Here is a 123,481-nt window from a genome sequence, read left to right as displayed (position 1 = left end):
ACAGGTCGAAAATACACGAAGAAGTTAATGTAGTACAAGAAAAGCATGTTGTTGTTTTTTGCATCACAACGGGATTGCAATCAAATGTGTTATTTTAGTCTTTTTACGATCTGCCTTATGAGTCCGTGTCATAAAACCCAGACCACATTTAAAAGTAAGCTGATGAACATATAAAGTGCTTAAAGTAGAAACAGCAACAGCAATTTGAGGTGGTATTTACATGACATGGCCTTGGTTATAGACCTGCCCCCTGCTGTACCTTGGGGCTTCCTGTCTCCACTGAATGCTCTCTTTGACTCGGCACAGTGACGGAATCCCCAAGTCTGTTTCCTGTTGTGTAAGGTTGTTGCCGGGCAACCGTGGCCGTGTTCCAGAGGGGAGGGATTTCATGGGCTCCCACAGGCTGAGTGAGCAAACACAGACCCTCTGCCCAGAGCTCCACTCTGGGGCCCAGACACAACAGCCACTAACCTATCCAAGACACCGCGAGTTGAGCAACAAACGGCAGTCATTCCAATCGATTTTCAAGACAGTGGTATTAAGCAAATGCTGCCCCTGAGAATAAATTACCCAGTTTCATGTGATTCAATAAAATTAGGCAAAAATAATTAACTAATCAGACAGATTCTTTTAAACACAAAACACCTTTCAGTCTCACCTGAATTCTGAAACATTTTTACAGCACAAAACACAAGATTTCACAAAAAGATGTAAGAAAAAAAAAAATGCAGCATTTTTTTGTATTGCAAATAACTGCATAATTCATTCTCAGGGAAATCTTTATTTCAATAAAAAGCAGACAGAGATGACTGATAGAAAGAAATGGATGGATGGTTAACAGAGACAGACAGATGGACAGACAGACAGACAGATAGATAGATAGATAGATAGATAGATAGACAGAATGACAAACTGACAGACAAAATAATAGAATGATAGACAGACAGACGGACAGATGGACGGACGGATGGATGATAGACAGAAATCGATAAATAATTGGTAGATAGAATGACAGAACGATTAACAGACAAAACGACAGAGCGATAGATAGATAGACAGGCAGAGCGACTAACGGATGGATGGACGGACAGACAGATGCATGACTGATAGAAATAATGACAAATTTATAGGACAGACATAGACAGACTATCTATCTATCTATCTAGATTAACAGACAGATGAAAGGATGAACAACTGATAAAAAGAATGACAAGTTGATAGATAGAATGATCCATAACAGACAAAATGACAGACAGACAGACGGATAGACAGACGGATAGACAGAATGACAAATTGATAGTCAAAATAATATAACAGTTAACAGACTGACAGATGGATGGACTGACCAAAGATGTATGGATGACTGATAGACAGAATGACAAATCGATAAGATAGAATGACAAAATGATTAACAGACAAAATGACAGACACAGACAGACAGACAGATAGATAGACAAATTGACAGACAAAATAATAGAATGATTAACAGGCAGACGGACAGATGGACGAATGACAGATGGATGGCTGGATGGATGGATGAATGGATGATTGGATGGCTGATAGACAGAAATTGATAGACAGAATGACAGAACGATTAACAGACAAATGACAGAGCGATGGATAGACAGACAGGCAGAGCGAGTAACAGACGGATGGACGGACGGACAGATGGATGACTGATAGAAAGAATGACAAATTTATAGATGAAATAAAAGAATGACTACCAGACAAAACAACAGACGGACGGGACGGACAGACAGACAGACAGACAGACAGACAGACAGATAGACAGACAGAACAACTGATAAAAAGAATGACAAATCAATACAGATGGATGGACAGACCACAGATGTATGGATGAATGCATGACTGATAGACGGAATGACAAATCGATAAGATAAGATGACAAAATGATCAACAGACAAAATGAGACACAGACAGATAGATAGATAGATAGACAAATTGACAGACAAAATAATAGAATGATTAACAGACAGACGGACAGATGACGGATGGATGGATGGATGAATGGATGATTGGATGGCTGACAGACAGAAATTGATAGACAGAATGACAGAACGATTAACAGACAAATGACAGAGCGATGGATAGATAGACAGGCAAAGCGAGTAACAGACAGATGGATGGACGGACAGACGGACAGATGGATGACTGATAGAAAGAATGACAAATATATAGATGAAATAAAAGAATGACTACCAGACAAAACAACGGACGGACAGACAGACAGATAGATAGATAGAACAACTGATAAAAAGAATGACAAATCAATACAGATGGATGGACAGACCACAGATGTAGGGATGATTGCATGACTGATAGACGGAATAAAATAGATAAAATAGAATGACAAAACAATCAACAGACAAAATGACAGACACAGACAGACAGACAGACAATCCAAAGACAGACGGACAATCCAAAAACAAATCCCCTCACATTTAAGGATATAAATAAATAAACAAATAAAATAGAAAGTCAAGGATATATTGATAGACAATGGACATTTACACTATAGATATAATCGCTGACAAACACAGCTGAAGGTTTTCATCAACGGTAAGAAAGTGCTTAGCTAAAGGCGTATCCCCAATCTGTGTCCACCTACAGGAAACACAATGCTTTGGAAAAACAGATACACTTGAGACAGTAGCAAAACAGTGTGACGCGTGTTGTGCCCCACATGTGGCTGATAAAACAACACAACTGCCCCACCACCTCTGCGGAAATGTCCAGTGCACAAACACATCAAAGGTGGAGACTCCACACAGGCACGTGCAGCGGATTTGACTCATTTTAAGCAAAAGCTGGCACAGCAAAATTGAGTTTTGATGCACAAGTGAGGAAAGGTAGATAGAGATATAGACAGAAGGGGAAGGGAGGAAGAGAGAAAGATAGATAAGATGAAAGAGAAAGCTTCCTGGCATGTTAGTTTCAGTGGACCATCACATCTAGCGCAGGGTCGCTCTAAACCACGCGTTTCCTGCTCTGTGGAGCGTGTGGGGGTGAGTTTGGGTGGAGGGCTTGATAACACATTGTCTGTGCCTCAATGCTGATTATCTCAGTAAGTACAATCTACAAAACTAGTCAAAGGTTTGGACACAACTGCACAAAGTTTGTGGTGATAGTTGTTCATGAGTCCCTTGTTTGTCCTGAACAGTTAAACTGCCCGCTGTTCTTCAGAAAAGTTCTTCAGTTCCCACACCTTCTTAGGTTTTCAGCATTTTTGTGCATTTGAACCCTTTTCAACAATGGCTGTATGATTTTGAGATCCATTTTTTCACAATGAGGACAACTGAGGGACTCATGTGCAACTATTACAGAAGGTTCAAATGCTCACCGATCCCGAGTGCTGGGGGGTGAAAACTTTTGGAATTTAAAGATCATGGTACATTTAACTCGTTTTGTCTCCCGGGGAACATCTAAGTACCTCCTGTAGCTTCCGAAGGACAGTACTAAATGGAAAAAAAAAAAGATATTTAGGCAAAATAAGAAAAATGTAAACATCCTAATTCCGCTCAAAAGTTTTCACCCCCCAGCTCTTAATGCATCGTTTTTCCTTCTGAAGCATCAGCGAGCTTTTGAAACTTCTGTAATACTTGCATATGAGTCCCATAAGATGTCCTCAGTGTGAAAAGATGAATCTCGAAATCATACAGTCATTGGAAAGGGTTCAAAATACACAAAAATGCTGAAAAAACAAAGAATTTGTGGAACCTGAAGGATTTTTCTGACAAACGGCAGACAGTTTAACTGTTCAGGACATACAAGGGACTCATGGACAACTATCGCTAAACAAAAAAACAGATGTGGATCATTCAGGTAACAACACGGTATTAAGAATCAAAGTGTATGTAAACTTTTGACAGGGTCATTTTTTATAAATTCAACTATTATTTTCTCATGTGGACTATATGTAAATGTCTTTAATGTGAAATATTCAGGTCAGTACTAAATAAAAAATATCATGCATTTTTTTTATTATCCCTTTTATTTTGCTAAAATAGATTGCTAGATTCTGCAAGGTGTATGTAAACTTTTGAATTCAACTGTATAAACTGGACACACTTGCTGGATGCTTTTCCTTCGCTTTCTAGTCCAATTAATCTATTTCAAAATCATAGACAAATTTAAAGTTTTATATAGAAATTCATATAGAAAGGATTTGCATGTTTGCAAAGCTAATTTCAAGCATTAAAGAAAGAAAAAAATACTTTTAACTGGTAATGTATACATAATTTTAAGAAAATTATAGCTACAATAGAGGTGTTCATAATCACTTATCAATAAAGATAAGTATCGGTTTAATCAGGGTCACAACTCTGAAATCTAATGTTGAACAGCAATCTTACCAGCACATGTAGTTTCCATGTGGGCCCGACGTTTGTAGTCTTCTGTGATAGTAAATACTGTGCAAAAGGCGCCCTCTAGTGGTTAGAAGCAATGCATACAAAATAACTGTGAGATAAGTTAAGCAGCGGTGTACTGTGAAGATTTCAGAGACACAAGCTTATACTCACTCCAGCTGCGCCCTCCATTGGATGTTTGTCAAAGCTTCTCACGTCCTTTCCACGTGAAATGACACCTTCCATGATCAGGGTAAAAAACCGGGCCTGAAACTTTAAAATATTAAGCAATTTCTGTTACTTTCAACAAAGGGTTAGTGTTTAAAAATATATTTTCATACTCACCTTTTACTCACCTGTTTTCTCAAACTCTATATGAAGCATTTTTGTCATTTTCTAGCAATTAAATTATATATTTATTTATACATGTCTAAATAAAAGCATACAAAAACAAATATAATTAAATGCACAAATAAACTAATAAATACATGAACTAATGACGTTACAAATTAATCTAGCATTAACACAGAACTTTACAGGGGCTTGCGAGCATGGGACCAAATGATGGTTTAGTTAATTATAAACTTTCCCATAAATTAAAAACAAAAGTTCTTACAGAGGAAAAAGTGTTGAATTACTGAGCTTAATTAAATCAAATGAACACTTGACAAACCAATTAGATATCACCAAGACATTTGCATATCAAATTTCTTAGAAAGAAGAAGAAAAAAAGATAAAAACATATTTACTATAGGTATTATATATGTGACCCTGCACCACAAACCCAGTCAGTAAGTCGATAAGAGTTCATTTTTTTTTTAAATTGAGATTTATTGTTTGTTAGGATAGGACAAAAATTTGCCAAGAAAGAACTATTTGAAAAACTGCAATATGAGGGTGCAAAAAAAAAAAAAAAAAAAAAAAAAAAAAATTCAAAACACTAAGAAAATCGCCTTTGAAGTTGTCCAAATGAAGTTCTTAGCAATGCATATTACTAATCAGAATTTAAGTTTTGATAATTTACCGCAGGAAATTATCAAAAACCAAATATCTTCATGGAACATGATCTTTACTTATTATCCTCATGATTTTTGGCATAAAAGAAAAATGTATAATTTTGACCCATACATGCCACTTCAGACTGGTTTTGTGGTCCAGCGTCACATATTGGCAAACCATTAAAAACCTTCAGAACTCTTAAAGAAGCACCCACCAGACCATTTGGAAACATATTGCTCTTTAATCAGACATCAATATCATTAAAATGTTAAATTATACTGCTGAAACCATCGTGCAGATGACATCGAAAGTACGCTCACAGAAGCAGCGGCTGCAGTCGCAGTAACAACACCACAGAAACATCACATTTTTCAGTCACGTATCAGTCATTAGAAAAATGCCAGAGAAACAAACGCAAAATACTCAAACGAATAATAAATAAGCTGTTGTTGTTAGGCCTGTCACAGGGTTAATTGAAGGTTTATATACAGTAGAAGAAATCAGTTAGTGGTTTTCCTGAGTACAGTACAACATATCGTCTTCAAAGCAGAAAGGAAACCCACCATTACGCACAGCAGGAAAGGAACGGCGTACGGCACACGTGTGCTTGGCATTGTCTCATTCAGTATTGTAAACACACACACACTCACACACTCAGTATAGAAAATAAAGTGAATGATAAAACTCATTCCTCATACCAGCTGACTTGGTCTATAAAGATAAGGCAAGATGATCTTACACATGAGCCAACTTCAAACTGTCAGCAGTCAAAACTAGTGCAGGATTTCCTATGAATGTCCTCAAAAATAGTAAAACTTCCAAATAAATTGCTGATTGTGAGGCATCAGTGTCTATAAAAACATAACTGCTGATGAACACATCCCATAAGTTGATTTAAGATGACAGCATATCTCCAAGCAGCTAGAACATCCTAATAGTATTCACTTGCATTTTTACAGTCTTAAAAAAAGGTCATTCATTTATAACACCAATTCAATGAAAATACTACATTCATGTCCTGTTTTGAAATAAAAGTCAATTAAGGTACGCATCAATCGAGTTTGATTTGTCAAATGTCATACAGTCGAAATTTATACAATGTCATTTCGGATGTCAGGTTGAGAGGACCGTTGTTCCCAGAACAAATAGTTCCCGCTGTAAGAACACAAGCTGTGCTCTGGTTTACATTTACACAGTTTTGCAGCAGGATCGTATGGCAGCAGCAGCCACAGCACAATGAAACCAGAGCTATACTCATGCAATCAGAACACTCCAATCACAATCACAGGTATTTATCAAGCCCCGCCCACCCAGATCTCATTAATAAAGTTAATAATAGAGAATGTGCCAAAATCAGAAGGGAAAGTGCTAATAGGTGTGATAATACTAATGATGAAAGGTTCGTTATAGCTGAAACTATCATTAAACTGTTAACATCATTACATACCACCGATAAAAAACCGAACAAACAAACAAAAAAACAAAACAATAAAAATCCATAATCCATTCAATAAAAAAACAAAACAAAACGCAATCTTGATTTTTCCTTCGTAAACATTTGCGTTAAGTAAAAAGTGACAGGTCTGGGCCCGTCTTTTCAGTGTGGGTGGCTAAAAACCCTTTGGTTTCTCTTTTATTTCTATCTTGATCTCTTTTTGTGCTTTTTTGTGCCTCTTCAAGTATTCAATACTACTCATTGTTTTATCCTACAACTGTTTCACCATCTTTAAGTGCAGAAACATGATGAGCACAGAAACACTCTGATGGCAAAGTCCATATATATACACACCAACAAATCACATTATGTCACTATAAAAGCATTCATGAAGCACACAAACAGCATCAAAAAGCACTTTTAGGCATTTGTACTGTAACTGATGCTTAAAGGGATGGTTTTACTCAAAAATGAAAGTTTGCTCATTATTTACTCGCCCTCATGTCATTTCAAATATTTAGGATTTTCCTTTAAGATGTTAAGCAGTGCACTTTTGAACTTGTATGGAAAGGAGCAGCATGAACATCCTGCTAAACAACTTCTTTTTTGTTCCCCAAAAACTGTAAACCATAAAGGTTTAGAACAACATGAAGGTGAGCAAATGATGTCAGCTTGTTCATTTTTGGGTGAACTAACATCCGGCATTTTAAAGAAGAGTTTCAAAGTGTTTGATGTAGCGGTCACGTGTGCTTATAAATGCGTCTGCATGCGTTTTGACACCGTGTGACCATATGGAAAGTTTAGGAGGAGAGTTTGGAATAACTCGGTGGGGAGAATTTCCGCTTCAGATATTTGATGATGTAGAGTGGCAAACAGCTGACCAGCGTGATGACGCACACCTTCCACAAGAACACCCGTGTTGTGATAAACGAATGATCTGAAGACAGACAAAACAGATGAAGAAAATAAAATGTCAGGGTCAGAGTGTTTATATCATTAAGGCACGTTATGAAAAAGAAGCCTGTCAGGCTGCGGATGAAGTGGATGGGATGCGTTTCACCGATGGAATGTTCTGAAAAATGAGTGATCACAGGGTTAGGGCACTTTTGAATGGCTCCTTCTCATCCAGGGGCCCACACCACATGAGACTGTAACCCGAGGGAGGAGAACGGACATGTTTGTGGAGACAGGAAATGATAGCTGGTGAAACAACAGAGAGAACACAGGGAAAGACAAACCTACCCAGGAAAGCTCCTAAGGTCACGCGACCTATGCCTGAGGCACAGTCACAAAGCAGAGATGGAGAGAAAGAAGAAGAAAGAGCTTAAAAGTTGTAGTTGCAGAACATCAGACTGAACTAAATACGAGTGTTTGGCTTGAACACTGAAACCAGAGCCAATAAGACATTGTTACAGAGGATATTTTCATTTATTTGGCCTTTTATTTAAGCTTGAGGGAAAACAGAGAGAGAGAGAGAGAGAGAGAGAGAGAGAGAGAGACAGAGAGACATTCAAATCAAATAATTTTAGAAATTATTTATTATGCAGCCAGCCAGACAGGCAGATAAAACAGATAGATAGATAGGTAGATAGATAGGTAGATAGATAGATAGATAGATAGGATAGATATAGATAGATAGATAGATAGATAGTTTAATATCAAATATTTATATTATCATAAATGTTACATAGCAAACAGAAACATAAAAACAACAGTGATAAAACAATATAACCCGAGAACGACAGACAGAATTAGGGATGGACCGAAATGAAAATTCTGAGCCGAAACGAAACTTCTGGATGCACTTGGCCGAAAACCGAAAACAAAAATGCATTGTAATAATTATGTACTATTTTATTAAATAATATAAAGTAATTTTGTAAGATTTTTTTAAATTGAACTCAATAATTTGAATTATACTAAATTTAAAAAACACAAGCCAATAAAATAACACTTTTACTGAAAATAACATAATAATATAAAATATCAATATATTTTTTTTATTTAGTTCTGTGCAATAGAATCAGATATAACTTTTTTTTTAACTAATTATCCAAATAATGTATAGTTCTACAAAGCTGTTATTATCAGAGCAGAGCAGAGCATAGCGGGAACAGATCACTGGATGAGAAGGTAATGTCATTTTACCAGTACTGCCCAGTACAGCTGTACTACAGCACATTGCAGCACAGTAATGCTACTGCAAACAGGAACAAGTATACTACATAGAAATTTCTTATCGGCGCGTTATTTGAGCTTTTCCGGTGAGCATGAGCGGAACACACATTCATAGAGCAGAATATTGAGCGGAGTGTCACAACACGCAGTGACGACGATAGATAGACAGATAGATAGATAGAAAGATAGATAGATTTAAAAATAATTAAAAATAATAAAAAAAAAACAACAGTGATAGACAGACAGACAGATAGATAGATAGAGATAGATAGATAGACAGATAGACAGACAGAATTTTTTATTTTAAATGAAGATAAAATAAAATATAAATTAAATAAAAGCAAAAAGTGTCAAATTTAAGAATAGATCAATTAATAAATAAAAATATTATTATTAATTCAAAATCAAATAATTATTTAACTAATATATTATACAGCAAACAGATAAAAACAACAGTGATAGATAGACAGACAGACAGACAGACAGATAGATAAATAGATTTAAAAAATAATTAAAAAAAATAAAAAACAACAGTGACAGACAGACAGACAGATAGATAGATTTAAAAAATAATTTTAAAAAATAATTAAAAAACAACAGTGATCGACAGACAGACAGACAGACAGACAGATAGACAGATAGATAGATAGATAGACAGATAGATTTAAAAAAATAATTTAAAGAAATAATATAAAATAAAATATAAATTAAAAGCAAAAAGTGTCAAATTTAAGAATAGATCAAATAATAAATAAAAATATTATTATTAATTCAAAATCAAATAATTATATAACTAATATATTATATAGCAAACAGATAAAAACAACAGTGATAGGAATGACAGACAGACAGACAGACAGACAGATAGATAGATAGATAAAAATTTATTTATATATTTTTTTATTTAAATTTGTTAGATTTATTAAATTTTATTTTAAATTAATCAATTAATAAATAAAAATATTAATATTAATTCAAAATCAAATAATTTTTATAATTAATATATTATATAGCAAACAGGTAAAAATGAAAGTGATAGAACAATATAACCAGAGAATGACAGAACGATAGATAGACAGATAGATAGATAGATAGATAGATAAATACAGATAGAATGATGAATATGACAGATAGAATGATAGAACGACAGACAGACAGACAGACAGACAGAGATAATTCAAAATCAAATTATATTATTAATTTTTTAGATAGATAGATAGATAGATAGATAGATAGATAGATAGATAGATAGATAGATAGATAGAAAATTCAAAATCAAATAATTATATAATTAATTTATTATGTAGTGATAGATAAATGAACAAATGAATTAATGAGTAAATAAATAAACAAACAAATAAAAATGTAGACAGGTAAATAATATTCAAAAAGTAAATAAAACTACAAAAATGGTATTAATATATGAATAAGTAAATAAATAAACAACATAAAACAGAACTACACTAAAATAAAGTAAAAATATAGAATAAAATAAGAAAGTTAAAAACATGATTTGTGCCAGTTCTTACCAAAGTATTCATTCAGAAAGGCAAGGGAAGCGAGGTAGCAGCCAAGACTGAAAAGTTCGGCTACGACCATGAGCCAGTGCCAGGTGCGGATCGTCAGCGCCACCATCAGCAGCTCCGTCAGGATCAGAGCAGTGAAGGAGATCGCCACCACATGCACAAACTCCTGATCGAACAGCACCAGGGCCCCGTACATCAGGATGCCCCCTGGTGGACAAACAGAGGATGTATTTGAGACCAATAATGACTGAGATAAAGCTGTCAGCTCAGTGTTATAATGAGTATAAACACATGTGCAAGAAACACTTTAGCAGTTAAATTAAACAGAAGAACAACACAAAAAAACAAAACAAAAAAAACACAACACACACACACACACTAGGGTCATTTAGACTGCAAGACCTGACAAATCCATAAGGTTTCCTGATGTCCATCTAGAACGAGTTTCTTCCGTGATTTCTTGACCCCCTCGCTCACGGTCTGATCCCCCATTCACACATGAGCGCGTTGAGCTCTGACCTCTGCTCGCGAGGCTCCACGCTCACTCGGCTCCTCAGCCTACTGTAACCGTCTCTGCTTTCATTTTAATCATAAACGCCAGCGCAATCCAGCCTAATGGCCTCTAACTGATCACATAATTGCCTCTCTTCATACAGCGAACATTCCTCAGGGTTACTCTCTGGACTAAATGAAATCTTTGCTCATATTTCCCTGTTGTTCTTGTCTCTCTGTATTAAGGTTTAATTAAAAAGCAGGAGCTGTCAGACGGGGACACTGATCTCTCTTGCTCACTGCGCGGATCGATTTACAGTGCGGATAAGGCAGCCGGGTGCGCGTGAGAGCTGGCGACGGTCCGAAAATCACATTCATGAAAAGAGCTCCGCTGAATTCACGGGAGACGCGTTACATTGCGCTTCAATGTTTACTTCTTTGATGAAACGTTCACAGATTTATTTGCAGAGAAAGTCTGTTTATGGCTAGTTTATATATGTCATGTTATCTCAGATTGGATTGCCTTTTTTATGTTTACATTTCCCTTATGTTTGTTCAGTAAATTTTTATTACTGAGTCAATCCCTCTGGATCAACCTAGACACAATGGCGGTAGCTCATGCATCACTCCTCTTGGGGTTCCAACCTAATCCTAAAAAAAGATGTGTGTAAACCTTTTTAAAAGAGACTTCCTGCAGTACTATACCAGCATAACATACAGAGAAAACTATAAAGCCTTTGTTTTTACTATAAAAAAAGACCCTGTCGGTTGACTAAATATGGTAAATATACAAAATACGGTAAAGTTACAGACACACTTTACCATTAACCACCAGGTTTTTTCATTTTTACTAGATTGTTTTAATTCTATTGCATTTCTTTATTAAAGGTATAGTTCACCCAAAAATTCAAATTCTGTCATTAATTACTCACCCTTAAGACGTTTCAAACCTGCAAGACCTTCGTTCATCTTCAGAACACAAATTAAGATATTTCTGATTAAATCTGAGAGCTTTTTGACCCTGCATAGACAGCAATGCACCTGACACATTCAAGGCCCAGAAAGGTGGTAAGAACATTGTTAAAATAGTCCATGTGACATCAGTGGTTTAACTGTATTATGAACTTATTATTATTTATGAAGCTACGAGAATACTTTTTGTGCACAAAGAAAACAAGAATAATGACTATATTTACCAATTAATTCTCTTCCGTGTTAGCCTTCGATGCACGTTCACGACAGTACCACAATGCGTGCAATAACGCACATTATTTTTCTTGTGCACAAAAATTATTCTCAAATGTGTCAGATGCATTGTTGTCTATGCAGGGTCAGAAAGCTCTCAAATTTCATTAAAAATATCTTTATTCGTGTTACGAATGAATGAACAAAGGTTTTGAACGAAGGTTTCGACATGAGGGTGAGTAATTAATCAGAATTTTAAATTTTGGGTGAACTATCCTTTCAAAATGTGTGATGCGTGGTGAAATTTTTATATTAGTTCAGATTTGAATCCACTGGATTATTTATACTACCATTCAAAAGTTTGGGGTCGGTACCATTTTTTTTTTAAAGTTACCATGCTTTTTTAAAGAAGCCTCTTACATTCACCAAGACTGCACTTACTTATTTAAAAAAGGTAAAAATAAATAAATAAATAAATAAATAAATAAATAAATAAAGTAATGTTGTGAAAAATCATTACAATTTAAAAGGACTTTTTTCTATTTTTTATATATTTTTAGCAGCCATTACTCCAGTCTTCAGTGTCACATGATCCTTCAGAAATCATTATAATATGCTGATTTGCTGCTCAAGAAAGATTTTTTATTTTTAATAAAAGCTGAAATCAATGTGCTGATTAATATTTTTGTGGAAACATATTTTTTATTCATTGACAAATAGCTAAAAATAGATATATATAAAAAAACAGAACAAAAACAACTAAAATGTACTCAGTTTTGATCATTTAATGCATCCGTGCTGAATATAAGTATACATAAAAAAAAAAAAAAAAAAAAAAAAAAACTGACCCCAAACTTTAATTAAACAGCATTTATAGTTATATAGTATAATTTTTATTTTATTTTACTATTATACTACTTTATTACTATTTTCAAAAAACACAAACACAACAAAGAACACGCAATTTGGGGGACCATCAAAAGTTTCTGCACCACAAGTAGACTGGGATCTGGATTGGTAACAACCGAAAAATACGTTTTGTTATTGTTATTATTGAGTAACAGATTAATGAATACACTGTTATTATAGATAGCACTGCCCCCTAATAGTCGACGAAAATAGGCTTGGTCGACCAAAATTTTATTAGTCACTTAATCGAAGGAAAAAATCCACAGGAAGTGGCAGGAAGTCACGCAGTCCACGACAGACAGATCATTACCGGCTGGTCTATGTGGTAATATAGCACATTGGGCAGGACATCCAAAAGCTCGCCTATCATGTGTGCTATTCAAGTGTCCGTGTGGAGTGTGGAAGCTGAATAGTAGCATGCTCATTGCATAACAGACAGTGAGGTCACTTGCTCTTAAAATGCTCCGTATTAAGAGTAATATATCTTTCGAATCTGTAAAGACTCTGCCTATTTGTGTGCACACACTATTAACAACAAATTGCTGCGCTTTTGTAAAATAACGAAAGCAAACAGGATGCATTTTCTGCCGTCTGGGTCTCTGCGAACTTGAGTGCATCACTTCGAAACTTAATTACAGACATGATAAATATATCTACAGAGAGTGAAATGTCTTATTTTAAATGAAACAATTCAAATAGAAAATAAGTATTCTCAGATTATGTAATCCGTATGCAATATGCATACATGCGCATCACTACTGTCGAGATGACAAGTCAGTGTCGCCGACTTCACCTCTTAAGCCGAAAACAAAAAAAGACTAATTTATTGATAAACTATTATGAAGTTAATGCAGCCTCCTTACCGTTTTTCCCTGACATAATCATTCATAATCATTACTCCTGCCGGTGTGCTATGGCTAGCTTTATGTGTGCGCTTGAGCACTTATTAGGCTATGCAGGCAATTAAAGGCTCATTATTATTATTTATATGGTTTATTAATACATGTGTGACTAAAGGTCGACTAACGCTTAAAATGAAAGACTACTAGTCGACCAGAAAAATGTTTAGTCGAGGGCAGCCCTAAACAAATGGATTTTATTTATTTTATTATTTATAAACACTAAAACTTAAAATCTAAAAATTCTGTTGGCACTGATAGGCTTGTGAGCTGCACGTTGACATACAGCGGTACTGAGCTACGGGCGTCCGAAGTTCAAATCCCAACTCAGGAATTTTTCCTGATCCCACCCTCCTATCTCTCTCCCAACTTGGCTTCCTGTCAGCTCTGATCTGTCCTATCATAATAAAGGCAAAACGCCAAAAATAAATCTTAAAAAAAAATCTGTGGCTCTAAGAATTCACAAGTTTTTTGCACTGATATAGTCACATTTTCATATTTGGTGCAGCTAAATCATGCCAAAAAAAAAAAAAAGTTATTGGAGAGTTATAGTTTACAGTCATACAAAAATATAAAACATCACAGTACATCCATTTACCTTGATATACACTTATCAAAACCCAAATCAGGAAGGTCTTAAAGGACAGGGAGCGACCCTAGTGGAGGGAAAACCAAAGTCAGCATCACTGTCATGCAGCAACCACAAACTCATGCCTTCATTCCTGTAACTTATATCATGTGTATCATGCAGATACTCCAGCTGATGGTTAGTTCTGATCATTACTATTAAAAGGTCTGCTATATTGATACCTTGGTGAGGTCTTTATAGAGTTCAGGATACAGCAGAGCCATCTCAGGCTTCACATCCTGATCCAACACCAGTGAAAAGACAGGGAACATGGTGTAGATGGTGGCATAGCTAGAAACAAACAGGCATAATGTTAGAAAATATGACACATCATGTTCAAAGGCGCCTGTGATGTTCAAAATTACTGTGTAGGTCGGCAGCTCGCTGGTTTTGTGTGAACCAGCCCTTACTTACCCCACCATGAGGAAACCTTGGTAGAGAGGAACAGATGCAAAGTAGAAAATAGAGGAAAACACAGCCTGTGAGGAAAGACAAATTCAAATCAAGATGTTAGCACTTCAAATCAAGAGGCTGCAGCAACTTAAGTGTGTTGCTCTTTGGGTTGAGAGAAAACCAATTTACTCTATTGACTCTGGTCACTGTATCACTACAGAGGTGGAAATATACATGAGGCTATTCACACTCTGTATGTGTGTTACCTGCATGGTGGAGATGATCATGCCACGGTGCATGACAAACTGGCCCAGAGCTGCTGAGCGTTTGTAGCTGTTACGGCCGTGCACCATTAGCAGTCTGCCGATGTGCTTGAACTGGGTTATGGAGAAATCTGCCGCCAGAGACGCCTGCTTTCCCTCCTGAAACAATAGGTTAGTTTTAAATAACATAATGCACTTCTATAAACTAAATCACAGAGTCTGAAACATTAACAGTCTTTAATACTTAATATTAAAAATTAAACATAACATTATTTTAATGTTGATGATATCAAATTAAACATTGCATTTTTAATTTGATACTAATAAAAACATTACTTTTTTTTTTTATTTTAAGCCACCATGAAAGCAATCGTGTGTGTACACACACTGTTATTCAAAAGTTTGGGACCAGTACATTTTTTTTTTTTTTTTTTTTAAAAGATGTCTATAAGAAGTCTAGAATAACTGTTTTTTTTATTATTATTTTAAAAGCATTTACTTAAAATAGAAATTGTAACAATAGAATTTTAGAATAAAAGTTTGTGGTCAGTAAATATTTATTCTTTCTTTTTTTGAAAGAAATGAATACTTTTATTCACCAAGAATGTATTAATTGAAGTGACAGCAAAGACTCACATTGTTAGAAAAAAAAAATAAAAAATCAGGTTAAAAAAATATTAAGCAGCAACACTGATAATAAAAGTAATAAATCTGCATAGCAGAATGATTTCTGAAGGATCATGTGACACTGAAGACTGGAATAATGGCTGATGAAAATTCAGTTTTGCATCACAGGAACAGATTATATTTTAAAGTATATTAAAATAGAAAACCATTATTTTAAATTGTAATAATATTTCACAATATTACTGTTTTTTCTGCATTTTTGATCTAGTAATGCAGCCTTGATGAGCACAAGAGAATTCTTTAAAAACATTACAAATCTTACTGATCCCAAAGTTTTGAATATCAGCATATATACAGGGCTATTAATTACTTGCAAATTAAATTTGGCTGTAAAAAAAACCCAGAAGATAATTTAAAGCCATTATTGTGTAAAGTGAAAAAAAAAAAAATTACAAAACAAAATGTAGAAATGTAGATGTCAAATGATGTCGAATGTAGAAACAGATGTAGAAAGAATATGCATAAACGTTTAGACCACAACAGTGTAATATAAACTACGGAACGTAAAAGAAGATAATTATGAGGTTGAGTAAATGATGACAGATTTTTTTATTTTTTTTGGTGAACTACCACTTTATTATTATTATTATTTTTTTTTATAAAAATATACTTTAAATAAGAAACTAAAACTGCCAGTAGGTGGCAGTACATGTTTTTTTGAGTAAGTCACTGAGTCATTCATTCATTCGATTTGTTCAAACTGCTGGTTCATTCAGAAATTTAGTATACAGCTCTCTTTATGTATGGAATCATTGGTTCACTTGATTCATTCAAAACGCAGATTTATTCAGAAACAAATTGCCACTTTTTTGCTTGGAGATGCAACACTTCTGCTACGTCTTTATAGAGAACAATTTTGTTGGCTGAATTTAGCAAAATAGACAATAATGTAACCTATCTAAAATATAACACAGTATTAACTTCTTATTTACTGGACTGTTGTTTAAAATGACAAAATAACACTTGTGTGATACTGCTCTCCCTGCTCGTTTATTATCGGTTATCGTATAATATAAATATGAGAAAAAATTTTATCCCAATCTCCTAAATTTCAAGGGCATATAACTGCATTTTATGGACTACATCACATAATGAATTGTTGCCCTGGGTCATGTTAGTGTATGAAATGTAAGATGACATACAGCTCTGGGGCAGGGCATTAACTGAATTAAAATATTTCACCGCAGTTAACAAATTTAAAAGAGTAATTAACAGTTACACAATACACACAAAAATAAAATTCCTACACATTTTGGAAATGAGAATTTATTTGCTGGAGTAAATGTAATTCATTAAAGAAATGAGGAAAAAAAGCAACAGGAAAAGGCAATCTATGTTAATGAGAAATATCTCACCTTCCCTTCAATACCGATACCGCAGTCTGCTGCTTGGATCATGCTGACATCATTTCCTCCATCGCCTGAGCGCAGAGATAAGAAAGATGATAGCGGGAAAACATGAGAAGACACTGTGAAGACAGTCATCTTTACCGCTCTCAAAGATTCATGTGCTCGGAGAGAGTTCAGCTTAAGTGGGTTTTGTCTCAGCTACTGGATGATGGGACTTAAAGCTCAACAGAGTGAGGAGAGAAGTGGAGAGGACTGACCTATGGCACATGTTCTGTTGGCTGTATGCTGCTGTAATAATCGAACGATCTGAGCTTTCTGCGTGGGAGAGCAGCGACAGCAAACCACAGCGGGACACTGACATGCCAGCTCCACAAATTCATGCTCGTAGTAGCGCAGACAGACCTGATGGACCGCACATACAGAGAAATAATCAAGTTGAGAAAATCAAACATGATCGTACATAATTTTGTTGAATATTAGGAATATGTAAACATTTTCTTTTAACCTCCAGAGAGTCTCCTGATATGACCAGCGCACAGTCGTGTTTCCTCCTGAAGGCGTTCAGCTCCAGATGAGCCTCGCTCCTGTTGGACACCTGCCACAAAAACACCACAGAGTGTTCACACTACATCCACTTCACTTCCAAATCCAAATCATCAGTAGTTCTGATCCTACCGGTTTGAAAACATGGATGTCTTGATTTCTAGAAACTAAGTGGGAACTTTTGGCAATGCACGTAGCAGTTTCCAGCTTGTCTCCGGTCAACATCCAGATCTGAAACAAAGAACCCAAGATTCAATTTTAAATGCTCAATATGCATATATGGGTGGGGTGTTTGGGTGTTCACATATTTTTGCCCATATACTGTATGTGTACCTTGATCCCAGCATTTCGGAGGAGCTCCAGTGTGGGCCGGACATCAGCCTGCAGCTGATCTTCCACTCCAGTGAGACACAGAAGCTCCATCTCTCTCTCCAGACTCTCAACCACTGCCGCCACCTTCAGAGTGCGATCATGGATGCTCAACTTCGCCTGATTATAACGACTCTGAACAGACAGAGAGATGAATAAAATGGGCTCTAAGTTATGAGGATTTCAAACTGCCTTGCTTCAGTTGCAAAACGGTCTAAACAGTACAAAATGACCATTTCAGTTAATCAGTTCCAAATTCTGATTGTATGATTTGTTTGCAACATCAGCGTAATTATTTAAAGAGGTCTCTAATTGATATTTTTCATACTGTATAATAAATGGTCTTAAAATATCCTGTAAAAATGTTGTTTATTACAAACTTTTCATTAATTAAACTGATCAAAAATGTCAGTAAACACATTCATATTGTAAAAAAAAAAAAAAAAAACTATTACAAATGAACAAAACAAAGCAATGCAACACAAAAATATTAAGCAACCAAATCAGCATATTAGAATGATTTTGGGTGAACAGGCCATGTGACACTCAAGATTTTACATACATTTTAAGATAAATTAAAACAGAATACAGCTATTTTAAATTGTAAAAATATTTCACAGTATTATTGTTTTTACTGTATTTTTTCAGCCTTGGTGAGCATAACAAAACTTTCAAAAACATTACACATTCTTATGGATCCCAAACTTCTGAACAGTACTGTATAAGTATATTGGTTCTATATGTAAAAAAGTGATTAAATATATTTTTCCTTGTAATTACTTTATTAAAAATAAACATAGAAAGGTTCGTTTTAGTCCAGTGTCTGTGTTATAAACCAAACTAAAGAGATAAAACAACAACAGCATTAAATACTAGAGTCTACAACAACAGACGCCAGCATTGACAAGCACTTGGGGTTATAAGAGAGATGCAACTTTACTTTACAAGAGTAAGAGATAGATAGATATTTTTATTGGTCATAACTTCTGGAGAAAAACAGCACAGACACTGGACTCAGACAAACTTTTCTAGAGTGCATGTGTCAACCACTCTCTATCAAATAAAGTATATTAAAAGGCTGCACATTCGACTGCATACACTTGTGTATACGTACAAAAAAAAAAGTATACTTTGGGCTTAACAGACAGACTGCAGAAAATACCTTTGAATCCCACTTACAAAGAGTACAACAGTTTATATAGAATAGGTGTATTGCAAAGATGACATGATTTCTTACATCATATTTCTCTATTTTAACTGATTTTTCATACTGTATGTGCATTTCAGCAAACACCGCCCTTTCCTCTGTTACTGGCAAAGCAAATCTGGGTTTTGATTACTTCAGCTTGTTGCACAAGTCATGTTATGGTTATTATTATATTCAGACAGACGTCTAGCCGCCTTGTCCAAATGTATCCGTTATTGCAACACACTACCTTTGGCCCAAGTGTTGGGGACATTTAGTGTTAGAGACATCAAATGAGTTACATGCTGTTTCCTGAAACATCCGATTATCAGTTTGGCAATGAGTAAAGTAGCAGTCGCTGGCCACATAAGTCTAAGCAGTGGTCAGAAATACCAAATACAATGTGAAAGAAATGAGCAATCTAATAATCAAATCTAATGTTGATAAATTGTGCTTAAACGCCACCTGATGTGTCTCATAATTTTTGTGTTAGCCAATAAATATATTCCTTCTATCAACATCGTAAGCTGGAATGTCAATACAAACAATTTTATCACATACACATATCATCTTCTGTCAACAGGTCTCTGTTTACCATTTATAGTCTTTTATAGAATGGCTAATGATTACATTTAAAAATTTGAAAATAAAATACAAAAAATACATATAAAAGATCAATAGGTAGACAGATACATAAATAACATTTAAAAGTAATGTAAACTACAAACAAATACATTATTACATAAATAAAATAAAATATGAATCAGAGATTTATTGCCAAATAGGTTTACACAAATGAACTTGTTTTGGTGGCAAAAACTTCCAGTGACAGAGACAACAATACACCGAAATATAAAATAAAAAAATGAAATGAAAAAAATAATAAAATAAAATAAAATATTAGGCTAGGTATTTACATTTATAACTAAAAATTTTAGGATTAAAAAAAAAACCTGCACTGGGTCTAGGTCACATATGAAGTTTTTGAAAATCAAATTTTTACATATTCAAAAAAAAAAAAAAAAAAAAAAAAAAAAAAAAAAAACTGGATACTCCATAGTAAATTACATTTTAACCAGAGCAGACCTTTAACAGTGTCAATTCAGTAACTTTTGCTGGGTTCAAAGGTCATATGGGTCTGTTAGAAAGTGAACAAGTTGATACTGCTGCAAAGGTCATCCATCTTTTTAACCATCTTTTACTGCATTTTATGTATTACACTATTACAACATAATAAACTATATCACTATGTACACTGCTGTTCAAAAGTTTTGGATCAGTAAGATTTTTAATGTTTTGAAAAGACATTTCTTATGCTCATCAGGGCTGCATTTATTACAGTTTAAAATAATAGTTTTCTACTTTAATATATGTAAAAACATAATTCATTCCTGTGATGCAATACTGAATTTTCAGCATCATTACCCCAGTCTTCAGTGTCACATGATCCTTCAGAAATCATTCTAATATGCAGATTTATTATCAATGATGAAAACAGTTGTGCTGCTTAAAGGAGAAGTCCACTTCCAGAACAACAATTTTACAGACAATGTACTCACCCCCTTGTCATCCAAGATATTCATGTCTTTCTTTTTTCAGTTGTAAAGAAATTGTGTTTTTTGAGAAAAACATTTCAGGACTTTTTCTCCATATAATGGACTGCTATGGTGCCCCGAGTGTGAACTTGCACTTTAAAATGCACTTGAAATGCAGCTTCAAACGATCCCAAATGCGGTTGTAAACAATCCCAGCCGAGGAAGAAGGGTCTTATCTAGCGAAACAATTGGTTATTTTCATTTAAAAAATACAATTTAAATACTTTTTAATCTCAAACGCTCGTCTTGTCTTGCTCTTCCTGAACTCTGTGTATTCTGGTTCAAGACAGTTAGAGTATGTCGAAAAACTCTGATCGTATTTTCTCCCACAAGTTCAAAAATCATTTCAAAATCATCCTACATCACTGCAGAAGTACCGACCCAGTCTTTGCAAAGTGAACATGCAAAGAAGATCAAACACCCTTAACAAAAAAGGTAAAACAGCGACATAGGATGATTTTGAAGTTGAGGGAGAACATTCCAACATTGATCATAAAAGTGATGAGTCAGCCCATTAGAATGATTTCTGAAGGATCATGTGACACTGAAGACTGGAGTAATGTTGCTGAAAATTTAGCTTTGCATCACAGGAATAAATGTTATTTTTTATAACTCACTGAGAGTGGAAATAAAGTTGGTATATCTTACCTCAAAGTCCTGGTATTGCTCCTCAGTCAGGGATTTCTTAGCCACCACCAGTGTCCGCAGGCCTTCTCTGGCCATGTTCCCGCACTAAGACAACATAATGCAACACACAACTTCAATTACATCAGCTACAGCAATGTCATGTGAGTATGTGTGGTTGTGTATTAGACTGGGCACTCAATTGGTATACAGAAAGCATGAGAACAAAGATATAAACAATGCTTTTAACACAATTGTATTTACTGGAAACATCAAAACACTGTCAAGCAAATTGAGATATGCAAACACACATGCACACACGCACACAGGAAGAATCAATTGTGAAAAATACAACAGCGCCTGTGGGAATCTTTGAGCAGACTGTAAAAGATGTGGGACAGCGGTTTAATTTTGATATGAAAATCCAACAGGCGAAAGTGATGCAGTGATTACTTATTGACCTGTCCCTATAGCAGCGTCTCTCATACGCACAGGATTATGACATGATGCTCTCAGTCATACGCCTTTATTGAGGTCATTCATTAATTAATAAGCCTCATCTCCGCCCCTCATCGACTGCATATTGCCAATACAATTGTAATCATCAAAGCGAGAAATGCATGTGTGATGATGGACTGAGCAGATTGTCCTTGATCACACAGGCTAGGACAGGCCGACCTGTTTGTTATGCTTAGCGCTACCTTATCAAATGTGTTGATTCTTAATTCAACAAGGATGTGTTCATAAAGTCATTCCTACAAGGGATTCAACACAAGAACACTGGCGGTAGCTGCTGAGGAAGTGAGCTGGAATGACAGACGTAGCGGAACTGGAGTTGTCATATACTAAGCATATATGGGTTGACACTATAAATTTATAACTGTAATATGTACACTGCCAGTCAAAAGTTTTTGAACAGTACGATTTTTTATGTTTTTGAAAGCCAAAGTGCAGCAAAAACAGTAAAACTTTTTTTGTGTTTACTATTTATACTAATAATTTTCTATTTGAATATATTTTAAAATGTAATTTATTTCTGAGATTTTTTAGCATCATTACTCCAGTCACATGATCCTTCAGAAATCATTCTAATATTCTGATTTGCTGCTCAAAAAAACATTTACATTTAGAAAACAGCTGAGTAGAATTTTTTCAGGTTTCTTTGATGAATAGAAAGTTCAGAAGAAAAGATCTTTTGTAACATTATAAATGTCTTTATTGTCACTTGTGATCAAGTTAAAGCATCCTTGCTAAATAAAAGTATTAATTCTATAATTTTTGTTCCAAAAAAAAAAAAAAAAAAGCTTGACTTCAAGCTTTTGAACGGTATAGTGTATAATGTTTCAAAAGCTTTTTATTTCAGATAAATGCTGATCTTTGGATCTTTCTATTCATCAGAGAATCTTGACTAAATGTACTCAACTGTTTTAATTGACAATAATAATAATAATAATAATAATAATAATAATAATAAATGTTTCTTGAACAGGAAATCTGCATATTAGAATGATTTCTGAAGGCTGGAGTAATGATGCTAAAAATGTAGCTTTGATCACAGAAATAAATTACATTTTAAAATATATTCAAATAGAAAACAGTTATTTTAAATATTAAAAATATTTCACAATTGTACTGCTTTTGCTGTACTGTGGTTCAAATAAATGCAGGCTTGGTGAACAGAAGAGACTTTAAAACATTGAATATCTTCTGGTTCAAAAACTTTTGACTGGTAGTGTATATACACTCACTACCGTTCAGAAGTTTGGAGATGTTTCTGAAAGTCTTTCAGACTCACCAAGGCTGCATTTATTTGATCAAAAATACAGTAAATATGTTAAAATTGTTAAATATTTAAATCAACTTTATGATTTTTTTTTTTAACTTACTTATGTTATTTTTAAAATTTTAAAACAATACTTTTTAAATATATTTTTAAAATGACTATCATTCCTATGATGGCAAAACTGAATTTCAAGAGCCATTACTCTTCAGTCTTCAGTGTCACATGATCCTTCAGAAATTAGTCTGATTTGCTGCACAAGAACCATATCAAATTATTAATTTTGGAAATAGTTGTGCTGCTTAATATTTTTGTGGCAACAGTGACCTTTTTTTAGGATACTTTGATGAATACTTTCACAAAAAAAAAAAAAAAATAAATAATAATAATAATAATAATAATAATAAATAAATAAATAAATATTATTTGAAACAAAAATATTTTGTGTCCTTATGACTTTTTTTTTTTACATCAGGATACTTATACTTTATTATATAAAAAATAATAATATATATTATTTGAAACAAAAATATTTTGTAAAATTATAAACGTCTTGATTGTCACAAAAAATGTTTGCGTCCTTATGACTTTTTTTTTTTTTTTTACAAGAGGATACTTTGACAAATACAGTTCAAAAGAACAGCATGTATCTGAAATAAAAATCTTTTATATTTAAAATATTAATCTTTTATAAAAATATAATAGTCTTTACTGTTACTTTTTGATCAACTAAACGCATACTTGTTGAAAATAGTATAATTTAATAGTATAATGTATATATATGTAAATATATACATATACACTACTGACCCCAAACTTTTGAATAATTATGTAAGTAGATACCTCACTATATGTAAAAATGGTTTGATATTTTTGTACATTATGGTTTCTTAGTTTTGTGTGTTATAACTACTTCATTGTTTAAATCTGACTAAAAATGTGAATTACACCAGTCTAAGAATGTTGCGAGAATCTCTTAATCTGGTGACACTTTTCTTCTTCTTTTACGTTTTTGTTTTGCATAGATAAATTACATTTGAGGAACAAACATAAAGGTACCGCATTTATTTTGATTGCTTTGACTGTCATTCAACGCATACACACACGCAAACACACACAAAGACAGATTATGAATTGGATACAAAAACAATTAAAAATGCAAATAAACAAAACAAAACAAAAGAAGGGTCACAGAAACAGACAATCAGATTTATTCATAAGCTCACCAACCCACACGAAAAAGCAGAATGCCGATTTTCCCATCAACAATGGTTTATGCATTCTTACCTCCTCCTCCAGCCAATCATTGTACTGTACAATGCTCGCCATAGCAACATCAGCCCCTTTCATGTAAAACGTGATGTCGCCGGTAGCCTCTTCCTGAAACACAATCAATTCAATAGAGAACACTTAAAAACATATCCAAATAATCTCTAAATCATTAGCATGTCTGACAGTAGAGCGCAAAACCACAGATGGTGCATGAAGCCCTTGAGATATCAGGAAATAAGAAGTCAAACAGAGAACGCAAAACTCCAACATAAACGCATGTCAAAAGCTCAGTCATAAATACTCTTCTGCATGTACTGTAACAGACAAACAAATAATACAACAAACATGACACACTCAGAAACACTCAAGTTTTGAAGTATATAATAGCTTACTCAACGAAGGCTAAAGGACACAAAGCCAGACTACAGAGGAAACAGTTCAAGTGCACACACATTTCACATATTCTCAGCGGATGTTTTTACAGTGTTTGAAATGAAGAAATATGGAATTTCGAACACATACAAACACACTTGCACACTTGTAGATGGACACCCACCCTGACAATAATGCCCATGCGCTTGCTCTCGGAGGTGAAGGGGAAGATCTGGAGGATGTAATAGGTCAAGATGTGTCCGGCTGGGGTCTTCAGCTGGAGGGACGTAAGGTCTCTGTTCACCAGAGTCAAACCCACACTCTCAGTCCAGCGCACCAGAGCCACCTACACAACACGTGAAAGCGTGTTTTGTTGTAAAAGATGTTTTTGCGACCAGTTACATGTGACTTTTTGCTCTCAATGATCAAATAATTCTTAAAGAGTTGGGTACTTTTATAGTCTTTTATAGTATGGCTGGTGATTAGATTTAAAAATGAGTAAATAAAACAAAAACTGTATTTAAGTTGAAAATACAATACAATACAATACAACAGATTGCATGCAACTAGAGAGATAGGTAGATAGGTAAATAATATTACATAGGTAAAATAGTAGATAGGAAAATAATATTAAAAAGAAAATATAATTGACAAACAAATAAACTATTATATGAATAATAATTTTAGTAAAATAAAATAAAGTTGTAGTTTTCTTTTTTAAAAAGTCGGAAGGCATCTTCATTTAAAACTAAAAAAAAAAGAAACTAGGCATAGGTCACTAATAAAATTTCTGAAAATCAAATTTGAGACGCTGATCATGTGAATTCTTGTACTGCCAAATTCTCTTGCTTCCACTGTAGCAAAGGATTCTGTTTCGATCAAAAACAATACAAAATCACCATTTTGTAATAAAATAAAATAAAATAAATAAATAAAATAAAATAGCACCTCTCTCAAAACAATTCTGTAATAAAATGGCACCTCTCTCAAAACACCATTTTGAAATAAAACAAAATAAATAAAAATAAATAAATAATAAAAATTAAATTAAAATTGTATTTAATTTAATAACACTAATAAAATAAAATAAAATAAAATAAAATAAAATAATAGCACCTCTCTCAAAATACCATTTTGGAATAAAATAAAATAAAATACATAAAAATAAATAAATAATAAAAATTAAATAAATTTTTTTATTTAATTTAACAACACTAATAAAATAAAATAAAATAAAATAAAAATGTAATTTAATTTAATAAAAAAATCTGAACCAAACTTCATTGCCAAAATATGTATATACACAATTAAATAAAATAAAATAAAATAAAAATAAAATAAAAAGCACCTCTCTTAAAATACCATTTTGGAATAAAATAAAATAAAATAGCTTTTTCTTTCAAAAAAAGTCTGAGGCATTTGCGTCTACACCTAAAAAGTTTTAGGATTTAAAATAAACAAAAACTAGGTCTAGGTCACTTATAAAGTTTCTGAAAATCTAATTTGATTCATTGACCATGTGATTCTTGTCAAATTTCTTCAGTCAAATTTTCAAATTTTCCTGTTCAAATCTTTCTGTATGACATAAAACATCAGTCATAATAAAACAAAAATAGATATTTAAATAAAATAATAAAAACAATTAATTAAATTTAACTGAATAACACTAATAAAAAAAATACAATAAAATAAAATAAAAGCATCTCTCTCAAAATACCATTTTGGAATTAAATTAAATTAAATTAATTTTTTTTTTTTTTTTCTTTAGACAAATAAAAAATGGCATTTACATTTACATCTGAAAAGTTTTAGGATTAAAAAAAAAGTAGGTCTAGGTTACTAATGACATTTCTGAAAATCAAATTTGAGACACTGATCATGTGAATCTTGTATCCAATGAAGCACAAGATTCTGTTTGGATCATTCTCAAATCATGCTGGACAGATTTATGCTGATAATATAGAATTATGCTCACAATAAAAATTATTTAAAAAGTGCATAAAATAAAAAAAGATTGCAAAAAATAATATAAAATCTTGTTCAGCTGCATCTCAGACTTCTTGACCACACTGTATGCACCGTTTATCTGAAGACCGAAAGGTTATAAACATCCCTGCAAATTATGTCTTTAAAATTCCTCTACAGCTCTGTGATTACAACTGCTTTCTTTGCTGTTACACACACCAGAACACAGCTAGAACTCTTGTTTATGGCATTTCAATGTGATATGACTAATTAGCCAGTCTTCTATAAACCTGACAGTGCTAAATGATGCCCTCAAGAGCACACACACATACACACACACAAAAGTAACTCAGGTGGTGGGGAAATGCCTTCAGGAGAAGAGCAGGGAACTGTTTTACGACACAGGGGAGAGCCTTTAATACACTCTATCAATCATTTCAGCAGTACAGGAAGAAAAGCTGTAATCATAAACCAAGATCACTGCGCCTTCAAGAAGCGGAGAGAGGATTGAAACCGCACCATGTGACCTACGACCACATGAAGACGTGGCTGTTATTTAATAAAGAGACCAGATGTGACAGGAAATATGATACGACGTCATAAAGAAGGCAAAGTGGAGATGGTTTTATCTGACAGGGCAGTTTCATCCAGGATTATGCTGAGAGAAAGTTTATCTGAACTCTATCTTTCGCCTGTCGTCATTATAACAGTATATTGTTTCACAATTTTTGAGCACTGACTTTTCATGACTTTTCAGTCGTTTGAATACTGGCTTTTTAAAAATAACTTCTTTTTTTGCATTTTAGAGTTATACAATAAAACAGCACCTCTCTCAAAACACCATTTCGGAATAAAATAAAATGGCTGTCTTTCAAAAAAGTCTGAGGCATTTACATTTACATCTAAAAAGTTTTAGGATTAAAAACACTAGTCTACACTAGGTCACTAATTCAGTTTCTGAAAATCAAATTTGAGACACTGATCATGTGAATTCTTGTCAAATTTCTTCAGTCAAATTTTCTTGCTTCCACTGGAGCACAAGATTCTGTTTGGATCTTTCTATATAAAATAAAATATCAATCAAAATAAAATAAAAATAAATATATAAATAAAATTTATATTTATAATATATTAAATAAAATTTAATTTAATTTAATTTAATAAAAAAAAATCTGAACCAAACTTCCTTGCCAAAATATGTACACACAAAATAAAATAAAATAAAATAAAATAAAATAAAATGTGGTTTTCTTTCAAAAAAAAAAAAAATCTGAGCCGTTTACGTTTACATCTAAAAAGTTTTAGGATTACAAACGCTAGGTCTAGGTCACTAACTCAGTTTCTGAAAATCAAATTTGAGACACTGATCATGTGAATTCTTGTCAAATTTCTTCAGTCAAATTTTATTTCTTCCACTGGAGCACAAGATTCTGTTTGGATCTTTCTATATAAAATAAAATATCAGTCAAAATAAAAAAAAAAAAATTAATATATAAATAAAATAAAATTTAATTTAATTTAACTTAATTAAAAAAAAATCTGAACCAAATTTCCTTGCCAAAATATGTACACACAATAAAATAAAATAAAATAAAATAAAATAAAATAAAATAAAATAAAATGTGGTTTTCTTTCAAAAAAAAAGTCTGAGCCATTTACATTTACATCTAAAAAGTTTTAGGATTACAAACACTAGGTCTAGGTCACTAACTCAGTTTCTGAAAATCAAATTTGAGACACTGATCATGTGAATTCTTGTCAAATTTCTTCAGTCAAATTTTATTTCTTCCACTGGAGCACAAGATTCTGTTTGATCTTTCTATATAAAATAAAATATCAGTCAAAATAAAATAAAACATAAATTCAATTTAATTTAAAAAAAAAAAAATTGGAACCAAACTTTATTGCCAAAATATGTACACACACAATAAAATAAAATAAAATAAAATAAATTAAAAAAATAATAATAATAATAAAATAAAATAAAAAATAATAAAAATAAAACAAAATAAAATAAAATAAAATTTGGTTTTCTTTCCAATTCTGTTTGGATCTTTCTATATAAAATAAAACATCAGTCAAAAATAAAAATAAATATAGAAATAAGTAAAAGTTAATTTAATTTAAAAAAATCTGCCTTGTCTAGTTAAAATTTACTTTTAAAATGAACATATCATAAATTATTAAATATTGTTGTTAATTATTTAATTATCTAGGCCTGAAAATTCTAATTTAGTTTTAGAATCCACATTACAAATTGCATTTCCCAATCACAAATTCATATTTAAAAATATGTGACTTGATCATCCTATTAATCAAAACCAGACTAAGACAGAATCCGCTTTAACCGCGTTCTAACAAAAAACACTCATTCTAAAAGAATTGAACATGCCATAACTCTCTTGTACGAGTGGCCCATCTTTTTGTGACAACTTGTATTTAATAGGCTAAAGGTTAGAGGTCAATACTATATTTTTCCTTGAAGAAGCAAAGGTCAACAGCCACTGAGCACTGTCATCTCATCTGAATAAGCCAAAACCGCTAATAAAACCATCAGTGAACTTCTATTACCCCCCATAAGTAAAACTTCATTATCGGACATAACAAACGGTCTTGCTCATGAGAATGTCCGATCATTAAAGGTCATGATAAACCTCTGACCCTTGACACTGCGGGGGTCAAAGGTCACAAATGACTTAAAGAAAGTGTGCGGAAAGGCATCTGGGATCTGGGATCTGGGATATTCAATCTTTGAACTCGACTCTCTTTAGGAATATTATCGCTATGCGTCTGTCATATTAAAGGCTGAAAAGGCTGGAGGTCTTTGAGCGAGCACACACAGACACAGGCGCTGATGAGAGTGACACGTAGAGAAAGACTAGTGTTAACCGCTAGTCTCTCAGAGAAAATTAAATATTGATCAATCCCGGAGTGAAGACGTTGGAGAGATAAGACCTGGGCATTAAAGAAAATAAATAAGTAGACACATCAAGGGAGAAGAGAGGACAGGCAATTCCACTAAAGAGGAAGATGGACAGATTTCTTTTTCCTTTTATCACTCTCAAAAGATATCTACGTCTACAGAAGGTCCTGAAGAAAAAGATGCTCGGTCTGTATAAAGGAAAAAATGAAGGAGCAACGGAATATTCTCAATTTATATAATGACCCGTGCATTTTCTTGAAAACAATCAATGCTTTGAAAACGATTGCCCTTCATTAGTTCATCTTCATTAGATCCTGCAGGGGAACAGCAAACATTGTACAGAATTATGTGAACGCTTAAAGGGCTAGTTCACCTAAACACAAAAATTGTGTCATTATTTACTCACTCTGATATGGTTTTATTTCTTCCACAGACACAAGAAAGAAAAGCCCCACAAGCTGTGAAGCTCTAAAAAGGCAAAAAAAAAAAAAACAACAACATAAAAATATCATGTGCAAATGAAAAGGAGGCTGTGAAAGACAGATTTTTAACGCTTTTTTTTTTTTTTTTTAAAGAAGTCTTTTCTGTTCATCATGCCTGCATTTATTTTATGCAAAGTACAGCAACTATTTCCACTATTTAAAATAACTTTTCTATTTCAATATATTTTAAAATGTAATTTGTTCCTGTGATCAAAGCTACATTTTTAGCATCATTATACCAGTCTTCAGTGTCACATGATCCTTTAGAAATCATTCTAATATGCTAATTTGCTGTTTAAGAAACATTTATTATTAATACTATTATTATCATCAATATTTAAAACGGTTGAGTACATTTTTTCAGGATTTTTTGATGAATTGAAAGATCCAAAGATCAGCATTTATCTGAAATAAAAAGCTTTTGTAACATTATACACTATACCGTTCAAAAACTTGGAGTCAGTATAATTTTAAATTTTTTTGTGGAAAGAAATTATAGAAATTAATACTATTATGTTTTTGAACCGTAAGATTTTTAATGTTTTTTAAAGAAGTCTCTTCTGCTCAGCAAGCCTGCATTTATTTGATCCAAAGTATAGCAAAAACAGCAAAAATTTGAAATATTTTTACTATTTGAAATAACTGTTTTCTATTTGAGTATATTTTAGAATGTAATTTATTCCTCTGATCCAAGTTACATTTTCAGCATCATTTCTCCAGTCTTCAGTGTCGCATGATCTTTCAGAAATTATTCAAATATGTTGATTTGCTGTTTAAGAAACATTTATTATTATTATTATTATTATTATTATTATTATTATTATTAATAATATGTAAAACAGTCGAGTACATTTTCAGGATTCTTAGAAAGATCCAAAGATCAGCATTTATCTGAAATAAAAAGCTTTTCTAACATTATACACCATACCGTTCAAAAGCTTGGAGTCAGTATAATTTGTAATTTTTTGGGGAAAGAAATTATAGAAATTAACACTTTTAAGTTTTTGGACAGTAAGATTTTTAATGTTTTTTTTCATGTTTTTTTTTTTTTTAATGTTTTTTTAATGTTTGTCTTTTCTGCTCACCAAGTCTGCATTTATTTGATCCAAAGTACAGCACAAACAGTAAAAATTTGAGATATTTTTATTATTTAAAATGACTTTTCTATTTGAATATATTTTAAAATGTAATTTATTCCTGTGATCAAAGCTACAATTTCAGCATCATTACTCCGGTCTTCAGTGTCGCATGATCCTTCAGAAATCATTCTGATATGCTGATTTTCTGTTTAAGAAACATTTATTATTAATATTATTATCAATGTAAATCAATGTAAAACAGTCGAGTACATTTATCTGAAATAAAAAGCTTGTGTAACATTATTCACTATACCATTTATTTCTGTGCAGTGTCCTTGAGTGTTATGAAAGGCGCTTCTAAATAAAATGTATTATTATTATTATCAATATTTAAAAGCTTGGAGTCAGTATAATTTTTAATTTTGGAGGGAAAAGAAATTTCAGAAATGAATACTTTTATTTAGCAAGGATGCTTTAAATTGATCAAAAGTGATGATAAAGACATTTATAATGTCACAAAATATTTTTATTTTGGATAAATGCTGTTCTTCTGAACATTCTATTCAAAGAAACATGAAAAATACTCAACTGCTTACAACATAATAATAACATGTTTTTAAGCAGCAAATCAGAATATTAGAATGATTTCTTAACAATCATGTGACTGGAGTAATGATGCTAAAATTCAGCTTTGAAATCGCAGGAATAAATCACGTTTTGAAATATATTCGAATAGAAAACTGTTATTTTAAATAGTAAAAATATTTCAAAATGCTTCTGTTTTTGCTGTACTTTGGATTAAATAAATGCAGGCTTGGTGAGCAGAAGAGATTAAAAATCTTACTGTTTAAAAACTTTTGACTGGTAGTGTACAGTCCATTCATTTGAATATGAAAGTTACAGTACTTTCATGGTGTTTTTTTTTTTTTTTTTTTTTTTTTTTTTGAAGAAATGCAAACATCATTGTGAAAAAGAAAGAAAGAAAGCAAAACAAGTTTAGAATGTTATGAGAGTGAGTAATCAATGACATAAATGTAATTTTTAGGTGAATTATTCCTCCAAGTCAAGCCTTCAACAACTCTTCATTCCCCCCCGATAAAAAATATATTTAACTATAATGAGTCTGACGTTTCCCTCCATCTATTTGAGGAGCGCTGCCATTGTGACATATGTTTGGCCTCAATGCCTTTTCTGCCATTTATTTAGTGCTTTTCTTACCAACAACTCATTCAAAATATTGTTGCTCTACAACGGATCTATAAATATCTACGATCTCTCAACACAAATGATGACCGAGTCCTTCCTGGTGTGTGACCTACCCCTGCCCCCTCTGCTTCTGATATTTATTGAGCCCTCTCAGATTTCTCTACTAACACAGAGTCTATATTACCATCCAATAAGGCAGTAAATTCAAGGCTAAAGTGGGGGAGTCATAAATACTAAAGCAGCGATATATAGGATTACACCGTTAGAGGAATGAGGAGACCAGTGTCAATGCAATCTATCTGATTTCTAAATAAAATAAATAGAAATAAAAAAAACTCCTGCTTTTTTGTTTTTTGCTGAAACCACTCAAGCAGTACTAAATAAATAAATAAATAATTAAATAAGTTGGTAAAGAGAAGTAAAATACTAAATACAAAAACATACTAATCAAAACAGCAAAGACAAAAAGTAAAATTAATAAACAAAACAATTTCTTTCAGGACATCCCATCGTTCTTACCTCATCAGGACTGGAGGCCTGGTACGTGCGGTTGTTGTCGCTGAAATCCTGGTCGGCCTCTGTGTTCTCTGGCTCCGTGCTGGCACCGTTAACACGAGACTCGTACACCGGTGTAACGTTGTGGCACAGGGCGATGGCTTTCACGGCCTCGTGGATCCGGCTACTCACGCTCTTGCGGACCTTCGGTGCGGGCGGCTGTGGTTTACGAGAGGGTGTTGAACTCGCACTATTGCCATTAGACTGCGCCGAGCTCACCTGGAGAGACACAAAGTTAAAATAATAAGAGTATGTCCTTTTGCTTACAAAGGCTGCATTTATTTGATCAATAAATATAGGAATACTGTGAAATATTATAATTTAAAACAACTGTTTTCTGTGTGACAAACTTGTTCTAATGTAATTTATTTCTGTGACGGCAAAGCTGAATTTTCAGCAGCCATTACTCCAGTGTCACCTGATGTTTCAGACATCATTCTAATGTGCAGAATAAAGGGTTCTTGGATGGAACGTGGATGGAATCATGGAATCCAGTCATAAAAACAGAATTTAGAGTTTAACTAGAATCTCACGGAATTTATCAACATTTGCATGAATTAATCAAAAGCAGGTCATCAGACTTAAATCAAATCGCGATATGGACCAATATTTGTAAGTATTAAGCCGCAAAATGACTATTTACACTAAATATGAATTCTGCATGTCTCTCTGTTAATAAATGGCGCAGACGCGCAGTTTTGTTTATTACTCATATTAAAGCTCGTGTGACGCTTGTGGTGATATTAATGGTGACATAAATGCATGAACAACATCTCCAGAACTGCTCTGAGAGTCACAGTGAGCATTTTACCGTTCTATCTGAGTTAAACTATCATCATATCATATACACAAAATAAAAGTTCGGTGAAGTTCGGTAAAGACATTGTGGCAGAAATACATTACTATTGCTCAGTAGAATGTATGTAATACTACTACTACAAAATTTATTAAAACCTTTTTTTAAGGAATAATCATATATTTCTTCAATGTTTTAATTGTAATAGTAAATTTATTTGTCAAAAAGTATATATAAATATATATTTTTATTTTCTTTAAAGGAGAAGTTCACTTCCAAAACAGATTCACATGTAATGTACTCACCCCTTTGTCATTCAAGATGTTCATGTCTTTATTTCTTCAGTCGTAAAGAAATTATGTTTTTTGAGTAACACATTTCAGGATTTTTCTCCATATAATAGACTGATATGGTGCCCCAATTCTGAACTTCCAAAATGCAGTTTAAATGCGGCTTCAAACGATCCCAAAAGCGGTTGTAAATGATCCCAGCTGAGAAAGAATGGTCTTATCTAGCGAAACGATTGGTTATTTTAATAAAAATAATACAATTTATATACTTTTTAATGTCAAATGCTCGTCTTGTCTCACTCTGCCTGGACTGTTTATGTTCCGGGTCATGACAGTTAGGATATGTCGAAAAACTCTCATCTCGTGTTCTCCCTCAACTTCTTATCATCTTATATTGCTGTTTTACCTTTTTTGTTAAGGGTGTTTGATCTTCTTGCATGTTCACTTTGCAAAGACTGTGTCGGTACTTCTGCAGTGATGTAGGATGATTTTGAAATGATTTTTGAAGTTGAGGGAGAAAATTCGATACCCTAACTGTCTTGAGCTAGAATACACAGAGCAAGGCAGAGCAGGACAAGACAAGCATCCTCTTTTAATGAAAATAACCGATCGTTTCACTAGATAAGACCCTTCTTCCTCGGCTGGGGTCATTTACAACCGCATTTGGGATTGTTTGAAGCCGCATTTAAACTGCATTTTGGAAGTTCAAAATCGGGGCACCACAGCACCATAGGAGAAAAATCCTGAAATGTTTTCCTTTAAAAAACATAATTTCTTTACGACTGAAGAAAGAAAGACATGAAAATCTTGGATGACAAGGGGGTGAGTACATTATATGTGAATCTTTGTTTTGGAAGTGGACTTCTTTACTTAAAAGATAAATGAAATGAATGCTTAATGCCTTAATTTCATAACCACAACAATGTACAACATTTCTGAGAAAAATAAACATTTCGCAAGGCTATTGCAAGAATAAATGAAACTTCTTTTAATGCATTAAAATAATTAGACATGCTAAAACACAGAATTTGGTAATAATAAAACATAAGGTGGGCAAAAATAAAACATTTCATAGGGCCCTAAACATATCATTTTTGTGAAACTTTTAATAAACTGATGTTAAATTGTTTACGTTTTGTGATTTGAATTAGACATGTTTTCTGATTAATAAAATTTTATTTAACCATTAAAAAGGAGGTCCAGAAAAATTAAAATGGAAAAAAATGGAATCCAGAAAAATTTAAATGAAAAAAAAACTGAATTTGGAAAAAAATCAGAATTTTGAGATATAATCTTGGAATTGTGAGAATAAAGTCAGTATTTTGAATTATAAACTCAAATTTACAGTTCTTTATTCTTTTATTCCATGGCTTCCATAAACTGCTACTTGAAAACTGTCCCCAGACAAGATATTTCGTATTTAATACACTTTAAATGTGCTGAAGTCCAACTCAAGATATACTTAAGTATATCTGATTGTGCTAAAGTGGAACTACTGCAAGTATACTTTAGGTACAGTTTAAATATTTTGCATTCAAGGACCGGTATTATTTAAAGATCATACAATTCTCATCAGTAGTGACATTAAAGCATATTTTAGGCTTAATATTAAGAAATGTGCATTGTGCACATGTAGTACTCCAAATAAAGTTTAATTAAAATTTTTATATCAGTAAGTCTCGAGTGATGTGTCAACTATACTTAGTATAAAATAAATGCATTTGAAATCTATTACTTTATCTATTATTTTACTTGGGCTCCATCCACAAAAAACACAGAACTGGTTTATAGCTGGTCAAGTAACATTTATGATTATCAATGTTAAAAACATTTGTGCTGCTTTATATTATTGGGGAAACTTTTAAGCATTCTTTAATGCAAAGTTAAAAAGAAAACCTTTTACTTGAAATAGATTTTTGTAACAACGCAAAACTGTCACTTTTGATTAATTTTTTGCATATTTAATGAATTAAATTAGTTTTTACTTCTTATTAAAGGAACAGTGAGAGGAAATATTGTGATTGCATTACATGATCAGCACAGCTATAGAGTAGTGCTGGTATTACGTCAAAACCCGGAAGAGTAATTCGCAGCTGGTTCTTTTGAGATTTTTCCAGGGGGGTTTATAGTGGGGTTTTTCAATTTATGAGTATAATAAAGCCTTTGATGTTCTACAACAAACTGCACACACTCACATCCCAAACGGTCTTATCTAGTTACTTACTAAAAACATACGTTTTTAAAAATAAACAACTGCTTCAAAAAATGTGTTTACGGCATGGGTGTGTGCAGTTTATGTTTTAGAACAAAACATCAAAGTACCATCAAGTTATCTTTACCACAGGCTTTATTTTACTCAAAATTGAAAAATCCCATTATAAAGCCCCATAGGAAAATCTCTAAGGAACCAGTGGTGAAATAGCCTTCTGGGTTCTGATGTCATACCTGCACCAATCTATTCCTATCATTCCTATATCTCTTAGAAAAAGTCACTCTTTCCTTTTACTAACAGCAAGAAGTATTTGTTTCAAAAAGGTCAGTCAAATTATGTCAGAATCTGTGTAAACATAGTATACGAACAGGAGACTGGGTCAGGAAGCGTATGCTGATAATTCATCTTCCTGTGCTCTTTCAGTCTCAGGACACACTGGGCAAAAAAAGCGTGAAGATCTCATCAGTGTCTCCCCACATGGCGATGTCGAATCCCACCCTGACTCTGAAACTTATCAATTTACATAAGCACCACTGTGAGTCTTCTTGTGTGTGTGTGTGTGTGTGTGTGTGTGTGTGTTTGACAGGGGTTGCTGTGCTCCACTGGAGCAGGAGATTTCTCTTGATGAACTCCTCTTTCCTCAGAGCTCTGCCGAGGGGAAGAGATGACAACCTGCACACAGCCCTCAAATCGCAGATGCAGGTACATAAAAACACCCCACTGCTGGAATGTTAGGTTGCTAATTTAACATGACATCTGAATATATATTTAAGTAGTACATGTGTGATTACATAAATCAACAGTCAGCCAGTTATATGCAGGCTAGAGTTAAGGGGAGACACTGCAGGCAAAAACACGTTTTTTTCATGCACCTGTTAAGTTTGAGATTTTGGGCTTTTTGCTTTTTAATAAATTGTTTTTTCAGACTAACTGAAAGATCCAAAAGACACGGTTAAGTGTTTCTTCAACAGCATTTAATCTATTTGCGTCAATAGATTTCAATTACAATACATATTTTTAAAGGCCGTTTTCTCAAAATGAATTTTTCTCCTACACTGAGCCATAAATCTCCACTTCAGTAGCACTTACACAAACCAAACTTTAAATATTTATTCCTATCTACATCCTAAAGGTATTTACAGAGGGATTTGTTCATTTATAATTTGGTTGATTATATAAAACATTTTATTCCCCACATTTTTGTTAAAATTAGTAGTAAAAATAGTGTTTTTCTGAATTATGGAGGGACAAAAATGAGATATCCAAAATTCCCTTTTGACTCCAAAATGTCAAAAAAATGTCCAATGTCATCCAGTGTTTAGATTTTTGTACTAGAAATGTATGCAAATTAGCACATATTTCATTAAATAATGCCTCATTCGCATATTTAAACCTAACATTTTAGAAAACTTGTAATTAGAGATCGACCGATATATCGATTTACAGATTTTTTTTTTCACGATATTTAAGCATTTTACCGTACTCGGTTATCGGTTTTGTAATATCGGGTAACGCCATCACCTTGTGGGTGTTTTGAGAACTGCGCGCATGCAGCGTGCCCTTAGGGGAGACCCGACAACAACGGCGTGCAAAGGTAAAGCATAGCCTACTTTCTTGCTTTGCTGTAATTAGTAAACTTTATTTAATATAACAGCCATTAATGCTCATATTAGATGTGATACATAAATGCCTGATATGTAGCTAGTTTATGCAGCTTGGCTCTAAGAAATTACAGTCACGTAAAATAATTTGTCAAGTCCTGTCCCAATAAACATAACTTTGCCTGAATTAAATAATATACATCCATGAATGAGCTCATGTTGAAAATAAAAGCACTGAATTGAATTCTTTCTCTGTTGTCTATATGCTTATCATTCGTCTCGTGAAGTCGCTTTCATTTTGCTGTTCACTCACCGGGTTGATGCTCTGATGGCCACCGCATGTAACTTTTAACAAGATTCATTTGTTTAAAACACCCTCAATTATATTAACATTTACTATATAACCATTATTTTTCTAATACACTTCTAAATATATACAACTCTATGGAATTTTTTTTATAATCTTCGCCAGCGATCACAGTTTGAGTATGCTTCTATGTAAATGCATAGATAAACCATGCTGTCAGCAGGCATTTCAGAATAGAACGACGAAAACAATATTAGTAATTCTGATATAACAAACCAGTTGAGAAATACAATAAAATATAAACGGAGCAATTCCAATAGGGTCCTCGCACTGCAGTGCTTGGGCCCTAATGATGTTCTGTTTGTTATATTTCAATATTCCAGAAAATATTAAGTGAATTAACATTATCCAGTGAATTCTTCACTCTTTAGCCTATTAAACGGCTTATAAACTGTAGTTTAAAACAAAGTTGATATGACTCCTGTCCTCCTTTATTTATTTTCTCCATTTCAAAACATTCTACATTCTACATTTATTTTGCTTATTAGTGTTGCAGCTGAAGCGTTTTATAAATAAAATGTTTTTATTGTTGTAATATGAAGATTAAATTTAACATGAAAGACTGCTAATGTTCAACACTTTTTAAGATGACTGAAAGGAGGAAAAACCAAAGGGAAGACTGGACTTCACTCAGTCACTGATTTACTTATTTTCTTATAATGCATATCGGTTATCGGGCACATAATTATGCAAATAATTGATATCGGTATTGGTTATAAAAAAAAAAAAAAAAAAAAAAAAAAAAATCAATATCGCTCGATCACTTCTTGTAATACAAAAAATGTTTGCAATTATTAATGCAGTCAATCAGCTGGGTGACGCGATAATTTTTTTTTTACTATAACTAATTTTTTTTTTAACCCTATTCACCTGCAGGTTTTCACCTTAAAAATGTCCCTCATTTTTTAGATTATATTTACGCCGATTAAAAAAAAAAAACACTAATAATAAAATAGTATATAACTAATCTTTAGCGAATCTCAAAACGAAAATCCATTTTATAGTGCACATTATAAATAATTTGATGTCTAAATTCACTTGTAAAATTTTAAATAAACGATTTTATTAAGGTTTTTTTTTTTTTTTTTTAATTAAAAAAAATATTAAGAGAGAATTTTAATATTAGCCATTTATCGGTTATCAGACGTAACATTATTGGCATTAGTAAGAATTTTAATATTATGTTCTCTCTAAATTAATCTTTTATCTCAGATAAATCATATTTATATTTAATAACATTATATTTATGCAAGACTAATGGCAAAAAACTAGCACTGTGTAGAAAATTATTCTGTTCACAGTTTAAATCAACAGTTCAAATCAGTTTAAAGTGATCAAGTGACTAAATGATCAGAATTCCTAAAAAATAGTAAATATACAATGTGTTTACATATACATTTCTACACTATTCAGTGGTCCATATTCATGTTCAACTAAAAGGTTAGTGCCACAAAAATGACATACTTTGCATTTTAAGTTTAACAGAAAAGTTTATGGAAAAGCGAAGATGTTAAGCCACAATGCTATGAAAGAGTCACATGTTTGTGAACTGAAGGTCCTCTGAAAGTTAATTTTCTCACCTTTTTAATTTTCGTTCAGTGCCACAAAAATGATATATTTCACCTTTACAGTACAATTTTATGGAAAGCTAAGAATGCTATTATTGAGCCACAAAAAGCCTGCGAACTGAAGGTTTTGAACTGAACTGCACTGTATACATACAAGTATCAAATTTTGACATTTCAAAATGCAATTTGAGTTCAAAATCCCAGTTGGACACACAAGGTCTGTCTGTAGACTCACCCTGTCTCAAATAAGACGATGGGGTTTGCCCTCTATGAAACAACAGCTGTTTTTGATAGTAATTTCTTTATACTCATAACACTCCAGAGAGAATCAGAGCTATAACTGCCTCGTGCACACCAAAGCATGTTAAGCTGTAAATTACATTATGTTTATTGATTCCTGTCAAACTCAATTTCACACAAGTTGTTGGACACGGACTCTGACACGTCCTGAGGGGGGATATAATAAGGCTATGATCGCTCATATCATGGGTACATTTCAAACCTGCCTGCCACTCCATCATCACAGTAATGAAGGACCGTGAAGCATGAAAATCAATTGCCACTGTGGCTTTAACATTGTGACACCCAGCTGCTGGCACAAAACACGCACACACACACCAAAGACGACAGCAGTTTGTAAAGGATGTGAAACTCCTTAAGTTTTCGCTATAGTGAAAGCGAATGTCTTTAAGGTGACACATGTCAATCACACCTGAGCGTAGGATTGGATGATGTGACTCTGGATCTCATCCATAGTGTCCGTTCCGTACGACACGGTGCCGAGATGGAGGCGCTTGAAGACCATCTCGTTCTGGGTCAGAGTGCCTGGAAAAACAGCACACAAAGATTAAGATCAGGAGAGAAATCAATAGTTATTATAAAGCTTTTGGATGGGCAGAGTGGTTTCAACACAAAGACAGAGAGAGGAAATAAAGCAAGGAAGAGAGAGAGAAAAAAATCTAAATATTGTAAGAATACCAAAAAATAAAAAATAAAATAAAACAAAATAAAACCTGTTTTGTCTGTAAGCAGGTAGACCAAACGGCCAAGTTCTTCTGGGATGGTGCTTGTCCGAACCACGGTACCTGGAATATTCTCATCTTTCATAATCATCCAGCCATACGCCGACTTCCCCATGTCCAGGTTCACTCTTAGACTACACACACACACACACACACACATAAATTTTCTACTAAAACATGCTTTTTCATCTCATTTCACACTGCTAAAGCTTTGACAATTTTGCTGTAAGATTTTCACATTAGTGTAATCTGGGTGACAATATTATAAACATACCTGATGGGGATGATGTATGAAAATAAAACCACGAAACGGAACAGGTTTCGGAACCAGGGTCCAAGAAATCCCTGCAAAGCCACCATAACAACAGACAGAACCACCTGAGCAAGGAACAGTGCTTTTGTTAGGCGGTTCAACTCCAGGTCCAACAGTCCCACCTGCAGATGAAAGGATGAAAAAGTATGATAAATGACATTTGAAAGTTTTTATGCTTAAATAAGTGTTTGAATATACATTTTAGTAAATAAGTAAGTGATAATGTACATTCGGCTGGTCATTATCACTTTAAATCAACCTGTGAAGGTGTTTTTTGTAATAAATATTGGCTGACTGTGCATTATTATGTGTTTAAAATGGTCATTTATGCCCACAAAATGAATAAATGGGCATGATATCTGATTGAAGTATTTTATTTATTGTGTGAAAATGAACAAGCCATAATGTGACAGGTGAGTAGCTTAGTCAATTATAAATATTATTGTTATGCCACTGATCAATCAGTTCACTTCCAGAACAAAAATTTACAGATAATATACTCACCCCCTTTGTCATTCAAGATTTTCAAGTCTTTCTTTCTTCAGTCGTAAAGGAATAGTTTTTTTTTTAGGATTTCTCTCCATGTAATGGACTTCTATGGTGCCCCCAAATTTGAACTTCCAAAATGCAGTTTAAATGCAGCTTCAAAGAGCTCTAAACGATCCCAGCCGAGGAAAAAGGTTTTTATCTAGTGAAATGATCAGTTATTATTATTATTTTATTTACAATTTCTATACTTTTTAACATCAAACGCTTGTCTCATCTAGCTCTGTGTGAACTCTTTTTTTTTTTTTTTTTTTTCCGGTCATGACAGTTAGGGTACGTCTAAACTACTCCCATCTCCCATCTCATTTTCATCTCCAACTTCAAAATCGCCCTATATTGCTGCAGAAGTACCTAAAGTTTACAAAGTGAGTTTACAAAGTGAACAGGCAAAGAAGATCAAACACCCTTTACAAAAAAATTAAAAACAGCAATGTAGGACGATTTTGAAGTTGGAGGAGAAAATTAGATGGGAGTTTTGAGACGTACCCTAACTGTTATAACCGGGAAAAAAAAACAGTTCACACAGAGCTAGACAACACGAGCATTTGAAGTTAAAAAGTATATAAATTGTAATTTTTTTTTTAGAAAATAACCAATTGTTTCGCTAGATAAGACCTTTCTTCCATGGCTGGGATCGTTTAGAGCCCTTTGAAGCTGCATTTAAACTGCATTTTGGAAGTTCAAATTTGGGGGCACCATAGAAGTCCATTACTTGGAGAGAACTCCTAAAATGTTTTCCTCAAAAAACTATTCCTTTATGACTGAAGAAAAAAAGACATGAACATCTTGGATGACAAGGGGGTGAGTAAATTATCTGTAAAGTTTTGTTCTGGAAGTGAACTAATCTTTTAAGTAAAGAGATGAAAATGAGACAGAAAAATGAAAATTCTGTCATTAATTACTCACCCTCATGTCATTCCAAACCTGTAGGACCTTTGTTTATCTCCGGAACACAAATTAAGATATTTTTGATTAAATCTGAGAGCTTTCTGACCCTGCATAGACAGCAATGTACCTGACACATTCAAAGCCCGGAAAAGTAGTAAGGACCTTGTTAAAAAAAGACCATGTGACATTAGTGGTTCAACGGTAAAGCTGCGTCAATGAAGCAATACTTTTTGTGCACAAAAAAAACAAAAATAACTTTTTATTCTCCTCCGTGTCAGATTTGGACACGTATCCACAAGAGTGCCACAATGCATGCGTGTGGTGCTGCTGACACAGGAGCCGGCATGTGGATGTAGAGTGTCCATCTCTCTTAGTTCATCATCTGTATATTCTGGTTCAAATAAGTGAGGCTGGGCAAAAAGTTGCAAGTCATTCTCCCTGTCAAAAACTTTAGACATGTTTACGAACACTGTTATATGTACAGCATGCATCTTCATCCGCTTGTCGTGTGGTGAAGACTCACACGGAAGAGAAAGAGAAATTGTTGAAGTCGCTATTTTTGCACACAAAAAGTATCGTTGTAGCTTCATAAAATTACGGTTGAACCACTGATGTCACACAGACTGTTTTATCAATGTCCTTACTACCTTTCTGGGCCTTGAACGTTGTTCTGCTGTCTATGCAGGGTCAGAAAGCTCTCAGATTTCATCAAAAATATCTTAGGGTGTGTTCCAAAGATGAACGAAGGTCTTATGGGTTTGGAACTTGTAATTAATGACAGAATTTTAATTTCTGGATGAACTATCCCTTTAAATATTTTCAGAAAAGTAAATAGATATTGAAATATTCAGAAACACACAGTAATGAATATTCCCAGGGAAATTCATCATTTTCACTAGTTGTTTATAATGCACTCAAAAAAAGTTCCCAAAATGAATGAGTATTTGGTTGAAGCGCTCTTATCCGAAGCATGTGATATCCCCTCTGAGAACAAGAACCTTGAGGGTTCCTCTCATCTGGAGTGATCCGAAATGTTACTCTTATGAAAAATAAAACAACCTGCCCATAAGCCAGCACTGATCAATGCCCCCCAGGCCCGTTCCAGACCGCAGACTTTTCTCATGCTAATAGTGTATGTGGAGGAGAGAAGAGATGAGAGGCATTTAACCAAGAAGCCCACTGCTGTTGTCGTCTCTCTGTGAAAAGCACAGGAGGCAAAACCGGAAAAATAAAAGCAGAACGCCTCTTCATAGAAACGGCCCCCTGACAAAAGAGCTGGAGTTTTCCCCTTTTTCTCTCAAGTATGTCCCCTCAGCCAATGGAATATGTGGGAAAATGATGTCAAAAAAGAAGTTTTTCTTGTTTCCCTCTGGCGAGGGCCGACAGCGCGGCCTGCGCGAAAACACTGAGGTCTTTCATCTAGGCAGCGCGCTAATAAAAACAGCAACACATAACACCGTCCCCTGAGAAAAGGAATCTGCGTGAAAGGGACGGGGGGGAGGGGGAGGAGAGGGGATGGACAAATTGAACAGAAAAGACCAAAAAAAAAAATGCAAGCAAAATTAATCCCCCAACTGGCTATGCCCCCCAGTCCCCGGAGGACTGAGTAAACTGGGAGACACTGGGAGAGAAGAGCTGCTGTCTGATTTATCAGCTGTAGTTTAAAACCCCTCCGATGGCCTGCCGCCCCACTCCGAGCTTCATGCTTCAGCTAGTGAGGAAAAAGGGGGGGAATGGAAGGATTAAAATGAAGAAAAATTAAGACAGAAGACATAGTTCCCCAGCTGAAAGGGAGGAATCCCCCTTTATGGGGGCAAAACAATGCGGAGGCTGAATTTTGCAAAGCTGGCCGGGGATCGGGTGAAGCCGTTATTCATTCAGCCCGAGAGGAAAAAGCGACTCAATTACCTCAAGCTGAAGATGCTATCAATGAATCGAGAGTGCATATTTTACTCTATTCATCCGGGCCTCGTTTAAAGTGAAAGGAATGATTCAACCTGCCCTCGCTGCCTGTATGTTTTGTGTGTGAAATTTGATGACGACTTTGTGCCTGCATAATGAATATTCATTGGTTGAAATCCATCAAGTATACAGGGGCTGTTACAACAATATGGCATTATACTAGCGCTCCAGAAACTGGATATGCAATACAGCTAAATGGAACATGCCATCCACGGTGCAGGACCGCAGACGAGGCCTTGAGAAGTTTCTTCACTGTCCCAAACAAACTTAGCTAGCTAGTTAAAATTAATTTTTGGATTCAAAAATTCACAACTTATTGGACGTGTCTAATATTTGATTCAAATTGGTCAATCACTGCATTCCTGCATAATTCAACTGCGTAATTGGTCATTGTCCCTGGCTATCAATGACTAAATATTAACTTAATAATCAATAAAACAATATTTGATGTTAATTTTTTTGATTGCTTTAGTAAGCAGTGTTTGATGTCACACAGATACAGCATTGCATAACTTACACGTTTTAAAGTTGTAAACATTTTCTAAGAGCTGTTGTTTTTGAGCTGGTGCCCGTCTAAAACTGAGGATTTGAATCTGACTTGTAACATTTCCCAAATTCAATAAAACAAAATAAAACAAAATAAAACAAAACAAAACAAAACAAAACAAAATAAAATAAAATAAAATAAAATAAAATAAAATCCTACCGAACCTCTACATAGTTTATAAATAAAATAAATAAAAAGCATCTGAGCATTTAGATTGCTTAATAAAATAAAATAATTCATGAAATAAAATAGAATACAATAAAATAAAATAAAATCTAAGTGAGCTTTTACATTACTTAAAATATAGATAAAATAAATGCATTAAATAAATCAATACATTAAAAAAATCTAACTGAGCTTCGACAGTTTACAAATAAAATAAATAAAAAGCATCTGACCATCTAGATTGCTTAATAAAAAAAATAAATAAAACAGAATACAATACAATAAAATAAAATCTGAGCTTTTACATTACTTCAAATATAGATATAATAAAACCCAACTTGTTTAAAATGCATTAAAAAAATAAAGAAAGAAATCTAACTGAGCTTCAACATAGTTTATAAATAAAATAAATAAAAAGCATCTGACCATCTAAATTGCTTAATAAAAAAAATAAAATAAAATAGAATACAATACAATAAAATAAAATCTAACTGAGCCTCTACATAGTTCATAAATAAAATGAATAAAATGCATCTGAGCATCCAGATTGCGTAATAAAATAAAAAATTAAATTAAATTAAATTAAATTAAATTAAATTAAATAAAACTGAATCTAACTGACATTGCTACATTGCTTAATAAAATAAAAAACTAAACGAAAATAAAATAAAATAAAAATCTAACTGAGCTTCTACGTTGCTTAAAATAAAATATAGATACAATAAAACCCAACTTATTAAACAACAATTAAACAAATAAAAAAAAAAAATCCAACTGAGCCTCTACATAGTTTCTAAATAAAATAAATAAAATGCATCCGAGTATCTACACTGCTTAAAAAAATAAAATAAAATAAAATAAAATAAAATAAAATAAATAATCCAGCAGAACACCTACACTGCTCAAATATAACACTGATTATACCGCCTCAAGTAGTGAGTAGTGTCTGGACAGTGAAGAGGGCTGTTCAACCCTTTGTCACATCCTTCAGACCACCAAGGTTTCGATCCTCAAAGAAAATATCGCTCCATATTACGACAATGACAGACACACACACACACACAGTGTGTAAAGTGATAGCTTATGTGCTGTCAGCAGCTTCTAGTGAGAGCTTAGAGCTTTGTGCAAGGAATGTCACAACAGATTATAAGAGGCGAAAACGTTCTCAGTGACTTTCGCCGAGTCGTATCGACTTTCCCGCCCCGTCTCGTTCCCTGTATTGGCACCTCTGACATCATCTCCTTGAGATATTGAATTCCACTCTCACACACAGAACATGGTAGAGCTATGAGCTCCGCCAGAGCTGCTGCTATCACACACATCTTGCAGCATCCATGACAGGGTCTGAAACACTTCATGACATGAAGAATAGTGGTTAACCAATATGGGTTTCTCGGATGGTTTCTGTGATACTGATATCAAGCACACTGGCTGATAGCCAATAAAATGACGTACACAAATTAGATCAAATTAAATGCACTTAAAATATTTTAATAAACCTAATTTAAATGTAATTCATTATAACATTTACATCAATATTTACTCTGAAGTTGCTCACAAATATTTTAAATGGAAAATCCACATTACGCTTTAACAAATCTGACACTAGAGGGAGCAAAATGACATTTGCCAAAATGATGACTGTTTCCACACAGGTTTCCCTAAAACAGGTTTTGTCTGCTTTTGGCTTAAAATAGTGCTGGGCAACGATTAAAGGAAAAGTCCATTTCCAAAACAGAGATTCTCATATAATGCACTCACCCCCTTGTCATCCAAAATGTTCATGCCTTTCTTTCTTCAGTCGTACAGAAATTATGTTTTTTGAGGAAAAGGTTTAAGCATTTTTCTCCACATAATGGACTTCTATGGTGCCCCGATTTTAAATTTCCAAAAGGCAGTTTAAATGCGGCTTCAAACGATCCCAAATGCGGTTGTAAATGATCCCATCTGAGGAAGAAGGGTCTTATCTAGCAAAAAGTTTGGTTATTTTCATTAAAAAAAAATTCAATTTAAATACTTTTTAATCTCAGACGCTCACCTTGCCTTTCTCTCCCTGAACTTTGTGTATTCTGACTCAAGATGGTTATGGTATGTCGAAAAACTCCAATTGTATTTTCTCCCTCAACTTCAAAAATCATTTCAAAATCATCCTACATCGCTGCAGAAGCACTGACCCAGTCCTTGCAAAGTGAACATGCAAAGATCATCAAACACCCTTAACTAAAAAGGTAAAACAGCGATATAGGATGCTTTTGAAGTTGAGGGAGAACATGAGATGGAAGTTTTTCGACATACCCTAACTGTCATGAACCGGAAAAAAAACAGTCCAGGCAGAGTAAGACAAGACGAGCGTTTGGCATTAAAAAAAGTATATAAACTATTATTTTTATTCAAATAACCGATCGTTTCGCTAGATAAGACCCTTCTTCCTCGGCTGGAATCATTTACAACCGCATTTGGGATCGTTTGAATCCGCATTTAAACTGCATTTTGGAAGTTTAAAATCGGGGCACCATAGCAGTCCATTATATGCAGAAAAATGAAATTTTGAAATGAAATGTTTTCCTTAAAAACAATTTCTTTGCGACTGAAGAAAGAAAGACATGAACATCTTGGATGACAAGCGGGTGAGTAAATTATTTGTAAATTGTTGTTTTGGAAGTGGAGTTCTCTTTCAATTGCGATTAATTGCATCCAAAATAAAGTTTTTGTGTATATAATATATGTGTGTGTACTGTGTATATTCTTTATGTATATGTTAGGGCTGCCCCCTAATAGTCAACTAACCGTTAGTCAACAAGAAGAGGCTTGGTCGACAAAAATTTTATTAGTCATAGAAAATAAAATTCCACAGGAAATGGCAAAGTGACGCAGTCCGTGACTAGCAGATCATTAACAGCTGGTCTATGTGGTAATGCAGTACATCACATTTTTTTATCTGAAAGCTGTAAGTAGTAGCAACTTTACATGGCAGCTCAATCTAATGTTAACCTAGAAAAATGTGTGGAAGCTGAATAGCAGCGCACTTACTGCATGACAGATGGAGGCACCAGTACGGTCACTTGCTCTTAAAATACTCCATAATTTTTAGTCTTACAGATAAAAGTAATACATCTTTCGAATTTATAAAGGTTCTACATTTATTTGTGTGCACTCAGAGTAACCACGAAACAACGAGCACTTTTGTAAAATAATGAAAGCAAACAGGATGTGCTTTCTGCTGTCTTGGTCTCTGTGAACTTGAGCGTGTCACTTCGAAACTCTGTGTATATTTGCCTTACAGACATGATAATATATCTACAGAGAGTGAAATGTCTACTTTTAAATGAACCAATTCAAATAGAAAACAAATATTCCCAGATTATGTAATCTGTATGAAACATGCATACAGGCGCATCACTACTGTGGAGATGTTGAGTCATTGCTGCCGACATCATCTCTTAAGCCAAAAAAAACAAACAAAGAAAGCACTAGTTTATGAATAAAAAGACCTCAAAACCAGTTTTAAGGGTCAATTTTTTGAAATTGAGATTTATACATTACCTATAAGCTGCATAAATAAGTTTTCCACTGATGTATGGTTTGTTAGGACAATATTTGTCTGAGAAACAACTATTTGAAAATCTGAAATCCGAAGGTGGAAAAAATAAAATAAAATAAATAAATCAAAATATTGAGAAAATCACCTTTAAAGTTGTCTAAATGAAGTTTTTATACATTTACGGTAGGAATTTTACAAAATATCTTCATGGAACATGATCTTTACTTAATATCCTAATGATTTTTGGCATAAAAGAAAACAATTTTATTTATAATTTTAACCAATATAATTTATTTTTGGCTATTGCTACAAATATACCCATGCTACTTATGACTTTTGTGGTTGAGGGTCACATATATACATATTACATATACACAGTACACACACATATATATTATATAAACAAAAACTTTTATTTTGGATGCGATTAATCGTCTGAACAGCACTAGTTTAAAATAATAGCAATAATGAAAATAATAATAATAATTATTATTATTATTATTATTATTATTACTATTATTATACAAATGCTGAACCAATTTTGCCATGTCAGATATTTGCATCTTACATTTTGACAGCCCTACAATGTTTACACTTTTTGAAGAAATTAATCCACGAATAGAATATTTAGTTTACTTTTTATATTTAAACAATATTAAACTACGTACTGATTTCAGAGAGACTACGTACTGTTCTAGAATCAATCAAGTCATGAAAGGAAACAGAGCTGGGTACATCAATTTCTGCATTTTAGAGTCAAAATATTTATATGTTAAAACGTCTTTTTTCTACTCTATATTTACTAAAGAATCATGAAAAAAATATGTTACAGCGTCCACAACAATATTAAGCCACTGTTTTAAACACTGATAAGATTGTTTTTTTTTGAGCAGCAAATCAGCATATTAAAATGATTTCTGAAGGATCATGAGACACTTAAGACTGGAGAAAAATAACATTTTAAAATATATTAAAACTAATTTTAAATTGAAATAATTTTATTTCACAATATTACAGTTTAACTGTGTATTTTCATAAAATAAATGCAGTCTTGAGCATAAGAGACTTATTTAAGAAAAAAAAAAAAAAAAAAAGTTTAAGAAAATCCAAAATTTTTTAACAATAGTGCACATACGAGTAGAACAATGTCAGAGCTTTGAACCATGTAGATAAGTTTAAAAAAGAAAGAGAAAAAAAAAGGCAAAGACAGCAGGGGTCAGTTAAGGGAGGGGTAATGAGTGTAATGGGATTTGACGTTTTTAAGTTTACTTTTACAGCATTGACGTCCACTGTATCTAATCATTAAGGGGAATTCTGCAGGATTAAGGCTCTGCCACAAATGTCACGCAAGCCCTTGGTTGGTTAATTTCCCTCTAGATTAATCTCTCTGGGGTTGTCCTTTCACATCGACAGGTCCAAATTCGTCACTAAGATCAGGGCTGAAAACCACCTCAACTGTTCGCTATTTTTATTCCGTTCCTTTCAAGTCTATATTAAAAGGTTAAAGGGAAAAACAGTCCCTGGGCAATGTCTGGAGTGTACTGTCAATACAACTGTAGATATCACAGCTCATACATATGTCATTAAATTGTGTGTTTGTTTGTTTGTTTTTCCAAAACAATTTGCCTTTGGGAAGGAAAACTAATTAAAGAAACCAAGGATTTCGCATATAAGCACAAACAAAGACATAGAAACCCACCTTGTTTTTGGACTGCGATGTGTTCAGCACGCTTCTCATTTCTTTTCCCGTATATATGACCACACCTATGACAGTACCTGGAAACGAAAAAAGGACAAATGGGATGACTGATCGCAAACGGACGGCAATAAATAAACAGGCCGCGTGTCTCTGGCCAGCCTAATGAACAATTAGCTCAAAAAGTGTGTTTCCAGTTAACGGATGCAGCTGAGACTCAGACAAATGATTCAATATGTGGGACACCCAGAAATAAACCATTACAATGAGGCCTATTATAGTCAGATCAATGGTGCTGCTTTGGTAATGGACTGATTCATTAAAGTAAACTAATTACTGATGGAGTATGCAGCCTCACCGCTAAACGAGGAAGCGACAAAGTTCAACTTTTGTTTAAACACCGCTGCAGCCGAGCTTAAATATTTCTCGATTTCTTTAAGCTCGACATATCGTTTCATGTTTGGAAAGCAGCGAAACCTAGGCTGCCGCTCTCAAGGGGGTCTTTAATGGGCTAGGACTACAGGGCATATCGGTTACTCGCCCCACTGTGTTTTGTGTTGGGTCTGCTCGGTTGGATGGGATGACGTCACCAGACTGGGTTTTGCGGGGAGATCTGGAAGGACTTTCTTCGGCTGAAGGTCACACCGTGCTGGGGAATAAGAAGAACCTCTAAAAACCCCTGGAGAACCAAGACAGGGGCGACCACAGATCAATGAAGGGCCGATCGCTGGCACGAACGCAGGCCGCTTGAAGGAATAGTCCTGCTATTATTGTTGGACCGGGATCAGATTCTAAACAACAGACCCCTAGGAGATGTCGGAGAAAGCGTAGCGGCAAAAACCGATCTCGGACCTGTTCTTTGGGGACACGTTTCATTGACACCGCAGGGACGGGACTGCAAAGAGCCAGACACTTTGGCTTCCCATTAACGGCTCCTCATATTTCTCCGCTCATGAGATTGTTTGAATAGTAGCAGATGAGTCTGGCGATCTCAAGTGACAAACAAACGGGAGAGCGAAGGGGGTCTTGAGTGATGCTGGCGGATGGCCTCGGTATCAACGGCACGCTCTTCTACAACACAATAAACTCAAAAGATATTTGACCTGCGATGAATATTTCAGACCTCTGAGGCTTGTGTTTTTCTTACATTTCTATGAAAGAAATTTGGTGCTGGAAAAGACTTTGCTTACCAGATGCCACCACAGTGCTGGCCCACAGGGTGTTCTCAATACTCAAGCTCTCGTGGATGGGAGGGTCACAGTCCTCCTGGGGGACAGAGGTCGTACATTAGTCCGGGTTTATACAGTCTGTTTTGATTTCATGCTTATCTGGCACAGGCAAAAGCGGTTATCAATTATGGCCTTTAAAAAGCAGGTCAATAAAAAATGACAAAGACTCAAAGCACAAATAATGAATCGATGAGCTTTCGTCACGACGAACGGTAAGCAGGGAATTAGGCGGCAGATTGAATTACACTAATGCCCGGTTAAGCGACGCACTCCATTTAGAGGGGAACGGTGAAATCGGTTTGACTTGATTTGCCTTGTTTACAAAAACAGCGCCATGCTGAACATCATAATAAGGCCTCGTTTAGTGTTAGCACGCTCTGTGCTGAGCAGAACAGAACAGAATTTCTGACGCCAGGCCATAAATCAGGGGAGAAGCACAGAAATTAAATCTTTAAATGCTTTTTTCCACATAACATGTTGCGGCTGGGTGAATACGGATGATATCTAATTATCCTCTGTCAGTGAGGCATAATATACAGTGAGAAAGAGGGCCACACACATCGCGGCAGCCGAGACATGCGCACTGACGCAGACAGCGAGAGAGATGTGTCCTCTGTTCAAGACGGCCCACTTGTTCTTGTCATTTGTCTCTTTCTGGCCAACAGATGTAGCAATGCCAACCTGTCAGATCGGCTGAAACCAGACAGAGATTCATCAAGGGAAAAAAAAAAAGCCTTTTATCAGTGATAAGGCTTAAAGTAATGAGCATTTTAAGCTATAAATCATAATTCCACACTTATAAAAGTTCTATGAAACTTTTAGGTGTAACTAGAAGTTTTAGTTAACATGGAAAGAAACGGTTCCAAGACGAGCATTCATAATTTTTTTCTGCAGCAGTGAATCTGACAGTTTAATGAGAAACATATGGCCGCATCATATTTAAGTGATAAAAACAGTCATAACTTAAAGGGATAGATCACCCAAAAATGAAAATCGTCATCATTTGTTGTTCTAAACCTGTTTGTCGTTTTTTATGTGGAACATAAAAGATATTTTGAGAAATGTCTTAAAAAATTGGAAGTCAATGCTCATCAAAATGGTTTGATTAACGATATTCAAAATATCTTCTAATGTGTTTAGCAGAAGAAAGAACGAAAAATGATGTCATTTTTCATTTTCATCTGTAGGTTAACTACAGCATGTGAACCGGTCAACCTAGTGAAAAATAAATATACTAAAATGTATTTAAAATATTTTTATTTCATGCTAAGTATACTACAAATACATTTACATATTAATGCACTTTAATTGTGTAGAAGTAATGCTGATGTGCTCAAGTGGAACTATAGCAAATAAACTTTAAATATTTTGCATTTAAGGACCGATATTATTTAAAGATCATACAATCCTCATCAACAGTGACAATGAAAACATATTTTAGGGTTAATATTAAGAAAGTGGTTTTTTTTCATATTTGTCATCCTTTCCTATCAAAATGCTTGCTACGCATGCGAGAACCCAGAAAATCGAACCTGATCAGATTTTTTTTATGACGGACAAAAGTTTCGGAGTGTGTAAACGTGATTGACATAACGTGAGGTTGTATTTACTTAACGTACAAAAATTTCAGAAAAAAACTTCATCTCAACTTGTAGCATTGAATATATATATATTAGGCTGTCAAACGATTAATCCTAATTACAAAATAAAAGTTTTGAGTTTACCTAATATATGTGTGTACTGTGTGTAATTATTATGTATATATAAATACAAACATTTCACATTCATGTATATATTTAAAAAATATTTACAAGTATATGTATTTATTATACTTTTTATATAATTTATATATAAATAAAAAATATTTTGTACATAAATAACATGTTTATTTTAACTATAAACATTCTATATACATAATAATTACACACAGTACACACACATATACTTAAAACTCAAACTTTTTATTTTGTATGCGATTAATCGCGATTAATCATTTGACAGCCCTAATATAGGACACAATAAACTGATCAAATGTGACTTTAAGTCATTACTACACATTTTCTTTCAAATTTAAAATTTCTATTAAAAAAAATCCTAAATGTTAAAAACATTTAGAGCAGCACAACTGTTATAACAGTTTTTTTATTTATTTATAATAATACTTAAAATAACTGTTTTACTTTATTTTTAACCAAATAAATGCATTTTTACTTTACCTAAACTTATAAAAACATTAAAAATAAAATCTTACATTCCCAAACTTTACAGTACATATATAAAACTTAATGAACTGTATAAAGCTAATAATAATTAGAAATCAACCCCAATAACCTACAACTAAAAGAAATGTTTTAATTTAGAAAACATTATGTAATAGTTTTTTTCTACAAACGAGAATGTTGCCAAATTTCCCGAATGTATAGCTAAATAAACCCCCTCTCACACCTGTTTAAATACAGAGGCGTACAGACGAGAGTAAACAACATCAGGAGTGAACGTGCAGGACTGACCTCTCTGACACTAACAAAGATGTGAGTGCACATGACTGCCATTAAGACTAATCATATTCGCATTTGCATTTATAGATTGATGTATCCAAAGTGACTTACAAATGAGAATAATACAAGCAGAAGCAATCAATCAAGTGATTAATCAATGGATTAAAATGTCATTGTAAGAGCCTGTATTTACATCTAAACCATAAAAATGTATGGCCTTTGTAATGTCGTTTTCTCGAGAGTATTTTTGAGAGTATTTTTGAGTTCTAACGGTCCGGACAACAAAGTTGAGTAAATAATGGCAACATTTTTGGATGAACTACTCCTTTAAATAAATAAAGCACTGAAGTGGCACTAAGGTGCAGCAAGTGCACGGGTAGTAAAGAACTGTGGGAAACAGCATTTGGAAGTGTGTCCCTGTAGCTGCAGATTTGTGAAAGCAGGCTCAGGAGGGTGACTCAGCGCAGGAAGTGATCTTCTGCCCCTGCATGCTGTGTGGCCAAGAGCGAAGACTTCAAACAAAGACAGGCTTCATGTGGGGGGTCCCTTTTTTCCTTTTTTTCCTCCCTCTCTCTTTCTCCGGTGCTGCGCTAATCTGCTGTTAATAAGGAACTGCGCTCGGCCAATGGGCCGGGAGCGAGCCTAACAACCCGTGATGTCATCAGCGTTGCGAGGAATGCGTCTCGTTGGCCGGTTTTACATTCCAGAGACACTTCAGCTCATAGTCATGTGAACAGGCACACTCTGAGAATCCATGTTATTTTAATGTGCAATTAAAAACAGCGGTTAGGTTTAGTTTACCGGGCAACAACACAACATTAAATACCTCTACAAAAAGCTAACAGCGGGTTTAAATTGGGGCCGTGACGTCACGGCGCATGATAAATGAAGCCTTGTAAAAATTCCTTCATTAACAGCAAGTTTTCTTACCCTTGTGAAGTTGCCCTCAAAACTGTGAATGTCCAGTTGAGGCTTCTGGGCGTAAACATACGCGCTGACAGAGAAGAGATCCTGCGAACAGAAAACGGAAAGGTCATGAAAAAACATTAGCGCAATAAATCAGCACCAGAGATGAACAAAGATCTGGGCTCGGCCCAAACCCAACCTCTTGTTCGTGCAAGTATTATGGCAGGACTCAAAGTGACTAGCAATCAGAGGGACTCTCATGAAAATAAGCCCCTTCTGACATCCTGCCACGAGTCTGGATTTCAAACAGAACAGATAATGCAGACAAAACAACGTAATTAAACCGAAACAAAACTTTGACGGCTTGATTACAAATTATAATGACTTTTGCATTCGATGACGTGTCTGCGAGTATGAAAAACAGGGATGTTTAGCGATCTGACCGTCAAGCCCACCAGACACCCGATCCGACCGCTCCCGCTGCTTTACTGCAGCAATCATTCGGCGACTTGCTGAAATTTTAATTCTGTGATCACATTAAGTGGTTTCGGAAAGACAAATACAAACGTGAACCCTTGCTCGAGGTGAGTGTCATCTCCACGCCGATGGCACCGGGAGACAGGCCGTTTGGCGGATTCCAGTTGTCTCTCGGGGTAAAGTTACCGGCCCATGTGAAACAAACCCTCCGGCCAGTAAATCAGATACACAGTGATATCAAACATGAGCCTTCGTATCATCAGCCTGAGAGAGTCTGAGTGTGGGACACATCACTCACTGCCTACGGGGGTAAAGTTACAGATCCATCCGAGAACAGAACAGAAGGAGTTGAAATGTGATTTGGGATGCAGCAGCTTTTGCTCCAGAACTTGATGGGTGATGATGCATTTGATAGTCGAATCATCGTTCTTTTCTTTTCTATTATATACTATAGTTTGAGCTGGATAAAAGTATAACCAAGTCAAATTTATTCCACTGCTCACAGACTACTTTGGTATAAAAACATTTATATGTGCCAAGCATAAATGCACCACTAATAGACTTAAAATGTGAAAGATTAGGTCTAGATCATAACATCGTATTTCATACGTGAAGTCAAGCGTGCTGCAAACGGCAAATATTTGTATAATTTATTATCAACAGGCATTAAGGTCAGAATATGTACTGTTTTTGTGCAAGACGAGGTTCATACCCCTAAGGCAGGTAGTCTTTGAGTGCAAGCAACAGCGATTCGCAGCTTCCAGTCTGTTTCTCCATCCAGCTGGTCTGTTCTAATAAAACACGAACCTGGAAAGCAAAAACGTTATCTTAAATCTGACAGAAAATAAAATATTCTTTCAAAAATCTAATTTAATCTGACAAAATCCAATAATCTATTCTGGTGCATTATCTTTATTTACAGACAGAAAGTGAGAGGGATGTATGCGTGAAGGACGCATTTGTTATGGGCCAAAACCTTGGCCCCTATACGCTAAAGAACTCTGAATGCTTAACATATTGTTCATATTGATCTCGGACAAGACTGATATAACAGTAGGCAGGAGACAGGAAAGGTCATTGTCTTTAAGCTCTCAGAGCAAAAGCTTTAGTGCTCATCATGTTCCATATACTGAGATGAGATTATCAAACATGATCATCATTATGAAACCTTGCTAAAGCACAACTTGTCAAAACATGTCTGGGTTTTTTATTTAAAACATAAATAAAAAATATTTACTTTAATGATGCTAGGTGAAATATGCATATGTTCTTCACGTTTCAGTATTTTATATACAACACATAAGGGCATCTGTTCAGCAAGACATGGTCAATGCATAAATAAAATAATTACTATCATTATTGTTCATTATGAATGAACGTGCGTTTTTAAACAAATCTAGTGAGTCAATGATTCAATTTCCCATTCATAAAAACAGTCACTTGCTTTATTCCTGAATGAATCAGCTGTTCGAACAAATCAAATAAATGAATGATTCAGACTTTGCACCACCTACTAGCAGTTTTAGTTTTGCTTTTAAACTAATCTATTTAGTTATTTAAATCATTTAATATCTCTATATTCAAAATTGTATATTTAAAACATTAATCTCAACATGAATTTATGAATTTGATTGCACTCATGCCACCTCTGAGCCTCATAAACACATGAAAATACACCTACAAGCCACTTTTGTGTTCTTCTGTGCCACCTTCGTAGTACAAATTAATTTTGTTAATACTGATTTCATTGGTAACTTATTTTTCTTCTATTTGTTCTTATTCTGCTGTTTTAATTACAAATTTTAAAAAGCATATAAAATATATATTTTTAAAAAATTGACATAAAAGATGACATACTTTTAAGAAAGTTTTAAAAAAAAATGTCATTACAAAGGTAAAAACAAAATTGCCTGTAAATTACTTTAAGGAGTCAAATATCACCTAGTAACGGGAAGGCTCATTTTTTATCAGATTTTTTGATTATCGATTAGAAGGTGCTTTTAAAATTTTGACTGCGCACAAGTGCTCCTAAAAAGAAAAGTAAGCGTAGAGCCCCGTTTAAAGAGCTATAAAGTCTACCACAGCTAAAAACCAGTAACAATGCTTAAGCTCATCAGATAAAAGAAAAAAAAAAATCCTGATTTTAATTTTGCTATCTACAGAAAGCAACAGCAGCATCTGGCGAAAGCTGTGCACCCAAAAATACTGTAATAATGTATCATAATGTGACTGTAAGTCATTTATATGGCTCAGTGCCAGGTAAACACTGGTAATCATACACACGCTCTCTCACTCTTGCACAGAGAGCATTGTTTCTCAGTATGCAAGAATTAAAAGTGCCACTTTAAACTAGTAAGTGAAGCACCGGCAGTGTTCACTTCAACAAAATATCAAAGCCAAGAGCCTCTTAAAGCACACTTTTCAAGAGAAACATCTATCTTATCAAAAGATAAAACAACAGATAAATTGTTCAAAATTAAGACTAAGCATTTGGACACTTTGTGCATATAAAACATTAGTGGAACGTGCATAGACAATCTGACGAACTAACTGTGGTAAGACTTGTGTGAAACTGACTTCATAAATTTATTGAAAACTATCTGTTATCTATTTTTTTATATTAAATTTAGAAATAAAACTATTTATAGAATGAGCTCCACAAGCGGCTCACAGGCTCCATATGGGCTACAAGGTGCCCGCGGGCACACTGTGCGAAACCACCGACTTAATGACACAAGTAATTATCAGAAACGTCTGAAAGCTTTGCTTGTATGAAGAGTGAAACTCACCAGTCTTTTCTGAGGTTCTCAGAAAAATCATATCAGCAGGAATTCTCTGATTCTACAAAACAAAACATTACACAACAGTCAGCGGCACACAGGGTTTCCATACGGTCTCTGTTTGAAAAACACCTTCAGAGATATTAATATATTAGTTATGCTGAACTTAGCAATAATGTGGGCATATACGTATGTTATTGACTCCAGTTCTGTAACGTTAGTCCTATTTTAGCATTGTGTTGAATAATTGAACAAGGTCATTTCCCTAGCAAGCAATTAAAGCGAACCACAGACAGCGAGGGAAGAGACAGACACAATGTCCCACTGAAAGAATGACAGGATTTCATGTGACGGATCACGTAGCAGCAAGTTTATGCTGATACCCTGAACAACAAAAGAGAGGAATGAAAAAAAAAAAGAAAAAAAAAAAGCACAACAAACCTTTTCTACAATGATTAAATCTCCAACCTGGATGTCTGAGCTCTTTACTTGGACCTTTCCTGAAAAACAAGATGGACAAATTATTGTAATTAGACATTAATTATTTAGCCTTAGGTAATAAAGGAGACCTGTGTCCAAATATATATTTAATAAAGACACTTTTTAAAATGATAAATATTAGAATAGTCAAAGTTAACATATCAAGAAGGATCATTCTGTTCTGCATGATTTTTCTAAAAACAGGGACTGAACAAAGCTGCTAAGATTTCACACACATGCAAACAAAAGCCCCAAGCTTTCCCACTAGACAGAGAAAGACATTCTTTATGAATAATTTATTCATAAATTAAACCCAGACAGGGTGTTTAACAGAGGTCATTTGCATTCTTTGTATGGTGAAATTGAATTATCATCAAAGATCAACAAGTGGCATGTCACCCAGAAGTCTCATTCACAGAAATGTAGAGGCTTGGACCTTTACACATGTAATATTCCTAAAGTTATTAAATTGCACATTTAAAGTTACTCAAATTAATTTTATGTGCCATTTAATAAAGTTGTGAGATGAGTGACATCAACACAAATAAGTCAAACCCAATTTAATGTTATTTACTGTAGATCTCTTACATAAAAAAATAAATGTTATTAAATAGGGATTCAATATTTATAATATAATGTATATTTTGCATAATTTTACAACAACTTGAGGTAAAATTAAGGATTTTAGATGACTATATCAAGTCTCTACCTTAAATGTAAACAGCACAAATCACAAAAGAGAGCAGATAAACTCTTTTTCATTTCTTGTCACTATTATATCATATTCATAGGTTTCAAATGAAGTAACTCTTGGAGACAGTCAATGGAGCTCAAAACATGATGCTCTGTGCATATGACAGATGTATAATATCATCAGGATGTTTCACATTGTGGTCACCTCTCACTGTGAGTTTACTGTACAGCTGGGAATTCATCTCTTTATCTCTCCTGCAGCGCCGAACCTCGTCAACTGCCTCTCTCACCATGGTGACAGCCAACACAAAGCCCTGGACAACAAGGAAAAAAAAGAACAAGAGTGATGATTGAATTTACATTTTTGCAATCGATTTCCATCTTTGTGCGGTTAGATGTACTCACCAGCGGGGCCCAGTAGGTGTACAAATATCCTATCTTTAACGACGGAACAAACTGAGAACAAGCAACCACCAAAAAAAAATACAAGTTGAGGAAGAACTTAAACTGCTGGTAAAGAACCTAAAACAAGAAAGAGAAAGCACCAGAAATAAATCAGCATCATGCAATATTAGATTAAAATACCCGTGACAAATTGAATCAAAAAATTTAAGGTAATTGACGGTAATACGTGTAACATCCTAACACAGCTTTTAGAGGCACACCTGATTGGTTTATACATAATTCATCATACAAGCTGCAAATTCTTTGCCAAGGGCGCATACAGAAGGCGCGTTCCACTGAATAAGACATCGCCGGCAGTCATAATACAGTAGATCACTTACACACTCAGTGGAAAAAGATACGTTAGATTGCTGTTACACCCCCTTACTTCACAGCTAGTTACACATTAACCTGATTACTGAGCAAATCTGCTGTGCGTACAATGGGTAGAGATTTCACTTTAAACAGCCTAGCGAGAGCTGCAGAATAAATGCAGACACAAAAAAAGCTCTGCATCTTTGAAAAGAAAAGACGATATGTAAAATAAAACAAGATTAAAATAAAAACATAAAATTATATAAATTATAAATAATACTTAGTAGTAACACAACATTCACAACTAATTAAAAAAATATATAAAGAAGTCAATTTTAGCACTCGGAAAGCAAAAAAGAAAAAAAAACATGCAGAGATTGTTTATACTGCCTTACCCCTGGCACAAAAGTGACAATGTTGTATTTCTGATTCTTGATGGCATTTTTGGGGTACTTCTCTTCACATTTCTCGGGATGTCCCAGCCACACTGTCCGAGTTTTCAGCTCCTTCTTCCTGCGACATGTGTGAACCAGACATTCGCAACAGCTGCGTGACAGAGACCACGGGAGGAAAAAGATCATCCAGTGATTAGACAAATTCGCTTAAAGGAGGACACAGTGCTACAGGCGAAGTTCAGGCCTGGATTCCAGTAAATGGTCTTTATTTAAAAATATCCCTGACCGAATAATTAACAAATATCAAGGCTGGTCATAGTTCCTAATTTAAGGGTTGCACTGAAAACCGGTGATTTTGTTGAATTATCACCCTGTTAATCACTTAAAATGCTCTTGAAAACGAACACTGAGACCTTTTGCGGAATTCATCACCAGTCGCGCGTATCCAGTTGATTCCTCTTGAAATACAACTGACGTTAATGCAACATTAATGTAAGTGATGTTACAGAGAGCGAAGACAGCCTAGCTCAGTCTAGTTTCACTTGAACTTTAAGCAGATACACGGAACACTTCCACTAAGAAGTACGAGTGAAACGGTACAGCCAGAAAACAGTAAAAGAAGACTGTGGATGCCAACTGAAAATATTACACTTACAGATAAGAAAAGATGATATTATAATATAGTCTAGAAAATAAATAAGCTGGGGTGTTGAGGATACATGTAAGTTTGCAAATAACAAACATTGCAAAAACCGTTTGATTTCACACAGGCCTTGCGATACCTAAAGGGAACAACAAACCTGTAGATGATGCCCTGCCAAATAAACCCCTCCCAAATAAAATGAAAGCTCCGATTCGCTGTGAAGGTCAGAGAGAGCGCCAAACACTTTGTTGACCTTCATATTCATTTTATATTCTAGCGGTTGCCATCCCCGCTGAACGGCGTGACGGTACTCTGCCGGTACTCTGCGCAGTGTACACAGTCATGCCGATTGGTTTGGCTGGCACTGAACTAAATTACATAAACCTTGAAAAAAATATAATAATATTTGTGTTGGCCCCCTCTGTCTCCTGTCTGTAAGTGCCAGCGCCCTGATTCATAAGAGAGATTATTTGCTCAAATGAATGTAGTTCAAATAATAGGGCCGTTTGAATAAGCAGAGTTATTCTGCTTGAATTATTTGTTCATTTCATAATCCTTTGCCTAAGCACACAGAAAATTACTGGAAAGCAGCAAACTGGTCAGCTGTGCGAAATCCCATTTGTTCATTAGGAGGAGAAAAAAAAAAAAAAATCAATACCCAGCTTACAATTGAGATGCGCTGCTGATAACGTAGCGCGTAAGTGGAGAAGAGTCAAGCACACACTTTCATAACAATAAATGACTAATATATCTTTTAATCACGCTCGTGTCACGTGTCACTGACGGAACACAAAAGGCATTGAGATATTGTGGGAATGCAAGTCCAAAATAGACATTGAGCTTGTTGACATCGTTGGCTGGATAAGCAAATTTTCGGTTGGCGTGTTTGACCTTCTGACTGATGATGCGCAGAGAGCACCTCAACCAAAAAAAACACGACCTGTGCTTGTGTGTGTATTTCATGCACAGTTACCGGTGCGTTAGAAAGGAGCTGAGCCAACCTGGCACAAGCACTACATACACACACAATAGGCTGCATGACAATGGTGACATTTTATTAACAAAAGGTGAAGGCCAAGGTGTTTTGAACGTTCTGTCTGTCTATCTAGACTGTCAATCAATTAAAAAAAATTACATTTTATCAAATTAATAACATGACATATCAATCACATATTTTAATATTTTCTAATAAAACCCCCAAATAAAGTTAACTCAAAGACATTATTTTATTTTCATGTCATAATTTTTTTTTTTTTTATAAATCACTGACTTAGCCTGTTTACACCAAGAGTGATAACTATAAAGATAACTGTTAATCATAACTAAAATAGGCATGGTAACATTATGTTTATTATAAGCATGCAATGCAGTTCTGTGGTCTGCCGCTTTAAAAGCCTGAGCTCTTTAAAGTCTGATTCTGACAGTCAATGTTTTTAATCACTCTTCAACTAGAAAAAACAAACATTTTTAAAGCTGCAGTCCGTAAGTTTTGCCTCTTTGTCGACATCTCTGTTTGAAACCTGCAACTGCAGTTATTTGCGGAATAGACCTATTAGTCTCCGATCAGAAGCGTAAAAGAATTTCCGCATGCATTATTGTCAATAGACAGACGCCAGTTTTGTGAATAAAATTAAACTAATTTAGTTGTACTTAGCAATAAACAACAATATTTGAAACAGTTTATTTATACTGATGCCCTACCATGTATGTCATCCTTCATTTTAATGTTTAACAATAAAGGAGAAGTCCACTTCCAGAACAACAATTTAAAAATAAATTACTCACCCTCTTGTCATCCAAGATGTTCATGTCTTTCTGTCTTCAGTCGTAAAGAAATTATTGTTTTTGAGGAAAACATTTCAGGATTTTTCTTCATATAATGGACTTCAATTGTGCCCTCCATTTTGAATTTCCAAAATGTAGTTTAAATGCAGCTTCAAAAGGCTCTAAATTATCCCAGCCGAGGAAGAAGGTCATTTTTTTTCGAAAAAAAAAAAAAAAAAATTGTACACTTTTTAAGCACAAAAGCACAGGCTCTGGGATGCGCGTTCACGACACTACGTACTATTGAATCACGTCAAAATGTCACGCCGAACTACAGACCTAGTGTTTACAAAGCGAACGCGCAAAGACTAACAAAGTGCAAGTCAAACGCTGTTTACAGACAAAAAGCTACAACAACGTTGGACGATTCTGAAGTTCTACGAGAAAATAAGATGGAGTTTTTTGCCATTCTCTACCTTTTTGAGCTGGAGTACATAGACGATGAACTTACTCATGATTCGTAGTAGTGATGGGAAGTTCGGATCATTTTACAGACTCTGACCTTTGAGTCTTGTTCAGCAAAATGAACAAATCTTTTTGAGTCATTTCGTTCATTTTAGCAAAATATAATTAAAATGTTACGTGTTACTTCCCTAACACATCTACTGCTTACACAAACGTTGATCACACTACAAACAAGGCAAAACTGTAACGCTATAAGAAACAGAAAAGATTAATTTATTGTTTACCTGGGTCTTTTGAGTCGTTCATTCATCACGTGACAGCCCCATAAAATGAACGAATGGCTCGAAAAACCCGAAGACTCGAAACAGGATAACTAATTCCAGTATAGAACAGGACAGAACAGAACAGGATGTCGTGCATGCACAACTGACCGAATCACTCCCTAAGATGACTCGTTCTTCCCGAGTCACATTAAAGATCACGAATCATTCAAGAACGCGCATCCCAAAGCCTGTGCTACACAAGCTTTCGTGCTTAAAAAGTATACAATTTTTTATTTTTCGAAAAAAATGACTGATCGTTTCGCTAGATAAGACCCTTCCTTGGCTGGGATCGTTTGGAGCCTTTTGAAGCTGCATTTAAACTACATTTTGGAAGTTCAAAATCGGGGGGCACAATTGAAGTCCATTATATGAAGAAAAATCCTGAAATGTTTTCCTCAAAAACAATAATTTCTTTACGACTGAAGACAGAAAGACATGAACATCTTGGATGACAAGGGGGTAAGTAAATTATTTGTAAATTGTTGTTCTGGAAGTGGACTTCTCCTTTAAGTTATCTGATTAACGCGATCGTCAGCGCTGGTGCTATTGCCCGTCATGACAGTAATGAATAGCAGCACACTGCTCAAATTACTCCCAGAGGAATAATCAGACTGATTTACTTTTGTTTTCTGTATTGTTTTGTTTATTATCACAATACATTTATTGTGATTAACCTCCCGTTTTTGTATACAGTGTATATTGCTGTTCAGTTGCACTCAATCACACAGGATACGACTTGTTATTAAGAGGTGTGTTTTTGAATAATCCTCTGTGGGCAGGAAATATATGCTTATTTTACAACTTTAATTTAATTTAATTATTGAAGATTGAATCGTAAAGTAAGTGCATGAAATGTGCAAGCATAATTGTTTAATGCAATACATTTACTCCAAACCTTTTATTTAATCATCTTTTGTCGTAATTATTATTTCAAACTTGGCTAATTTAAATGCTCTTTAATGTAATATGCGGTTTGTATTGTTTCACAATACTCAATTAATGATTGTAAACTGAGTTCGGTGTTTTTAGAAAACGTATCTGTGCTGAATTTTACATAAATAATCACAACAATCCCGTTCTATGGGCACAACCATTGATTCAGGCTGCAGTGGAAGTTTTTTTATGCTAATATTTGAAATGTCCGTTCTTTGAACGCTAAAGTGTGAAAAAGGCCCATTATCTTCTTTATGTGGGTTGTGTATTGGCACGGCTCGCAGCACCAGCGTGAGGTGTATGTGTGGCTGTCAGTCACCGCACCGGTGTGGATACTGTACTTAGGAATCATAGATTCCATGTCTTGGAAGTATGACCCAAATAAGAATTTTATCTGGATATTGTCATCTGAACAAGTAAGTAACATGTCTGCCACTTTTGTTCTGACCAACTGAGAAAAAAAAAAAAAAAAGCATTGCAATAAATCGCACTACCAATGGCGATTAAATCTAATGATCGCTTAGCTCATATCACATCAAACTGTGCAAATTATTATCATTGTTATGCTTTGCTCTCAAATTGTTAATGAATATATTGAAAATGTAGTTAAATAGTTCAAATATAGTCTAATCTCTGTCATACCATTCGAATTTCATATAAAGAAATTGTTCTTTTAAAGGGAACCCTAGGTATTATGACATGTATGGCTTAATATAACTTAAATGATGTCTCTTACAGAAATATTTTTCTCACAGAAAACCTTTGAAAGATTTACGTTATTTAAAAAAAAATCTACATTGTTTCATACATATTTTGGACTAAGAATATTTTACATAATGATGTGAAATAATTGCGCTTGGTGAGCTACTGCCGCTACCTGCTGCCATTTTTACCACAACACAATTCAGAATACACAAATCTCAAAATAAAATACTGATACAATGACCACGGCTACTGAAAGAGCTTACAGGTGGCAATGGATGTAAGTGTAGGCTTAAACCAAATGTCGTATCATTGATTTTCCCCACAAAGAGTCTAAATGCCCTGGATATCTAGTGAAATCTGCGCTAAGAAACTGCGCTAAGAAACTTTCAGCGGCATCATGACAAGTTTTGGCATGTTTACATCCTGCGAGGATGGTATCTAGTGTTTCTTGTCTCTGCTTCTTGCACAAGCTCTTTCAGTAGCTGTGGTCTACTAAAAGGCAAAAATGCTTTAGTGCTGAAGTGGAGAGAACAAAGACGCAGGTCTTTAGGAAGTTTTATCCTAGTAAGCATCTTCCCATTCTTTGATCCACTGCTTATCGCTAGGAAAAACAGTGAAAACCATTTCTCTTGTTGACCTTCAACTGATAATTACAAACAAAAGCTGCACAATGAGGCATTGTATCAGTACTTTTACAGTACTAAGTCTTTTATGGGTTACGTTATATTAAGCTATAACTTAACAAGTCTTAATACCCAGGGTTCCCTTTAACCCAAAAAGCAAATTAATGTTCCGTAAAACTGGTTCTCTTTGAAATAGAAATGTTTGTGTTTCAAATGTTTGAAATGTTATCTACTTCCACGTATCTGTAATCAGATGCACATTTATAGCTGGAATATTATCTAATTTCAGTCACTTACATGTGTTTCATTAACACAAAATCCTTTCTGGATTACAATCCACCATCGAAAACCATCACCACCTGCAGCATCTTCACATGCGATATAGCCTACTAGCCGGGACTCCTTCTTTATGTTTATAGAGGTGACGTAATGACACAAAGGCAAATTGCAGCATGCTTGCATTTCCTGCGAAAACTTACCAGTAGCGTTCAAATTAGAAAACATTATTACAAGTGTACCTTTGTGAATTGGGCTAAGGTTCAGGAGATCCTTTTTAAACACTGGCTGGTTATGTACTTGCTCAAAAAGCAATTTCGGATCATTTTAACCAAAAAAAAGTTATGGACTACAGCTTTAATGTGATTTCAACAAAATAGTTACTCTGTGCTGTTAGGCCATATATCCACCGAAGCGAGGCTAGCGTATTTTTAGCATATATTTTAATTGTTTTCAATGAGAGCACAGCGTTTTTAAAACATCTGGAGAGTAATGACGTGCTGAGTGCGTTTTCTCGCCGTTGAGAAGAATGGGTAAAAAGTGTTCATCACTGTCACTTTTTAGTCAGCCGACCAATCACAGTGGAGGACGGGCGGGACACCAACCAACCACCACATCCTCCTTGGAAACAGACGTCAACAAAACAACAGAAGTCTACAAAAAGCACAACAATGGAACAAAAACATTTAAAGCAAGGGCCAGAGTAAGTACTTTATATTATAAACTATTTGCAAAATCAGATACTAGTTACATTTACGCAGATATTCCGTATCATAGCAGCCCAAGTGTCTCAACTGAAAAAAAAAAAAAAACCTGCGGTGCAGAAACACTCTCAAGTGCTCACAGCTAGCCGTTTTCAGTTTGCTAAAAATGCTTCGGTGGACACACGGCCTTATGGTTATAACTGAGGTATGTTCTCATAGAATTTCAATGATTATTAAAACTTTATAGTTATAGTTATTGCTGCTGACGTGAACAGGCCTTCACAGTCAAGACCAAACTATTTGGAATCGAGTTTTAAATCTGAGGCCATTCTCCATAGACATCTTTGGTCAATGCATTATGTCTTGCACTTTTGTGATACACTGTCAAGTTAAAAAAAGTAGTCCATGTTAGACAAATACAAAATCTAACTAAATAATTAATGAGTACATTGAAGGAAACATTTTAATGCTTAAATATTAACATGAGCTCTCATGTGGCCTGTTACCTGGTGCACAGGACCTTCCATCCACCACAGAGGAACCAGCCCAGTCCTCTGCGTCTCTGACTCACTCTGGCTCTGGGCAGCGTCTGATAGTCACTTTCGTCGTTTTCGAAGGCTTCCTCTGACATCATCAATGGCATCTCATCAAGGTTTGAGGATTCGTCTTCAATCTGATACCTGAAACATTGCAACATTAAAACAAAAAAAAGATGACGTCACACCTCTCACAAGTTAAGCAACATAATATTTATTATCAGTTACAAAAGTTCCATAGTCCTTTTCATTTATATAAACTAACAAAAAGCTAAATAATCTGCTAAGATACAAAAAGAGCTTAGATGTAGTTTCAAATTAAGATCACATCACAAAATAAAACAAACAGACACTGTTTGTTTCCCAAAACAGCATTCCTACTTTCATTATTACCTCTGAAATTTAAAAAAGACATTATGCAATGAAATAAGGACATTTTTAAAAGGCGCCTACATGAATGAGTGGAACAAAAAATGCAGAAGTCGAGGGATCTGTTCCTCTCTCACACTGTGTTCCTCATTTATCGAGACGAGTCTCAAACCCAGATCAGCAGAATGCTATTGTGACACTCTGAAACAGCCGACGTCCCGAGAGGATATCAACTTCCACCCACACAAAAGCCTGGCCATTTCTGCACCAGATCCACTTTAGCCTTAGCGTCAAAACCTGCACGCTCCCTTTTCACTCTAGAGCTGTCCATGGATAGATTTAATTCATGCAATTAGGCCTCGGTGACCACTGTAAACACTGACAGCCTTTTACAGATGAACACTGAAAAAAAACATAAAAATACCTACCAGCCTCAAACCGTGCTGACTGAACAGGCCTCCTCAGGTAGTGATATCGTGTCTGTTCAATTATTAAAGAAGCGTAATACACTTACAATGGAGGACATTAACAACCTACAAACTGTAGTCCTAGGGATTTTAAAAGCAACGTTCCCGTTTCCTCTAAAAGAATGAATCGGGAAGAAATACATTTGAGAGTTCAGAGAGTGTGAATCATTTTTGATCCTCCGCACCACACCGAACGCCCACATTGAGTAGTGAAGATTGCTGCACTTACTGAACTGTATGAAAACCAAGCATGTTTTACCATGTTTAATGTGCTTTATGTACAGCGTACACACACCTTGTAGAATCTGCAAAATGTTAATTATTTTACCAAACTAACCCTTTCCACCAATGACTGAATGATTTTGAGATTCATCTTTTCACACTGAGGACAACTGAGGGACTCATATGCAACTATTACAGAAGGTTCACACACCCACTGATGCTTCAGAAGGAAACACAATGCATTGAGAGTCAGGGATGTAAAATTTTAAACAGAATAAAGATGTGTACATTTTTCTTATTTTGCCTAAATATCTTTTTTTTTTTCTTTGCTACTGCCCTTCAGAAGAAACAGAATATACTTTCATGTTTCCCAGAAGACAAAATAAGTTACATTTACCCTGATCTTTAAATTTCACTTAAGTTTTCACTCCCCGGCTCTCAATGCATCATGTCTCCTTCTCAAGCATCAGTGAGTGTTTGAACCTTCTATAATAGTTGCATATGAGCAGTGTTGTGGAAAGTTACTTTTAAAAGTAATGCATTACAATATTGAGTTACTCCCTAGAAAAGTAACCAATTACGTTAGTTACTTTTTATGGAAAGTAATGCATTACTTTACTTTTGCGTTACTTTTTAAATCTGGGCAGGGCTTTCTTGTTTGTTTTTAATATAAAAAGTTATATTTTTGGCAAATGTAAAAGCCTTTTCACACCAAAAGGCACAGGCTTTGAGAAAAGTAAATTCACGTCTGTACAGTAGACCGCAGAAGAAAATAATGTCAACTCTTCAGCAATAAAAAAAAAGGAAAACAAATGTTAGATTATCTTGAGTAATTTTTGCTTATTAGTATGGTTGAATTGGATCATCGGAGGTCGGCAGCAAAGACATTGGTTAATAAAATGGGATTAAACGCATAAAGTATATTTGTATTATTTAACATATATTCTAAGTTGAATTTCACTGTTTTTATTAATTTTGAGGAATACTGAAACTTGTTTTTGTGAGTGAGATGAATTTACGCATGCTCACATTTATTCTAGAACTAGCATCTTACACCCGATTTCCCTCAGGGTCATTCCAGCTGGAATCATCAAATGGTCCCCACCTGACCCCCTCAGAGTTGTCTGAAAAAAATCTATGTGATGAGTAATATGCCCAATAGATCATATACAAAATTTCAGATCTCTACTGTGCATACTTTTTTTTTTACAAAAAATCTGTAAAAAAAAGTTTGTTTTTCACCCCGTTTTGGCATCACTGTCTGAGTGACCATGTTCAGACTAAAATATCTCCAGAACTATTTGTGCCAGGTCCATGAAATTTTCTGGGCTAAGAGTTTTAGTACAGAACTGCATGAATTACAACTCACAGCATTGTTACTGAATTTACACCTGAATGCTGGCCCTCTACTTTTCTTTGAAACTATTACTTTAAGGGTTTTCAGATGTCCATAGAAACCTCAATCTTCAATGTATAAGCATCAAACTTGGTAAATAGTCTGATATGTACCATGTCTTTCACATCCTTTGACATCAGACAATAGGGTCTTATGGATGTTAAGGTCCAAAAATTGAAAAAAACTCATTTACACCAATGTTCAGAGCAATATTTCCCATGAATGACACCAGGTGTGAACATGAAACTTTTTTTTTTGAAAGAGCATGTTCTTATTGATAAAATATAAAAAAATTGGGATGGGGTTTTGCCTCATTTTTCTGTAATAATTTTTAAAAAAATCGTTGTGTGACATTCACAACTACTGTAGTACCAGCTATTTTGAACTCATATGCCTAAATTAATGCTATAATGCAGCATTCCATTGTGCTCGGGACTCGGGGAAATCCGACCTCCACCTCGGGAAAGTGCAATGGAACGGCCACTTAATTTGGGGTTCCGAAACGCACACTCGGGCCAGTTCAGTGCAGACCGAGTCGGTTGGAATTATCCATAGGCATCCATATTTTTGCCAACTGTTACAATGGAACGCATTTACGACGGACTTCGGGAGAACTAACTCGGATTCACCGACTACCGACATTCAATGGAATGCAACATAAGTACCTAATCTTGATGTTCCACCCAATCCAGTGAATAATACATCCATTTTCATTGAGAAAGCAGGGCAATATTGATTAGAAATAATAATATTCAGGTGGTATGAGATCTAGCATCAATCAATCAATCAGTCAATCAGTCAACAATGATCAATTTTGAGGTCAGTCGAGTATCAGGAACACCAGGATTCCATGTCAACTTTGAGGTTGACCCAGTTGAACAAGGCCTTCACATCACAGATATGGCCCCAGGACAATATGTTACTTGTGTGTATGACCGACAATGGTGGGTTGCTATCATCAGAGACGTCTCTGACACAGAGCAAGACATTCAAGTGCTTTTTTTGCATCCCCATGGCCCAGCTAGAGGCTACTTTTGGCCAAAAAGGGAAGATGTCTGTTGGGTGCCTCTCCAGCACATCATAATGAAAATTGATGTGCCAGTTACTTCCACTGGACGATGCTATGTCATAAAAGAAAATGAAACTGTGGATTCAGACACTTTCATGAACAACTTTCAGTAACTGTTATGTCAAACATTTATTTGTGTTGGTGGTATACATTATTAAAGTGACTCATGTCTGGAAGTACGTTTTTTGTATTTTGTATTTTTTGTATAAGTGGAACATTAATAAATTCTGTTGAAATGCCCATACCAAGTTGAATAGCAAAAGTGAACAATAGGATCAGTGACGAAACTCTGAGTTTTAAAAAAATCATTACAGAAAAATGAAACAAAACCCCATCCTAATTTTTTTATATTTTATCAATAACAATATGCTCTTTCAAAAAAACAAGTTTTATGTTCACACCTAGTGTCATTCATGGGAAATATTGCTCTGAACATTGGTGTAAATGAGTTTTTTCCATTTTAGGACCTTAATATCTCAACATCCATAAGACTCTATTGTCTGATATCAAAGGATGTGAAAGACATGGTACATATCAGACCATCTACCAAGTTTGATGCTTATACATTGAAAATTGAGGTTTCTATGGACATCTGAAAACCCTTAAAGTAATAGTTTAAAAAAAAGTAGAGGGCCAGCATTCAGGTGTAAATTCAGTAACAATGCTGTGAGTTGTAATTCATGCAGTTCTGGACTAGGACTCTTAACCCAGAAAATTTCATGGACCTGGCACAACTAGTTCTGGAGATATTTCAGTCTGAACATGGTCACTCAGACTATGATGCCAAAACGGGGTAAAAAACACTTTTTTACAGATTTTTTGTGAAAAAAGTATGCATAGTAGAGATCTGAAATGTTGTATATGATCTATTGGGCATATTACCCATCACATGGATTTTTTTCAGACAAACCTGAGGAGGTCAGGTGGGGAACTTTTCCAAAATTTGATGATTCCAGCTGGAATGACCCCTCAACAAGGGGACAGGAGAGCTTTTAATCAATAAATGGGGGGAAAAGTAACTGGCATTACTTTTTGGGAAAAAGTAGCTCGGATATTTTCTTGTCAATTAAAAAGTAATGCGTTACATTACTAGTCACTTGGAAAAAGTAATAATATTACATAACTCGTGTTACTTGTAATGCGTTACCCCCAACACTGCATATGAGTCCCTCAGTTGTCCTCAGTGTGAAAAGATGGATCTCAAAAATCATACAGACATTGTTGGAAAGAGTTCAAATATGCAAAATGCTGAAAAACCAAAGAATCTGTGAGACCTGAAGGATTTTTCTGAAGAACAGCGGACAGTTTAACTGTTCAGAACAAACAAGGGACTCATGAACAAAAAATAAAAAAAAAAAAAAATAAATAAACACAGCTGTGGATCATTCAGGTAACAACAAAGTATTAAGAATCAAGTGTATGTAAACTTTTGAACGGGATCATTTATATAAATTCAGCTAGTATTTTGCTCTTGTAGACTATATGAAAACGTATTTTATGTGAAATATCTTATTCAGGTCAGTACTAAAAAAAAAAAATATCATGCATTTTGTACGATACCTCTTATTTTGATAAAATAATTATGACCCTGGACCACAAAACCAGTCATAAGGGTCAATTTTTTCTTATCTGAAAGCTGAATAAACAAGCTTCCATTGATGTATGGTTTGTTAGGATATGAACACATTTGAAAATCTGGAATCTGAGGGGGAAAAAAAAAAAAAAAAAAAAATCAAAATATTGAGAAAATCACCTTTAAAGTTGTCAAAATTAAGTTCTTAGCAATGCATATTACTAATCAAAAATTAAGGTTTGATATATTTACAGTAGGAAATTTACAAAATGTCTTCATGGAACATGATCTTTACTTATCCTTGATTTTTAGCATAAAAGAAAAATCAATATTTTTGACCAATTTGTTTTGATCAGTGTTTATATGTAAATAATAGCCTGGCCCTAAATCCTCAGGACATCCAAGATGTAGTAGATATAGAGTAGAAGAGTGTTCCTTTATTGGAACAGATTTGGAGAAATTTAGCATTACATCACTTGTTCACCAACAGATCCTCTGCAGTGAATGGGTGCCATTGATGAGAGTATAAACAGCTGATAAAAGCATCACAGTAATCCACAACATGACTCCAGTTCATCAATTAAGGAAAAACTACATGTTTGTAAGAAACAACCTTATCATTAAAACGTGTTTTGGCAAGAAACTAGTTTAAAGTTAAAACTCCTTAATGATGGATGGTGGATTATTTGTGCATTATCATGATGTTTTTATGAGCTGATTGAACTCTTATTTTGCACACTTTCATTTTTGGGTGAACGGTTACTTTAAAAATACCTTCCTTTGTGTTTTGAAGATGAAGGGGTTTCGATCAGGCTGGCTGGGAAGCTCAAACAATCGACCTACGCATGGCTTACTTATAGCTGGCTATGCAAATAATTTCTCATTGATTTCTTTTGAGCTTGGAGGCAAAATATGGTCCAGACAAGTTCTTGACAAGTTTCGTGAGATTCTGCATTATACGAGACTTTGAACTAATGGGAAATGTCAAATATTAGCTCTACAAAGGCTAATGGGTTCCTGCCACAATAGGCAAGTTATTATTAAGGTATGTCAACAAAAACACATCACTCTGACATGCGTCTATGTGGATTTCAGCCTTTGATGTCCATCAAAAATGCTTTTGGGTTAAACAGTCTCGACAGCGGTCAAGCAGAAATGGGCGTAATAATAATAAAAATAAAGACAACTAAGTTAGCTGATCATTGTAAACATAAAATGATATAGTCTAGCGGGGCCGACGCAAGACATTCATAACCCGCAGGCCCAGCGCTGATATTTGTATTCAATTGTATGATAAAAGCAATCAGATCACCATCAAATCTGCTTAACCACCCATATAAATCAAGAAGGACAACAGAATAAGCAAAGTTTGAGCCAAACATAGCTGGTGGTCCAATTAATCTGTGGTCAGTTCTTCTGCTCTTCTCTTTCCTCCTCAATAAAACACAAAACGATTCACAAAGTGATTATGTGCAATAGCATTACCCCAAACAATGAAATCAAATTAAGCAATCACTTTGGTTTTGGTCCATACTCTCAAGCAGCAATGCCACAAGTGGTCCTTAGACTGTCAGCATTTGACAAACAGCTGGATGCCATAAATACAGATCCTGTCTGCTGTTAGGCTGTTTATGCGGTTCAGGAAAACCAGATGGACAATAGTTTCTAAATGAATATATTTGACATCGTTGCCTCGCATAAACCGTGGGAAAACAGTTTGCAGTTATCTTGTCAGACTCACCAGGCATGTGACGCATGTAAGTTACCTAAAACGAGTGAGATGCTGAACAAGATATGCTATAGATGGAACAAAGCCTCAGAAGATGGTCTAATGATAAACTAAAAGCTCATGACATTTTCTGTGAGTGTAACGTTACCTGACGCACGTGAATTGTGATGCTTAACGAATGTTCTAGAGACTTATTCTATGTGATTTCATATGAGATGCTGCATAAAAAGCAGAATATCTCATGAGCTTCTCATAATTCGCTTCAACTAATGTACCTAAGGTGTCTCATGAGAAGGAACCGGAATGACAAACATCTCACATGATTATATCACGTCTTAATCACCACACGCATCTCTCGGGGAGTCTTGTATCCTCTCATGTCCTATCAACTGTAATCTGACACTGACAGCTTGCGCTGCTGAATTTACATTGCCGCTAGCGTTAGCCCGTTAGCACTCAATCCCGGAACCGTGGCATAAACAAAGCCAAAATCAACGCATACATTACTAAAACAACTCAAACGGCAGTTTTGTGTTTAAAAGCGGTGTTTGAGATGAATATCCAACCGTCTACGTACCTGGCAGGTCTGCCAGCATTATAATACGCAGTTTTTCTCGAATTCTTCCGCACAGGATTCAAAGGGATGCTGTCTGCCATCTTTGCTTGGTTACGTGTGAATGTCGTCACGTCCGGACTAGAGTGAGTGAAATATCTGCTGTAATCTGGGAACTATGATTTTGAATGTATTTCGTTTTATTTAATTGGATTTTAATTTAATTCGTGGGCTGTCGTTGATGTTTATTTCACTTTAGACATCTTACCAGTGTTGTCCTGCTGTTCCTTGTAGGCTTGTGTTTTCTAGCGAGGCCAAGATTTTTCATTTAAATAAAAGTAAATTTAATTTAATTATATATATATATATATAATTATATATATATAATATATATATATATATATATATATATATATATATATTTTTTTTTTTTTTAATAAGTTTGTCACAACACAGACAACAAGAGACGGAGAGAGATAAAGAGTGAATCCTTTTCCTCATGCAAGTATCAATATACAAGTAAGGTGACACAAACAAAATATTTTACTTGAGATTTATTTATTGAGAGTGGCAGCAATATTGCATCTTAGAAATAAATCCAGTTCAGTCAGTGTGTTTGAGACACCACCTCAGTTGTTCCATGTAAAAATACTGATGTGCAGACAGAAACGCAAACCTGTTGTACTTTTTATTTGTTATAATGTATCTGAGTACAAAAATAGTGTCTCCTTTTCATGCAGAGGACACATCAAATACCCCGTCCCTTGTTTCACCATTACCTATCTTATGAAAAACTGCTTGTTCATATTTTTTTAACGTTTTTTTTCCCAACACTAAACAATATATTATATAAGGAAAATAGCACTACAAAATAAAATAAAATAAAAAACACTAAAATGACCTGACATGACACGCTTAGTAAATAAGACATAAGCTACCATTACAGACAAGTATATTGTTTTCACTTTTTTCTTTTCCCTTGTACATTAATGTTTCTGGAAACATTTTTTTATTTTGTTCTTGATAGGAAAACACACTTCTAAATTGTGAAATAGAATTGTCCTGCAACACGTTTAGATGCATCACAAGGGCTTTGTTGATAACTACCTTAAACTGAAGTGTAGAGGTGTTTTTAATGCAAGATCTTTATTAGCACTCATATTATACTTCATAGTCTCATGTTGGCCCACTAATTCATTTTGCATGTAAAAGTAAATAAGGCAGAGAATAGCATAAAACACATAATTAGCATTAATAATATAATAACATAGGCTGGAACGTTTCATTGCTGATGGCAGCTAAAATGACACTAGCTTTCATGGTGGTGTACTTGATTTGCATGAAAATAAACGGTTTGCATCCAATGCATAGCAGCAAAGCAGTGGGATGTCAAAGAATAATACATCTCTTTTCAAAGACTCTGAAATGTCTCTTTATCTTTTGCTCGGGGATTTAAGTTACATACTTTCAGCTGTAGCTATATTAAGACCACAGTGTGGGATTGAAAAGTTTCTATTATATATGCAAACATGTTCCCTTTCCCATGAATATAGCGATGTTTAACAGCAAAATCAGGGTAAAAACAAATAAAATAAAATAGAATACATATTTACAACATAAAATAATCATTTCATCTCAAAGCAATGCCCTTGAATCAAGTGTAAGGTTTCAGTCAGTGGACATAATTGAAAAACTAACCGTGGCCTCAGTTTAAACAATAAAATTAAAAAAACAAGTGCCATTATAGCATAAGATAAACTGAATCTTTTCCCACATGAATCAAGCACATTCTAAAGAGTTTGTTCTGATTTTATAAAATCAAGACACGTTTATTTTCAGCGTTCCTTATGCAAGGAGAAAGAATATGTCACCTTTACGTTAATTGATTCCAATGTCTTTTTTGTCATCAATCATCATGGAGAAGTGTTGTCCAGCGCCCCTTTCTAAGCCTGTTTTTTCCATAGCTGTGATTGGTGGGCTGTTTCCAGTGCTAGCCTTGTCCGTGGCCACAGTAATGGCAGGAAGCTGGGGGACTCCTCCACTCTGAATGACTGATATTTCATTGTTTCTCATTGCTAAGCCATTAGTTATAGCTGCTGCATATCGGCTCCAGAAGTTCTGGTCCACATTCATGGCCCGCGCTGCTAAATCCTTCTGAAACGCTTCGCTGAATTTCAGGGCGTCACCACCCAAAAGGGCAATTGGGTTTTCCACAGACAGACGTCTTCCTCTACGAGCAGGAGTGTTATTCCACATATGGGTGCCCATGTGCACCTGTAGACAAATAGAAGTGAAAAAGAAATCAATAACAAATCATTTTTGCGCTATTTGCGGCACATGTGCGTCTGTATTATCAAGCTTTGAATTACAAAAATGATGCAAGTTGCAACAACCACCATGCGTTTGTTTGTTTATTTATTTATGTCTTTGACTGACAGTATGGTGGAGAATTGACAATTAAGTACAGGGAGAGAGGGAACATTACTAGGCCCAAGGACGGGCCCAAGCCCGGGTCCACACATGCACAACAGCTTTTTACATGTTAGGAACAGCACACAATTCAACAATGGCAAACATTTTATGAATATTTATTTATTTATTTATTTACGATTAATACGATTAATACACAATTAATCGTCTTAATATTGTGTATTAATCGTCAAACGAATAATATGTGTATGTACTGTGTGTAGTTATTATGTATATATAAATACACACAAATTATTGTATTTATTTAAAAGAAATATGTTATGTCCAAAATATTTTCATTTATATATAATAAAAATTATATAAAAATTTTAATAAATACATATACTTGTCAATATTTCTTAAATATATACATGAATGTGTTTGTATTTACATAATAATTACACACAGTACACACATATATTAACTCATACATTTAATTTGTAAGCAGTTAATCACGATTAATCATTTAACAGCCCTAATATATATATATATATATATATATATTAGCAATTCATTTAATTAAAAAATGTAAACATAATTCAAAAGCTCACATGTAGTTCATTTAAGTTACTCATTTGTTAAATGAAATATAATAGTGATCACACATACCTTGAGATTACCCTTGGTTGTGAATGCTCGACCGCAGACAGAGCAGCCGAAGGGTTTTTCGCCGGTGTGTGTGCGCTCGTGGATCTGCAAGGCACTGGCAGAAGAGAAGTTCTTCCCACATGCACTGCAGTTGTGTTGCTTAGGGGTCCGTCTGGGAGGGGGTGGTCCAGTGAGTGAGGTGACGCCCGGTATCATCACCTCTGAGCGCGAGGTGGGAGACTGCAGGCCAAATGCAGGGAAAGGCCCCTCTTTTAGCATGTATGGTCTACTGCAAGCATTCATCTCCAGTTTCACCGCAGTCGGCGAATTTTTAGTATCCTGTTCAGTAGACCTTTGAACATTTTCTGAGAATGAAAATAAAAAAATTGCATAAAATCAGCAGTGAAATTAAATAAACAACTGCCATAATGCTACTGTATGTATTAAGTGTTAAAGGTGAAGTGTGTTTGGCCACACAAAGTGAAACAGAACTGCAATTGTTTTCACAGTTTAATAATAATAATAATTCAAATTAGCGCGTAAAATCATTAATCACGATTAATCGCATCCAAAATAAAAGTTTTTGTTTACATAATATATGCGTGTGTACTGTGTATGTTTATTATGTATATATAAAAACACACAAATACAGTATATATTTTGAAAATATTTACATGTATATGTTTATATTCATTTAATTTATTATTAGATATTAATATATTTAATATATATAATCAACATATGTTTCTTAAATATACACATGCATGTGTGTGTATTTATATATACATAATAAATATACACAGTACACACACATATATTATGTAAAACTTTTATTTTTGATGCAATTAATCACAATTAATTGTTTTGCAGCACTAATTTAAATTCATATTTTGTAACATTTTTTCTGGAAACACTCCCCTGTCTTTCATTACTAAAACAATCCAGCTCCAAACTCACACCAGTAGTTGTGCTATATTACAGTGTCAGGCAATATGTAGCACCACAGTGTTTACACATTTCAGGTGAATTGAATACGGCTTACTTAAAGTTGTCTGCATATTTAGCTGGAATAGGAAATAGAAGAATGACACACTTCACCTTTAAAGCAAACAAAAAAAAAAGCTTACAAAGAAATAAACTAAATCAACATGATTTCACCAGAACTTATTTTCATTATTTTCAAATCAATACAATTAGTAAATCTGAAGTTAACAGAATACATGAAACATTTTTTGTTAACATAACTGGTCAGTGGACTTCTAATTCCCTGCATGCTTAGTATATGACTGCATTAGGAGGATACATTTTAAAACTAAATGTTATATTTATGGAAATACTTATTGGTGTTTATTTTCAGTTAGGTTATAGATTTAGAAGAGTTTCTGTTATGTTGTAGTCTTTGCGTGGTTACTGTCATTCTAAAGAGTGAAATTTGTGCTTAGGCTGTAGGCTACATGATAACTATAGTGTGTGTGTGTTGCTTCGCTCAGTAAGAATAACAGTTAACGGCAGTACTGAGACTAGTCACGTCTTGTTCTACCCATACATTTCATATGATAATAATAAATTATGTTATATTTAGTACATGCTAACATGTGCTAATGCAAGTAGCATACATTTCGGTTCAACAAAACATTACTTGTTTTAATGGACACGTTCCAGTCTTGTACAAACCTAAAATAGCTGTGTGAAAAGTTTTTCTCAATTTAATTAGGTTTACTCTGCATTTTTTAGTGTACAGTGTTTTATTGGTATCATATGGCAGTTTTAGCTTACCATTTTCCTTACTGAAACACTGCAAGTTGAAAGTGTTTTCTTTCTTGACTGTAGAGTTAATAGGCTGGATTCCCGTTTGATTAACAGTCACCTCGTTGACTGTATTTGCTGCAGGACAATCTGTTGTTTCAGATTTTACGATAGCTATTGCCTCTGGGACTTTACAGGAGAGGTTCAGAGAGACTAAGTGCTCATGTTGACCCTCAGGCTGACTGTTGGGATAGGGTGTAATGTGAATTGAACTAGACGCATGTGGCATTAAACTGGTTCTCATGCTGTGGTTCTCCATTTCGCCAGTGGTAGTAGAGCCCAGAGCATGAAGATCGTTATCCATAGGTCCGCACCTGACCATCTTTTTTCCATTTGATTGGCTGAGACTGACGGCTGAGTCGCCCCCAACGCTTTGAGTTTCCGATACACTGGTTGGAAGAGATGAGATAGGTGGTGGACTGTCTGAAAAAGAGCTTAGGGTGTTTTCATTGTTCTCCACAACATCCCCTTCTTCTTCAAATGAAATATCATCAAGACCGTCATCATCATAAGTGCTCATGCTGTCAAAACTCTCCATATCTGTATCTTTCTCATACATGGTTTCTGCCAGAGGAGTGTTTGGAATCTGGCCACCCATGTGCATGCGTATGTGCTGCTGTAGTACGACAGCATTCGTGAACTTTTTCTGACAGATCGGGCATGAATGCTGAATCCGAAGAGGAGGCTTTGCACGGTGTACACCGAAGTGTGTTTTTAAGTTACCCTTTGTGGTGAACGCTCGTCCACAAACCTTGCATTTAAATGGCCTTTCCCCTGTATGGATGCGGTAATGCATCTTCAGTGCGCTCTGACAACTTAGCACACGGTGGCAGATCACACACTGATTGGGTTCCATCATCTTCTTGTCGATGTTTTCCACAAGCTGTTGGAGTTTCGATGTCTCAGATGTTTGCATAGAGTCTTGGAGACCACCAAATGGGAACTTGGCCTTGAATTGATCTGAGATGAGTGGAGGAGAGGACGACTTAGTATCAACTGAAGGAGCATCAGTGGACTCGGTTACATTTCCCTTAACAGGTTTTTCTGTAGACATGGACTGCAGAAGCAGGTTGTTTGGGTTGTTGACGTTTCTAATCATACTGTTTGATGGCAGGTGCACTTCTTCTGTACTGAAGCTCTGTGTGATCTCTCCTTCTCTGTTTGATTTAGGGGAGGCCGCAATGGTGGACATATCTGTCTCGGTGCCGGTGGGATTGGGGGACGACGGTGCAAGTTCGCCTCTGGCTGGCGACGGCCTGTGTGGAGATCTTTCAGAGGGTGTGCTTGTAAATGAATCACTTAAGCTTTCAATAATTGGTACCGTGGGTGGCAACTGCAGACCCACTGAGGACGGCACTGTTGGAAGAACAGGCTTGCTGTCTAACCAAGTAGGTCCTGCCTTCTCCGGAGGAAAAGACATCCCGTAGGGGATCCCGGAACTGGTAGGGATATTGTCAAGGTATTCTGGGACTGGGTACGGGTTCATCTGAACGTGAGGGTACTTCTCCTTGTGCCTTTGGAAGTGGACTTTAAGGTTTCCCTTTGTCGAGAAACGGTTGCCACAAATGTTGCATTTGAAGGGCCTTTCGCCCGTGTGCGAGCGCAAGTGAATCTGCAAGGCGCTGTCGCTGCCGAACACTTTAGCGCAGAACCTACACTTGTGCTTAAAGAAAGGGTCCTCGGAACTGGGCTTGCTGTCAAACATTGAGACGCTGGGCAGTTTGCCCTTACGGTACTTCATCATAGCAGCAAGTGGGTCTAATGCACTGGCAGTGGCTGCAATACTGGCCAGTGGATTGGGAAATATGACTCCGTTGGGAGGGCTTTGAGGTAGTAATGGCAGGTTGGCAGAAGGGCTAAGGAGGCTACTCTGGCCAGCTGATAGTGGGCTGGGAGTGCTTATGGACTGGGTGTTAGTAACGTTAGAGTGCGATCCGCTACAGGTGGGCAAGAGCGGGGAAGCCCCGTTGTAGCTGAAGAGATGAGGGCTGGAACTTGTTACGGAAGCAGTGGCACTCTCCAGTGCTCTAGAGCTGATTTGTCCACTGCTTGGCTGGGAAGACAGCAATGGTGGCCTTGCAAGCATAGATGCCTGGGATACAGAAGCCTGCCCATTCACTGCAGAGGGCATGACCCCAGATAATGGAAGTACAGGGGGTGGAGCGATGCCCTGGAAATTGTAAGTGTTAGAGTCAGAGGGCAGGCTTTTTGAGGCAGGATTAAGGGCGGCTTGCGTAGGCTGCCTATTCATTACAGCGACCTGGCTGCGGATCTGCTCAATGAGCTGTAATTGCTGAACCTGCTGCTGCTGCAGCGCCATCAGCTGCTCCAGAATCATAGGTATCGCAGCTGAGTTCAGCTTGCCTGCAGACCCCGCGCAGTGAATGCTCTGGGAAAACTGCGCAACGGCCACTCGGGTGCTGTGAAGAATCTCCAGGGTCACGTTGGTGCTGGGCATGTCATAGTGATTGGTAATAGGTGGTGCAGGGGAAGAGGAGGTGATTTCATTGTCAAGTGGTAGAGGGCTGAGGTTTGATGTTTTATGCTCGGGCAAACTTATATCCATTGGTTCATTCAGGTCGATGATGTGGGTTTCCTCAGGCATCTCGTCGACTTTCTCGGCCAGCTCGCAGTTGAGCTCACTGGCCTCCATTTCTGCTGAGTCACTGTGGGCGCTCAAGAGGGATTCTGTCGGCGATCCTCGGGAAATAGCCTTCTCTTCGTGCTCCTTTACTATCAGCACAGGGGGGTCTTCCGTGCACTTCTGCTGGTGCTCCAGCATTTCGGACCACTTGAAGAATTCAGCACAGCACCTCTCGCACACGTGCGTCTCCTCACCTCCGCTGCGGCTCTCTGTGCCGCTGTCCTCCTCATCGCCTCCCCTCAACAGAAGTGCTGAGAGATAAAGACACAGAGAGAAAGCGTGTGAATAGAAATTTCTGAGATGATAGATTTTTCACAGCTATTCTTGGAGGAGTGAACAATATAGATAAACTAAATCAATTGTACCACTTTACCAATTACTGAAAGCCAGCCTCTTTGTGCTCATGCTCCAAAGACTCAGACGATAATTTTCTTTGCACAATCCATCAAATTATGCGACCTATCTATTGAATATACGGGAGCTTAATGAAATTCTATAGGGGATATTGATTTCCAATGTTTTTATACAATTCACAGCTGCACTGTCAGTTGAGGGCAAATTGAGTCTTTGATTGACTAATCTGAACTCTCCATTGCTATCAAACACTCTTATTTCCTGATGAATTTGAAGAACTAATTCCTCTCCACTTGACATTGTTGAGTGAAACAGTTATCTCTCACTGCTAATGGTGTACAACCTTGACAAAATGCTTTTAGCTTTAAATGTGTAAAAGGCACAGTTAACTTCAAATTGTTTTCAATCACATCATATGTGATCATAAGAAAAGAAAAAACAATCTGTGTCTTTTCACTAGAAGTCAGAGCCTTTACAGTGTATTTATCTTTAAATAAATCTGTTTAGTGCCATTTTCACATTAAATCAGTAAATTATATAACAAAAAGAACATTATAAAGTTTACACCATATCAATATTGGACAAGAACACTCAGCTTCAAAAAAATTGTAATTTCAAATCAAATTGTAATGATCATAGAAAAATGAGTATTTGTCATAAAATAAATCAGCAGCATTTGAAAAGATGTTTTGTTCTAATTTAGAAAACATTTAAAAGACAGGTCAGCTTAAACTGTTATAGGTTGTTGGCTCACTGATGAGCGCTTAAGGGGTTGGGTTTAGGTAATTTATGCACTTGTCAGAATTTTTCAGAGAAAAATATACACAAATAGATGTACACATAATAAGTTTGGTGAGATGGCAAAGGGTATAAAAAATGTAAGCTATTACTTCCTATTTTTCTGTCTGTTCGTATTTGTGTGTGTGTGTGTATGAGTGTGTGAGTGTTTTTTTTTTTCTTTTCTCTACTCTTTTCTTTCCTTTTTTATTTTTTTATTAATCTTTTTATTATATTTTATAGTAATAGAAAATGCCATGGAAGATTGTCTGGGTGTATATACTGTATGTTTCTTTATTACCCCACTTTATCGCCTTGATGTTAGCACACTGAATAAGGATAAAAATGTTGGATAAAAAAAATCAGAAAAAGTGACAATGAGAAAAAGAAATGAGTCAAGAGAGGGTGACAGAATATCCGAATAATTTTGTGGTCAGGTGTTGTTGTGTTTCCTCTCAGTTTTTGTGAGCCTTCCTTAGAGTAGTTACAATGTGGGTCATTTGCTCGTCTAATTCCAGTAACTGTGTGGGTGGTCTGAAAACTCTTAACACCGAAAGGTGAGAGCTAAATGAAACTGATCTAGTGAGGCAACCAATTAACTTAAGGCCGTACTACAAATCTTAAAATGTTCACAGATTAGTCTGTATAGATATTAGCATTTACTGAATAGTCCAAATAGAATAAAAAAAATTCTTATGGCGTTCCCCGGTGAAAAGACAGACAAAACTGTGTTCATGAGATCGATATATCAAATTCTTAAATCAGAAAAAAGACATTCTGTGGGGCCCTGCTGCATGAGCCACTACAAAGATTAAAAACTTGGGAGATTCCTAGGGTGCTCAGCTGGTAACCGTGGTTTTGGTAGCTAGCTGGATCATTTCGACATGAGACAGACAAAGGTTACAACATAAGAGTCTTAGAATAAATTTCTCAGAGCCCAAAAGCAGAAAGCTAAAATGCCATTAGACAGTCATTACTGTAGAGGCCTGATGAATGGCGTTTGAAGGCGAAATGAAAGATGTACAAGGGCAAACACGAAAGTCAAAATGATTGTGTTGACGTCGACAAAATAAGAGAAAACAATCAGCTAAGTACCTATTGCACACATGGATAAAAGTGTGAAGTCAAATCATTCATTTTTAAATTAATTTAAAATATAAACATAATTTAACTTTAATTCAGTTAGAAAACAAAATGCCAATTAGTATTTTAACAGATGTAAATTACAAGATGTAAGTCACTTTAGTTTGTTAATAATATTTTGAAATACCCAGTGTGTTTGAGCTTAATCTAAAATTCCTGCAGTTATTACACATTAATTTTAGTACATTTCAGAATACTTCAGCAGATGTTTTATTTTCTAAAAAATTTAATTTATTCAAAGGTTAAAAAAAAAAAAAAGCTGTTATGTGCAATTATTTGTTTGGCCTGTTGACTAAAGCAGTCGTTTTTATTTGATTAACTGGTTAAAAAAAATAAACAAATAAAACAAATACCAAAAAACTAACCCACAGTTTAAACTTCATGTAAACGTTCAAGATTTAAACATGATTCATGATTGCTGCATCAATATTGTTGCATCAGGTTTTCACTCGAATCCTTTAATTACTCTTCTAACAGATCAGGCCTGATTATAATGGATTCATCTGATTAAAACTGATCTAAAGAACAATAAACGTCTTTCACTGTCTGTTTTCAAACCATACTCTGATTCTCCTCTTTTAGGTCGATCTTTGTGTTGTAGTAAATACTTTAACGCGATTTAAATTAAGACACAACTTCGACACCAAACCAACTGTGAGGATTTTTCATGTGGGCACGTAAGTAACTTCATTACCATGACAAAAGGAATTATTCTCACGCAAACAGACGAATGTTCAAGGTTTTGTTTAGGTCTTGCAATAGGACACTTTTGTAGGTTTTGCAGTTCTTTTATTTTGCAGCTTTATCAAAAGCACGAATAGATGCACAGCTCTAATCTGCCGTTACTGATTATAGCCTAATTAATAATTCATTTTAAATCATGTTGAATCTTTTTTTTTTCTTTCGAAAAACAGTTTAGCCTATATGAAAAACAAAAATAAATAAACAATGGCCTATACGTGCACAGTTCCTAATTAAGCAAATGAAATCGCTGAGAGCATTTTATGTCTTTAAATGCTGAATTACTTCTAATGAATTTAACATAGTTAACAATTGTTAGCAAAGAGCTAGAATACAGAAAAAAACACTAGAATTTACGGCTGTATTATTTAGGGGAAAAAAGGGTGTTCGGCATTTTTGTCAGATGACACATAATGAACGTTTAACACGAAATTTCCAAAAGCACATATTTGTATGTTTCACGTACTAGGAATAAACGCAATTTAAGCATGCTTTATGGTGCACTCTTAAAAATAAAGGTTCGAATAGAATTTTACAATCATGTCATAAGAAAACCTCCACAAGTAACTTTTTATTCTCTGATTCTTCTGAGAACATCTATGTAGCAAGTTCTTTAAAGAACACAGAAGCCTAACATTTAAAACTTTCTTAATCTCAAAAGAACCATATGCAGTTAAAATGGCTCTCTGCTGAACCTAAAAACCACTGACAACCTTAATTTCTTAAGGGTGTAAAACTTTGTCTTGAGTTCCATCTAGTCTGCTTAAACTGAACACAGCACGGTATAAACTTACATATGCTTCCTAAATCAAGTTCTTTTTTACTCTAAGATTATTTCAATGTTACGTTCTATGCCATGCATCCTATAGCGTGTTTTCAACGCCACTCGAAATGAAGCATAAAACATAGCGAAATTGCGACAAAAGAAACTTATATCTAAAGAGGCGAATAAAAGACTCGTATTTCAAATCACATACCGTTATCCGGACTTTTGTCCGACTGTGCTCCCTCTTCGTCCGATCTGAGATGCTGAGGTTTCGCTTGCTTTCTTCGGGACATGTCTCTGCGCTTCGCGTCGGCGCTCCGATCTGCAGAAACATCGGACGCAGGCAGTCCCGTACAGTCCCGGGGTCAGTGAATAAGAGATATTAGATGTTGTTACCGTTGTGCAGATTGCGCATGTCGGCGTTATAATGATAGAGGGTCATGTATTACGTTGCGCCTGCATGAGGGATTGGCCGCACGCCAGTAGACACTCTCTCTGGATATGGAAATGAGGGATGGACTGAGTAATTAGCCCGTTTCACTTCCTCACTTTTCCCCCTTTTGCTCTCTGTTCACGTAGGACCACAAACTGGACGCAAACAAGTGCGTCTACAGCTCTGGTGGCACTTCACATGGCGTAAAGTCCGTCCGTAGTTTGTTAAACATCACCGTAAGTACGGAAAGCCAGCCTTGTCACGCTCACACGCCTTCTTTTCACATAAATGACAGTATGAGTTACATTCAAGCACCTTTTAAACAGGCTTTCGACGTGTATTGATTCTAGTTTAAGCATAGCTTTCCATCAGATAAGTTTTCATTTTTATATCCACGTAAGAAAAGTTTGTTCTGACAGGCGAATATCTGGCTACCTATTATGACAGTTGGCCTTCGGTAAATAGTTGGCTGTTATTTGAAGGGTTCGGCTAGTCTAATTAAAGCTTAACCCCCCACGGGAAGTCAACATAAAATGTTTTTTTTAAAGGTAGATATACTTTCAAACAATGTTTCAATAACCACAAAAGTTAGATTACAAGTTAGCACACTAAATAGACAGCCGCAAACAGTCGCGTTCGCCTGAGGAGGTCACCATAGCAACAGCAGGCTGCTCGAACGCTTTCCGTTAGGATCTGTATGGGACGGTACGTCGACGAAACATAAGTAGCCTAACTTACTGCCATCATTTATGACTTTCCATATATTTACATACCACAGGTATATCACAGAAGTGCTTTAAAGTTTTCAAGTTTTAAATTTTGAATGACGGGGGGGAAAATAAACAATTCGGTTTCGTGAGAGGAACCTGCGCGGAACGCGCGCGAAATCCCTAAAGTTACTGAGGAACGTCAAGAACGCAGTCGAATGATTCGCACACCGTTAAGGAGTGTGTTGGCAACAAACACCGCTCGTTCTGTTCTCGGTCGGTCCGTCTGCTCCTCACTCATGCCGAGGACGCATCCTCCATAGTTCATCCAATTCAAAACTATGCCCGCTCTTCCAGAGTCCCATAAGGTGGATGTCTTCTTGCAGGAGAGGAAGTTAAACGGGCGTTCGCTGATTTTCTGCTGCAAATGTGCGTGTAAACCCCAGCAGAAGTCCTGGAGAGATGCAGGAGGGCTGTTCTGTGCAAGTTTATTGCATTAGGCGACCACTAGGATATCACAGAACGATGGTCCCGGGTTCAACCTGCTCTTTTTTCTGCTTACTTTTTGCCTAACTTCACATCTGCTACGAAACCGACTTCACAAGGAACAAAAAATAAGATATGGCACTTATTTTGTGATCTGTGGTGTAGTGGCATATAAACCTAACACGGTAAACTTCAGTTATGTGTCTATCATGATATTGAGCTGCTCTCATGGGATCAGACAACATTCACATCTGACCAGTATCGCTGGTGTATAGCGGCCAAAGGGCTCTAAATCAGCGATACATCATTTCCATTACAACACAAGTAGAACAATATATAAGCCTATTGATCGGCGTCTCTGTTACTCTTCTGGTGTAGAGAGATAAGCGCAATATAATTTCGTTTGACCTATCTGTATGGCCAAGTGATGGATTGCCAGGGTAACCGAGGGCTTTTATCACAAAACTCTCCCAATGATGTACTATTGATTGTCCTTAACTAGCTTTTCTGGCAAAAATCAAAAGTCCCTTCCTCGCCATCCTCTTCATTATCAATAAAATTACAAAGTGGTGGGAATTGTCAAAATCCACCCCCAAGGGAAGTCTTTAAAACGGCTGCTGTTATCCCGGCTTTTCTGTTATCCATGCCATGTAGGATTAAGAACAGGCTTTTCAAAATGAGACAAAATGATCAGACGAAGAAGAGCGCCCAGAAGGACAAAATATTTAAAATTCTGCATATGAAACGCTTAATGTTTGTACCTACAGGGAATTTTTGCCCGTGCGGTTGTTAATTGTGTTTTTGTTTTATTTTGCGTGCTGTTTTTTTCTTCACATTCCCCATCTGCTTTCGTAAGAATGCGACAAGCCAGATTTAAATGAACTAGTCATCAAAGATATAGCTTTTTCTACTCTATATCACCTGGTAATCACAGGTTATAGCTTCTGGAAAATGCATGCGATGAACATTTTAGCTTTTTTATTTATAAGCATCGTCTCAGACGGTGCAGAAAAACAGCGTTTCGGTTCTAGCAAGTTGTTTTCCGCTGGACAAAAAAGAAAGAATTCTCTCCAGGTCTGCGTTTGGTGAGATTTGTCATTTTCTGTCCGTTGAAACAAAATCATGTTTAGAATCTGTTCATGCTCCATGCTATTTCTCGGTTCCTTTTAGCCCCGAATGCAGCTTTTTAACCAAGAACATATCCTGCAGCTAAAAAACATCTTTCCCTACTCTAAACACGATGAAGAGGGTTTGACTCCGAGTATAAAGCACATCATCACAGATAGATCAACAAATGAAGTGTCAGGGTGAAACTACATGAAGAACAAACAAAGCAGAGACGGGCCAGCGAGATGGACAGATGTGAGATAGCACTGTTCTATGTGCCGAGGGCCTCTGGAAATTTCTGATTGGTTTAATTTACCACATCTAACGCGGCTGCTTCTCAAGTCCGCGACTTTTATCTAATGCTGTGAACCTCTATTGATTTCTCTTCTCTATCTTTAATGCAGGACTGGAGCAAAGAGAGCAAAAAAAGCACTTGCTAAATGGAGGACTACTTTGAGATGGCTGCTATTCTCCGGCTTATTGCCTCCTGTCGGCCATGGTTTCACATGAGGTCCGGGGTGTCAGGTCCGCTTCCACCAATAAAGGCTGTGATTGACACTAGCGGGAGAGACTTGAGCTGGGAAAAGAAACTGAATCTCAATGTATGAGGGGTGAGTCAGGGTCTATTGTGAGGCCAGTTGGACCTGATACATCTAAGGCGAAATAAACGTTTTTCGCCGTGAGATATGGGTCCCTTGGCAGTGCCGTGGTACAGTCTTGAAAAAAAATACGTTGCACTTTTACTGTATATGTGGAGATCAGTGTTTGCGTTGCTTTTTGCAGCGTGCCTTGATATGCGACCGCATGTAGTGATTTCACCCCCGTACTTACGGTCATTTACAAACACTTCTGCAAAAGCGCTTCGCTGAATGCGTACACAAAGTTTTTGCTTTGTAAACAACCGTGCAATGAAGATGTTTCAGTTCTGTTAGTTCTGAGTCGCTATGACAACAGACTATTTTTATGAAAGACAGCAAATTTTAGGCACAAACAGGATATTATGTATTCTATGTTCTCGAGGGAATAACGAGCAAAAACAAGAGTAACGCCAGTAAAAACAGTAGTTAATTACTGGCTGTGAGTGTGTGCAGTCTGAGATGGCAGAGGGAAGACTTCAGGCGCAAAGTAATTCACTTACATTTATGACCTGAAAAAGAACAGACCCTGCTATTAGCATTTATTGGCATGCTATAGAGGAAAAGCATGTAACAAATGAGTTTAATCTCCATCAGCTCAGATTCTCCGAACGCTTCACAGGAAGTATCTTCTGACATAGGATGCGTAATCTAATCCAAAGGTAAAACTAGTGTTAGACACGGAGAGTCTGTTGATTTAGAAATATACTATTGAAATTACAGGACGTATTTTAGACAAATATAATATCTGTGCATTGGTCGGTAGATCAGCATTTAATAATGCAGTCTATTGGTCCTTAGGGGGATATATTAAGAATGTGAAATACTGCATATGCCTTATGAAGTTATAGAGTGTCTTTGCAAGACATATTAAATATATCAGTGACAAATATAGAAGTCAAAGATGATGAAACTTAGAAAAATCTAGTTTAATTAATAGATTAATTAATTAATAGAAATGTACTTTTTATTGACTATTATGATGAAACTACCATCTAAAAAGTAATTAAATAAAATATATTTACAGTATAACCTGAATACACACAAGCATTTTGCAAAAAAAAAAAAAAAAAATTCAAACATATTTTCAAGGTAATTTTTTTACATATATGATTTTTTTTTTCAATTAATATATATCTACAAACACATATATACAACACAGTCCTTTCTGGGATATAATTTACTAGTTTGTTGTTTTCTTGTCACATGACAACAGAATGGCTTCCTGCTTGTTGGTTACACCACACTGGCTTTGATTCGGCAGACAGAAATGTTTCAGATATATTGCTTAAAAACAAAAATGCTTCACTGCTTATTTTCATTTAAATAATCAAACAAATAACTTTAATAACTTTAACAGTCTTTATGGCAAAGGTTTTTTTTTACATTTTCAGACTATTAATGAGATTTTTCTTCTAAAATGAACATGTTAATACAGGAAATTAAAAACATGCTGATAATCATAGAAGATGTGTATTCATGTAAATGTACTGAAATTTTAAATATTTTCTTAGATCCAGATGAAAGTTATTATGATTGCTTATAATACAAATAAATTTAATGATGTGTAAATTACAAACATACAGTTATGTAAAATGCAATCTTTTTTTTTATTTTTTTTTTTTAAGTTTGGATTATTCTATAATTAAATAGACAAATCTGTAAGATCTGTAAGTCAGACCTCACTGACAGCTCAATAAAGGAGCATATGGGGGGACATCTAACCTTCCATGTCCAAAATTACTCTCTCAGTTGGAGGCTGGGGACAAGATAACGATTAGGAAGCTGTTTCCCTGAACATGCTGAGAGAGATGCAAAACCAGGTTAGCATGATCATCCGTCATCTAGTGGCTTTGACTTAAGCCTGTTGCCATTGAATAGTCCTCTGAATGCATAAACTAAAGGTTAGCGCAAAGGTGCCCGGGGCCATGATTGTTGCTGTCTTGACAAAGTAAAAGAAATTAATGGCACAATCTCTTGCGTGCCACTGGCCTTAGATCACAGATGCTTGTGACATTTACAGTTAACGATTGTAAAAAGCTGTCAGAAGTAAACAGACAGTGACTAGCGGACGTGTGTGCCTAGTTTATGAGTCACCTCTTATGTGAGTCTCCCAGCATTCTGCTGTAAAACCACAGACAAAAGTTCAGTAAACCAAGAGCAACAGGAGCAGAAAGGCAAAGTCTAACTTTAATTTAACAGCAGAATGAATAACAAATGTCACACTGACCTGGACAGTACAGAATATCTGAAAAACAATCACCCTGATTGGTGTAACGAGATCGAAACAGTTTAGTAAACTACTATCCGGTTATAAATCAAGATCTGTTCAGTGTGTATACATATGAAAATAATAATCATCTGTGATATTTTATCACTATGAGCTGAACTTCATGTGCATTTGCTTGTTCATAACAAACCGTGGCACCTCTAAGTCGCCATAAGCATCTGTGTGTACACTGAAATGAAAAGAAAAAACAAGTCTTTGCTCGATTTTTATGTGAGTGTTGACTGAAGAGTGGGCTCCATCTGTGTAAACTCTCTGAAATAGTGACTTCCTCTCCATGTCTTAAACAGACGCTTGAGGCAAACCGCAGAGAAGTCACCATACATGTCCCTGATGGAAGAGGACCTGAGATTACCTCACTGTAGTCTAAGATGTTCTCCCTTTGGACGTTTTTGGAATACTTACAATGTAAGGAATACATCTTACATATATCTCACTTTGAGATATGACAGTTTATGATCTCACGGCTTTGTTTAAAAGTAGACAAAAATAGCTTTTGTTGTTATAGGTCACTCAGGGCACTTCCTGTTTTCGTCTTTTAAAACTATCTCTGAGCACCATTATGCGTGGAAGCGGAGGCACAGCTTTCTCTAAATGTGCTGAATGAGACTATGTCTATATTGTGGCCTCAGACATTTTCAAATGAATTTTCCAAATGCACATCACTAATATGGACATGTGAACTAATTCAATCTGAAAATGTCCATTATGCACAGCAGAGGTTGCGTAGAGACTCCAAAACAGAAGAACAAGATCATTTTAGATCACATCCTCAAGTTTTATATCATTTACAATAACAGTAATAAATGTATTATCACTAATAATAGCAAAAATGAATATTGTTGTTGTCATTATTATTAGCGTTATTATCATCATCATTATTTGTTTTATGTTTGTAGTGCAATAAAAGGTGTTTGAAAATTTGCCACTTTCAAAAAAAAAGTTTTAAAATTGTCGATTTTAATTTAGAAAACAATATATTGTTAATAATGACATAAATTGTCTAGGATTATTTATCCTGAATTACACCTGAGGTAACTCTATGTGAACCTGAGAGGAACTGACTTCATACATCCACTAAAAATGATCTTGAGACCAGTTATTTTAAAAGTCATTGCAGAACTTGCATTGAAAAGTGAAGTTAGTTCTGAGAAAATGTCTGGCATCGTTTCTTGCTACTCGGTTTGATATTTTGTACCTAATTCCATCAGGTGTCTGAATACTTTTTGTGGCCACTGTAGTACAAATTAAGATTTTTTTTTTTTAGTGGAAGGGTTGACAATTAAAATAAAAGTGTTACTTAAGTGAATAAGCAGAATAACCAGACAGTGTAAAGTACGTAGACACAGTCAGTCAACAGTGTAGTGTTTGCCGTCTGTCTGGTCCGACATTGAATTGGTGAAGCTCAGTCATATCAACTAATTCTCATGGCACAGAGAAGACACATATCTCACTGCACCGTTAACGCAGAACAAGGCCAGCGTCATTGGCTGTTATTTTCCCAAAGGGTGAAAAACCTAAAGTCCCATATGTGAGACATGGTCAGGGAACTTAAACAAACAAATGGAAGCAGGCGGTGGTGTATAGATGACAGGCCGTAATCCGCACATCGTGGAAGAACATTCTTAAAATAGAAAAAATTGAAGTGAAGGCTACTACTGTGGTAACCTGAAATTTCTGGTTAGGGATCGACTTCCTCCCCTCACATCCTTATGTGACTCATTAAGAAAGCTGAGAGAATGACTGATTCGAGATTAGATCTGAAAACAGCAGCACTTACAAGCTTCAGGAGCAAATGTCAGGACGGTGAATAAGAACAATGAAGCTCAGTGCGATAAGATTTACAGATGTTTTTATGAGGCAGTCCCTCTTCGTATATTCCTGTGTTTTTTCTCGCTCACCCTCTCCCTCTCCCTCTAAAGAAAATGTGCGCTACGTGTTCGAGCCTTTTTTCCTGGGAGCAGCTCTTTAATCGTTGCCTTGGCTTTGACTTCCTAACGGTTGTAAACAAATGCAATTTTGCATTTCCTGTAGTCTAGACACAACAAAAGAAGCGTTGGCAAGCCAAGTCCCAACACATGCTGTTTGCATAGCAGCTAACGGATTCCGACAAAACTTTTGAGGAAGAAACGATGTGAACGCAGGGTGTCGATAGCAGCCGACGTTTTAATAAAACGATATTTGCCAGGTTTTCCCAAAATAAGATTGGTGCACTTGGATACTGTTTTTTTTTTTTTTTTGCCAGATTAAAATTCCCTTGTTTTGTAGTTAATGCTTCCGTTCGCCTAATTCGCTTGATATAAAAGTAGTATTAATTTATCCGATTCTTTTATCCGAAGCGCCTCACAAATGAGAAACAATAGTTTTTTAATTGTTTCCCTGCGAACAAGAAAATGTGTTCACCCGTTTCAGCGCTCGAAAAACTACAAACAAGGCTCTTGGGTGAAAAATATAACCCTGGGAAAGTTTAGTCTAATATCTGTGCTCACAAGTATTTTTTGTCTGCGTTCTACAGAAAATCTACTACAAAAAAAAAAAAAAAAAAAACACACACACACACACACACACACACACACACATCTCAGGATTGGAGGACAAAGGCATGCTCCAGCCATACATCTGTGAGTTTTGAAACAAAGCTTTGTTTGTAAGCTTCAGTCACTTGTGCTCATGAAAGCAGACACTTACTTGAAAAACTTTCCTTTTTTTTCCAGGGAAACACTCTAAACCAACATCCTGGTATAAATTTGCAAAACGCAATACAGGCCGGATTGTGCGCGGGACGGACGCGGGGCGCATACAAATGGCCCCCCGTCTAAAGTACCCCCTGTTTCTCTTCGGCTTCAGAAGGTAATGTACAATAAATCAACAAAAGAGCATTAATGCCTCCGTCGAGTATAGGAGAGGCTTCTGTTATTGTGCCTTTTTTTTTAAGTATTTAATTGGAAGGGTCCCTTGAAACGTTACACGGCTCCTTCAGATGACTTTTCCCCAAATCTAAGAAAAGATTGATAAGAATTTCTTTCCTCCCTCTCTTAAATCTCTTCAGCTTTTTTTCATCCCTCTCTCCCTTTCAGGAGCGCCTGCGTTTTTTACCAAAGGGAGAATAAAGTTTCAAGTGCATGGCATTTGAAGGTAAGGGAGTGAAATCGGAGGCTGGTCGTTGGGGATAAGGCAAGGCTGGGAAAGAGGGAAGTTGGCAGTAGTGCCCAGCCAGACTCGGTGCCTTGAGCTCCCCCCTCCCTGCACCAGGTGTCTGCTACATTTAAATGATACTATTATTCATAGACAAGAGAGCAGGGTATTAAAAGTCCCCCCAAAAAATCATTTGCAATTGAATACAGATATAATCCTGGAAATATAAGTCTCCATTTAGGCCTTGCCATTAAGCTAACAAGGAGCCCTTTGTACAACATGTGTGTATTAATCACGGTCAGGGGAAAGGGGCAGGAAGAGAGAGAGTGGGAGAGAAAATAGAGAGCGAGTGAGCAAGGGAGGGAAAAAGAGGGAGAGAGAGAGAACACCATTCGTGTGTGTTCACATGCAAATTGAAATGTTGCTCATCAAAAACGAGCTTATCACTTTCCCTCTTGTTCTCGGCAGACTCGGCGGGCCGGCGCGCACCCGAAGTGCTTCGAATGGGGATAAACGGAAAATTTATTTGCATTTGTGAAATTTCGACACACACACACTTGATTTCTTTCAGCTGCGCGATCTGAAGTGCGCAAGTCCATGCGAGACGTAAAGGAAGCACACACTGCGTGCAGATGTCACAACGACACGCAGGAATTCGTACAATGAGCCCGGGTTTCTCAAACCTACTGTGTGGGTTTCATTTTCCCGCAGATCACTTTGATTTGTGCACTTTTTCAATGTGGCAAATAGAGATTTTGGAGGGCCCTCGAGGCGGCCCCCCCAATGCCCCTTACAAAACTCCTCTCCGGCAATCATTACATCACCATTTCTCTAAGCCGATTTTCAGCAAGTCTGGCTCTGTTATTAAAATAGTAATTAATTTTTGTCGGAGGGAACAAAAGCAACTTTTTTGTCCCCCACCAAGTGGCCCTCAAGAGGCCAGGGGTGTCGGTGAGGTCCTTTCTATCTAGTCTACGGCCTCTAGACGTAATCCCCTCTAGTCTGGTACAGTAAGAGCGCTTTGATAATGGGACAGAAGCAGACGCCCGCGCCGGATCGATCTGGATCTTGGGATGTGTTTGATAGGCTGGTGTCACAAACAAGTGTGGCTCAACAATAGCATCCGTGAACTGAGTTAGAACATCATTTATCTGCACAATAGATGAATCATAAAACAGAGTTACACACTCCACGAACGTGACCCTGTTGCACAGGTATATTTGTAGCAATAGCCAACAATACATTGTATGGGTCAAAATGATCAGTTTTTCTTTGATGCCATAAATCATTAGGATATTAAGTAAAGAACATATTCCATATAAGATATTTTGTAAATTTCCTACCGTAAATATTTCAAAACTTAATTTTTGATTAATAGTATGCATTGCTAAGAACTTCATTTGGACAACTTCAAAGGCAGTTTTCTAAACATTTCGATTTTGCACTCTTAGATTCCAGATTTTTTAAATAGTTGTATCTCGGCCAAATATTGTCCTGTCCTAACAAACCATATGTCAGAATTGACCCTTATGACTGATTTTGTGGTCCAGGGTGACAAATGCTTTTGCAGTACAGACTAAAGGGGCTAAATAATTCATCATCATCATCATTATTCACCCTCAAGTTGTTCCAAATCTGTATGAGTGTCTTTTAAAGATAAACAAAAGAAGATAGTTTGAAGAATGTAGACGGTAGCCATTTACATCCGTAGTATTTTTTTCCGTACTGTAGACGTCAATGAGTTCCTTAACTGTTTGGTTAGCAACTTTCTTTAAAATATCTTCTTTTATGTTCAACTCATACAGGTTTGGAACAAGTGGAGGGTGAGTAAATGATGACAGAATTATCCCTTTAACTTTCGCCATATGGTACGTGGGGAAGTATTGTGGGAAATGTATGGACACGGCTTAGTATGTTCAATATGACTAGTGTCCTGAAACAGCGCTGCCGGACGTTTCCATAGCAGATTAAGTGTTCATAGTGAGGAGGTGCGGGGGCTTACGGGTAGAATCACTTGCGAGTGAGGCTTCAAGATCGAATTTTCCTTGGAAACACCAATCATGTTTAAAATCCATGTTGGAGAAGATTGAGGGGGAGAAAAAAACCCTAAGGAATAAAAGTTGACTTTGAGAGCCTTTGAGTTTCCCGGACAGCCCATCTGCCATAAAACACCATTGTAAAGCTGGACGCGGGTCCCCGAGATTGATGACTCCAAGTCTTTCAAAAAGCTGTTTGTATAAGTGGAGTTATGCTAAAAATGCGGCAATGATAATATCACGGCCGTTCATCCGAAACAGAGCATTACTGCAATGATAAACATTGTGTTTGACTTCATGGATTTAGTCAGCTGGTGTGCTTGAAAGACAGAGGAAAAAAAGGGGGGTGGGAAAACATTTGCCTTTCTCCAAAATTAAGTCGTTATTTCACACAGCCATAAATGCGTGTCCCGAGTTACTCTGGCAGTCTCGGCTTCCCGTCAGATCACAATGGAGATGTCAGGAGATCATCTCTGAACACAAGCATATCCGCCCCTTTCCCACCGCAACACGTTGGAGCGTTTACGTCTTTCCATATGAACTCTGTCGTGCTGTAGTGATGTCATGAGGATTCGTTTTTTAAGGCGAACAGCCTCATTAGGAAGTAATATTGTTAGATGTATTGGGTTATAAAAATGTTTACAGATTTATCTCACCTGTAAAGAAGCAACAGGTCATAAAACACTTTGTTTTTACATGCTCTCTGTCTTCCCCATGAAAATGACTTTGATTTTTTTCCCCCCTACATTGTGGACAGCTGGGGCAGGGGGAGCTTTTCAGGATTTCACTGCATCTCGGTGTGTCCAAGCAATAAGTGTGGGGCCAGTGCAGTAGTCACTGCAGGATTTAAAAAGACTTCCTCATGCAGAAATATTTAATCTCCTTTCAGAAAATAAAAGAGGGAGAGGGGAAAGAAAACCCACCATGAGATTTTCCGTTCTTTATTACTTGTGCAGTATCAAAGAGATGTACATCATAGTTAGTCACTGCTCGCCTCGAACAAAATTTCTTTAAAGTGTAAAAGTCAGATTAGTTAAAAAAAAAAAAAAACATTCTAACAGTTGTAAAGTGTTGCAATAAAAATTCAGCTTTAATATCAGTGATTTCAATTCACTGTGTAGACATTTTCCTTCTTTTTTAAAATTTATGTATTTATTTATTTTTGCAAAAAAGTGAGTTTTCTGTGTGCACATATTAATACTTTTCTTTCATATCATAATCATTTCCTATCAATTTCTCCTGTAATTTTAACAGTAATACTAAAAATTATATAAGTAGAGGTTATGTGTAAAATAATCAAACACAGTAATATTGAATAAATAATAAAAAATAATAAATCTAATAATATTAATATTAATAATAATATCTAATAATATAGCTTTTTTAAAACACTTTCCAAAGTGGAAAGTAGTGTGGATGAAGAGCATTTTGAAACTAGTACTAGTTTTTTTTTTTTTTAAAAAAAAAGAAAAAACCTATTTAATCACACATTTTTTTCTGAAATTAATTGCGATTAATCACGGTTAATCCCTCCAAAGATTAGGGTTTTTAAATATACTTTTATATTGCAATAATTTCACATTCAGTCTTCAAATGAATGTAGAAAGAAGATAAAGACAGTATATTTTTAATATTTGTGCAACAGCAAGTATCACTGATACCAATACTACTAATGTCTCTAAGAAATTGTTCTTTTTTCCTAATATTTAATCACTGACAATGGACCCTTTTCACAAGCCTGTGATGACACGTTTCAACGGTCATCATCGTCATAAATCCTTTAAACTTTTTTATATTTAGATTTTTAAAAATATGTATGTACTTTTATAAAACTATACTTTGTATTATATCAGCTTTTCATCAAGTTACAAAACGCTATGCGTGGGTGTTTCTAACGCCACGTCCAAGGGATGGTAAATTTGACATTGTTCTCTCTTCTGACTCCCGATATCAATCTAGCTCAATTTTATTCCTTTGATTGAAAGTCGTGAAAACACTATTGTGTCGTTTTTCTTTTGCTATTTGAGCAAATGGGAATGCAAAAAATCTATTTGTGGTACTCTCCCATTCTCTGCTCTCAGATTTTACTCAACTATGATGACTTCCACTATAAAAACTCGGAAATGTGAGAAAGGTCCATAGCCAGTCAGCATTACAGTATAATTGAGAGGTGTCAATTTGTACATTTATTAGACTTTAAAAATTAACAACTTCTAATTTAAGTGAACTTAAAATGATAACCCATGAAACACAAACCCATTATAATACATATCTTCAACATGCTTTGTTTTAATGTTCTGTAATGTCTACACACTGGAAGATGCATTAAATGCATTAAATTACCATATGTGACCCTGGACCACAAAACCAGCCAGAAGAGTATTTTTTTTTTTTTTTACATTTTTACGTCAAGCTGAATAAATAAGCTTTCCATTGATGTTTGTTAGTATAGGACAATGTTTGGATGAGATACAGGTATTTGAAAATCTGGAATCTGAGGGTGCAAAAAAATCGAGAAAAAAAAATATTGAGAAAAGGTGTCCAAATTAACTTCTTAGCAATGCGTGTTACTTATCAAAAATTAAGTTTTGATGTATTTATGGTAGGAAGTACCATACAATGTATTGTTGGCTATTGCTACAGATCTTTTGTTTGATTAACAGACATCAGACCACAGCAGCTAGGCTATTACATTATTTGGCTGCTATTACTTTAAGACCTGCCGCTGCTGAACTTGATGTTGATCTGACACGCTAATAGTTTCATTCGTGCTGTAATATGAAATGATACATTCTACAGCGCAGCAGTTGTGCGTGCAATTTTAGCACGTGTGCTACAAGCACAGTGTAACGGCTGACAGGACAGGTAATTTCATTTTTACTGACATATGTCCTGACAACATCTCATCTGACCGCATTGATGTTCTAATGAAGCTCCTGTCATCTGTATTGTTTCCGCACTTGTTTGACTAGCGCGAAGTTGAGTGTGCAACTAAAAAGTATCCGTCTATTGGTGTGGATGTAAAGACGTTCTGCGACTAAATAAATGCAATGCTTGTCAACAAAAAAGAAACAGAAGCAGCGGTTGTGAATGGGGTGGCCAACACTAGCCCCGCCCCGCATTAACTGCGTTAAATATTTTTAGCGCTGTTAAACTGGAAAAATTTATTGCCTGCGATAACATGCAAATTTTGACAGCACTAGTAAAAATTTATGTCTGTATTGTCTCAGTGACCTTTTATGAGGTTTTACGCACACACAGCAAAATTAATTAGAAAGTTTTAGAAAATGCTTAAAAATGCTAGTCTGGACTGACATTTGTGACCCTGGACCAGAAAAGCAGCCTTAAGTAGCACAGGTATATTTGTAGCAGTAGCCAAATGTGACCCTGGACCAGAAAACCAGTCTTAAGTCGCTGGGGTTTATTTGTAGCAATAGCCAAAAATACATTGTATGGATCAAAATTATTGATTTTTCTTTTATGGCAAAAATCATTAGGAAATTAAGTAAAGATCATGTTCCATGAAGATATTTTGTAAAATTCCTACTGTAAATGTATGAAAACTTAATTTTTGATTAGTCATATACATTGTTAAGAACATTATTTGAAAAACTTTAAAGGCAATTTTCTCAATATTTTGATTTTTTTGCACCCTCAGATTCCTGATATTTAAATAGTTGTATCTCGGCCAAATATTGCCCTATCCGAACAAACCATACATCAATGGAAAGCTTATTTATTCAGATTTTGTATGATATATATACCTCAATTTTGAAAAAAATGACCCTTATGACTGGTTTTGTGATCCAGGGTCACAAATATACATTGTATGGGTTATAATTATCAATTTTTCTTTTATGGCAAAAATAATTAGGATATTAATTAATGATTATGTTCCATTAAGATATTTTGTAAATGTCCTACTGTAAATATATTACAACTTAATTTTTGATTAATAATATGCAATGCTAAGAGCTTCATTTGGACAACTTTAAAGACGATTTTCTCAGTATTTTGATTTTTTTGCACCCTCAGATTCCAGATTTTCAAATAGTTGTATCTCTGCCAAATATTGTCCTATCCTAACAAACCATACATCAATGGAAAACTTATTTATTCAGCTTTCACATGATGTATAAATCTAAATTTTGAAAATTGACAATTATGACTGGTTTTGTGGTCCAGGGTCACATATGGCCTGGATATCTCATCTGACCGCAGTTCACTGTTGTTTTACTGAAGTTCCCTTGTTACCTGTACCGTTTCTGCCAAGTTGAGTGCGCGACTGAAAAGTATCTCTCTATTGGTATGGATGTAAAGATGTTCTGTGACTAAATAAATGTATTTCTAGTCAAGAAAAAAAGAGACAAAAGCAGCAGTTGTGAATGGGGTGGCCAACAATAGCTCCTCACTGCGTTAACTGCGTTAAATACTTTTAATGCCGTTAAAATGGAAAAATTAATCACCTGCATTAGCGCACTAATTTTGACAGCACTGGCAAAAGCTTATGTCCGTATCATCTCAGGCACCTTTTGTGAGGTTTTATGCATACGCAGCAAGATGAATTTAGATTAGAAAGTTTTGAAAATGCTGTAAATATATCAAAACTTAAGTTTTGATTAATAATATGCATTGCTAAGAACTTCATTTGGACCACTTCAAATGTGATTTTCTCAATGTTTAGATTTTTTTTGCACACTCAGATTCCAGATTTTCAAATAGTTGTATCTCGGCCAAATATTGTCATATCCCAACAAACCATACATCAATGGAAAGCTTATTTATTCATATAAATCTGTAGAAAATGCTTAAAAATGCTAGTGTGGATAGAGAGCATTTTAAAATGAAAACGTTATAAGGCAATAAAATAACACATTATATTGTTTTCTTACATTTTAAAAATAAGACTGCTGTAATGTAAACAACATCTTTATCGATCCCTTTTCAAAATCGTACAATCTAGTCTACGACCCATACCAGTAAACATCAGTGTCAAAAATGAGTGGCATATGCCATTAACTGCGGGGATTTAAAACACTACGACAGATTACCTCACCCTCCGGACACCTGATTTACTCTAAACCTAGAGCCTAAACATTTAGCAGGTCATAGGAGGAAATCCTCTGGCAAGATCTTCACAACACTAATGACCATATCTGACATGACCACCACTGTCTGGCAGCGCCCCAACAACCCTGGCACTAAAATTACCTCAGGGTCACACTCCTGGCATAAAGAGTGGCGGGAGACAGAAAGAGTGAGCACCTGCATGCCTGATCTCAACCTGTGCCAAGCTGAGGATTGGCAGAGCAGCTGGCACCAACCCAGAGAAGAAGGTTGGAGAATACACCAGCGAACATCATAAGCGGGGCTGACTCAGGATCCCGACCCAACCCCTGTCAGCCCCCCCGGAGTAAACATATGCTGACAAATAACCTTGAACTAGTTCTGGCCTAAAAGTTAGTGCGGATAACACCTGCATAGAAGCCAGTTGTGTGTGATATCAGAGAGGGTTTTATCGCACTGTTTGAGCGCCGTGTCCGAATTCTCTATTTGACCACACACTCTCCATCAACGTCGCTTTTCGTTTTGATCCCGATTTGTGGGAGTTATTTAATCAATGTCTGTCTAGCATCGGAGGTCAGCTATCTGAAATCATTTCGGGGAAGTAATGAATACAACTCAGCCATACAACATCTGCGCAGACATGCCTAAACCCTGTGGACTTTCTATGCTCAATTTAACACTGACAGAATCATATCTCTCTCTGCCTCTCCCTCTCTCTCTCTTGCCATTCGTAATTGGCTTTGTCACTAAGCACTCAAAATAACTAATCAGCGGTCATATATACACAAATTGGCCACCGTTGAAGGTTTTCGGAGTGTTTCTGTGATTTCGGTTAAACAGCTTTGGTGACGTAAGTGCTTGCTAATGGGTTGGTGGATTAGGTGCAGAATGAGAGAGAGGTTAACAGATTAGCCCCATCGTTTTGATTGATTATCAGCACACGACTCTAATTAGAGTGATTATTAGGAGCAGAGGCTGGCGACAGAGAGGGACGCGCCTCTGTGGGGACTGAAAAAAGGTACAGTGTCCTTAAATGAGAAATATGGTGCATTTCTAAGGTGACTGTTATTCATTTTGGATGTGTGCAATGTGGTCTTTTTGTTATGGCCTACGTTGCAGAAATCCATTACAAAAATGTATCTTAGTAAGCCAAATTTTTCACTTTTATTCAATTATTGTTAACACTTTCTGATCATGATAGATGAATCTCGGAACCAAATAGTGTAAAATGTTGATTTTTTTATTTTTATTTTTTTTTGTTTCCTTGTTTGTTTTATTTACATTATTGCAAATATACACCAGTCAAAAGTTTTTGAACAGTAAGATTTTTAACTAGTTTCTATTTGAATATATTTTAAAATGTTATATTTATAGAAATGGAGTAATTATAGAAATTAATACTTTTATCAGTTTTATTAAAAGTGATGATAAAGACATTTATAATGTTACAAAAGATTTTTATTTCAGATAAATGCTGTTCTTTTGAACTTTCTATTCATCAAAGAAACATCAGCTGTTTTCAACATATTAATAATAATAAATGGTTTTCGCGTAGCAAATCAGAATTTTAAAATGATTTCTGAAGGATCATATGACTGGAGTAATGATTCTAAAAATTCAGCTTTGAAATCACACAAATAAATTACATTTTAAAATATATTCAAGTAGAAAACAGTTATTTTAAATAGTAAAAATATTTCAAAATTTTACTGTTTTACTGCATTTTGGATCAAACAAATGCAGACTTGGTGAGCAGAAGAGACTTCTTTAAAAAAACATTAAACATCGTACTGTTCAAAAACTTTTGACTGGTAGTGTATTTTACAAGAAAAATAGTATAGACAGTTAGATTACCTATATAAAAATAAGTAGCTTTATTAGCACAAAAATGCATTTGTATTACCAAAATTCCTATGGGTGAAACAAGTTGTATGGGATTTAAATAGCGTAAACGCTTTCAAAAAAAAAACAAACAAACAAACAAAAAATATGTATGTATTTATTTACTTATTTATTTATTTTTATAATTATTTATATATACATTTTTTGCATTTTAATTTCATAATATATTTATAAGAATTTTTTTATTTTTTTTTATTGGTTGATAATACTTTTTGAATACTGGTTAATATTATCCAGAGCTTGTGTGGTCTACTGTAAATTACATCAGCAGAAAAAGAGCAAGAGAAACCGCAAGCTATCAAATTAAACATAAGCAGTTTCGTTTTTTTGTTTGTTTGTTTGTTTGTTTTTTGTTTTTCAGTAGGACCAGGCATGTTCATTAAGAAAGTAATTAGACTCTATTGTGATTTTATGTTGACTTCAAAAGTAATGCAATACTGTCACAAGAACAGAAAATAATGAGTAAATGAAAGTAATTGTCTATATGAATTTACCCAAACTTTCATACTCTACGTTTTTTTTAAGAGTGTGACCAACTTTACTTAAACATGAAAGAAAGTAGTAGTTGGCATTAAAGTTCTTTTTCTCTTTGGTGAGATGGAGTACACTGGTTCATCTGTGTCACATGTCCTGGCATAGCTGTCTCCCGGGTGGACAGAGGGGATGCTGGGAGCCTGGTGCGGCCATGGAAATGAGCCCCATTCATCGCCGGCTCTGAGCATATGGCGTTGCTTTGTCCCCAGCTACTGAGGCAGAAGTGATGCAATTTGTTGGCATGTCCTGTCATTTCAGCAACTCCCCGGCCCTTCCTCGGCCCTCATAAACAACAACAGAGCAGAGAGCAGGGCGGCCAGAGAGAGCAGGTCTCACACGCTCGCTCACACTGCTGCACTAATGACTGAGGCACAGAGAACATGCAGCGGATGCACAGTCTCTCTCACTCTAGCTCTCGCTCTCTCTCTCTAGCTCTCCCAGTGTTTCAATGTGCTTTATCAGCACAAGAGATAACAGCCTTATGTTGAAACAATAGTTTTGAAAGAGGACAAAATAATTATAAAAAAATTATAATTGATCTAATAATTTTTTTTTTTTTAAAGATTTAATTATATTAAATATGTATTAGATATTGCCTTTATTGTAAATAATATGTATATATATGTAAGAAAAGAATGTGTATGTGTACATAATTTTAGAGTACAAAATAATTTTTAAATTGATGTAATAAAATATTTTTAAAAAATGAAAGAACAAAAATATGTATTTTTTTTACTTTTTTATTTTAATTATGCTAAATATGTATTAGATATTAACTTTATTGTAAATAATATACTGTATATAAGTAAAGAAGCAGGCAGACGCAAGGTATGTGTACATAATTTTAGAGTACAAAATAAGTAAAAGAAAAAAATTATAATTTATGTAGTAAGAAAATATTTTTTAAAAATAAAAGACCAAAAATATGTATTTTTTGTTTTTTAACTACACTAAATATGTATTAGATATTACCTTTATTGTAAATAATATATATATTAGAAAAGAAGTAAGCAGATGCAGGGTATGTGTACATCATTTTAGAGTACTAAATTATTATAAAAGAAAATATTCTATAATTTATGCAATAAGAAAATATTTTAAAAAGAAAAAACAAAAATATGTATTTTTATTTGTATTTATTTTTAATGATATTAAATATGTATTAGATATTACCTTATTTTAAAATAATATATCTATCTATCTATCTGTCTATATATATATATATATATATATATATATATATATAAAAGAAAAGAAGTAGTAGGCAGATGCAAATTATGTGTACATGATTTTAGATTACAAAGTAATTATAAAAGAAAATATTTTATAATTGATGTAATACAAAAATATTTAAAAATGAAAATATATATAAGAAAAGTAGTAGGCAGATGCAAGGTATGTGTACATCATTTTAGAGTACTAAATAATTATAAAAGAACATATTTTATAATTTATGCAATAAATTATACAAACAAAGTTAGTTTTTTTTTATTTATGATATTAAATATGTAATAGATATTACCTTATTTTAAAAGAATATATATATATATATATATATATATATATATATATAAGAAAAGAAGCAGGCAGATGCAAATTATGTGTACATGATTTTAGAGAACATAATAATAAAAGAAAATATTTTATAATTGATGTAATACAAAAATATTTAAAAAAATTAATGAACAAAACTATATATTTTTTATTTATTATACTGAATATGTATTAGATATTACCTTTATTATTAATATTATATATAAGAAAAGAAGCAGGCAGGCGCAAGGTATGTGTACATTTTTTTTTTCATACTTTCACTCTGTTTCTTATGCTGAACCAAGTTATAAAAGTCAGAAAACATTACAAGAAAAATAGAATAAAATAGTATTTAAGATTATAGATTACTCACTGTTCATATAATATTAAATATAATAATTACGCTTTATTTGCAGTGAGTAACAGAATAAAATATGTGCTTTATCTGCACAAAACAAAAAGTTCATTTTTATTATCAAAGTTTCTATGGATGAAACAAATTATAAGTTTTAATAGTAAATATATTTTACAAGAAAATTATTATGCAAGGTCAGATTACTGTCTGTTCTTCATGTAACAGTGAGTTACATGTGCTTTAGCGTGACACAAAAAAGGAAGTATTACCAAATAACCTATGGGTGAAAGTCAGCAAGTCTTATTTTCCAAAAAAAAAAAAAAAAAGTATTAGACAAGGTCAGATTTTTCCTCATAAAAAGCGCCGGGTGAAAGTCAGCAAGTCTTGTTTTCCAAAAAAAAAGTATTAGACAAGGTCAGATTTTTCCTCATAAAAAGCGCCTAGGCATATGTACATAATTTTAATTTGTAGCATAATTTAGGCATCTTAATAAGTCATTATGCTTTTTACTTTTGCCATTATTTACTTTAGTTTAATAAAACTTCATTCTAGTCCCTTATACTGTCTCACTTTGTGTTCACTGGTCTATTATGCAAGAGAATGGGAGATGAGTGTGTCTTGAGGAAGTGAACATATCGCACTTGTTATCAAATGTAAACTGTTGAGGGAAAAGTAAATACTTGGCCTAACTGTGGGGGGTCCTGCATCCAGATTAAAAAACAGCTGCTAAATGAAAACCCGACTGGACACAGTTCTGAGGCAGTTTTTGCCCGAACGTTAGTTTCACCATATGCTTCGAAATAGCTCATCATACATCTTCGCAGTGTAGAAATATAACCGCGTGTTTCAATAATGTTGCGTTGTGTGAAAACAGAAAATTAAATTTGCTTTCATCGCTGTCAGCCATGGACTTCAAGCTGTCAGCGATCTGATTAGCATCATAAAAACTCCCTGAAAGACTGTGAGAGTCATCTTTGTGGATTACGGCTGATGCTTTGTGAGACATTAAATCCACTTTGTGCCATTATTGTGGGATGTTTGCTAGTTGACTTCACCTTCTGGTGAGATCTTTAACGCTGGAGAATGTCTCCTGAGACTGAGGGAATAAAAGAGTGTCCCCCCTGCTATGCTCTGGCGTCTGAATGGGGCATGCTGGGAAACGTCACATATAAATGAAATTACATCTGCTTCCCTGCACTGTGGTCCTTCTGAAACTGTTGCAACTGAAGTGGAGAAGGAAACATCTCTGTGTGTATTTTTTATCCTTGTGTATTCACATTGATATAGAGAGAAAGCAGTCTTGGCAAGCATCTGTCATTTTTAAAGGTTGATGGAAAAGACCTGTGGTGTTTGAAATCATCTCAGGGCAACGAGGAACAAGACGTGTTCCGGCAGAGATTGATGGCTCGGCTTTTATGCTCGGAACATTCCGCAGCTGCCACGACAACCGTCCTTATGACACACTGGTGACAAAGAGTCAATCGGTGTGTCATTTTTCAGGGTCACCGACTGACAGGGTCAGAGTCTGACCACCAGCCTGCACGCTGATCTACAGAGAGGGAAATAAAACTGGCGGTCCGTATCAAACAGCCATTAGAATTTTCATTTGGAATTAGAATCGGAATCAGTGTAAATCAATCACTGTATGAAGAGAATCAGAGTTAAGTCAGGATTCAGATTAAGAATACTAATTCAAATTAGAAGCAAATTTCAGATCAGAACTAATAAATTTATTAATTTGATCTGTAAAAAACATGCAAACACACATGATCAGTATCACACTCAAATCAGAATATATTCAAAGTCAAAAAAAAAAAAATCAAGCGGGAATCTGTTAGGAAAATCTACATTTCATCAGAGTAAGAGTGAAATTTAGATTTAGATTCAGGTGTGTGACAAACAGAAAGAGAATCAGAACTGAGTCAGGATTCAGATTACGAATGCAAATTCAAATTAAAAGAAGTTTTAGATCAGAACCAGGAACTTTATTAATGTCTCAATGTGATCAGTGTAAACAAAAACAAACAAACAAAAAACATGCAAACAAACACATGATCAGAATCATACTAAAATCAGAATTTATTTAGAGTAAGAGACATATTTAGAATCAGAAATTCAAACATTCATATTCAACCCCGAAATATTACTGATGTAACAGTATGATCGCACTGTAAAAAAAAACAAAAAAACATGATCTGTAGGAAAACCTGAATTTTCATCAGAGTAAGAGTGGACTTTAGATTCAGAATCAGATGTGTGACAAACATAAAAAGAATCAGAATTGAGTCAGGATTCAGATTAAGAATATGAATTCAAATTAGAATACATTTTCAGATCAGAACCAGAAACTTTATTAATGTATCAATGTGATCACTGTAAAAAAAACAACAACAACTACAAAAAAAAACATGCAAACAATCACATGATCAGAATCATACTCAAATCAAAATTTATTTAGAGTAAGAGACAAATTTAGGATCAGAAATTCGAACATTTATATTCAAACCCGAAATATTACTGATGCAACGGTATGATCGCACTGTAAAAAAAACAAAACAAAAAAAACAAAAAAACATGATCTGTAGGAAAACCTGAATTTTCATCAGAGTAAGAGTGGAATTTGGATTCAGAATCAGGTGACAAACATAAAAGGAATCAGAATTGAGTCAGGATTCAGATTAAGAATACAAATTCAAATTAGAAGAAATTTTCAGATCAGAACCAGAAACTTAAATAATGTATCAATGTGATCACTGTAAAAAAAAAAAAAAAAAAAAACATGCAAACAAACACATGATCAGAATCATACTCAAATCAGAATTTATTTAAAGTAAGAGTCCAATTTAGAATCAGAAATTCAAACATTCACAAATAAAACTAGAAATATTATTGATGTAACAGTGTGATCGCACTGTTAAAACAACAACAACAACAACAACAAAAAAAAACAAGCAGGAAAAACATGCAGAACATTTTCATCAGAGTAAGACTGAAATTTAGATTCAGAATCAGATGTGTGACAAACATAAAGTGAATCAGAACTAAGTCAGGATTCAGATTAAGAATACAAATTCAAATTAGAAGAAATTTTCAGATCAGAATCAGTAACTTTAGTCATGTATCAATGTGATCACTATAAAAAACATGCAAACAAACACACGTGATCAGAATCGCACTCAAATCAGAATTTATTCAGAGTAAGAGTCAAATTTAGAATCAGAAATTCAAACATTCACATCAAAACCAAAAATATTGATGTAACAGTGTGATTGCACTGTAAAAATAATAATAATAAAATAAGCATGAAAAAACATGCAGGATATTTTTGGAAAACCTAAATTTTCATCAGAGTAAGAGTAAAATTAGATTCAGAATTAGATGTTTGACAAACATAAAGGCCTGGTTTCACAGACAGGGCTTAGACTAAGCCAGGATTAGGCCATAGTTCAATTAGGACATTTAAGTAATTTTTATAAACGTGCTTAAAAAACATTACTGGTGTGCCTCTTGAGACAAAATAAAGGCACTGATATTTTTTTAGATCAGTCAGTGCAAGTTTCTTTCAGTTGAAACAGCTCAGACTTACTTTTTAGTCTAGGATGAGTCTTAAGCCTTCTCTGTGAAACCAGGGGAAAGAGTATCAGAATTTATTCAGAGTAGGAGACAAATTTAGAATCAGAAATTCAAACATTCACATTAAAACCAGAAATATTATTGATGGAACAGTGTGACTGCACTGTAAACAAAAATAAATTAAATTTAATTAAATTAAAAAAAACATGCGATTTTTTTAGGAAAATCTAAATTTTCAGCAGAGAAAGAGTGAAATTTAAATCGGAAAAAAATATAAATATAAATTTGAATTATCATTATTATCATTATTATTAATCTATCACTAACATATATAATAATAATATCATAATATATATAATAATATAATAATAACATCTGTGTGACCCAAAAAAGTAAACAAATGTTAAAAACAAAAAAACAAAAGTAAAACATGATCAGAATCACACTCAAAATAGGAAGAGGAATCAGAACCATACCCAGAATGCTTCTGATTTGAATCTGTTGGTGTGATCACAAACAAACATTATTGCAATCAGAATCAAAATCAGAATAAGATTTAGAATCATATTCATTATTAAAACATCAACGTGACGATATGATATGAAAACAAGTAAATATATAAACATATCTGGAATTAGAATAAGATTTGAAATCAGAACCAAAAAATCTGAATTTTGAATACATAAGATCATAGAAGTCATATAAGCATATAAACAAACAATGTTTAAAAAAATATTTTTTTACTATTTATTGTTTATTTTCAATACATATTTTTAAAAACATATATATTCCATAAAATTTAGATGTACATTTCTTTGGAAAACCTATACCCAGTCTGAAACGCAACTGATTGAAACAAACAAGTTGATGTACGTCCGCAAGCTTCGTTTGACTGTATATTTTGAAGAGATAGATTTATGACAGAAATGAAACTTCGCTGCTGTACGAATAGTCCCTCTGCGCGGAGTGACATCACATACAGTAAACTCATTCTCTAAAATACCCTTCATCATCCTGTCTTCTCATCCCTCATCCTTTCATTCCCACCCCGTGCCATGTCCGAAACAGAATTGCTGGAGGAGAGGCGACATGTAAATCATACGGAACGTGACATTCTCATTTGATTAATGGAGTCCTAGTGTGACTCTTTGTATATTAATCAACAAATAGCCCGACCTCATCAGATGCTGTCTGAGTTCATTCTCAATCAAAGGGCTGCCCTGTGAGGTCCAGACCTGTCAACCAACAAGAAGATGGGTGTAAACAACCACAGCTTCAGTAATTCATACCAATTAGCCTTTTCAAAAGAATAATCTCTTCTCACTTTACCATCTCCACTATGGAGGTTTTCGTGCCTATACGTTGTCGATGAACATCTTAAATAGAGCAAACCGCGAAGAATGCTTTCTCTTTTTCTTTTTTTTTAGATTTAAAGCAAAGCCTAAGAGAATTTCTCAATTTTAGAGACACTTAATAATTTAGAGGCACTTAATATATATTGTATATAAAGGAGTGTCTCTTTCTCCACGTTATTAAAAGGTATAACTGAAAATCAATGGCTGGTTATTCAGAGATTAGTGTGACCTTTCAGTGTGCCTGTAAATAACTTGTTCTGTGAAACTAAGAGTCCCTCCTCAGAAAGATGAACTTTCAATCTTATTTACCTTCATCACAGCAGTGTTATTAAAATGAACCATCAGTCTAGGGTAAGTCTAAATATTTGTTCTTTATTGGATAGATTTTCTGTCATATGCGGTCACGCATTTGTCATATATTACCACATTGTTTATACACACTCTAAAAAATGGGATGTTTGCGGAACTTTAAAAAATGAGGACAACAGTTTACATGTTTTTTTTAAGTTGATTATTTTGCGTAATTATTTTAAGTAAATATCTTGACTGAATTTAAAATGGCAGGTTGCCACGGCTTAAAATCTTCAACTATTACCTAGCTAACTTTTGTAGCTTTCTAAGACTAAGGCAAATCATGATTTGAATACTTCTGAGATTAAAACATAAGAGATCATAAACACCAAACACAGAGCGCAAAACTTGGACAAGGGTGACCGAGAAACAAACTCACGCTGCCACCGCAAGACAACAAGCTCATTAATAAGACAAAAAACACCAACAACTATGTACACAAAACTGGCAAACAGTCAAATAATACACTCATATTAATTAATCAAGCCACGGTGCATGCTGGGAAACGAATGGATGGCACTAAAGCACAAGTCCATTTTTTAAGTTCAGTTCTATTTTTAAAAAATACATTAATCCAGCTCACCTGCTGTGCTTGTTGGTTCTGCTATTAAAAAAAATCAGCGTACATCTCCATGTGACAGAACGAGGAACTGGACTGCAGCACCACCACATGGTATGAAATATGATTGCCGTCATATTTTCAATTGAAGCCGTTCAGATATGATCTCCCTCAGCCAGAAAGTGCATTGGAACTCTAAATATAGCGATAAAGCTAATGCAGCAGAAATGCCAGGACTCTGTAACATCTCTGAGTCATCAGTTACAACAAAGGCCCCAGCGTAGACGCACTTATTAGAAACACCTGGTTTCCGCCAACTTTACGCAGGAAGGTGGTACGACTCACTCTGCTTATGCATGAGTCCTCGGATTCCGTCGCATGACATTTTATCCAAAACTTTAATGAGAATAAACTGTCACGTATAGCCACAGGGGAGATTTGAAGGACCCAGAGCCTTTATCTTTTAAATTATTTTATTGATTTTCCATGTCCACATGGGTGCCGTCTGATTCATCCTTCTCTAATTTGCCGAATTGATTTCTTGCGGTCAGTCATTTCGCTCTGAATAACATCACCTCATAGAGGATAATCCTGTTTTAAAGATCTGATTTACATTTATGGAATCGCCGAAATGTATTGATTCAATTTTCAAGCTTAAGTAAATAATATCTAGTAAACGTCAGGGATCAAACTCTCATTTTGATATTAGTATACTAGCGTATTGGCTGATTTTATTTGACTTCTGCGTTTGTTCTGGCATTGTTTGCGTTGTGTACTCAACAGGAAGTCAGAAACACTTCCTGTAATGAGCCGCTAAGCCTCGTCCGAAGGTTCTTAAGGGTTCTTCAGCCAGGTGATGCTTTCCATATGCAAAAAAACCCCTAATTTCCTCATTCTGATTTGGCTGTTGCTGTGATTTACCCCTTCATACCGGGTCTTAAAGCAAACTAATCCACTTTATTGGGAAATGAGTACGTGAAGGGCCACTTAAAAATGCATTAGAAGTGCAAAGCATTATCAAACAGAAGAGCACATAAACCCAGTCAGCCATTTAAAGCTCGGCCCACACTGTTTATGAGCTCAGCTCTTCACGCTAATGCAGCTCTTAGATGAAGCCAATAGCTTACAGCGCTAACTGTTCCGCCGAGGTAATGGTGCCTCGGTCTCTGCCTGCTTGAAATGGCTGTAGGGGCTCCTTGTTCGCCTCGATCGGATCGGTGACCCTAATTAATAACGATCAGTCTGTCTGAAATGTGCAAATGGAACAATAAATGTAGATCTGAGTAATTAACCTCTAGCATTTCTGCTAATCATGGGCAAACATCCTCACTCTGTCATTGTTACTCACTGCAGTAGATTTCAATCGGGCCAGCAGCCTCGTTTAGCAGGTCATAAATCTGACACTCATATCGTCCTTTCAGGGAAAGGGCAAAGTCGGCACTACACAGCTGGGGAAAGAAAACAAGATGCCAAAATGTAGGGAATCAACAATAAATAATTTGGAAGTCAGCTCTTTGTGCTCCAGAATACTTGCTTTCCTGTCGCTGACAGGAACTTTTTTTTCATATCAGATATATGTAAATGAAATATGACTATGTAGTAAATTTGTTAGTCAGTAGAAGACTGTGAAAACAGTTTTCTTACTTCTGAATAAAATGTGGCATAATATAATTTGCTTAAAGAAAGTATAATTGCATCATAATAAGGCAAACACTTAGTAACCGCCATAAATCTATGGGTTATTAAATATAATTTGGTATAAATACTAGGCACTTTTTATAAACTAGAAATAAATCCAGAATTATTATTATTACTAAAAATTAATAAATGCATTCGGATTTATAAAATGTACAAAACAAAAGCCATTTGACTAGTAATACTGTATCTATCTATCTATCATATCTCTCTCTCTCCCTCTCTCTCTCTCTCTCTCTATATGTATGTAACATAATTTAATACATGTATAAAACATAATTCTACATCATTGATAAAGAATGTATAATTGCATAGAGTAAATGCTTAGTAACTGCCAAAAATCTATGGGTTATCAAATCTAATTTTTAATGAACTGGTATAAATAATAGGCATTTTTAAAAACTACTGAATTATTTATTATTATTATTATTATTACTACTACTACTACTACTACTACTATTATTATTAAAAAAAATAAATACATTTGGACATTCAACTACTAATTATATATATATATATATATATATATAATTAATTATTATATATATATATAATTGTATATATATATATATTATAATTACATTATAATAACCTTAACCTTATATTATATATGGTTAATTAGTTAATTGGTAACAAACTAAGAATGAACAATACTTGTACAGCATTTATTAATCTTAATGTTAATTTCAACATTTGCTAATGCATTATTACTCAAAAGTTATGCTTGTTAACATTAAAGCACTGTGAATACTGTTATAAATGTGTTGTGTTTGTTCATGTTAGTAAAGTGTTACCATATATACTTTTTAAAAATAAATTAAATTCAGAATTATTATTATTATTAAAAATATATACATTTGGATTTATAAAATGTACAAAACAAAAGCCATTCGACTACTAATTCTTATTGATCAGCGTACATTAAATAAATAAACAAAACTATATATATATATATATATATATATGCGTGTGTGTGTGTGTGTGTATGTATATGAATAGTTTATTTGCAAAAACAGATAACTCCATTTTTTTAAAACATGTTTTTTATTGTTATAATGTTTTGATTGTGTTTTATTGTGTTAGTTACCTGTTTTTTTTAGTTATTTTAATTTTTAATGCACAATGAACGTCTGCACAATGAGTTATCTGTTTTTGCAAATAAACTCTTCATATGTAAATATGTGTGTGTGTGTGTGTCTGTGCTTAATGACAGTATAATTGCATCTTAATTAGGTAAACACTGCCAAAAATGAATGAGCATATATATATATATATATATATATACATATATATGAAAAACAATTAATCTATTTTTTTTTACAATGTTATGAATGGGGGCCATAAAGTCTTATCAGAATTCAGAGAAAGCATCCAAACGGAACGCCACGTTCCGCTCTCTAAATGCACACTTTGTGATTGATCCCGGGGACGATAACCATTTAAGCAAAACAAAGCCTCCATAATCCCAAATGTGGGCATCTGTGTGAGAGCGTCATTGACATGGACACAGAGGGTAAGTAATTGGGGAGTCGGAAAATGATTAACCCACTATGCAAATGGCAATTAAAGGACACCTAATGCTGCAGGCACTGTCCTTGTGTCCTAATCGCTCGGACAAAAGTTCAAGTACGGCTGTTTGCCATGAACGCGTGCATACTAGAAAACAAAAATGCCATTAACACAACTGAATCATTTGTGCTTAACGGGAGTAAAATGATCGACGCTCACATCCATTGTGATGACGAGTGGGCAGAGTGACCATTCACACTATACTAGTAGTTAAACAAAAAGAAACAGTGCTAAAACCACTGCCCTCAGTCTTCATTTAGTGAAATATATGCTATACTATAATTAAAAGGTCTCAGTTAAAGCTGCTTATCAAAGTGTTTGAAGTTTTTAATATTAATTACTAGTTTATTATTGCCATATATTCCTTTTTACAATGAGGAATGCAAGAGGAGAATGTGACCTGTGTGAAATCATTTACACTTCTTGTTGAACTATTTAATGATGTTTTTCCTTTTTTATTAATTACTAAAGTTTATTTTTGTCATATTTGAGTTTTGACAATAGTGACTGCAAGAGAAGAAAGTGACCTGTGGAAAACCATTTACACTGTACTAGTTGTTTAAAACAGGGCTAAAATTATATACTTAATAAAATAATATATTTATCTAGTAAATTAACATATTACATATATAATATATAGTAAATTAGATTTAAAATCTGCCATTAAATGCTGCTTATTTAACCGCTTGTTGGTGTATTTAATGTTTTGGTTAATTACTACTGTTTATTATTGTCATATTTGAATTCATTTTGTTTGGCTGTAGCCTGTACATGTGGGCTATCACTAATATTTTGATTTTGTAAATTGTTTTCTTTTCCCCTAAACAAGATTTTTTTTTCTTTTGCCAAAAGAAACCCTTCTTTCTAAAGCCAGTTAGACAGAATCAATTATGAAAAAACAATCACATATGATTTGTGTGTTTTTGCAAGACTTTCTTTGAGAACGGATCGTTGTTCTCTGAATCTCATCTGATTTGACCTGAAGTCATGCACAGCCAAAAACAATATTATGGGCAGACTGTCAGCTTGCATATATCACTTTAAGGCTATTGTTCATTTGTCAAAGTAATCTAAGATCGAATCTAACAAGGGCTAGATGCTTTAAAACCTAACGCTGTCTTCTCGCCATCATCTCTGAGCGATCAAGCACGTTTCTCAGAGGTACAATGCGGCGGTGAGCAGTCTGTTTATGCATCCGGCCCTGTCCTGCGAAGTCTGAGACACTGCAGGAGTTTAACACAGCTGATCAGCTCTAGCCTTCTCAGCGCTGACCTCAATGATTTCCCCATCAAGGCCGACCTGATGTACCGCTCCATCTGCACCCAATCCCTCTCCCGTATCGATTGCTCGCAAATGAGCCTTCCCAGGCCTGGCCCAGGAGCAGTAATTCAAAAGAGCAGCGCATTGAGTGGTCCTAATGTTATGAGACCTGGATGTGCACATGCTAACAAAACAAAGTGCCAGCATTGGCTTTCTGCACATCATTCACAGCTGTGCAGCGCTCTCTGATTGAATTGTGGATATCTGTGAAAGACATTTAGCAAAGATGTTTGTCTGTTTGCTTGTTTTTTGCTCCATTTTCCATTTCCCTTTTCATGTTTTTATGACCTTATTCACCTATTTTCCCTACACTTTGTGTAACAGTATTTATTAAATGATAAAAATGTCACCGCAGGGGTTTATTCTACAATAATGCGGTTGGATCTATTAAGGTGTGGTCACATTTACCATTGTTCAGTGAATTTTCAAGTGTCAAAACTTAATTTCAATAGGAATCCATGCAAATAGGAATTTAACATGAGGGTGAAGGATTTCCCAATGCAGATTTCGCAACAGCTTCGAGTTGGACAGTAAGTGGTTTGTTTGAAAGTGTCTTCTGTGTGAGCTGTACTTCCTACTTCACCACACTATTATCAACTTTTTTACCCATATAATTTGCCGAAAAATTTCTGTGACTGCACTTTTATACTTTGGCCTGCTAAAAAATCCATAAAAATATTGATTTGAAAAACTTATGTGAGCAGAAAAAGAGTGCAGAGTGATACAAGATACGTGAAATACAGTGATATAGTAAAGCGGTCATTATACAAAATTATTACTCAGCTTTCTTTAGGCTAATTCTTGGATTTTTACATTTCCGGGGTTCTCAGAAGCGGAAGTTGTAAACTTCTATCCACCTTATTCCTCAATGCGGAAGTACATTTTTGGCGGGACTTCTGGTTCATTAGCCACTATAGGGAAATTACAAGAACTTGCAATAAACTGTAAAACTGTCTGCACTTCAAACCAGTGTGTTCATAATTAAGATAATACATTAAAATAATATGGTAAGACACATCAGTTTGCAATATCTAGAAGCAAAACGAGCTATTTTGTACAGCTAAAAATAGCTGGACGCAGAGGAAGCCAAACCCATAAAATGTACAAATGGCTGCGATCATTTTTGCGTTTTTAGCTCCAATAGCAGAATCCATGATATTTTTTTCTATGGCCTTACAAAAGAAGAAAAAACTATATTATCCTATGTTGGTCGGAAGAGAGAGATGTCAAATTTGCCGCCCTTAACCGGTGTAGTTATTAGAAACACTCGCACAGCAGTGTTCACTAGTTTTCTGTACTTTAATGTCAAGGTAATATGGGTTATTTTATAATTAGGGGTACATTTACAATTTGACAATGTGAAGAAAAGTTTTCCTGTTTCCCAAAAACCCAAACATGACCTTACATAGCTGCTTTGAAACAATCTATATTGTATAAAGTGCTATATAAATAAAGATGATCTGTAGGAATATGTGCATAAAATACCATCTATGTTTGCTACTGTCCACCATGTTACCTTTACTGGGTAACACAGTTGACAGGTAACTTAGTTCACATATTTTAGTGTTTTGGGCCTATACTCAACATAGAAGCCTAGAACTGCTGAGCATATGGTATGTTTAGAAATATATTTTCATAAACAAAACATAAGTTTTAGTTAAATTGTCTTGTTAAAATGTGAGCAATAATATTTGTGTAACATTGTTGACAGTCAGTTAGTCCACTCTTGATGCAGGTTTGCTAGTTTAACCAATATTAGGGGAAAGAGAGAGAACGTAACTTATAGTGTTTCATCCATGTGCTTCAAGAGGAAGTATCATCACATGGTGCAAATTATACAAGAATTGGACAAACCATTCCTTTTTGAGGGGGTTCTAGTGGGTAACTTAGTTGACAATGATTTCTCGGACACAAATAAAACAAGTTATATCAAAATAAACACTTATTATTTTTGAGGAGCACACCCAAATGTCTTGATAACCTAATCTAACTGAAGGCAAAACTATGAAATTAATTTATATTTGAGGACATTTTCATGCTTTATTGCAGAGCAGAATGAGCAACTTTACAAAATCGTACAGCTGCATGCGAGGGTTGTATGTGATGTGAACATCATTTTTTTAACAAAAGATATGGCTTTTTTTTAACATATAGTAGTGTGATTGGGAAAAATATAATTGTGTACTAGAAAATTAAGCATCGGTATTGATGAAAATATATTAAAATTATACTTCACGGACATGAGATGTACCCGCAATTATAGAATGACCCATATAACACAAAGTATAGAATTATAGGAGTGTATATTCGATTTTGTTACCTTGAAAATATACAAATTACTATGTTAATAACTGTGGAAACGCGAAAAGGTCTGCGAAAAGGCTCAGCCAATGACATCATTTTGTGGTCAGATATTTCCTTATTCTCACCGTCATTTATGACAATTACGTAGCCTAAGCTACAATGAACAAAACAAACGATATAGGATTGACGACACGACAAACATTGCAGCAATAAGGCAGTATGCTAATATTAATGCCTTAATAATAATATTAAAGTCCTCTAAAGTTAAATCGATAACTGAGACGGATATTGGTGGTAGTTGCGTTTGTATGCAGAGGGAGCGAGTCCACCAAGTGATATGAGAGATTTAAGTTGATAATATACACAGGTAAGATTCTACAATAATTTCAACTCAAAACAATATTTCATGTCCACGTATATATTTATCTGGTGGTTAAAATAAGCCATAATATAACCGGGATAGCATGTAAGCAGCCGGTCATTATCGCTAAATAAACAATAATGAGCCATTGTAGGCTATTTCTATATATACCGCCTAACGCCACGAGTGGCCAATCACAATCAAGCATTTCTGAGAACATACGTGATGAATGAGAATAGTTTCATATCAATGTGTTTGTGTTCATGGCCAATGTTAATATTTACTTCAAAATTCTCAGATTATAGATCACCAGGTTAAGCATCAGAGAGCAGCTTCTTCTTTTCTTTATCAGTCAAAAACCTTATAATAGAGTCCACAAAGCACTCAGTGTTCCAGAGCCCATATTCAATATGAAGATTGGCAGACTGTTCAGCATACAAACAGCACACAGCCTTCTTGTATCAGGCTCCTCGCCTCTGGATTAATGTTTCAAAAGCTGTCACCGTCACTCTGCCCCGTTCCACACATGCCACCTACTGTTTATCTGGGCCGAGAGTCAGTGTTAAAACCTTCTCATGGTTATGACAGGAACATAACTCATCTGAGGATTATAACCAGCTCTGTGCCTGCAGAGAAACCTTATTGATCTGACCAGAGGGGGGCAACCTGCTCAAACCTGCACAGCCCACTGCTGCTCTGTATTTCTTAACACTAAAATATATTGGCACCGAATATTACTGCTTTATTGCCGCCCTGCTTCTAGCTGGTATTAAGATGCATTTTGTGGACAGACCACAAGTGGTCAGGTGGAAATGAGAAACCCTGGACCACAAAACCTGGGTCTTAAGGGTCCATTTTTTTTTTAAATTAAGCTTTCCATTAATGTATGGTTTGTTAGGATAGGACAATATTTGGCCAAGATAACTATCTAAAAATCTGGAATCTGAGGGTGCAAAAAAAATCTAAACATTGAGAAAGTCACCTTTAAAGTTGTCCAAATGAAGTTCTTAGCAATGCATATTACTAATCACAAATTAAGTTTTGATATGTTTACAGCAGGAAATGTACAAAATATCTTCATGAAATATGATCTTTACTTAATATCCTAATGATTTTTGGCATAAAAAAAACATTTTGACAGATGCAATGTATTTTTGACTATTGATGAAAATATATCCTTGCTACTTAAAGTTATTCCACTTCCAGAACAACAGCTTACAAATAATTTACTCACCCCTTCTCATCCACGATGTTCATGTCTTTCTTTCTTCAGTCATAAAGAAATTATGTTTTTTGAGAAAAACATTTGTGCATTTTTCCCCATATAATGGACTGATATGGTGCCCCAGTTTTGAACTTTCAAAATGCAGTTTAAATTCAGCTTTAAATGATCCCAAATGCGGTTTGTAAACGATCCCAGCCGAGGATGAAGGATCTTATCTAGCGTAACAATCGGTTAATTTAATAAAAATAATACAATTTATATACTTTTTAATGCTAAACGCTCATCTTGTCTTACTCTGCCTGGACTGTTTTTGTTCCTGTTCATGACAGTGTATGTCGAAAAACTCCCATCTCATGTTCTCCCTCCACTTCAAAATCGCCCTATATCGCTGTTTTACCTTTTTCGTTAAGGGTTTTTATCTTTTTTGCATGTTTACTTTGCAAAGACTGAGTCGGAACTTCTGCAATGATGTTCAGGGAGAAAATATGGTCTGGGTTTTTCGACATACCCTAACTGTCTTGAGCCAGAATACACAGAGTTCAAGGACTGCAAGGCAAGATGAGCGTTTGAGAATAAAAAGTATTTAAATTGTTTTTTTTTTTTAATGTAAATAACCGATCATTTTGCTAGATAAGACCCTTCTTCCTCGGCTGGGATCATTTACAACCGCATTTGGGATCGTTTGAAGCTGCATTTAAACTGCATTTTGGAATTTCAAAATCGGGGGCACCATATCAGTTCATTATATGAGCAAAAATGCTGAAATGTTTTCCTCAAAAAACAATTTCTTTACGGCTGAAGAAAGAAAGACATGAACATTGTGGATGACAAGGGGGTGAGTACATTAATTGTAAATTGTTGTTCTGTAAGTGGAGTTCTCCTTTAAGACTGGTTTTGTGGTCCAGGGTCACATTTGTCTTGAATGCACGTTGGACTGAAGTATTGATTATCAAGGGGCACATTGTGAGAAAATGCATCAAAACACTTTCAATACTAAGTGGAAACAGCAGTGTGTTTTGTATGTCTATACTTGTGCATCTTATAGCAGGTGGAAATCTGCAAAAAAAGTCACAAAATAGCATATTTAAAGCCACTGTAAAATACACTAGCTAACTTATGTGTGACAATAATAGAAATATGCTGTACGCAGAGGTAATTTTTTCTGCAAGTGAAAATGTCCAACTTTTATTAGGTTGTCGACTTGACTTAAGTTTTCATTTGATTTAATAAAAAAAAAAAATTGTGCCAATTATTTGTTTATGCGTAAAACATTTTTTGATAAACACTACCATAGCAAGTCAGATTTTTTATTATTTTTATTTATTTATATTTATTGTATTTATTTCTGTGCAATTTGGCTGAATCACAGCCGTGCTGATACACAGCCATAATTGCACGGGCAATAGAAAATACGGTTTGTGGAATGCTTCTGGAATGTCCCCATAAAACATGGAAACACAACATGTGTGTGTGTGTGTGTGTGCGTGACCCAGCATTACAAAACAATCATAAGGGTCAATTTTTTGAAAACTGAGATTTATATATCAGCTGAATAAATAAACTTTCCATTGATGTATGGTTTGTTAGGACAGGACAATATTTGGCCGAGCTATAACTATTTAAAAATTGAATCTGAGGGTGCAAAAAAAAAAACTAAATATTGAGAAAATCGCCTTTAAAGATGTCCAAATGAAGTTTTTAGCAATGCATATTACTAATGAAAAATTATATTGTGATATATTTACGGTAGGAAACTTACAAAATATCTAAATGGAACATGATCTTTATTTAATATCCTAATGATTTTTGTCATAAAAGAAAAATCAATATATATATATATTTTTTTTTGACCCATACAATGTATTTTTGCCTATTGCTACAAATATACTCATGCTACATAAGACTGGGTTTGTGGTCCAGGGTCACATATATATATATAAAAGACTACTGAGTGCATCTCTAAGATCTTCTGTTCCTCATTTTGGAACGAATCTGTTAGGTTCTCCTCTGTCTACATCAAAAAATTGACTCACTTAAGGGGACTGACATCAGTTCAATGGCTTGACCCGGTTTAAAACAGGTTTCCTGGTGTATCAAAATTGACCTGCTATACAGGACCAGTGAAGTGCCTCAGATCCTTCTGGGGGGACGAAGCCCTCTGTCTGTGAAGGTCTGTCTGTGGTGTCACGCTTGGTTTCATTTTTCCCCCGCCGATGAGATCTCAGCCGCTATCTGATGAAATTGAACAACCATTACCAGCCATCAGAAAATAAAGCCCACTCCACTCACTGCTAAAACGAATCCCATACAGCTGTCTCTGTC

General features: G+C 35.0%; 2 protein-coding genes across 3 annotated transcripts; both read right to left on the bottom strand.

Moving 5' to 3' along the window:
- Positions 1-6,078: 6,078 nt before the first annotated feature.
- On the bottom strand, positions 6,079-75,466 carry atp9b (ATPase phospholipid transporting 9B). 2 transcript variants are annotated; one of them, XM_051137195.1, is made up of 30 exons: positions 75,367-75,466; positions 67,935-68,108; positions 60,993-61,143; positions 60,244-60,360; positions 60,044-60,152; positions 59,107-59,165; positions 58,675-58,726; positions 56,598-56,692; positions 55,433-55,513; positions 51,966-52,041; positions 50,779-50,855; positions 41,392-41,552; positions 41,109-41,251; positions 40,808-40,920; positions 33,226-33,480; positions 25,236-25,397; positions 24,695-24,787; positions 21,652-21,735; positions 18,187-18,357; positions 17,986-18,084; positions 17,816-17,905; positions 17,568-17,712; positions 17,317-17,381; positions 15,278-15,433; positions 15,033-15,097; positions 14,801-14,909; positions 14,589-14,646; positions 10,509-10,712; positions 8,044-8,076; positions 6,079-7,738 (listed from the first exon to the last, which is right to left on the bottom strand). In XM_051137195.1, exons 1-30 carry the CDS (start codon positions 75,444-75,446, stop codon positions 7,602-7,604), a joined length of 3,414 nt encoding a protein of 1,137 aa, XP_050993152.1. In that variant the 5' UTR covers positions 75,447-75,466; the 3' UTR covers positions 6,079-7,601. The 2 variants fall into 2 exon arrangements, with proteins under 2 accessions (XP_050993152.1, XP_050993153.1); XM_051137196.1 differs by lacking the exon at positions 8,044-8,076.
- Positions 75,467-76,885: 1,419 nt separating this feature from the next.
- sall3b (spalt-like transcription factor 3b) lies at positions 76,886-88,209 on the bottom strand. The gene is made up of 4 exons (XM_051137192.1): positions 86,842-88,209; positions 80,176-83,100; positions 78,421-78,764; positions 76,886-77,616 (listed from the first exon to the last, which is right to left on the bottom strand). The coding sequence occupies exons 1-4, from the start codon at positions 86,921-86,923 to the stop codon at positions 77,221-77,223; spliced, it is 3,747 nt and encodes a 1,248-aa protein (XP_050993149.1). The 5' UTR covers positions 86,924-88,209; the 3' UTR covers positions 76,886-77,220.
- Between the last annotated feature and the right edge of the window lie 35,272 nt (positions 88,210-123,481).

This window comes from Labeo rohita, chromosome 19, assembly GCF_022985175.1.
Source record: "Labeo rohita strain BAU-BD-2019 chromosome 19, IGBB_LRoh.1.0, whole genome shotgun sequence".
Classification (NCBI taxonomy): Eukaryota; Metazoa; Chordata; class Actinopteri; order Cypriniformes; family Cyprinidae; genus Labeo; species Labeo rohita.
This window is presented reverse-complemented; position numbering and strand designations above follow the sequence as displayed.

Coding starts and splice junctions, on each gene's coding strand:
- atp9b (XM_051137195.1), bottom strand. CDS start 75,446: ATGGCAGACAGCATCCCTTTGAATCCTGTGCGGAAGAATTCGAGAAAA. Junction 68,109..75,366: donor AATGCTGGCAGACCTGCCAG/GTACGTAGACGG, acceptor GCAATGTTTCAG/GTATCAGATTGAAGACGAAT. Junction 60,153..60,243: donor ACACCTACTGGGCCCCGCTG/GTGAGTACATCT, acceptor CTTGTTGTCCAG/GGCTTTGTGTTGGCTGTCAC.
- sall3b (XM_051137192.1), bottom strand. CDS start 86,923: ATGTCCCGAAGAAAGCAAGCGAAACCTCAGCATCTCAGATCGGACGAA. Junction 83,101..86,841: donor GGACAAAAGTCCGGATAACG/GTATGTGATTTG, acceptor TTTATCTCTCAG/CACTTCTGTTGAGGGGAGGC. Junction 78,765..80,175: donor GTGTTTCAGTAAGGAAAATG/GTAAGCTAAAAC, acceptor TTTCATTCTCAG/AAAATGTTCAAAGGTCTACT.